The sequence below is a fragment of the Gastrolobium bilobum genome, unplaced genomic scaffold (genome assembly GCF_033153095.1).
Source record: "Gastrolobium bilobum isolate Gb01-03AN ecotype WA unplaced genomic scaffold, APGP_CSIRO_Gbil_v1 utg2169, whole genome shotgun sequence".
NCBI classification, from domain to species: Eukaryota; Viridiplantae; Streptophyta; class Magnoliopsida; order Fabales; family Fabaceae; genus Gastrolobium; species Gastrolobium bilobum.
In genome coordinates, this window is record NW_026897815.1 from 56349 (window position 1) to 164442 (window position 108094).

The 108094-nt window shown below is 34.7% G+C and overlaps 7 protein-coding genes across 15 annotated transcripts; 4 read left to right on the plus strand and 3 right to left on the minus strand.

Annotated features, from left to right (window-relative positions):
- Positions 1-9818: 9818 nt before the first annotated feature.
- Positions 9819-14475, minus strand: LOC133310549 (uncharacterized). Its single transcript, XM_061511499.1, has 9 exons — positions 14327-14475; positions 14180-14253; positions 13986-14066; positions 13748-13840; positions 12583-12702; positions 12186-12257; positions 11301-11378; positions 10093-10539; positions 9819-9993 (listed from the first exon to the last, which is right to left on the minus strand). Exons 1-8 carry the CDS (start codon positions 14409-14411, stop codon positions 10348-10350), a joined length of 795 nt encoding a protein of 264 aa, XP_061367483.1. The 5' UTR covers positions 14412-14475; the 3' UTR covers positions 9819-9993; positions 10093-10347.
- A 16133-nt stretch (positions 14476-30608) lies between these two features.
- LOC133310539 (probable methyltransferase PMT1) lies at positions 30609-35408 on the plus strand. Of its 5 annotated transcripts, none has more exons than XM_061511478.1 (9): positions 30609-30621; positions 31278-31393; positions 31496-31734; positions 31854-32018; positions 32133-32315; positions 32423-33017; positions 33432-33544; positions 34060-34280; positions 34708-35408. In XM_061511478.1, coding segments are annotated over exons 2-9 (1827 nt in total). In that variant the 5' UTR covers positions 30609-30621; positions 31278-31392; the 3' UTR covers positions 35018-35408. The 5 variants fall into 5 exon arrangements, with proteins under 5 accessions (XP_061367462.1, XP_061367460.1, XP_061367461.1 ...); XM_061511476.1 differs by lacking the exon at positions 30609-30621 and adding an exon at positions 30644-30969; XM_061511477.1 differs by lacking the exon at positions 30609-30621 and adding an exon at positions 30644-30894.
- Positions 35409-37636: 2228 nt separating this feature from the next.
- On the minus strand, positions 37637-46308 carry LOC133310540 (dolichyl-diphosphooligosaccharide--protein glycosyltransferase subunit 2). Its single transcript, XM_061511480.1, has 20 exons — positions 46236-46308; positions 46008-46149; positions 45596-45785; positions 45411-45500; positions 45130-45192; positions 44830-44899; positions 44611-44675; positions 44261-44315; positions 42538-42665; positions 42336-42451; positions 42115-42184; positions 41392-41496; positions 41178-41267; positions 40811-40959; positions 40457-40568; positions 40297-40380; positions 39663-39743; positions 39349-39573; positions 38389-38511; positions 37637-38075 (listed from the first exon to the last, which is right to left on the minus strand). Exons 2-20 carry the CDS (start codon positions 46145-46147, stop codon positions 37959-37961), a joined length of 2073 nt encoding a protein of 690 aa, XP_061367464.1. The 5' UTR covers positions 46148-46149; positions 46236-46308; the 3' UTR covers positions 37637-37958.
- A 6618-nt stretch (positions 46309-52926) lies between these two features.
- LOC133310547 (uncharacterized protein At1g03900) lies at positions 52927-55648 on the plus strand. The gene is made up of 3 exons (XM_061511495.1): positions 52927-53688; positions 54377-54664; positions 55222-55648. Exons 1-3 carry the CDS (start codon positions 53197-53199, stop codon positions 55282-55284), a joined length of 843 nt encoding a protein of 280 aa, XP_061367479.1. The 5' UTR covers positions 52927-53196; the 3' UTR covers positions 55285-55648.
- A 694-nt stretch (positions 55649-56342) lies between these two features.
- Positions 56343-63137, minus strand: LOC133310542 (protein CHROMATIN REMODELING 8). Of its 3 annotated transcripts, none has more exons than XM_061511488.1 (7): positions 62885-63137; positions 62147-62704; positions 61553-61961; positions 59952-60822; positions 58661-59162; positions 57767-58234; positions 56343-57429 (listed from the first exon to the last, which is right to left on the minus strand). In XM_061511488.1, the coding sequence occupies exons 1-7, from the start codon at positions 62972-62974 to the stop codon at positions 56746-56748; spliced, it is 3582 nt and encodes a 1193-aa protein (XP_061367472.1). In that variant the 5' UTR covers positions 62975-63137; the 3' UTR covers positions 56343-56745. The 3 variants fall into 3 exon arrangements, with proteins under 3 accessions (XP_061367472.1, XP_061367471.1, XP_061367473.1); XM_061511487.1 differs by having other exon boundaries at positions 58661-59270; XM_061511489.1 differs by lacking the exon at positions 62885-63137 and having other exon boundaries at positions 58661-59270; positions 61553-61956; positions 62147-62279.
- A 4332-nt stretch (positions 63138-67469) lies between these two features.
- On the plus strand, positions 67470-71325 carry LOC133310545 (ABC transporter I family member 21-like). Its single transcript, XM_061511491.1, has 6 exons — positions 67470-67669; positions 67752-67912; positions 69003-69054; positions 69853-69989; positions 70477-70563; positions 71143-71325. The coding sequence occupies exons 1-6, from the start codon at positions 67519-67521 to the stop codon at positions 71176-71178; spliced, it is 624 nt and encodes a 207-aa protein (XP_061367475.1). The 5' UTR covers positions 67470-67518; the 3' UTR covers positions 71179-71325.
- Positions 71326-83028: 11703 nt separating this feature from the next.
- On the plus strand, positions 83029-96342 carry LOC133310553 (uncharacterized). 3 transcript variants are annotated; one of them, XM_061511503.1, is made up of 15 exons: positions 83029-83179; positions 83330-83342; positions 83508-83827; positions 85154-85328; positions 86196-86279; positions 86390-86631; positions 86918-87134; positions 87920-87999; positions 88327-88411; positions 93148-93279; positions 93372-93485; positions 93558-93605; positions 94474-94558; positions 95617-95673; positions 95812-96342. In XM_061511503.1, exons 3-15 carry the CDS (start codon positions 83601-83603, stop codon positions 95943-95945), a joined length of 1680 nt encoding a protein of 559 aa, XP_061367487.1. In that variant the 5' UTR covers positions 83029-83179; positions 83330-83342; positions 83508-83600; the 3' UTR covers positions 95946-96342. The 3 variants fall into 3 exon arrangements, with proteins under 3 accessions (XP_061367487.1, XP_061367489.1, XP_061367488.1); XM_061511505.1 differs by lacking the exon at positions 83330-83342; XM_061511504.1 differs by lacking the exon at positions 83029-83179 and having other exon boundaries at positions 83330-83374.
- The last annotated feature ends 11752 nt before the right edge of the window (positions 96343-108094 follow it).

The window sequence follows — 108094 nt, forward strand, 5'->3', positions numbered from 1 at the left end:
TAAAATTTGGCTTACTATTAATGTACTTTTTTTAATATTATATTATTATCTTGATTGAAATTTTCTAATAATGTGAAAATATATGAGATGTTATGCAAATTATCTTTAACAATCAAATATATCGAGATTAAATTCATAAAATTATTTATACATGTTATATTTTATAATAAAATTTTTTAAGAAACTTTTAAATTGACTTTAATTTTCACCTTATATATATGACCGTCTCTATACGAACTTCTATACAAAAAATAAGAGATGTCTCCTGCAGTAAAATACAATTTTTAAATAATGTAACAATGTTTGATTTAATGTCAACGTAAAATCTTTTAATTAAATTTTTTTTACTATTATAGTTGAGTGGTGTCCGAGATATAGTTTCTGCGCTCTGAAATTCAGTTCTTGAATAGTTTTAATTTTTTATTTTTACTTTGGTTTGTCACCTTGCTATTTGTTGGTATTATTCTTTATTATTTATGAAATTAGAGTACTTTTATTTAAGGGTGACTTATTTTGATATTTCACTATTTTAAAGACTAATATGTCTCATTCTTAATTTATATTTAAATTTTCAATATAAATTCCTTTTTAATTTTATTATTGTGTATATTATGCTTTTAGCTTTTTCTCTTTTAAATTAACTTTTAATATTTTAGCTAAATTTAAAAACCCGCGCAATCAGTGAAGAAAACGCCGGTATATCATGGGAAAAGCAAAGGTTATGTTATAGGAATTTTCTTTTTCCTCCTAGCTACTCTCATATTGTTTTTCGTGCTATGCTTTTTCCTTTATTTCTTTTTTTAATATTTAACGGGCCCCACCAAAGCATGTCTCAGTAATACGATATATCAATTTTCCTATTATATGACATTTACAAAACCCTTAAATCATATACCATATAATTACGTGAGATATTCCGCTTAAAGATGATTCTCATTCAATCTTCTTCGGTCACTTTGTCCCTCAAAGATAACGGGTGCATTGAGTTTTGCTAATTCCACGTTCGAAGAGAGAGAGACGTCCTCTGACCCCCAAAGTTTTGTCAAGAATTTGCTTGAGACGGGATTTGAACTCTTGACTCAAGCAAATCCGTGGAAGCTCAATTGCCAACTGAGCTACCCTTGGGGGTTTGATTTAATTATTTTAACATAAGCCAAAGTTGAGCAGAACCAAAAGGGGAACAAAATTCTTCTTATTAAATTTTTAATATAGTTGCTTACTCATGACTCGAACTCGAGATCAATGGTTAAGTTTAAGCAGTCGCTTATCAATTGTACTTAGTAGCACTATTTTATCAAATTGATCGCTATATTTAAAAGTTTTTTTGGATGCCTACTTTTAAAAAAAGCATAAGTCGTAAAAAAAGTCAAAAACCTACTTTTTTCGGAAGCTAAAAATTTTACCTTCTAAAAAAACAGAAGTCAATAGTCAAATATTTTTTTCAAAAATTAAATATTTTTTTAAAAATCTAAATAACTGTAACTTTTATAGAAAGTACTTTTAAAATAAGAAGTCATAAAAAGGACTTTTTTTGATAAGTCAATAAAACGGGCTCTAAGTATCACCAACTGAATTCGAAGAGAATATATATCATAATAATAGCAGAAATAATTTTGTAGAAGTATCAATATAATGTAAATCAAACATATAACTTAAACATCTGTAGAATATGATATCAAAAAAAAAAAAAACATCTGTAGAATATATATATATATATATATATATATATATATATATATATATACACAATTCATCCATTGTGATTTAAACTATATTTAAAACCCATATTTAAATATTCTCTTACTGATTCGTGCTGCTATATATGATAACATAATTTTCTTGCATCTAATGACCAAACATTCTCCATGTGTATTATGGGAAAACGAATCTCCAATCACAATTAATAAGATGTAAGAGGAAAAAAGGGACATAGAATTAGAGTCTGGTAATTAACACACTACCAAATGTAAATTACTATTACAAGATTCAAATGCATATTACTTTTACACCATCCCCCCTCCCCCGCGCCCCCCTCTCTTATATAGTTGTTAGCCTGTTAATTAATAGACTGTGTAAAAAATCACTTCTATCCAAGATCTTAAGATTGGATAAGTGTCTTTTTAATGGTTTATATTATTCTTTAGGTTAAATCATATTGTAATGAAAACTTAAAATCTATGTTATGGATTTTATAAAATCATTGTTAAAAAAATTTGCGAACCAAGCTTAGTAGATTTTAGGCTTGATTCAATGTAATAAAAATTAATCTTATCATGACTCATATTTACATATAATTGAAGTTTCTAACTTGTAAGCACTCTCATATAACATTTTTTATTTTTTACAATGGTTGTCTAGGAATTGGTGTGGGAAAAGAAAAAGTTAATTAAAGTGGACGTAAAAGCAGTCTTAACGTACGGATGTAAACTTAAAATTAAATAGTACCCAAAGAGATTTTGTATTACTCGAATTAAAATTCTTGACCAAAATACACATAAATTATTATTATTTTTTGTAAACAACATACACATAAATTTTCAAGTATATATATAACTGACGTTTAAGAAAATATTCTTAATTAACAACGATAAATATAATGGTACGACAAGGCTATTATTATAATAATAATATTATGGATCAATATATAATTTTACGTCCCAAGCCTCAATAATAGAGATAGAGAGAGCAAGAGGGTAGCTATCAGAATGAAAACTTGAAAACCGTGGCCCTTAAGTTAAGAACTATAAAAACTATGTTGAGATGGACAGGACATGCAATTCAGCTTCAGCAGAATATGTATAGTACGAGTATATTTTTTGTGTAACGTAAGTAGTATTCTTTTATCAAAATGAAAAAAAAAAATATAGAAGAAAATAATTATAAAAATAAAAGTAATATAAATATATTTTATTTTCATATTTGATAATAAAAAAATCTAATGAATAATTGATACACCGTTATATCGAAAATATTTTCATATAATACATTCACAGTCAGAAACATATATAAAGGTAAGCAAATTCTCACGGAACATCAATTGTTTGAATTGAGAAAAACTTCAATGAATCGGGACCATCAAATTTGATGCTTTCATTTATTAATAAGAAAAAAAATTAGATTTAAAAAAATAAAAAATTATGAGTAAAAGAAGAAAAAAAATTCTCTTTTTAATAAAAGAGAATACCAATTCGATGGTCCGTACATTCAAGTTTTTCTCGTTTGAATTCTAAGAGTACAATGCTCTGGAAACGCAATCATTATTCATATGATAATTTGAATAGATCAATATACTAATCAGTTGGAGCAAGAGGTGTATGATAATACACAGAAGCTAGCTAGTGTTAGTGCATTAGACAGACCCACGCGTCAAGTAATGTTTGGCTGTCAACATTCACTGACACAAACCATAAGATTTGTCACAGGTTATAATCAATCATCAGCTTGACTACTTTCAATCATAGGTTCTCAAATTATTGCCTCGCGATTCCCATTATTGTATACAAATAGAAATTTTTTAATATATTTCGAGAGTATAAAAAGATTTGAGCTCCTTTTTTTTTGGTAAAAAAAATTGCTCTGATACTTTTTTTTTTTATATTTTTCTCACAATCTCCTTTTATTTTCTACTTTTGGTATGGAGCATCGTGCCCCCAACCCACAAAAGAAGCGCTCTATATAAATAAGTAGTTGTAGTTGATTAATAAATTTGAAACACAATCTTGGATTATATATCTGAACTTGATTTTTTATTTTATTTTTTATATTATTAATCGATTTATCAATTATTCAACTAGAGATCGAAACAATCCCTTATTAGTATTCGATGGAATTGAACTCCAAAATATTTGTATATAAGGTTTTTGCTTATTCGAATTAAATTAGTCGGATAATTAATTAATTGTCGAAAATTTAAAAAAAATAACATAACTTTATTTTTATCCTTTGTGATTATATTATCCATTACTTGATCTATGGTTTTAAAATTATCTGTTAAACCTATCTAGATTACAAAAGTGTATCATTTAATTCTTTATTATATCAAAATAACACATATGTACCCCCCATGTGATTCATAGTATTAAAGAATTGAGGAGGACGAGAATGAATCATCTATGTCTTTTTGATACAAGTGAGAATTGAATACATAATCTAATACAACTTATCCAAATCTCTCACCATAAACCACTCCTGGTGGCTTAAAAATCATAATATTTACCATTAGGCTATATTAGATTGTTAAAAAATCTATGTCTTGTTTTAATGTGATTATGTCATGTGAAAAATTTTAATTGTTCATTGAGAGATTAATAATCACAATTCTAATGATAAGCTCATTAATTTGTTAATGAATCGTTGAGATTTTTCACATGTTAAAAGAGAAATTTCCCATAAAACCTAATCTAGTTCACCGGATAGATGTAATTAAAAGTTTCTTTAAGTGGTGTCCATATACCTTAATAAATTTATAAATTGTCAATAACTTACAAAAAATTTAAACTCACGTGTCAATTGAGGAATTTTACCAATATTTAGAGTTTAAGTTTTAAAAAAAAAAATTATATAACAAAAGACAACCTTAATACTTCAAACAAAGATTAATATTATATTAAAATATTGTAAAAATATCGTATAAAACTTTAAAAAACAAAAAGTGCACGCGCCTAATTAATAAAGTTGAGTTGAGTTATAAACCTGGTTCGAATGCTGGTATCCTGATAGAATCCTGAGTTGAGTTATAAAAATTGTTCATGATTTAAATTTACAATGATGATATAAAGATCGGAATTTATCACGGTAGACTATTACGACTCTTCGTTACTATATACCGACATTTAATTAACTATTGATAGGTCCAACAACTAGTGCATATAGTGTTAAGGTTACGGAGTCCATAAAAACTTAGGTTATAAAAATAAGGGATATGATATTGTTACTACTAACTAATATTATTATCAATATCACTATCATATCTTAATTATTGATTTCTGTCAACCAACAGTTATTATTTTCACAGATCAAACTCATTAATTAATTATTAATTAGTAATAAATGATAACTGTTGATGGGCAGAAATCAACGGTTAAGATATGATAGTAATATTGATAGTAACATTATTTGGTAGTAATAATATCATATCCCTAAAAAAATGGGATAGGATATTGTTACTCATTATTTGGTACTACCAATGTCACTATCATATTTTAACTGTTGATTTTCGTCAATTAACGGTTATTATTTTCACAAATCAAACTCAATAATTAATTATTAATTCGTAATAAATGATAATTGTTGATTGTTGATTGGTGAAAATCAACGATTAAAATATGATAGTAATATTGATAATAATATTATTTAATAGTAAGAATATCCTATTCCTAAAAAAATAATACTTACTCATGTTGGATTTAATCTGTTCTACGCGGTGTTATTAAAATCGGACCGACCCGGCCGGGTCGACCCGGGAACCAGTAAACTGGTCATATAACCGGTCCGGTTGAAGCAACGAACCGGCCATGCATCAGAACCGATGTGACCCGGTCCGACCCGACCGATTTTCATAAAAACCGGTGACCCAGTCGGTTAATCGGTGACCCGGCCCGGTTCCAAAAAAAAATCATAATGGACATATTTGAATATTTTTTTGCTTATTGAATTACATAATTTATGTACCTACAACACTAATATTATCTTAATTATGTACTATACACAAAATTGTGAATTAATTTATAGTTAGAATATCTCAACACGCCCCTTCATACGATCGAGAGCCCACTGGACTTGAAGGGTGGACAATGTATAAATAGGTGGACCTCTTTAATGATTTATATATTATATTTAAACAGAAGAGTTTAAAAAAGAAGAACTAAGGGTATGTTTGGTGCATAGTATAGGATAAGGCCTGATAGTATAAGACCTGATAGTATAAGGCCTGATTGTACAAGACCTGATTGAATTTTAATACTATCCAGCGTTTGGCACGGTATTGTATAAAATAATATATTGTATAAGATAATATCATCTGGTATTTGATAATGCACTATATAATACTATGGATAAAAAAAAATATACTTTAATAAAAAATTTATATAATTCTTCAAAAAATGTCATATGATATTAATTTTTATAAAAATTTATTGATCAGTGTGTCCAAAACATAAATTAATTTTTGTAAAAATAAAAATATTCAATATTTTAAAAATTAATATATTGGAAAATTAATTTTTATTTTAATATATTAATATTAAAATAATATATTAATTTTTGATAATTACACTGGTCACTGGTCAACGATGTTAATACACCAACTTTTTATCAGGCCTTATCCCTCCTCCTTAGACCGGATTAAGTTATACATCATTTTGATGTATTAAAGGATCCTGCCTTATACTATACGATGGTCACACCAAACAACTGAAGATGTCATAACGTATAGTATAAGTTTATACTATGAATCCTTATACGTCACACCAAACATGCCCTAATACACATATGAATAGCGTGGTTCGGCGCCCCCTATTAATACGTGTGTAGTGTAATGCATTGGATGATTTTGATCACCTAATCTGGATCAAACCTCAAATTGTCTTTCCCATGCAAAATAATAAATAAATCAAATCAAATCAAATACCAGAAGAGTTTTAGTTTGTCAGGTGAAGGAAGGCATGCTATATATATCCTGAACTAAAAAAATCTGTCCACTGATCATGGAACAAATAAATAATATCAGTATATGTACATGTCGTTGTTTATATATTATTAAAGAAAAGCATTTTATATCGTCGCTCACCGTTTCTTAATATGCCAAATACATCGTCCAAACTTGCTGCATACTTAACCTTCACGTAAAGTTAGATGTCAACACACCTCGAAATATTGGAATGTTCCATATAATCAATACTGTGCCTAAGCATAATTTGAATCAATTATCTTCATTAATTATTTATAGTTATCTCATTGTCATTGATCAACTCTTCTAATCGAAACACAACTGATAATTAAAAAAAGTTAACGACTATGAATGAATCCAATTCCGGTAAGGGTGAGGGAGTATAGCGGCATCATACAGGAACGGGTGTTATTATTAAGTAGGGTCAGCAAAATAGGCTAAACTTGACAGGGCGAGTTGGCTCGTTTTTTGGCCGGTTGATGACAAAGAAAAACAAGACAGGGCGGGGAAGTATAAAACATGTTCAGGCAGACGGGCCAACCTGCACCACCCGTCAAACGAAACGGGATAGAATGAATTTTTTAGTTCACTTTCAAAAACGGAACAGGTAGGCGGATTTACTTTTTAGGGGACGAGCATCTCATTTTGCCACCTCTACTATTAAGAAAGCCAAGAAGCATCAAATTGGGAATATGCTGAAGAATGAATTATGCTGTGGCAGACTTCAACAGTCAACCTTTTTCAATATATAGAGAACCAGCTTTCTGATTCCTGGTGACGCATCCGAAATATTATGTCCAAGCAAAGAACGTGGTTTCCTTCATAGATAAACTAAGAGTTTGCTTGATATTCCCAAATTAAAATATTTTACTTCGAAAATCTTTTAAAAAAAAATTTATAACATTCTCTAGGATAGCTGAGTAAAAGGTCGTCGCTCCCATCGTTTTTATTGAGAGGAATATTCCCCGGTGTTGTTAGATTTTCCAATCAAAGATTCCTATTCATCTTCCATTTTGATTTGCATTTTCTTAGTTTTTTTTCAGCTATGACATTGAAAAATAGGGGTTCAAGTGATACTTTATCCAATAAAATAAAAAATAAAAAATACTTTAAAAATCTTTGTTATTATTTTTTGAAAAAAAAAAATACTAGTATAGCTGAGTAAAAGGTCGTCACTTCCATCGTTTTTATTGAGAGGAATATTCGTCGGTGTTGTTAAATATTCTAATCAAAGATTCCCATTTATCTTCCATTTTAATTTGCATTTTCTTAGTTTGACAATGAAATTAGGGGTTCACGTGATACTTTCTCCCAAATAATAATAATAATAATAATTCTGTACTATCTTTATTTAAACTTTTATTATTCAGTTTGCGATATTTTACATAAAATCTAAAATTTATAAAAATAATAATACAATACTTTTTATTTGGAAAAAAAAATATCTACGCGGATCCCAAGAATTATCATTTGTAAAATAACATGCTATAATGTTTGTATTTGAGTCCTTGTTTAAAAATGATCATGTTGTTTAATCACAATTACTTATTTAAAAATTATACATTTTTTTTTCTCTTATCTCATTATTAATAAATAATTGTGATTAAATAACATGAGTACATAATCCCTTTTAAACATGAAAGAATCCAAATTCATAGCGTTTCTAACAAATTTCCCCCTCCCGGGTAAAAACACACCATGTCGCATTCTTCAAACCTTCAAAATCAGAATGCTGCCCAAGAATGAGGCTAGATGTCAACATTTCTTGTCACCAAGCGGAATTTGGCACATTCTTTTAATACACGATATTTATATTAGCTTTACTGTTTGGAGACACGATGATTTTAGGTACAGAGACATATCAACAACCATTTCTTAAAATCGTTATAGCTTTGAAGCATTCGTACAAAACACACTCAATTTAAATCATTTTAGAGCTTATACCTTCCTTTGCTTCTTAGATTTCATTCATAATTGAATAATACAATTTACAACTTTGTTTGCAGGAAAAAATAATTGAACATTATAGACATGTTGTAGCATCTTTTCCAAATATGAATTTTAATCTAAAATAATTTGTTAGTATATTTATCAATTAAGCTGTGGTAAACTATACAAGCTAACTCTTGCCACAAAATTTGAAATTCACTTGTCTTGTTTCTTTTTCTTAGTGCATAAGAGCAGTTTAACTATACAAGATACAAATCCCCCGCTAATCAGATAGAAATTGTTTTCTGAAGAAACCACCACCACCAGTCCAAAAGTCTCCACCTTTCTGACATGACACATTTACGGATTTACCAATAAAGGTGGAACCTTTGGCTTGCAATTATTTACAACCGTGGTTTCAATGACAAGCTGATCGCTAAAATAAACATGTTTCTCAGTATAATAATTAGCAAAACTTACAAATAAGAACTACTCTGATTAATTATTTACACATAACAGTCAAGATTATTCAGTTTACAAACCAAATTAAAACCAAATTAAATACATGTTTACTAAGCCCCTATGCATATATACTTTGACAGCACGTATGAGTTATCCTTGTATGTAAGTTTCCCTAACAAATATATATATATATATATATATATATATATATATGAAAAAAAATATTTCTCAAGTAGCTTGAGATATATTTATCTCTGTCTACACAAAAACTACGTCGTTTTGTTTATTTATTTTTTTATATTAATTGATTCATCTTTGAATGGTTATAATTTTCTTTTTCTCTTTCTTCTTTTATCACCATTGATTTATCTTTATCTTTATACGGTTATAATTTAGTAGTCGGAGATAAAATTATCTCAAGCAACTTAAGAAATGATAAGACATACATACATACCTACACACAGAGAGACACACACACAGACACACATACACATACACACATACATAAATTGCCCTTCTTATTTCAAAAAGTCGAAGAAATTTAGGAAAGAATTGGGCCCAGAACCAGAACACGTTACCCGTAATCCAATGCCTTTGTGGTAATGAACCTTGACGGCCCAATCCAATTGCAGATACTAGAGTTGCAGGCAGGCCTTATTGTGGTATCCATACCACGCAAGCATTAACTGCATTATACTTGAATTAAATGAATATTCACACTAATTAGTTTAAAATAACAAATATCAATTAAGTTAACCACTTGTAATTTGAAAATTACATCGCGAAGTATACGTGCAAAATACGAGTAGGAGACCCCTCCCTTCTTTTCTTGAAAAATAAATGTAAAAAATGTACTATACCAATAACAATCGAAGTACATTGGAAGTAGAAGCAATGAAAGCACAAGGCCTACTCAGATGATTGCTTCCAGTAACCTGAAATGTACATGAATGTAAGAACTTTAGTTAATCATGAAGGTTCGCAGTTAAGGAGAAAAATAGAACCTAAATGAATATATTAGTGAATAAACGCACTATATAAGACATGGGGAAAAAGAAACATCTTCAACTGGTCCGTGTTGATAGCTGATGAATGTGATTGCCAAATGTCTTAGCCTGTTTTCTTGATCAACCAGGACAAAACTGATTGTCATTTCACCTATATAGTTTGTCTCACATAGAAGGCAGCCAATCGAAGTGAAACAAGCCAATTATATATCCATAGGCAACTAAACCTCTTCTTGATGAATCATTTCATGGATCCCAGTACATCTAGTACTTTCTGAATCTCTAATCTTTAGAGACTCTAATAATTAAACCAGTTGGAGTTTGGTCAGTTCTGAGATGACCAGAACCAATCAAATCACGAAGATGAAATCTCATATCAAGTGGAGACATTCGAAGACGCTTCTTTTCCAATGAGGCCAGCATCATCTCCTTGTAACTACGACGGCTGAGAAGAGAAATAATTTCCTTTCTTCCCTGAAAAACAAAGTAAAAACAATTTCATTATAATCTTAAAAATATTTTCTCAGGATCAAAATATATCAAAAATTACAAAACTTTTAGGTAAAAAAAATTCTGGGCATCTCATTCTGCCAAAGAGTACAAATATGAAATACTGTCAGGTTTCAAATGACTACCCAAATCATACCTCAATCCATACAAATTATCCCCCACTCAGTCCATAGAATAAATATCTCCGGTAATAAAGTTCAAAAATGGATTTAGCCGCGTTTGCAATGGCGCATAACAATTCAAGCTCAATCTAATAGAGACCCCTACTATGATGTAATCTATGCTCAATCATTTACTTGATAACTCTCCCAATTTATACTAATTTTTCAGCTCGAAATTTGTAAGATCCTAAGAGGTGAGTTAAAATGAAGATATCAGCTTAAAGGTTTAGTTTGCAGAGTTAAAGAGTTATGATGTATAATACAAATGTCTTAATATCAAGTATCTGATCGTAAACCTAGCACATAATAAGCTCTAAAAATCATACAATACCACCAGCGCATCACATAAAAGTTAGAAATAAAGCCATTAATATATTGTTTGTTATCCATACCAATTTGCCGAGCTAAATGCAAATCTCTGGATTAACCTCAAAATAGTAGCAAATGTTCAAATACTTAACAACACAGTTGAAGTACTAAAGTCAAATATGAACATATATAGATTCAACTATATCGCAAGCATCCAGACATAAAAGACATGGGGTAAACGTTAAATATTCATACCTGAACAAGACCCTTGAGAAGTGAGCCAATATTTGGAATTGTAAACCAATACATGTTTGGATCAATAAGTTGCCTAGTCTGAAAAGTATGTTTAAGAGTTATACATAAATACTCATCCCCAAAAAGAAAAAAAAAGCATTCATTCAAACACACATTGTAGATGAAAATAAATACATGGCAGAGATAATCAATATAAAACTACACAAGAATCGCATAAAGTACATTTAAATGATAGGGAAATTTGTGCAGACAAAGATTCCTAGCTGTTGTAAACTAAAGCTGCATATAATCAACATTAGAAGGATAACTGGATAAGCATGATTTGGTTAATCAAAGGGAAAGTTTGTTATGTCTAGTAGGATTTTAAAACTTGAAATAAGATGAGGAAAGGCTGCAAGTTTCTCAATGCAGCAAATAATGCTTAACGTTGACAATAGAAAACACAGAAAATTAATGGTTTATAGGATTTTCAATGATGTCTACATAAATCAACAAATTCTAGAAAAAGGGTTAGGAATGTACGATAAGATCAAACAAGTAACAAGGAAGAGAGAACAAGGTTGCAGTTTTCTTTTCTTTTCCTTGTAAGAACAAGCTTTCTTCACAAGGGTCCCCCCTTCACAACTAAGCCCTCAACACTTGGTTCATCTGGTAGAATTCCTGACTGACCCCCTCTGTACCCCTATCCTCCTATTTAACTCAAGAATTGATCTAACCATTTTTCCCGCTTAATTACAACCCTTCTAAATACCCTAACTTCTCTTTCCATTTGTTCCTTCTTGCGTACAACTTCCAGACCCACTTACCATCATGCTGAGGTCTAACAACAGCCAATCATTGAATATAAACAAATTGAGCAATGCTTTATACTCCGTGTTTACTCACAAGGATGCCAGCATTAATTAGAAGGGAGATGTGACTGTCCTTCACCTTTCCCCCATGTGACAAGAGTGAGCACTGCATCAAAAAGAGCCATCCTCAGCACAGAAACCCATTTAGTAAATATCCTGGTATAACATAAATATTGACCAGCCTATATGGTTTAAAATCAAAGTATCAAACTATAAGATTAAAGCTGGTAACTGGAAAACATGTTTTGATTTTAGTATTTATCACTATAAATGTGGATATGCCAGATTCCCATATTGTGAATTCGCAGTCTCCCAAAGTCAGGGCATTTGCCACATTATAAAGATTTTTTATGAGTAGACAGTGAAACGAGCAGAACTGGAAATGATTAAAATTAAACAGAAGTAAGCTGATTTGCATATCTCTCACTCACAAGCTCCAGATGTTCAATGCCGGTTTCCAGCTTTGAATCTAGAACATGAGTTTTGAACCACCCAAAAACTTCATATTCCCCTCCTTTATTTCCTTCCATTCTTTTAACAACACGATCTATCTATGCATGAATATATAGAAAAGATAAACATGTCAGTACATCGACAATCCTTCAGAAACATAACTTGGACAGAAGGAACCTGCTGTATTGAAACCAAAAACACTAAAGGAATTTAAAAATTAATAAAAAATAGGAAAGGAAATATAATAAAACAAAACAAAACTTCCAAATTGAGGACACTTGAGTAGCACTCTATTAGAGTATACGAAGTATAGTACTACTGCTAGTACCTAGAGCAACTACTGTTAGTTAGTTCTACTAATTCAGTTAGTTCAGTTAGCCTAGCTGGTAGTCAGTTAGATATTTCACATCTGATTCAGATCTGCTATTCAATTGTACAGCTGTCCAAGCATCTGTAGCTCTGTATATACCTTCTCTGTGTATCAGAGAAGACAGATTCAATAACATTCTCTTATTCAGAAACTATTCCTCTATTCTCTCTCACCTTTCCCTCACTTTCCTTCATTTTTTCTCGGTTTCTATTACACTATTATGAACAGTTGACATTATGGCCACACACACACACACGGCATATATCTTAAATATATGTATCTAATATATATATGCGGCAATTTTCAACATGACCCGCTAATACGACACGAACATGACACGAAAAAATTCGTGTTCGGATTGACACATTTTCAAATTCATCTCATGTTTGTGTTGGCAAAATCTGAGCCGAAAAAACTCGTGTAGTATCGTGTGTCAACTCCCGAACCCGAAATTGACCTGCGTTAATCTCCTTACAGGTTATTCGTGTCGTGTCGTGTTGAAAACAGATTATTCGTGTTTTATCATGCCATATCAACCCATATAATAAGTAACACAATTTGGGGATGATAGGTTATTTATGTCGTGTCGTGTCAACCCGCATAATAAGCGACACATTATGAGTTTGCAGGCTATTCGTGTCGTGTCAACCCGCAAAAATAAGTGGGTCGTGCTCATGTCGAAAATTTTAACCCGATTTCAAATTTGTGTCGTGTTCGTACTGAGTGTTTTCGTATTAGTGTCTTGTTGTGTCGACCCAAATTATGAAACCAACCTGCTTTAGGTAGTCATCCAAAAACATTACAGCATGGTCATCTTGTCCAGTATTTAATTTGAAAAGGCGCAGCACTTTGTCCCTCCTTAGAGACTGCACAAATAAAATATATCATTATTATCACACTAATCCATCAAAACTCCTGAACTTAAAATTAGCAAGAACATAGCAGGGGAGGAAACATTATTGTGTAGCAAATGACAACAGTAACACTAAAATTCTAAATTGTTAAACAAACCTCTAATTCCCTATCCACTTGTGTTCTGTCCTTAACACTGCTATACAATTGTGACTTCAATATAAACGGCTCAACCGAAACCTGAAAACAAGCATCATTAATCCAAACTGAATTGAATAAGGGAAAAACATAAATTTTTAAATATTTAAAAAAAAAAAAAACAGCGAGAGAGACAATGCAGAAGATGACCTAACCTTGTGAATGTGGGGAAACTGAGCTCGAATGATTCGAAGCGCAACCAGCGTGTCGGTGAATGTAAGATCGTCCTCTGCAAATTGCAATACAGATTAATCTAACCTAGAAAGAGAAAGAAAGGCAGACAATAAGAGAGGATTGCGTACCGAGTGATGAGGTGTTTCCGGCATCGTAATCTTCATCTCGCCGGCGTTTCGTCCCTTTCGATGAAGATTCTGGAATGTTCTCCATACGCAGTGCGTGCGGGATTTCAACTTCCTATAACGCTGAAATTTCACCGCTAGAAAAGGTTCTACTGTTCATGCGAGCGAAAAGCAATGAAGTCATTTCAGCATGTGCTACTATCGCGAATGTATATAATCAGAAACAAAAAAAAAAAAAAAAAAAATATTAGACATAGTAAATTTTCAATTCACCTTGTGAAAAAAAGAATATTTCTTATATATATATATATATATATATATATATATATAGGGGTTTATTAATCTTATGTTACATGAGAGTACTATCTCATGTGGGTGATACAAATATGTGGGGTCCACAATTTAAAATGAAAAGAAAAAAGAAAAGAAAAAATTTGCACAAAATTCTATGAGTGTATAACATGAGATATGTATCTTATGTTGCATGAGAGTATCATTTCCCATATATATATATATATATATAAGGTAGGATCATTTGACACCTCAACTGAGAGTCGTTAGATCAAAAAAGATCACTGGTGTCACATGCTTTCAAATCAGAGTTGATCAAAGGATCCTATATATATATGGGTTTTATAAGAGTTATGTTGTAGGAAAAGTGATTGTGTAATGTTATAAAGATTCGTTTTGCGTGCCGTAATTTCTTTTTTTTCTTTTTTCTTCAAAAAGTGTGGGCCCCACAAAATGTTGTATGTAGAAAAGTTTGTTGTGTCATGTTAAATGACAAATGCTAACCCATACATATATATATATATGGGACAAGATATACTTACCACCAAAAAAGTTTACCACATTTACAACCAACCAAATCACCGTTGATTTCCGTCAATCTAACGGTTATAATTTATTGTAAATTAATAATTAATTAATAAATGCGACCCAATACTTTCCAATAAATTATAACCGTTAGATTGACGGAAATCAACGGTGATAAGGTTGGTTGTAAAGGTTATAAACTTTTTTGGTGATAATATATTTCCTCTATATATATATATATGGGATAGGATCCTTTGACACCAGTGTCAAATTTAAAGTTTGACACCTTATCTGAGAGCCGTTAGATCAAAGATGATCAATGGTGTCACATGCTTACAAATCAGAGTTGTTGATCTTTTTTGATCTAATGGCTCTCATATAAGGTGTCAAACTTTAAATTTGACACCAGTGTCAAAGGATCCTACCCCTATATATATATATATATATATATATATATATTGTTCGGTCCAAGAGAACCGCAAATCTATACATTATGATATTCATTCAGAGATATCTTAGATATAGATATCCTAATTGGCTTATAGCCAATACTCCAATACTGCGCACAAGCAATAGACTTAACGTGTGTGCAAAGTGTTGGCAGTAATAGTAAATAAGTTAAAAGTGTGTACCTGGGTCTTTAGCTTTTTATTTATAGGGTTTATCTCTTGAGCTTGGGCTGTATAGATCTCTCAGTTGTTGTAGGATTCAACCTCTAGTTATTAGGGATAGGGGTTATATCTCTTTACCTTCATTATCTTTTGTTGTTGAGACAGATGTGCCATTATCCATTGCGGGATTTATGGGATAGGCAGTTAAGATATGGTGATATTCCATAACAGTTGCCCCCTAGCTCGATATATCCGATGTTCGGATTACCGAGATGAATGTCTTTGTCTTCAAACTCAGTCTTTCTTTTGTCATAGCTCGGATTGCAAGTTTCGATGTGGAGGCTTCAGGGCTTGGAATGCAGTTCCCATTTTATTTGCACCTATGTCAGGTCGGCCATAAACGATGCCGACCTGTTTCCCAGTTCTCATCATAAGCCTCGGTTTAGGAATTTCCTTCGTCCGAGTTTGAATTGTGAGTCGATTTGACCTTTTGGCTTCTTCGCAATTTTTGGTGGTTACGTCTTTCCATGTGTCTTCTTGCGATTGGGGCTTCGTGCATCGTGGTATGTGCACTGTCCTCCTTTTACGCAGGCCATGAGTACTTTCATTAAATGCATGCCCAAGGAAGTTACTGTTTTTCCTTGACCTTTCGTCTTTGCATTGGCCTTTGGCTTTCCCGCCTCCTACCTCTATATATTTTCATCTCAGGAATTGTTTTTCATTTCTGCTTCCTTTGGTGTTTAGCTTCCTAGAATTTCTGAATCCTGAAGCTTCGTTCGTCCAGTTTTCGTGCTTTCTCCTGCTTTCATTTAAACAAGTACATTTCAGACACTTCTTTCTTATGCATTTCACTATTTTGCATTTCGAATGTTTGGTGTTGGGGTTTGTATTTTTAATCGTCACATTGTGTTCGTTTACTTTGAGTGACCGTGAGGGTGGTTATGGAGTTTGGGTTTGTTGCTTACATCTTTACGCACCTTCTTCTTTGTTCATTCCCTTAATTCAAAATTTCGGGGTCATTCTCCTTTCATTATTCCCATTATTCGATTTAGAAATGACCACTGCAACATCTGGGTCTGGTACGAATCCAAGCCGAGATGGAAATAAGGACGAGGTCAATAAGAGAGAGAATTCGAAGGAGCATGAGTTTATTAAAACATTATCGAAGTCGATCCGTCTCTGGTTTTATGGTGAGGATTACACCGAGGAGGAGACCACTCAAATGCTTTTGCATAGTCACCGAGGTGGACGTGGTAAACGAAGGACGTCGTCTTCTGTTCAGGGAAAAGGGCATGCCAGGTCGGCTGGCAGTCATCAACGGGGTTGTGCTAGGTTGGTCAAAGGTCGTTTGGTTCAATATATACTCCCTTATAAACCAACCATAGCATCGTGTTCCACCGCTGGCTTGAAGATTGCGGAGGAGGGAGTAAGGGCTCTCCAATTCCGACTTCGATGGTGCCGATTACCAAAAACCTCAATCCTGGTCTGAGTTCCAAATCTATTTTAGATCGGATCCCCGCTCTAGAACTTGGTGATAGTTCTTCCTCCTCTTCTTTCTCTAACTTTGAATTTGCCAACTTCTCTATTTCCACCTCAGTGGGGGTTCCATATACACCCTCAGATCAGTCTCCCCTTATTGTTCTTAGTGATTGTGTTTCCTCTTCTTCCATATCAGATTAGATCTCGACAGGTTTGACATTAACCATAAAGGTTTGAGCCCCTTTTATTTTCTTTATATGCTGATTCCTACCATTCGACTTCAGGAGTAGATGATAGCTATGATTGGGCCTTGTTGGAGATCCTCAATACGTGATCTCAGCTAGGGGTGTCAATATAGTTTATGACACGTAGGTCGACCCGCGACACGACACGAAAATTCGTGTTCGGGTTGACCCGTAAAAAAAATCGTGTCGTGTTCGTGTTGAAAAAAATGACATGTAAAAAATTCGTGTCGTGTTCGTGTTGAGGTATTCGTGTTCGTGTCGACCCATATTTTTTTTAATTATTTCATTTTTATTTTATTATTATTATTTTTAATTTTTTAAAATTTTGAACCTTTTTTTAAAAAAAAATTGTCAATTACCGATTTAACCCCTATTTTGCGTGTTATTTGTGTCGTGTCGTCTCAACCCGCAAAAAATTCGTGTCGTGTCAGTGTTGAAGATTTTGACACGAATAAAAATTTGTGTCGTTTTCGTGTTGATGTATTCGTGTCGTGTCAGATTCGTGTCGTGTCAAATTCATGTCGTGTCAACCCGTTTTGACACCCCTAATCTCAGCTTTCTCATGTCGAGGATATGGGATCCCTGTAGGGAATACGTCAGCAGTGGATCTCATTCCTCTTGGTGACATTCCAATTTGCATCGGTCCAAGTGTTGGTGAACCCCATTTTTTCTTCCACCATAGGGACATGATTACAAAGTTGGGGTTAAGGTTTCCTTTTTTCGACTTCCAGGTGGCCGTGCTTTATTGCCTTCGTGTTGCACCCACACAATTTCATCCAAATTCGTGGGCTTTTATCTGCGGGTTTGAACAAGTGTGCATCGTACTTGCCCTCCTATGTACCGTTCCTCTCTTCTTTTTTATGTTTAATGTATATACCGCCCAAACTGGGAGGAAAAATGGTTGAAAGACTGGGTTACGAACCGCGGTGCTCCTAATCGCGGGATTTTTATCCCTAACTCATAGTCTTTCAAGAATTTCAAGGACTGTTTTTTTAAAGTGGCGGTTCATCCTGGATGCCGGCCTTGGTTCGCGGTCGAGGCTTTCGAGGACGAAGAGTTTGCAGCTCGGTTAGAGCTTTATTGGACCCAAAACCACTATATCAAGTGGTCGAAGCATTACACAACCTGCAAATCCTCTCTTTTCGATGAGGAGCCATTAGGCTTTAAGTGTTTAAGATCTTATGCTCTAGGTTACGGTCTGATTGACTTAAGCCATATTGTGGATAAGTTTGAGAATGATCTTCGCCGAGAACTCGGTTTTCTTAATTGTGTTGTTTATCTCCGCGGTCAGTATATGACATTGCTCTTATCTTTGCAGGATACATAACGGACGACGATTATCGCCGTTATAAGAAGAAGAGAAAAGCTTTGGTGAGGGGGAAGTCGTCGGACCCTCCATCTACTGGAGTTCAAAATACCAAGTTCCATGATTTGAATAGGCCCAGCTCAACTGCCCTGGTACATCCACCTCCACCTCTATAAGAACCTGCACCGTTAAATTAGAAATTTAATTAATTAATTATAAGATTAATGAGATAATTCCATAATTGACCCTAATAATTATGAGAAGGCTTAAATAAGTATAGTAAGTGAATATTAATGTTGAAAGTCGTTTTTCTGACGAAAAGTGCAGATACCGGTTCTGCTCCACGGTGTAAGTGCGTACCGATGAAGTATCCCGAAAAATTATGAAAAGTGTGTATATATTACTAGAATAATATATAGGACTATTATAACAAGTTTGAAGTCAAAATAATGAGAATTGGTGTCAGAACTGATATTGGCTACGTAAAAGCGCGTACCGGCAAAGTGCTGTGAAAAATAATATAAAAATATGACAATTCTTAGAAAAATGGCTAGGTTCAGAATCCAAAGTTTGGGATTAAAACGCTAAGTGTAGCCATTAGTGCTAATACAGTGCAATTAAAACTTAAGTGGACTATATAAGGACTTGGCACATGATCCTAAGTCATTTTGGTGCCTTCTACGTGACTCATTTCTGAAGCACCTTGCTCTCCATCAGCCACCACCTTCCTCCCTTCACTTGTGAGCCAAGAGACCACATTTCCTCTTGGTTCATTCACCAAACCTCTTTGTGAGAGTGAGATAAAGCATTGAGGGTGGGTAGGAGACCTTGTTTCTGAGCTTTGGGTCTCTGTTTTGAGGAGTTTAGGGACTGAGTTCTTGAACCTTGTTGAGGGAGCCCTTGTCATGGCATTTTAAGGCTTCAAGAAGTCATTTTTGAGTGTAAAAGAGCCAACTTGTGGTGCCAAATTCGTGGACCCTTTGAAGTCAGACTTTGGAGCTGTCTTGTGAGCTCCAAGAGCATCTTAGTTTCTGTTCCACGCCTTTGGGTAAGCTTCACCACCTTTGATCATGAGTTTTATTGGTTAAAAGTGGAGTCTTGACATGTTTATTGAGTTGTTTAAATAGCTAACATGATCACTGACCTAAAGGAGTTTAAAGATGCATGCTTTAACGTTCTAATGTGTTAAAAAAAGAACCATGGGAGTGATATCTCGCGAAATGAAGAAACTGCATTCTGTCGCGAAACATCCGGATATGATATCCAGATATGGCCCCGACATATATCCGGATATTCTGGGAATTTCGAGACAATGACTATTCTGTTCATACAGAACTGTATTTGGGGTTTATGTACCCTAGATTGGTTAGTTGAACCTCTGTAATAAATATTATAAGTCAGAATCAATGGGATTAAGGGCTTTTGGCTTTGTGAGAAGCCTAATGGCATGAAACGTAAAAGGAAAACGTTGTCTTTATGTCATACGCTTTTAGATTGTGAATGTTGATAAGATTGTTGGTATAAACAGACTGTAAGAGTGCTGTTGTGGACCTTGGACTTGGTTGGAATCTTGTGTTGGATAGTTAACTTGTGAGGTAAGCTTTCGTGTCCTCGGTTTAGCTATTGTTGGTTCCACATACCCCGTAGGGGAATAGTTTATATGCATGATGTGTTTTCATGTATTGATATTTAAAATACTGTTGAGCTGTTATGTGCAAGTTCCTTATGATATGCATGTGTTGTTCCACCTAGACGGTAAGCCTGAGTATGTAGGAGACATACAATAGGGTGATTCTATGGATGGGTGCAAGTGGTGTCTTGCACTGATTGTAGGTAATAGACGTAGGTAAATCCTGCATTTCTTTGGCCAGTAGGATATTTGACACACATGACATGATTATTCTGCTGCATTGCACTGATTTTAGAACTTATACTGTAAACTGCTTTGAACTTATATTGCAAATGTAAGTGAGCTTGGGATGGAGAAATCCTTGAGGATCCCTTGCCTTACTCAGATTTCTGTTTAGAGATCTCACCCCACGTTTGGGGAACATTTTCAGGTTCAGGTAACTCGGGGGTTGATACCTCGAGCGACAGGAGGCCGGAGCTGAGTTGAGATATTGGGTGTTGTGCTGATATGCCTGGCTGTTATATTGTTTTATTGCCTTTATATTGTTTTATGATTTGAGACTCTGTTGGGCTTTGTTGCCTTATTTGGTGAGCATAGATGAAGCTCTGAAAGCAGCTTCCCTTATTCAGGCCTTCGAGGATCTCCATATAAATTATGAGAAGTCCTTTTCTTTCGTTGTAGCTGTCGAGCTTAAACTTCAAGAGAATGAGCTCAGGATTCAAGAGCTTCCAAGGAACAGGAGAATTGGAGAGTCGCCATGGAGAAGAAGAAAAATATAGAGGCTGAGAATGTGTTCGTTAAGAGTACCATTGTCAAGCTCAATGTGGATCTGGAGGCTTCTGTGATAGCATTGTCGGAGAAGGATACTTAGATAAGTGGTCTTCAAGCCGACTTCGATGGTGCTAGAGCTATGATTAAAAAAGCCGTTGAACAGACCTTCAATAATGCCATTGCTCAGGCCCAGGTTCTGAACTCGGGGCTTATAATTGATGGAATGGATCTTACCTATTCGGTGAAGGACGATTCTATCATGCCCGACACTCTACATTCAGCAGATCCCTAATAGGACGTTGATGAGGGAGCTTATGGTGGGGACATTCCAGTTGTCAGGGATATTTGAAGGGACGGTATGCCGACTTGATTTGTAACTTTTGTTTTGGGGACCTAAGTCCCCGTTTTTATTTCGACCTTCTGAATTTAATTCTGCAATTTAGTTCGGCGTTTATATTTTTTTAGGTTATTACTTTATTTTAACTATGGGTTCGAGATCCTATTTATTAGATATCGCATCGTAATGGAGGACTTGTCGTTTAATCCCGTTTTCTTATGCTTAGGAGTTAGCAACGACCGATCTTGCGAGATCATCTTATTTGTATAGAAATAAATCTTGTTCATAGACTGAGCTTTGAAGGCTTGTCGTATTCTCATAAAAATAATTCTTATTCAACAACTGAGCTCGAAGGCTCGTCTTATTTGCATAAAAATAAAATTCTACTTAATGACTGAGCTAAGAGGCTCGTCTTATTTGCATAGAAATAAAATTTTATTTAATGACTGAGCTCAAAGGCTCATCATATTTCCATAAAATTAAATCCTATTTGTGGATTTCTGGAGCTCGAACTTCCGGCTTAGCTATAGTAAGCTTTGAACTTGTCCGTGTTCCAAGTTCTTTTGATGGGCTTCTTAGAAATTGTCTCTAAAATATAGGCTCATTTTCCCATATTTTCTTTGACTCTGTAGGGGCCTTCTCAATTTGCAGCGAGCTTCTCATCTCTGGCATTTTTGTTGCCAATGTCCGCTCTCCTTAGTACTAGGTCGCCTTTCTGGAAAGACCGAGGTCTGACCTTCCTGTTGTATCTTGCCGACCTGAGTTGTTTTGCCATCATATCTTTGTATCTGGCATTTTCCTTATTTTCATCTAATAGGTCGAACTCTTTGGTCAACGCTTCGTTGTTTTCTTTCTCACTTCCTTGCAATCTTTGCATCCTTCTCCAAGACGATTCTCCAATCTCGATCGGGATCATTGCCTTGCAACCGTAGGTCAGCTTGAACGGGGTTTCCGTTGTAGAGGTTTGGCTACTTGTTGTGTATCCCCATAAAACGAGGTGCAGTTATTGTACCCAATTTCCCTTGGCATCAAACAATCTTTTTCTTGAGGCTGATGGGATGAAAATTCGTTCTCATCTAAGCCCATTTTGATGGTAAAATATCATATGTTCCTTCATCTGATGAGCAACTTTTGCATTAAAAACACATGTTTAAATCTTTATGACAAAAACACAGTTAGGAACGGACGATGAGGTAATCATTTGAGAAACATAGTGAAAAGGGGAACAGATTGGTTCATTAAATACACCTGCTCCACTAACTCAATCTCTCTGACCACTTTGTAGGAAACGTTGAAAAGAAACTTCCAAAAAGCATAAAGAGGTACAGCAATCAAGCAGGAAGAAACGTGTACAACATAGAATAAAGAGTTCCCATTGGGCAAGAGGAAAACAAAGCATGTGAAGTGCAGAAGGAAAGACAAATCTCAACAATAAGCGTCCCATCCAACAACTTGCGTCCCTCTTGAGTACTATTCATACTGCCCCTTTCATGCAATCAAGAAAACAACTCAAAGGAAATTACAAGTTTTTCCATCCACTCTTCTGGCCTATAAATAGGACGTTCCAACACGAAGAAAGCATCGAATTCCTTAAGAAGAGATCATTTAGTTTCAGTTTTAGTTTTCTACTTTTCAGTTGTATAGTTTTTAGCAGTAGTTATTTGACAGCAACCCTTCCTCTATTCTGTATCACCCATTTGAGACTCCTCACGAACAACTTCCATACTTCTCCATTTTATTTTCTGTAACCTAATCTTTGTTTATCAATATAAGTTGTTATTTCTTTTCTCTTCCAATCGTTATCTCTGAACTGAATCTCGGGTCTATGCGACTTCAGTTTGGAATAATTATGTTTATTGTTATAGTCATGGGCTAAGTTGTTTGTGGAACGGAAAAGCTGTGAAGTTCTTAAAGAACTATATTCAAAACTTTTGCACTGAAGCTTTTGTATTTCTGTGATTAAGTGTGCTTTATTCTTTGCGTATCAATGGAAATTGAACTCAAACTGAGAAGGAACTTCCATAAGGAAGGGATTTCAGACAACTTAATCGGAGGAGGAAGGTAGTGTTGTGAAAACAACACTACCGGTTGCCTTAGGAATAAGGAATCACCTCATTCACTGAAGAATCTGAAGTTAGTAACTGATGGAGTCAAGGGAGCAATAGGAATATGGAAACTTGTGAGCCATTAAAGTCCACGAGCTAAGGAATCAGAGTTGGCAGTGAAAAGACCTGAACAAATTCAAAAAGGTTAAGTCTTAGGTTGAGAATATAGCTATTAAAGAATGGAACATTGGATCCGTTCCGTGTGTTAAAAACTATTTTTATCCATCCATATTGTTGTCTCTTAAATATTGTTATCTTGTAGTTATTTTCTTTCATAAAACTTGTGACTATAAAACCAAAACTGTAATGAATATTGTCGTTCCTTCTCACATCAAGAAGGATTTGATATATACGACACGAGGAGTTGTTTGAAGTCAGACTGAACTTACTGTCATTGAGGAACGTCCCCAAGATAGTAGGGAACGAATGATAAAACAGTTCAAATATTGTCTTTTCTTTTTATTTTAATTCTTTATAAAATAGTTCAAGGTATTATATAGTGTTCTATCCTCGTGGAAACGATAATCTGGGCATTAATAATCTCATTTAATACTTGATGCGTGCACTTGCGCACTTGGATAGAAGTCAAGAGAACACATTCGTTCTCTTGATGAACTAAAGAAAGGGAACATCCTTAAATGAACATCTAAGCAACCAACAAGTCCCAACCCAACAAGTTTTTGGTGTCGTTGCCGTGGATAGTTTACACTAAATTATTTCCTTAAATTGTTTTATCCTATTCTTTGTTTATATATCATTCATTATTCTTTGTTATATACTCTGTTGTTTATAGTGTGTATGTTTTATGGTTTATGAGTGAATAATCCGAAGCTGATTCTCACAATTTCATATATAACGACGCGAGGAGTTGTTTGATGTCAGAATGAACCTGCTATCCTTCAGGAACGTTGTCAAGATAGTAGGAAACGTTTGACCAAACAGTTCAAATGCTGTCTTTTCTTTTCATTTTCAATTCTTTATAAAATAGTTTAAGGTATAATTTAGAGTTCTATCCTCGTGGGAACGATAATCTAGGCATTAATAGTCCCAATTATTACTTGATGTGTGCACTTGCGCACTTGGGTTAAAGTTAAGAGAACGAATGTGTTTTCTCTGGATGAACTGAATTAAGGGAACGTCCTTTCAAAGAATATATTAAGCACCCAAACAGCTTTGGACCCAATAAGTTTTTGGCGCCGTTGCTGGGGATAGTTACACTAAATTCTATCCTTAAATTGTTTTATTTCATACTCTGTATATATATCATTCGTTAATTCTTTGTTATATACTCTGATGTTCATACTGTATAAGTTTTATGGTTTATGAGTGAAGAATCTGAAACAGATTCTCACCATTCCACTGAAATATCTGAGCTTTTCTTTGATCCTGAACCTGAACACACTTTTCACAGGAGAAGAAGAGATCTCAGGAAAAATATTTTAGAAGCAAACATGGATGATCATAACAACAATAATGAAGAGATTCCACCTGAGCAGAACATCAGAGCTCTAGCTGCTCCTTCAAGGAATAGACCAGAAAGAGGAGTAATCCTCCCTCTTGTTGTAGCTCCCAACTTTGTGCTTAAACCTATCATGTTTAATATGATTAGGGAGGCTGGAGTTTTTAATGGATTTCTTGCAGAAGATCCCTACACACACCTCAACAACTTTCAAGATATTTGTGATAATTTCAGAACTGGGGTGTAACAGAGGAAAGTATGAGGATGAGGTTGTTCCCTCACTCTTTGTGCTCAAAAGTAAAACTTCAATGAATATTGTCGTTCCTTCTCACATCAAGAAGAATTTGATATATAATGACGCAAGGAGTTGTTTGAAGTCAGACTGAACTTACTATCTTTGATGAACGTCCCAAGGTAGTAGGGAATGAATGACCAAACAGTTCAAATATTGTCTTTTCTTTTTATTCTAATTCTTTATAAAACAGTTCAAGGTATTATTTAGAGTTCTATCCTCGTGGGAACGATAATCTGGGCATTAATAATTCCATTTATTACTTGATGTGTGCACTTGCGCACTTGGGTTGAAGTCAAGAGAACACATTTTTTCTCTTGATGAACTAAAGAAAAGGAACGTCCTTAAAAGAACATCTAAGCAACCACAAAGTCCCAACCCAACAAGTTTTTGGCGCCGTTGTCGTGGATAGTTTACACTAAATTCTTTCCTTAAATTTTTTTATCCCATATTTTGTTTATATATCATTCATTATTCTTTGTTATATACTCTGTTGTTTATACTGTGTATGTTTTATGGTTTATGAGTGAAGAATCCGAAGCTGATTCTCACAATTTCACTGAAATACCTGAATTTTTCTTTGATCCTGAACCAAAACGCACTTTTCATAGAAGAAGAAGAGATCTCAGAGAAAATATTTTTGAATCAAACATGGATGATCATAATAATAACAATGAAGAGATTCCTTTGGAACAAAACTTCATAGCTCTGGCTGCTCCTTCAAGGAATAGACTAGAAAGAGGAGTAATCCTCCCTCCTGTTGTAGCTCCTAACTTTGAGTTAGAGCCTATTATGTTTAATATGATTAGGGAGGCTGGAGTTTTCAATGGACTCCCTGCAGGAGATCCTTACACACAACTTAACAACTTTCAAGATATTTTGTGATAATTTTAAAATAGAAGGTGTGACAAAAGAGAGTATGAGAATGAGGTTGTTCCCTCACTCTTTGGGCTCAAAACCAAAACTTTAATGAATATTGTTGTTCCTTCTCACATCAAGAAGGATTGATATATAATGACGCGAGAAGTTGTTTGAAGTCAGACTGAACTTACTGTCTTTGAGGAACGCCCCCAAGATAGTAGGGAACGAATGACCAAACAGTTCAAATAATGTCTATTTTTTTTATTTTAATTCTTTATAAAACAGTTCAAGGTATTATTTAGAGTTCTATTCTCGTGGGAATGCTAATCTAGGCATTAATAATCTCATTTATTACTTGATGCGTGCACTTGCGCACTTGAGTTGAAGTCAAGAGAACACATTTGTTCTCTTGATGAACTAAAGAAAGGGAACATCCTTAAAAGAACATCTAAGCAACCACCATGTTCCAACCCAACAAGTTTTTGGCGCCGTTGCCGTGGATAGTTTACACTAAATTCTTTCCTTAAATTGTTTTATCCCATACTTTGTTTATATATCATTGATTATTCTTTGTTATATACTCTGTTGTTTGTACTGTGTATGTTTTATGGTTTAGGAGTGAAGAATTCGAAGCTGATTCTCACAATTTCACTGAAATACCTGAATTTTTCTTTGATCCTGAACCAGAACGCACTTTTCATAGGAGAAGAAGAGATCTCATAGAAAATATTTTTGAATCAAACATGGATGATCATAATAATAACAATGAAGAGATTCCTTTGGAACAAAATTTCAGAGCTCTGTCTGCTCCTTCAAGAAACAGACCAGAAAGAGGAGTAATCCTCCCTCCTGTTGTAGCTCCTAACTTTGAGTTAGAGCCTATTATTTTTAATATGATTAGGGAGGCTGGAGTTTTCAATGGACTCCCTGCAGAAGATCCTTACACACACCTTGACAACTTTCAAGACATTTGTGATAATTTTAAAAAGAAGGTTTGACAAAATAGGATATGAGAATGAGGCTATTCCCTCACTATTTGGGCTCAAAACCAAAACTCCAATGAATATTGTCGTTCCTTCTCACATCAAGAAGGATTTGATATATAACGACGCGAGGATTTGTTTGAAGTCAAACTAAACTTACTGTCTTTGAGGAATGTCCCAAAGATAGTAGGAAACGAATGATCAAACAGTTCAAATATTGTCTTTTCTTTTTATTTTAATTCTTTATAAAATAGTTCAAGGTATTATTTAGAGTTCTATCCTCGTGGGAACAATAATCTGGGAATTAATAATCCCATTTATTACTTGATGCGCGCACTTGCGCACTTGGGTTGAAGTCAAGAGAACACATTTGTTCTCTTGATGAACTAAAGAAAGGGAATGTCCTTAAAAGAACATCTAAGCAACCACTAAGTCCCAACCCAACAAGTTTTTGGCGCCGTTGCCGTGGATAGTTTACACTAAATTCTTTCCTTAAATTGTTTTATCCCATACTTCGTTTATATTTCTTTGTTATATACTGTGTATGTTTTATGGTTTATGAGTGAAGAATCTGAAGCTGATTCTCACAATTTCACTGAAATACCTGAATTTTTCTTTGATCCTGAACCAGAACGCACTTTTCATAGGAGAAGAAGAGATCTCAGAGAAAATATTTTTGAATCAAACATGGCTGATCATAATAATAACAATGAAGAGATTCCTTTGGAACAAAACTTCAGAGCTCTGGCTGCTCCTTCAAGGAACAGACCAGAAAGAGGAGTAATCCTCCCTCCTGTTGTAGCTCCTAACTTTGAGTTAGAGCCTATTATGTTTAATATGATTAGGGAGGCTGGAGTTTTCAATGGACTCCCTGCAAAAGATCCTTACACACACCTTAACAACTTTCAAGACATTTTGTGATAATTTTAAATAGAAGGTGTGACAAAAGAGAGTATGAGAATGAGGCTGGTCCCTCACTCCTTGGGCTCAAAACCAAAACTCCAATGAATATTGTCGTTCCTTCTCACATCAAGAAGGATTTGATATATAATGACGCGAAGAGTTGTTTGAAGTCAGACTGAACTTACTGTCTTCGAGGAACGTCCCTAAGATAGTAGGGAACGAATGACCAAATAGTTCAAATACTTTCTTTTCTTTTTATTTTAATTCTTTATAAAACAGTTAAAGGTATTATTTAGAGTTCTATTCTCGTGGGAACGATAATCTAGGCATTAATAATCTCATTTATTACTTGATGCGTGCACTTGCACACTTGAGTTGAAGTCAAGAGAACACATTTGTTCTCTTGATGTACTAAAGAAAGGGAATGTCCTTAAAAGAATATCTAAGCAACCAAAAATCCACAAAAATAAATCAATAGGATCTGCTTTGATATTATTTTTAGAAAAATAGAATATAATATTTTTTAAATTGGAAGGAATATGGTCCAAGTACCCAAAATTAAATTGATAATATAAGACGTTTAAAATCACCATTTTTCTAAGCTAACGGGTTTCAAAAAAGAGAGGGGGGGGAATATAACTAGATAAAAAATTACAAATAAGAAACCCTGTTAAATAACTTCATTGACATATCAGGAAAAAGGGGAAATTACAATAGTACCCCAAAAAAAAAATGTCGTGACACCTAGATCGATGTTATAAGAATGGTTATCCAAACAATGGCAAGAGCGTTGCCCTCCTTGTATTTTATAATGAATAATGGTTGGACAACCAAAAACTTGCATTCACTTCGGGGGTTGTTTGGTAAGAGAGAAAAAAAAATTGTCTGGGAAAAAAAGACAGGAAAAATATATGGCCAAATGTTTTGTAGAAGAAAAAGTTAAAAGGGTCTCGTCACAATTGTTTCCCATCTAAATTTTTTATACATGGACAAGAGTAAAATTTTATCATGGATTGAGTGGAAAAAAATTTACCTTCGCGGTGGTAAAATCTTACACATAACATCAATAAAATTCATTTAATTTTCTCGAAAAATTTTTAACCTACCAATTTTTTTTTTTAATTTACCTGGAAAAAAATTCTTTCCAATATATTCTTAGCAAATATTTGTTTCTAGTAAAAAAAAAAATTCTCCTGTACTAAAAGTTGCGTTGAGGTTACGCGAAGTCCTCCTCCATTGCCCCATGTTTTAAATTGTCTTATTATAAGTTTGAATAAAAATAACTTATAAGAAGTTTAGTTTAATTGCATTTATAAATATAAGTGTAAATATAAAGGGAAATAGATGTATCATGTTCTAGGAAATTGGTTGTGTCATGCTATAGACACAATCAATGTGGACCCTACCACTTTCTTTTCTTTTCTTTTTATTTTAAAATGGTGGGGTCCACATTGGTTGTGTCTATAACATGACACAACCAAATTTGTACAACATGATACATCTATTTCCCAAATATAAACTCTCTACATCTTATGTACTTGGTAATGGCAAAGCTTGGTAAAACTATTCCGTCCTCCATCTTGGTTTACTTACAGCTGCAAAGGTAAAGTCAATGGGATTGGATCTCACCATATCCATATCTGCCATAAATAGAGTACGGGATTTCATGATTTCTCATTCCTCTCTCACCACTCACTCATTTTAAATTTTTGACATGAAAATAATCTTAATTGATTTGATTTTGTAAGAGTTGATTTAATTTTGATCAAACGATAATAAAATTAATAATAAAAAATAATAAGAAAAAAAAAGCAATAAATATAACCTCCCCTTTTTGATTCATAGACAATGGTAACAACTTTAAATTTAATTTCCTAAAACAGAAAAGAGAAAGTTTTGATAGAAATTTTAATCGCTTAGCTACATTTTATCTATTTGTAAAAGAGATAAGATATTGTTACTATCAATTAGTGTTATTATTATCAATATCACAACCATTTTATTTTATCATTAGATCAATTATGTTTATTCAACGATTATAATTCAACTTTTAAAAAAAAAAATTCCCATATATTTAAAATTTTATATTTATTTTAATTTTTATATGATTATATTTTTTTATATTTAATATTTTTACATTAAATATATAAAATCATAATAATACAAAAATAAATATAAATATAACTGTGGATCGAACATAATCAATCTAACTATAAGATAAAATGATAATGATACTCCGGGGGTCGTTTGGTACGTGGCTTTTGGCAGGATTTCTTGGAAACTGATTTTTTTAAAATTTTAAATTTTCAAATATTATCATAAACTGAATGTAAAAATCATATTTTTAAAAATTAAGATTTTCGAAAAAAAAAAAATTTCTCACGCGCCACGAGACTGATAGAAAATTGGAAATAAGATTCTTTACAATTCTATTCATAATCCCATGCCCCACTTTCACTTTCACTAGCAACCTCTGAGCTGAACTGAGTTCGTGTCTGAGGTATGTACAACTGAACCATGTCTTTCTCACTTCTCTATCATCCCATCCCCTCATACCCATTTCCCATCCCTATTTTCACTCCCTTTTTTCTCCCCCACTTCAGATCCATTTTCAACCTCTCTTCAGTACCCAATTTCAATTGCCACTGGCATTTACAAAATGCTACCTTTTTCCTCTCTCTGCCTCTGACACCCCAAACTGTTAACACTACCAAACTCTCTTCTATCACTTTACTGTATTCATGAGATGGGTCATTGAAAGATTGTGCCAACTGTCGGTGATGCGTTTTGCTTCTTCTTTTTTCTTTTCTCCCTTTTGCCCTTTTGCTTCTTTTGCACGATTTCTATGGTATTCACACATTTACTCATTGCCAAAGCTAGTTTGCCACTTAGATTTGCTTCTCTTTCACGATATTTTAACTTATTCTCTTCTTGTTATGTTACTTAGATTTTATTTTTCTCTGTTTGGTCCATCTTTCTGTCTAGAAGACTTTTTAAAAATAAAAATTGATTATTAGTATGTTTTTGATCCAATAGTGACGTTTCCTTTTTAGGGAATGTGCATGAGGTCCCACAAACAGATGATATTGTATCAAACTTTCAGTTATGATGGTGCTGATGATGTTTCATTGCTTTCTATTTCACCTTTCTGTGCAGTTCTTGTTTCATGGTTCCAATAGTATATCACCTAGGTGCTTTGTGGAACAAGAGTCATTAAGTTGGTTCCCTTGAATCAAGGAAGAGGCCTTTCTGGGTGAACTTTGAATAATTGAGTGAGTGTGGTGAGAAAATTTTGGGATGGTTATTTTGCCTTGTAAATCATCAATTTTTAATCTGCCTGTTGAAGTTATAGTAAAAATTTGATTCTTATGTAGTGGCAAGAATGGCAAGAGGAAGAGCAGATGGGAATCAAAGAAAGCAGTTGGTCACTATTACGTTGGTTTTAGTGCTTGTTGGTGCTTTGTTTTTCTTGTTTTATGGGAAAAGTGGCTCGTCTTCCGTTGAGTATGGTAGCAAATCTTTAAAACTCATTGGTTGGAGAGGAGATGAAGATGCTGATGAATCTATCTCCAAAACTGGAGGAGACTACAGTGCTATTCCAAAGACCATTCCAGTGAGTTATCTCAGTTTGAACTGAACAAATTTTACATTTACCCTTTCCGCTAGTCTCAAATGTTTAGTGTTTAAAAGGAAGCATTCGAGTTGTTTTACTCTTCTATTCACTTTTTTAAGGTCTGTGATGGTCGTCTCTCAGAGCTAATTCCCTGCCTAGATAGAAATCTCATATACCAAACAAGATTGAAGCTTGATCTGAATTTGATGGAGCATTATGAGCGACACTGCCCAATGCCTGAGAGGCGTTATAATTGTTTGATTCCCCCTCCTCCAGGGTACAAGGTGGATATCTTCTCTCCAGGCATTGCTTCTTAGGTGGAACTAAGAAAGCTCATAATATTTAGAAATTTTCTATGCTAAGCTTATAGTGTCTTATGTTGTTCTTGATGATAATAGATTCCAATCAAGTGGCCCAAAAGCAGAGATCAGGTGTGGAAGGCAAATATACCTCATACCCATCTTGCAACTGAGAAATCTGACCAGAACTGGATGGTTGTAAAAGGTGAAAAGATAGTTTTTCCTGGTGGAGGAACCCACTTCCATTACGGTGCAGATAAATATATTGCATCAATTGCCAATGTAAGCAAGTCACTCCTATTTGGGTTGGCACTAAACTAATCATCAGAACATAAAACTCTTAAATAACTGAAAGATTTATAACTTTATATTCATAATTGGTATTACAGATGCTCAACTTTCCAAACAATAATATAAACAATGGAGGAAGACTCCGCAGTGTTCTTGATGTTGGCTGCGGTGTTGCAAGCTTCGGAGGATATCTTCTTTCTTCTAATGTAATAGCAATGTCATTAGCCCCAAATGATGTTCATGAAAACCAAATCCAGTTTGCTTTAGAAAGAGGAATTCCAGCATATCTTGGTGTCTTAGGGACACTAAGACTCCCTTACCCTAGTAGATCTTTTGAACTTGCTCATTGTTCTCGCTGTAGAATTGATTGGCTTCAAAGAGATGGCATACTTCTTCTTGAGCTGGATAGGTTACTCAGGCCAGGAGGCTATTTTGCCTACTCATCTCCTGAAGCCTATGCTCAGGATGAAGAGGATAGGAGAATATGGAGAGAAATGAGTGCTCTTGTAGGACGGATGTGTTGGAAAGTAGCTGCTAAGAAGAACCAGACTGTTATATGGGTCAAGCCTCTTACAAATGATTGTTACTTAAAAAGAGAGCCTGATACTCAGCCTCCACTCTGCAGTTCTGATGATGATCCTGATGCTGTTTGGGGAGTTAAAATGAAAGCTTGCATCGCACGTTACTCTAATCGTGAGTGATATTTTCTCTATTTTATACGACGATTTAATCTGTTTTTACTTTCAAGGCCATGAGATAAACTGATAATAAGAATGTTCCCAGCCCATTACTAAGCGTACAAAATCTGACTATGAAAAATAAGCGATGAAACAAACAACTGCAAAAAAAGAGAGGGGGGGGGGGACTGCTTATTGATTAGGCAGCAAGTATCCAAGAGTTGACTATGTAAATCAGATAGAATTGTCTATTCTAGGTAGGGCCAAGTTCTCTCTGCACATTTTATTTGACACAAGTTAACCAATTGCATTTTGCATATGAATGTTTGCATAACTTTGTTCTGTTCCATCAACAGTTTCTGGTATTAATTCATGACTTTATGTTAGAAGTTGAAAAGGAAATAACCACATATGCTGCTGGTCTATACAGAGATGCACAAAGCAAAAGGAAGTGGTTTGGCTCCTTGGCCAGCTCGATTGACTATGCCGCCACCTCGTCTTGCTGACTTTAACCATTCTACTGAAATGTTTGAAAAGGACATGGTAATTTAAAATATATCCTGTTTTCCACTTTCAATATGTTCAATAATGAATGCTTTTACTCATCAGAAGGAAGTAGTAAAAAAGCCTGGAAGTAACAGTAAAAAGAAAGGAAAAATATGAGAAAAAATACAAGAGGAGGTGGGAGAAGGACCTGCTGGAAACCCTACATTAGCCAACTGAAAGTATAAACAATGATAACTCAGATCACGTTTTTTGCTTGACTAAATTTGATATGAACTAATTGAAAACCTCAATTGCAGTGGAGGTGCCATTTTCTTTCCTGAATGGGCCCATAGGAAGACTATCTAAATGTCACACCATATGAATAATTCCTTTTATTTGTTGAATTTATGGATAACTTTGTAATTTTCCTTTCCAGCTCTGAGATGATATTGAACACAAGATTCATAATCGTAAAAGAAGTAATTATTCTAGAAATTATAATTAAATCTAAGGCATGATAGCTTCATAGCATGTCTGATTACCGTTAATATGACTCGACTAATTTTGTGCAGGAAGTTTGGCAACAAGAAGTTGATAATTACTGGAAAATGCTAGGTAGTAAAATTAAGCCTGACACAATTCGGAACGTAATGGACATGAAGGCAAATCTGGGTTCATTTGCAGCTGCTTTGAAGGACAGAGATGTTTGGGTTATGAATGTGGTGCCAGAAAATGGGCCAAACACTCTCAAGATCATATATGACAGAGGGCTGTTAGGAACGATTCACAACTGGTATGACTCTTATCTTCATAAAAAGAATGATCTTCACTAGGATATATCAAAAACATCATTTCCTGTTAAATTTAGTTTCTTTTTCTTTTCTTTTTTGTTGAAAAAATACTCTCCTTGGGGCAAATGATGAGCATAAAATGCAAGATGCCCTTTGAAAGCCCTACTATCATATAAGTGTTGCCAATTAAGGAGCATATCTTTGGTCCTTTACTTAAAATTAGAAAAAAGTGGAATTTAGGTGGCAATAACCATAAAAGGGTGGGTAAAATGATAAAAGTCGGTTACATTACTTTTTTTCAAATTTAATAAAAGATATTCCGAGTCTTCAGTTCTATGGGAGTATCAAAGATGTTTTCCCAATTAAGCTACATGCTTCTTGCCATCGTACTCCCTTTTTTGTTAATTTGTTTTGGCATCAATGTGACAGGTGTGAAGCATTTTCAACCTATCCTCGTACTTATGATCTACTCCATGCATGGACTATATTTTCTGATATCATTGAGAAAGAATGTAGTCCAGAGGATTTATTGATTGAGATGGATAGAATCCTCAGGCCAAAAGGTTTCATCATTGTCCATGATAAACGGTCAGTAGTGATGTCTATAAAGAAGTTCTTGCCAGCATTGCACTGGGAGGCAGTGGCCATATCTAATGTAGAGCAAGATTCAGAAGATGCAGTGTTAATAATTCAGAAGAAGATTTGGCTTACAAGTGAGAGCATCCGGGTTTCAGAATAATGACATAATCCAAAGTATGAACGGGACTCTTGCCATTGCCATTCACTTTGAAGTTTGAAATCTGAGTGATAAATGACCACAACCGTTGTGGAAAATTGCTCTTATATGTTATTCCTATTGTCTACACCATAGGCATAAGTTACATTGAAAGCTCATCCCAAATCATCTTATTTGAATTTACTTAATTTTGGACACAAACGTTGTCAACCTGTTTATTGTGATTAAGAAAATTAGAGGAATCTGAGGAAATATAACGGTTTTCTAAATTGAACAAATTACTGCATATTGAGGTTGTAAGTTTTTTTTTTTTTTTCCATTTTGCTTCTGCTTTGGAAGACTGCTGATCAAAGGGTGTAACTTTGGCATGTTCATACTCCTCTTATTTTATGGAAAGCAGTGTTTTAAAACTCAGACCGGTCATTGACTTGGTCGAGGTACTGGGTCATTGGTTCAACTGTGTTCAACCGATTTTACTGTTCACATATTAAAAAAATATAAACATATTACTTATATTAAAAATTCACATATAAAAACTATCAATGAGCTTCAAAAAATCAATTGGTTCTCAATGATAGCAAATATTATATACTTCTAAGCTTTTAACTCTAGACCATATCCTAATATTGGATTAAAATTGTAATGTAAGCTAAATGCGCCTTTTGTGCCTTGACATAACACGGATAAATTAAATTATGATGATAAATAGTAGGCATGAAATATACACTAAAGAGAAAGTGTTCACCGTTGATATGAGACCATCAGTGTTTATCCCCACTAAACTTATTAAGATCATTATAAGATGCAACTAAATTACATAAACGAAATGCATTAATCTAAAATACCTTCTTATTTACACTTTACTTATTAATCATATTTATCACAAAATATGAACATAATTTAATTCAAAAGTTTTCATCAACCAAAAAAAAAAAAAGAGAGGGTCAACCGGTTTAACCCGGGTCACCGAGTCGCCGGGTTTCGGCTGAGTCAACCGGTCCAAACCGGGTCGACTGCGAAACCGGTCCAAATGACCACTCGGACCGGGGAACCCATCGGGTCACCGAGACCCGGGTCGACCCGACCGGTCCGAGCCGGTTTTTAAAACACTGATAGAAAGGATTCTGATTTGCTTCCCATCACGACAGATCCCGGCAAAAGAATAGAAAAGAAAAAAAAGAAACTTTGACATGCAAGAAAGAAAGAAATGATGGCAAGGGAAAAAATTAATCTTATAAAAAAAAGAAAAATCATAAAAATTCATGTCTTTCTTTTGGGCCATGATCAATATTAACGCTTTGAAAAAATAATAATAATAATGGTAACTCAGTTGACGCATCTGAGCTGAATAGTAGCTCAGTTGACGCATCAGAACTGAGTAGGTAGGGTGAGTAGAACAAGTGTTCAATCCTTTCTAGTACTATCTTTGAAAGGAATTTAAAATATTAATCTTGAACGAATCCCGAATTGAATTGCTTTGCATAAAAGATACCTATGACTTATCAAAAAAAAAAGTTGACGCTTTGACAATGACTTGTTTGCCATTCTTTTCTGTATTAAGGAAAATTAGGAGCCCACAATCTACAGCACTGATGGTGGACCTAAATTCTGATCTGAAGGAATAAGCATCGTAGAACTAGAGTTTTTCCTCCTAACCTAAAATGATGAACAAGTACCAATAAAGCCCAACACAGTTGATAGATAGCTGGGTTCCTTAAGCATGCTGACAGGGATTTGATCTCTGGTCGTGCGTATGAAAAAGGCTTTGTTGAGAAAGGTTTATCCACTTAATATGATCTCCCGCCTCGAAAGTATTAATCTTCAGCTGTCTGCTGGAGGATACCTTGGGAAACAAAAAAAATAAAATAAAATGATGAACAAGTAGATAATTATAATTATTGGTCTCAGATCAAAAATAGCATTCATTGATTCATTTCTAAGTATAATGATCAATACTATTCTAATTTATTTTTCGGGCCGAAAAAATCATAAAAAGAAAATTTTATATATATATATATTATACTTTTATGAAATCAATGTAACACTACCTTATATAGTTACTAACTTACTCTACTCATTTTACATATTTGAGTCAGGCATAATAGGCGCATTTAGACTCTTTCTATAATATTGATATTTCAAATGTAGGTTATTTTTTGAAAAAGTTAATATTTACAAAAATAAAATAAAAAAAATACTAGTTATTGTTGGCTAATAACTTTGTTAACATGGGCTAAATTGCGAGTAAATTTACCATTTGTTAAGTTGTATGGTAAATGTGAGCATTGTATTTTGGCTAAAACCTTAAGTAATTGTTATATTAATCTTTTGGGCCTACAGTAGGCACAATTGATTAAAGATTTGACTTGTACCTTATAAAGGCATGAATTCAAATTCCATTGACCGATATAAGGATTTCATTGATGGTGCAATATGCAATTCCTGCAAAAAATTCTCAGAAATTGCAAAAATCCTAATAAAATACTAATGTCTAACTCCACCTAAACTTTTATTAGACTAAAAAAAAGAAACCTTTTGGTGATTTACGATAAATTATGATTTAGCTTCAATCAAATCAACTTTTCCTACAGGACTAATAATAATCTTTTTTTTATAGCCTCACTAGAATGTATTTTTCTTATTTAATTGTTTCATGTCATTTGCAACACATTTCGTTAAAATTTGAAAAAAGAAAAAGCTAAGCTTACATAAGGGGGGGTAGCATTCAATACGTAGTTAGCCAATGGCTTTCATCAAGATAAAGCTTTTCTCTGCGATACAATGAGCTCTGTTCTCTAAAGTCTAGACGATATAATTGAGCTCTCTAAATTTGTCATTAGCTAAAACAACAAAGGTCCTACAAAATTGGATTACTACCAATCCTTTAAAGGAAAAACCCAAATTCTCTGGTCATATCTTTATAAATAGACATGATTTGTTTCACTCAAGCTGATTTCAACTTGGCTGATGTCAAAGCAAGATGGGAAAGAATTCTGTGTCCCACAAACATCAAAAAAGCTCCCACAAGACCGAGTGTTTTGAGTGTAGTGAACAGATCCAGCTGCACATGAACAAAAATGACAAGATATAAGCACTTAAGAGTAAAAATTTGGAAGCAACTGACAATATTGCCCTGATAGAAGAGAAATGGAATGAAAATGAGGAGTGTCCTAATAAACCAATATGGATAAACGTTACCAGCTCCGCCAGTTAAGTATGTTATTTAATCATTATCACGAGAAATAACGCTTCTGATTGATAATAAATTAGTGTTACTCTACACGCATCAATGAATACCACCACATAGAAGAACCTGACTGAACATGTTTAACGGGGTCATTTAATAATGCTACATGAATGTAGAGTGGACATACCTTCAACCAGAAAAGTACATAAAGCAACAGAACTGCAGCAATACCAAGATGGAAAAGGATGGCAAATGTAGCGGGTACTGCTGAACCAGGGAAATTCTTCAGGTTCACCCCCAAACGTAATAACTGTGAATGATATAAAAGAGAATAAAAAAGATTAAGTACCATACAGGAAGATAGATCCAATGAAAGGAAATAAACCAGCTTAACAATTTCAATCTCGTCAAAACATTGAATGCAGGTGCAAAACAATCCCTTTCACTTTGTCTCTTCTACCTTTCTATACATACGAATTACGAAGCAAAGTAAATATACCTACATGTTATTAACACCTACAGTTCCAAGCCTTTAGACTGCCGATAAACAACTTCAACATCAGCAATGTAAGGCCATCAGATCAGGGCCCCATAATAGAGGCCTAATTTCACAAAGATAATTATTGTAAGTTTTGAAAGTTTTAAGCAGCATCTTTCAAATATTACATGCTAAATTTTACAAATATTATCCTCGTAAGTCATGACTCCAGTATACACCGCTCTAGATTTGAAATACTTTTTTGGGGTGTTCTAAGCAGGCAAGACCCTTTTCCCTTCGTAAATCATCTCCATTTCCCAAAAAGAAATAAATCTTAATTGGGGAGAGAGTATGAAAGGTAATACGAGAAACAGACCATTCAATTTGGATCTCCATTATCCAACTCAAATTCACCAAGAGTTTCTGCCAAATTATTCAGTTTTTGTCCCAAAATTTCCCCCAAAAAGAAAAACATCACTATTATTCAAGTGCTTGTTAACTGAACTAACACAGATTAAAGGCAATACTACCATAAAAATAAATAGCATATCAAGATTAACACACCACATTTTCTCTTTCTACCTCTCTTATTTTCCCCATTCTTATCTCCACTGCCGGAAGAGGCACGTGTAAATTTATGCCACTCGAGAGGATTAAAATAAGACTTACCCCAACCAAAAAGCCAATAAATGGCAAAAGGGTCAAACCCAAGAAAGCAAGAGACAGATTCTGGGGTGGTCGCTTTTCAGGAGCTCTGAATAAGTGGATTATCTCTGCTTTGGGCCCATATCTTGAATAAGGATCAACAGGTGGGAGAGGAGGACGGGCTGCCTTCTCAGGTGCTTCTGGAAGATCTAATTCGACATGGCCAAGTAGCCGTAAGAAAGAATTCTCCTGAAATAAAGAATTTTTTGCTCAGGTTTCCTGCAGATTATTTGGGGGGAGGGTGGGGGTTAAAAAAAAAAAAAGTTAGTGCAAGATACCATGACAGCATCACCAACAGTCAGCTCAATATCATATCTGCCTGATAGATAAAAAAGTTTTTCCACCAAGCCAAGAAAATCCTACATGACAAAATAACAAAGTAAGCAAAACAAAGAACTGTTGGAGGAAGATGAGAATCACAATGACATTACAGCGTTCCCGGAAAAATAAGGGCAAAACAAAAATTATAAGCAACTCTATCACAAGACAACTCAGAAGCGGTTAAGGTACGTCAATCGTTCCAACTTAATGGATAAGAAAACCTCACTGTTGTTAAGTTTTCCATTCGATGATTCACTTGATTATTGTATTGGGTGATATGTACTAAAAAATCACTCCCCATTAAACTCTAACTAAAGGGTTGGGGTTAGAGCAATCCTTATATGCAACCTCCTTGCCCTTACATATTTGCAAAAAGACTGTTTCTTAGATTCGTATCCGTGGTCTTTCAGTCACAAAGGAGCGGCTTTACCACTACTCCAAGCTTGCTATTGAGTGATATGTACAATTGAGATAAATTAATGAATTCAGCTGTGTAACAGTTAATAATTTGACAACGTAATAAACTGAATAAGTAATCACGGAGAGAAATCTGAACCTAGAGAACGAAACATTTAATAAGAGATACTTAACAAGAATTATCTCAAACTTCTTGCCAGTATTTCCAACCACAAAGATGTGTTCAACCATTGTCTCATGTCTTAACTTGAAAATTGCCTGCAGAGCAACAAAATCCTCAATAAACAGCATTGAAATGGCATTTATTCAAAAGGTCTAAGAGGCAACTGCAAACCTGTTGGGGCTTAAAAACATGACCATGAGGAGTTGCCAATTGGAAAGAAAACCTCAACTTCTGCAGGTGGTTAGCTGAGAGTGAAACAGCATCATTTCCAGCCAAATCTAGCCTGGATATGTAAACCGTAAATTAAATGGAAGTTGAAAAAGAACAAATTAAACCCATAGGCAAAAGAGTTACATACAAACACACAGCACTGCCACTGACATATATAGATTCATACGTAACATATTAGACATGATTGAATGACAAGCATATGACAATATGACATACTAATTAGAAATCAGAAGTATCTGTAATATTACCGCAGAAAACTTACAAATAGGATATTAAACCAAAATAGAAACATACGTTTTCTGGGTTTCAACATTTCCAAGATCACTGTCCAGAACTGCAATTTCTGCTTTGCCAACTTCAATAATTCCAGTGACATATATTGGCACTTGAATTTGTCCTCCAGTAGCATAAACTTTTTCACTGTCAGAATCATGAAGCAAAATCTACAAAATAGGGTAAAACATTATATTCATAGGTAGATGCAAATACACCTTGAAGCAACTGAAATGAAAAAAAAAATAAGTGCATGTTTGGGAAAGCTTTTTTAGGATAAATCGTCATTTTTTTTTTTAAAGCTCTCTCAGGAAGCTACCAAAAAAAGCAAAGCTTTTTCATCCCAAAATAAGCTAGTCCAAACACTAAATTAAACAAACGGGAATACCTCAAAAACAAACACATATGGCCCCACATCCACATTATTTGGGAAAGCATCCAAGACATGAGATCCACTCTCAGCATCATACTGGAGCTCCTGTGTCATGCAAAACAGAAGGCACCAGAGATAAGAAAGAATACCAGGAAAACAAATGACTGTTTTATGGGGGGAGGGGGAAATATCCTCACTCCTCGGGAGAAGTCATTGACTCATCACTCACCTTGCTCTCAATAATAGCTGAATCTTTTGCACCAGTGCTGAAAGCTCGGACAAGCTTAACTGTTAGAGGTGGTGCAGCTGAACCAAGCACGGTATTCACCCTAACCTGATTAATTTTGTAACGACATTTGTCATATATTCTCAACAGTAATGAGAAATAGAATAGAAACGCAGCACAATAACAAATCCAATACTCTGAAGAGACCACAGCAGAAAAGTAAATTTTTTATCTAAGCAAAGCAGTTTCTGCATGCAGATATTAATAGGTGAGATATTAATGTAGAACAGCAAGCAGATGAATCAACAAGCAATAAATGCGGGAAAATGCTACCAGAATGCAAGATAGAGCTCATTATTTTTTTTATGAAAAAATTATTGAAAAAAAGGGCTCATGATAACAAGTTTTATACTATGGTGACAAGGACGCCTAAACAGAAATATGAACTGCATTGGTACATTTTTCAGAGGTTCGAATCATAAACGGCAGGACAAGAAATGGTGGAAAAATATAACCTTACAGGATGACTGAGACTCGAGATGTATTACAGCAAAAGGGCTGCTGAGCCATGGACTATTTTCTACTTTTCTTTTGTTAGACAAGAATGGCAAATGATAAGGACAAGAAATCAAATGTACACCATCAACTAATATCCAAATATCTAAGAAAGAATAATTATAATACTAGCAAAATAAGGATTTTAAACACGTTAACTTAGTTACATACCTTAAGCTGGACTTTCCTGGTCAACGAATAAACCGTTTCAGGAAGAGACAATATCAACGGGATGGAAACTCTGCACCACAATAAGAAATCCAAGTTACATATTGTTGCTAAATATCATGACGAGGTCAATATATCATCAAAGAAGAAGAAACAGAAGAAAAAGAAAACATCGTCATAAATCTGAAATTTAAATAATAGATTGTTCTCAGAAAAGCACTTGCCTGTTGCTCTCTAGAAAAGCTAATGATTCAACTTGATTGAAGAAGTCCTTGGCATCTCCTGGGATTCCCATGCCCAGGAAAAATTTTGCTAAACCCAATATTTTATCCCCTGAAAGCTGGAAAATGCAAAGCCAAAAGATTGATATTAAATTCTGACAGATTTAGAAATTAAAGTAATCCCTTACACTCCAGAGTCACAGACATTTATTTTTCCAGAAGTTACGGCAGCAAATGCAGTAACCCCACGAACAACGGAAGAAGTTGTGGAAAGAGAACCCCGATGCTCATCTCCACCAACAAATTTCTCATCAAAATAAAAGGTGCCATCATCTGAAAAATGGCAATATGTTCATCTAAGTACACTATGATGAAGTATAAGGTATAAAGACCACTTAATATAATACACGAAAATAGTTATAGAAATCCCACAATTCACGATTCGAATGGCAAGATTTGATACAATTTACCAAGCCAAAGATTCTTATCATGTGATGAATCGAAGATGGCTTTGAATCCTACGATGCATGCATGAATCAGTGCAGTTCTGTATTACCGATACAAATCACACAATTCAACGATTCATTTTTTTTTCTTTCATCAATTCTCATAAAAGAAATTGAAAAGTCAAATAAACTTAAGTAGTTAAACCAAAATGAACAAAAGGAATGCCATTGAATGGACGCTACTTGATTATTCCATTGCCATGTTTTCAATTTTCTGAAATAAAGGTTTCACACACTCACTTGCTCTATGTATCCTATTTGACTATTTTGTTGCTCTGTTTTCCTTCTTCTAAAACAAAGGCTTCACACAGTCACTCGCTCACTCTATAGGCACCTTATCTGGCTATATCATTGCTCTGTTTTCAATCTTAAACATAAGCTTCATACTGTCACTTTATGTGATTCACTTATGACTTATGATTAAGTTATTTTGTCAATTTCTAGTTCCTAGTTTAAAATCATTACATTGTGCATCATACCTCATTTATATTTTATATATCATACTATTTTCATTATGTCTAAAAATTTTACAATTTGATACAATTCAAGATTCAAAAATTAGCGATTTGCGATTTGAATTGCGATTCAATAACCCTACAACATTTAGAAAAATAAATAAATAAATAATAATCTAAGGGGAGAGGGGAATAAAAGTGTTCTTAATTCTTAAGGCACAAGAGCTTCAATGAAGAGGTGCATCTAATCTCTTCGGGCTACTTAGAGCCCATTTGTTTGGCCTTTTAAAAAAAACAGCTTTTATGCCTTTTATTTTAAAAGTGCTTTTTACAAAAGTTAAAGCTATTTAGATTTTTAAAAAAATATTTGGCTTTTGACTTCTGCTTTTTTTAGAAGCTAAAATTTTTAGCTTCCAAAAAAATCAGGGTTTTGGTTTTTTTCCGACTTCTGCTTTTTTTTAAAGCATACATCTAAATGAACTTATAGTGAGAAGTGCTTTTTTTTCCTTAAAAAAAGCAGCTTTTAGAGAGAAAAAAACCCATCCAAACGGGCCCTTAATGCATAAAAGTAGGACATTAAGTTTGTCCATAAAAATAAGGTTCCATTACATGCAACTGATAAAGGCAGCTAATTCAACAGAAACCTTCAATTCTAGTAGTTTCCTCGAGGGGAGCTTAGACCCATACTATTAGCAAAATAATGATACCACACACTGTAAGGACGTGATTGCAACTTAGTCAATTTTTAAGCCAAAAAAAAAGGTAGTAAAAAGACCAAATAAGAAATTAAATGTGATGAAACATAAAATAAACTGAAATAAGGAAAAATTAAGAATCTACCACTTACAAAAAATAAATCCTACAAACAGGCACCATGGCTGCTAAATATATACTCTGGGGAATTCTAAAATTAGTAATAAACATTAAGAGTTATAAATTTGAAAGAGGTAAAAAAAGTTACCCGTACCATATTTCTCAATGCTGTCAAAAAGCTTTACTACATCATTTTTCACTATATTGACCTGCCAATAAGGAGCTAACATAAGATATTGATCGAAGTACAAAGACAAATTATGCAAGAAAGTAGAAAGATGTATCAAAAGCTAGAAAAGCATGTATAGCAAAGGCTAAAATAGATATTCAGATAAATGAAGCACTGGTGGTAAGTTTAACTTTAGATTCCCTATATTCCCGTCAACATACTATTTATAATGCAAATAATTCCACATGCATGGATTTCTGGACACTAAGGAAATTACTCAACTATATGAGCTTTTAAAATAGTGAAGCAACCAATATAACAATCCAGAACTCTACCTTAGACTGATCAATTTCAGAGGATGCTAGTGAGATTACTCCAGCAAGTGCTTCAAGTGCTAATCCTGCAAAATACATGATAAGATTAAATTGTCAGTATAGATAAACTGCAGCAATTACAATATTTCCAAGGATCTCATAATTCTAGTTTCATCAAAGAAAATATTAGGCATATGAGAGAGGAATTAAATATCAACAAATTTCCATGCAAATTATTACCAGCAGCATGGGTACTAGACTCGGGATTATCAGAACTGTAGCGCCATCTTCCATCACTTTGGCTTAGAGCCTGCCAAAATGAAGGACATGAAATAAAAAATGCACATGGCATTTTGATTTGCAATTGCAGTGACAATAATTGATGTAGAATAAGTGGGAAAACTAATAACAGTGGGGTCCGGTGGGGTTCTTAGTCTAAATCTCCTATCATCATCATTAGATGAGGGAAGAATAGCAGTTACCAAAAATTAAACCTAGTGCCCATCTTATTTAATAGAAAACACAACAATAAAAACAGACCTTGATTGAATGGAAAATCCCATCAGCATCAGCAAGAAGCACGTCAACATTAGAATCCTGATCCTGTGTACAAAGAAGAGGCAACCAAAAGCAGGTAAGGACCACAACGAAATATAATAACATGCCAATCCACAAGTCAATTAAAAAAAAAACAACAGCATGTCCACTACTTAAAAATATATATCAATCATAATGCAATAGTATCCCCAAAGAATTTTAATAAAAGCTCATGTAACATAGCCGTCTGGGCTCACAGAGTAAAGTAGAGGCCCGAGAATCACCTTTATAAGAACCAAAGCTCCCACTGAGTAGTATATGTCAAGCAAACTACTTGCTTCATATACCGTGCCTTTAAGTCTCGAAGCAATATCCTTCACAGGATTAAAAAAAATAAAAAATTCTAGCATTAATTATCAGCTCCACAACAGAAATTTCATAAGCAACGACACTCAAAAAAAACAAATACCTTAAAAACCTCCTCATTAACGTTGCATTTTAATATGCCATTAACTTTCAGGGCATAAAACAAATCCTTAAGAGTGGAAGATGACCCTAGATTTTCCAACACTCTCTGACAAGTGGTTGTGCTAACAGTAGGCTTCTTTTCGATTGCGAGGATCTCAAAAACTCTAAGTGCCTCGTACGCGTCTTCTAAACTGATAACGCATAACAGGATAGCAATTAGTTGACTTAAAATCTCAGCAAAGCGATGTAAATCTAATAATATTTTCATGTCCCCCTTGGATGTGCATAAATCTAATTAAACCATGACCAGAAACGCTGCAATTTTAACAGGATCAGCGGAAAATAATCTAATCTGTAAAATCAGAATGCAATTGACTTGAAAAATGAGGGTTTAATTAGGGTTTTGAACTGACCTCGGAAACACTCCATCGGCGGCAGAGAAGAGATCGAAGGCGGCGGATCTGTGAGAATCTGAGATCGGGTGAGCGGCTTGGGAGATCGAGAGAGCGAGAAGAAGCAGAAATGCTGCTGCTGCTGCTACGTTTGTGGCCATTCCTGCAGAAACAATTAATCAGATTAAGGTAAAAAAGTTGTAGAATGCATTTGGAGGAAGATTAAGAAGGAGATTGTAGGGTGCATACGCGAGAGAGAAAGAGAGCGCTTTCACTTCGCAAGCGACGACTTCCACTGATGTTATTGCAACCACACTAGTTTCCACTGAAGTCGTGGAAGTTTCACAGTATAATTACATTAATCAATTTCCAAAATTGCCCCTCCCTTGATTTTTAAAACGGGAAATCATTTTCTTACGGTGTTGGAGATTGTTTTATCATATTGTGTGAGACATCAAAATCCGTGCTATTTTCTTTCTATTTTTTATTTTTTTAACAAGTGGTATGATATATCACTTGTTGTGTCTATAATATGAGAGATGTTATCTCAGTGACATGACAAAAGAGAAACCTGTAAGAACTCACACTGTTAATTAAGAAAGTTAATTAATTAATTATGTGAAATTAAGAAATAATTTTATAATTGACCTTAATAATTATTATGAGGCTTAAATAATATTGGTAAGTGGTTATAATTCTGAAAGTCGTTTTTTTGACGAAAAATGCAGATATCGGTTCTGCTACTCGGTATAAATGCGTGCCGATGAAATATTTTGGAAAATTATGAAAAGTGTGTATATGTCTCTAGAATAATATATAGGACTTGTAAAACGAGTTTCAAGTCAAAATAATGAGAACTGGTGCCGAAACTGATACTGGCTATGGAAAAGTGTGTACCAAAAAGGTGCTGCGAAAAATAAAATAAAAATATGATAAATCTTAAAAAAATGAGTAGAATCAGAATCCTTAGTTTGGGATTAAAATGCTAAGCGTAGCAATTAGTGCTGATAGTGTGTGATTAACCTTGAACCGGCTATATATATATATATATATATATATATATATATATATATATATATATATATATATATATATATATATATATATATATATATATATATATCATTTCTGCACAAAACCCTAGCCACCTTATAACTCCTACATGAAAGGGTGGCTGACCAGCTCTCTATTCACTGTTCCATTGTTGTCCCCCTTCTTCTTCATCACTTTGAGAGCCAAGAAGACCTCTTTCTTCTTGGTTTCTTCATCAAACACTTAGTGTAGTGTATTGTGAGTGGGGAGAGTGCATCTTTTCTGAGTTTTGGCACTGCCTTGTGAGGTGAGGGGCTGAGTTTCTGGTTTTGGGGTGGTGGTGTCATATTCTTGGTGCTTAGTGCTCCAAGAAGCTACCTTTGAAGAGAAAGAACCTTCTTAGGTGCCATTTTCGTGGGCACTTGGAGTCTGAACTGAGGGAGCTGCTTAGTGAGCTCCAAGAGCAACCTTTTTCTGAGTTTAAGTCTTAGGTAAGTGTTGGCAACCTTGATCATGAGTTTTAATGCTTAAAAGTGGAGTCTTGGTATGTCTAATGAGATAAACAAGTAACCAACCTGAGTATGAACCTTATTGAGCCTAAAGATTCATGCTTTAACTTTTTGAATTGGTAAAAGTTGAACCTTTGGAGTGGTATTTCGCAAAATGAAGAATCTGAGTTCTGCCGCGAAATATCCGGATATTGGGTTGGAAATATCCGGATATTGATATCCGGATATGGGGTTCTGAATATCTGGATATTGATATCCGAATATTTTTAGATAGATATTCGGATATTGATATCCGTATATACCCTCGACAAATATCCAGATATTTTGGGTTTTCGAGAATAGTGAGGGTACTGTTCATACATAATGTTATTCTGGGTTTGTGGACCCATGATTAGTCAGTGGGGACTTCTGTATAATTAATCTAAGTGATTAAGGGCTTGAGGCTTTGAGAGAAGCCTACAGATGTAAAACGTAAAGGAAAGGCGTTGTCTTTGTATCACATGCGTGCGGTGCTTGAATATTGATTTGATTATTGGTCTAAACATATTGTGATCTTGTTGTTTTGGACTTTGAGATTGTGTGGACTCTTAGCCATTGTTGGTTCCACCATATCCCATAGGGGATGGTTTATATGCATGATGTTGTTTTCATGTATTGTTTTGATAAATGCTATTGAGCTGTTTTATGCGAGTGCCTTTATGATATGCATGTGGTGTTCCACCTATACGGTAAGCCTGAGTATGTGGAGACATACAAGATGGTGAGGCTGTGGGTGAAGTGCAAGCGGTGTTCCTTGTACTTATTGTGGGGTTGTAGACGTACATCCTGCATTTCTCTGGCCAGTAGAATAGTTAAAACACACATGGCATGAATATCTGTTGCACTGCATAGTTTTGGAACTTATACTATTAAATGCTTTTGAACTTATATTGCACATGTAAGTGAGCTTGGGGTGGAAGATCCTTGAGGACCCCTTGTTTTACTGAGATTTCCTTTTTAGAGATCTCACCCCACGTCTGGGACGCTTATTTCAGGTTCAGGTAACTTGAAGGCTGATGCCTCTAGCGGCAGGAGGCCGGAGCTTAGCTGATATTGATGTTATATCCTGGATTATATCTACTGATGTTATGCTTTTAGCTTGTTATTATGTTGTTGTTGTTGTTGAGACTTTTGTGGGTTTTGTTGCCTTATTTGGTGAGCACAGGGTTTGTCGTGGCTAGAGACATATTGATGTTAATTTTATATTGAGGTATTTCAGTTAACTGTCTTTTGCAATTTACATACAGACGATGTTTTGAAAATGATTAAGTAATCAAGTTGGTAATGATTAACGACATCATAATTGAAAAGAAAAAGATATTCCGCATTTTTAATTAAGCGCAGCTCAATACGATGACATGATAACATACCGGATATATACGGGGTGTTACAAAACCCATTATGGAAAAAATAAATCTTATGTTGTAGGAGAATTCTAATCTCGTGTTATAAATACATAAAGTGTGAGAGTCACACTCACTTACTTAAAAAAAAAAAATGTGTGTCAGGAAAGGAGAATTTAATTGTTTTTTTTTTTGGAAATATGCCAATCGGTTCTTTGCTTCACAACTAATCCGATTCGGGGCAGGTCCAGGATTAAGGCTTCAAACCCCTCCCAAAGGTGGTACTGAGGAGATTCGAACTCATGCTCCCACCCCCACTTGCTTAGCTCCCATGCACCAACTGAGCTACCATCATTTGGTAATTGCTTGAATTATTAGAGAAATATATATGTTTAATTCTTTTTCTTTTGGGGTAGGGATATATTTTATTCTTTATTTTTTTGTTAATTAAGTTCATGTCATGTATATAGGACCTGATGAGGATTTCTTTACATTAAGTATTCTTTTATCTAGGTGAATAATATATGTTTTTGAATATCTGTTTAATTTAACAGTTTTTTACCTGATAAAGTGATGACGCTTCTTTTATTTTCATTTGATTCAATGATATTACAAGGATATTTCATATTATGTCTATCGATTTTTTAATTTAATATATATAATAGTCATAATTTTTTAAAAAAATTATTGAAGATTTTTTATTTTTACAAAATTAAAATATTTTTTACTCACACTAATCGATAGATTTTTACAAAAATAAATATCATATGATATATTTAGAAGAATTATATAAATTTTTAATTAAAAGATATTTTTGTTAAAAATATTTATTTTTACGCTATCTAATATTATACAATCCATTATCAAACACTGAATAGTATTATTTTCTATAATACATTATCTTATACAATATGGCTTTTTCACCCTTTTGCACCTCATTAATTATTTAATAACTATTTTGCCCCTTATTCAGAACTATCTACCAATCTGCCCCTCTTTAATCGATTAAGCCAAAAATTTAATCTATTAAATGGTCAAAATAGACAAAAATCGTTGACTTGAAGATTTAATCGATTAAATCTCCCCATTTAATCGACTAAATCTCCCATGCATAAAGTTGTTCTTCTGATAAAGAGGAAGATTTAATCGATTAAGTTGAAGATTTAATCGATTAAATCTTCATTTGACCATTTAATCGATTAAAGAGAGCAGAATGGTAGATAGTTTGCAATAAGGGGCAAAATGATTATTAAATAATTAATGAGGGGCAAAAAGGTGAAAAAACCTATACAATATCATACCAAATGTTAGATAGTATTAAAATTTAATTAGATCTTATACTATCAGATTTTATACTATCCCTAATACATTAATCTCCTCAGTACCACTTTTGGAAGATGTTTAAAACTTTAATCCTGAACCGTCCTGAATCAGATTAATTGTGAAACAATAAAACCATCAGAATATTTCAAAAAAAAAAAAATAGTGTGAGCTAAACCAAGCCTTGGGTCTTTCTGCGAATTGGATTAGGGAGATGGGTGGGAAGTGAAATAACTAAACTGAAATTTCAAGAGTTGTCCGCCATGGGCCAATAAGAGGCCCTAAATGGACTTGTTCTATATAGGCCGGACCGAGTGATCAAGACTTATCCGTTTGTTCCAATGGATCATTTCTAAATTAGTTGAAGGAAGCCCAAACCCTTCTCTCCAAGGCTGCCTTGCAGAAAAAGGATAGAGAAGATACACTTATATTGAATGGAGGTTATAAAAATCATTGTCGATCGATCATCCTCTCAAAATGGCAATTTCTTTAGTTGTTGTGGGGGTGTTATCAGATACGACACAAGCAAGTGGATGATTGGTTTTTCAATGGACTTAATTTCTCACCATAACACGCTAGAAAATTTGAAATTTGAATCTTATTTATCATTAACACACTAAAAAAATAAAAAAAATAAAAGAAAATTGTACACAATTTTCTTCAACTAATAAAGTCTAAACCTCAATATAATTTTTTTCAACTCAAGAACTTTGTCTTTAAGCAATTCGTCAACCCAGAATCCATCACCTTGGCTCACAATGATAATGTTTTTGGTCGAGTAATGGCGATTTTATAAGTCCCATGATAGAGGTTAAGACTAGGAAAAATATATGGGCTCATAGCAATGAGAATCTTGGTGACGTAGAGAGCTAGACTTAAGGTGCCATGGTGGCAGAGGTGTTCATCAACCGATCCAAACCGCGATAACATAACCGAAAAATCGATAATCGAATAAATCGAAAACCGAAAAATTAAAAATCGAAAAAAACCACAAATTTTAATTGGATTGGATCGGTTTTTGGATGAGTCGATGATAACCGATCCAATATATTAATTCCCCTCTACCTACTAAATCCAAGAAAAAATCTAGTCACATCTCATCAATTTTTTTTTTATCTTTGTAGAGCTTCATATCTTATTACCCAAAAAAAAATTATATTATAGTTTACTAATATTTTTGTATTTCAAAAAATAATAATTACAAAGTCAATATATACGAAAGATGTTATTTGCACAATAATCATGAAATAAATTTTAAGATTTTCAAAAAACCGAAAACCGATCCAATCCACACCGAAAAAAATTGGATCGAATTTGAAAAAAAAAAACTAAACCGAATGGATGATTATATGATCAAACCGAAAGAATTGGATCAGATGATTTTTACTTCCAAAACTGATACAATCCAGACCGCAAACACCAATAGGCGGTATTGATATTTGTTATCCTCAGGGCCACGAAACAGAGGTTCGCAGAGTTCACAACAGTGGTGGTCTTTGCTGCATGGAGACTGTAAATGTGATGATTAGGTGGTAGATTGATGATGGTTTGCAGAGATTATGGCAAGGATGATTTTGAGGTGTGATAGATCTCAAGTTGGTGGTTATAAAGGTTCAATTGGAGGTTTGATGAAAATTAATTTTGTGTGAATGGATTAGGTAAGGAAGGTTTTCATAGTTTGTTTGGATTGTAAGCATTTAAATGGTTTCTTTGGATAGATTTTTTTTTCTCCCTTTTTTCATAAAAAAATATTTTTCATTACAAAGTTTATTCGGATGTTTGTTTAAAAAATATATATAAGTTACAAAAAAAAGCAAAAAACATGCTTTTTTGTAAACTAAAAAGTTTAGTTTCTAAGTCAAAAATAATTTTTTTTTCAAAAGCCAAATATTTTTTAAAATAATTTTAACTTTTGTAAAAAGTACTTCTAAAATAAATAAGACATAAATTTTTTTTTTTTTTAGAAATTCATCCAAACGGATTCTAAGTTTGTAATCATAAGTAGAAAAAAATTATGTTTAGAAGTGAAATTTAGAATTTGAAAAAATAATATTTATAAAAAATAATATTTCTAAATAATGTTTGAATACGAAGGAATTTTAAATTAAATAGATATTTATCTGCTTTAAGTATAACAATATTTTGTTTTGTTTTAATCTCTCTAAATATATCAATTTTTCCACTCTCTATTTTGTTAGTTTGATGTCCAATGTCAACATTTATTACATCCACGTAGGACGTGTACTCCTCGCATAGAATTCCGCGTAGGTAGATAATAAAAGATAATAACTCAACACAAGCCCTATATGATAAAGTTTTTTTATTTTTTTTAGAAATTTTTAAAATAAATTTTATTTATTTATCATTAAAAATTAATTTTAACGGTTAGATTCACAAAAATTAATGATTAAAATTTGATGATAATAAAAAAATAAAAATAAATATAACTTCTTCCTTAATCTAATCCATTGCCGTTCTCATTAAACTAGTTTAATTCACCAAAAAATAAAATAGTTTAACAAATCAACTAAACCGTGATCCAATAGAAAAAAACAAATATTTCCCAACTTTATGGTTGTTTTTCTTGTTGTAATCTTATTGGCAACTAGATATTATCACACTGTACACAAAATCTGACTTGTAATCTAAACATGTTTTTTGTGACTTAAAAAAAGAAGCATGGATTGAAGAGTAACGTGAAAAGAAGAAAAAGGGAAAAGGTAGTAAGAGCATCTTGGTATATTTGGTAATGAGATTTAGAATGTGATTCTCGTATCTCTATCTCCCATTCCCAAAAACAAAAACAGTTGACCTTGTTAGAGTTAGATACACACACACATACACACAGACACACACACCAACCATACGCGCACATACACTCTTCAAATTCCCAAGTGCGAAACAACAACACCTATCTCAAATTCACATTAAATTTAAAATTCAAACTCATACCGCAGCCAAAAAACGATGTCGTTTGAGGAGGAGGAGGAGGCTTTCGAGCACACGCTCCTGGTGGTGCGTGAGGTCTCCGTCTACAAGATCCCGCCGCGCACAACCTCCGGTGGCTACAAGTGCGGCGAGTGGCTACAGTCCGATAAGATCTGGTCGGGTCGGATCCGGGTCGTGTCACGCCGTGACCGCTGCGAGATCCGCCTCGAGGACCCGAACTCCGGCGACCTCTTCGCCGCGTGCTTCGTGTACCCGGGTCAGCGCGAGAACTCGGTCGAACCGGTCCTTGACTCGTCCCGCTACTTCGTCCTCAAGATCGAGGACGGTCACGGCAAGCACGCGTTCATCGGGTTAGGGTTCGCGGAGAGGAACGAGGCCTTTGATTTCAACGTTGCACTTTCCGATCACGATAAGTACGTCAGGAGGGAGCACGAGAAGGAATCCGGCGACGCCTCCGCCGCCGAAGATTCACAGATCGACATTCACCCGGCCGTCAATCACAGGCTCAAGGTCCGTCTCAATCTAAATTTGCGTGATTGTAGTTGATCTACTTGTTGTGATTGAGTACTTTAACCATAATTCATGATCATGGTTGTTATTATCATGAATTGTTTTGGCCTGTTCTAATTTTAAGTGAGAGTTTATATTAACTTATTTTGAGTTCAAAATATCTTATAATCAAAATCAAAATCTTCATATATATATATATATATATATATATATATCTGTGGGTGTACTTGTTGAGCTTGAGTGAATGTAGCATGATTCAATGTGGTGGTTAATTGGATCAATGAGATGCTTGTGTTGTACTTATATTCTCTGGTCAGAACTAAATGCTAGTATTTGAATATGGTCCTGTTAGAGAGAGAAAGATACAATTTTTTTTATCAAGCTAGACCCACCACCACCATAATTGATTGCTCATGAGCAGGTTGTTTTGGCCAAATCTGTTTTTTAGAGCAATTTCTAGATGTGTTTCTGTTTCATAAATATGGTTTCCCTTGTGGACTTTTTTTCTCCTAACTTTCTTTCTCCAAAATTTAGATGGATTTACTTAAGTTACTCTTCTCTTAACAGTTTTTTATTATTATTTTTGTATCTCTCACTCTTCCTTTTGGTCTTTTGACATGGTATTAAGATTTATGGATCCTTGCTTTTCCTGTATTTGAAATGGATTTGTTTGTCATTTGGCCTATAGGAAGGGGAAACCATCAGGATTAATGTGAAGCACAAAGCATCTAGTGGAACTGGCATGCTTTCAGCTGCTGGCCTGGCAGGTGGGCATGTTGCAACACCAAAGCCAAAAGCCTTGAGCCTTGCTCCCCCACCAAGTGGGGCAGGAAAAATCAGGTCCCCTCTTCCACCCCCGCCAAATGATCCAGTTGCTGCTCGGATTGCTTCTACTGGTCCTGGTTCTGACCATAAAGGGACATACGAAAGTGTGGGACATTCTACTGATTCTTTATCAGATCTTTCTCAATTACAGGTATGCTGGTCCTGGTCATACTTTTGGCTGTTTCCTTTCTGCATGCTATTTGTTTACATAATCGAAAATTTAGAGCTTACTAATTATTGCGTGACTTGACAGAAACATCATTTGTTTTAGATAGTTTGAGATTATTCCGATGAAATCTAATTTTGAAGACTACATGCTTTACCTATCTAATTCTAATACATAGGTTAGGATTAATTACCTTACTTTTCTATGGTTGTGTTAGATTCTCGTTTCTTTGTTTACAAGGTATAAGACTAAGAGCATAAAGGTACTATTTCCTTTGTCTAGTTAAAGTTATACACTCAAGACATAACAATAAGAATACAAACTGTACTTCTTTACTTGTGCATATGAATATAACAATTCTGGCGGATTTGTTTATTGACTTGTAGTTTTAGCTCCTGGTTATCAATCTAGATTCTGACATACAGCGACCATAATGATTTGAAAAACAAGCAATTTTTCCTGTTATCCATATTTGTTATCCAGTGAATTTCTGGAGCATCCCAGTTGTAACATACATACATATTTCTTGTTGGCATTTACAGAAGAATCTTCCTTCAACAGCCACTTCAGGATCGACCACAGCTTCAGGATGGGCAGCCTTCTGATTATAAATATGAGCATTTTAACTATGAGGCTTTTATTATTCTGATTTTTTTGGTTCTTTATTTTGAGAAAAGAAACAGTGGAAGAAACTGAAGAAAGGGGTGTCATAAGTAAAGTTAGCACAAGATACCAAGTAATTCGATGTCTTGAGGAATATCCTGGAAATATTTAATGTTTTCCCCATATTTGTAATAACAGGTTTCTATATCTATATAAAAAAATTACTCCCCGCCCCCAACCCCAAAAAAATCTTTCTTTCCTGACCGAGGTGTACTTATGATTTTTGCTTTCAAGGGAGTGTTCCTGATGACATGTATCGTCAGCTGATTACCAGTTTCTTGAAATAGGTATATATATGAGGTTGCTTTTCCAAATTTGTTTGTTCCCAGTATTTGGCCACTTCGGAGAGAATTATTGTCAACGTGATTACTATTATGTTGCCCGTAATATTCATGATGTGACAAAATCCATTTTTACAGCTGGTATATTTCGTTACACCTGAGCAGCAGCTATGTGATTATACTTGGACCGATTGTATTGTGTGTAATAAATTCACTTTTAATCCATTGTTCCAAAAACTATCATTTGGCTAATCCTTCTCACCCCCACTCAGGATTCGGGTATCCAAGTAATAATGACCTTTAATGACTAAATTATAAACTCATTATTCATTGCTAGTAAAATAAAGATTTTCGTCCAAATATTTACTAGGCAGAAATCGTATGGTGAATTGAATGAAGGGGGAAGTGAGGAAAATGAATAAAGTGATGCGACTAATCCCATCTAATAAGCCAAATAAGCTACGTTTACAAAAATCTGATGCAAGCTAATTGTTGGTACACATCATCCTCTTGCTCAAACAATATTATGTCAGATAGACAACAAAAATTTACAACATATCCTACACCATGCACAAATTCACATTTATATCTCCCTCTCTAAATTCACATAAAACACTAAAAAAAACTCTACATAATTCACGCACACACGCACTTGCACTTTTTGTCTAAGAATTATCCAGAATAACCAAAACTATAATAATAAAAACAAAAAACAGCCCTACAAATTTCCTGTACAAGAAAAGGTGCCTGTCTGTCTATTTTGTCCATTTTCAGTATACAAAATTGTGCTAACACACACTTTTTGTCTAAGAATTATCGAGAATAACCAAAACGATAATAATAAAAACAAAAAGCGGCCCTACAAATTTCCTGTACAACAAAAGGTGCCTGTTTGTCTATTTTGTCCATTTTCAGTATAAAAAATTGTTCTAAGAACCCACTAATGCGCTACAGGTGTGTTGTTCTGCATCCCACGAAAACTTAATATCAGCCCAAAAAAAAAAAAAAAAACCCTTGACAAAGCAAGCTGCATGTTCACTGCTCAGATTACATAACGAAGATTCCAACAACGTAAGTGACTAGTATTGTGCAGTTGGCATTGAAGTATTGACAAATAGCTTACTATTCTTGATAGTCTGGCTTCAGAACCCAATGCGATCCATTTGGTCCTTTCTGCAGAGTTGCTATTTCCTTTAACAGATTCTTGAACAGGGCAAGATCTCTCGAGGGAATTCTGTCCTTGAAATACTGAACTATGCTGGCTGAATTGGAACTACCACCTTGCTGTGTTAGAAAGGTACATATTTTCCGAATCAATACTTCAGGTTGCGACCCAGATGAATTTTCAATAGCCCTAGAAGATCGAACATCTATTGATCTTGCTTGATTAGAGGAAATTGACACCATATCAAATTGATGTTCAAGCCCAGCACCAATGGCTTTTTCTTGGTTACCTCGAATTCGAGCCAATAGTTCAGCTGAAGATAATGCCTTACCAGAGGATGCCCCAGCAGCAAGTCCATTGAATTTGTTAGGTCCATGGTTGGATAATTCATTAGATGCTTTGCTATTATTTAACAGCTGGGGATTCACAGTTGAACCAAACTTCCGCTGAACAGATGACGGTGCACCAGCAGTACCCGACCTTCCTGTCCACGTTGGAACAGAGATGCTATCATGGCTTCGGAGCATTCGTGACTGACGTAAAGCTTCCGAGGCTCTTTGTGCAACCTGGGAAGCTTGCTCCTCAAGTCTCATCTTCTCCTCATCATGGGCATTCATGATCAAATCATGGTTCATGGCGCTCTACCATCATATAGCAAGTTTACCACAAAGGAAAAAAGTACATGGAAAAAGGAAGTACTAAAACGGTAAAAAAGCATAGATTATGCATATGTAAGTCATATGTCATGTATTCTAGAAGTAGAAACAGACCAATATCTGCATTCTAACGTAGTCTGAGTATGGTAACGATACATTGTAATTCTTGTGCAAATCAACACATGCTTGATTGTTTCATAATTATTTTAAATCTTGAATATTTACTCATTCAACAGAATGTAGTTTTATAATAATATAGTCAAATACATGTAATGATGCATGGTAAATTGGATGTAAGCTGAAACATAACGAAGAAACTTACATGTATCCCGTTGGCATCAAAAAGACTTCTCAATATATTTGTTTCCTCATCCACCTCATTATTACTTTCAACTTTCTCTTTCCCCTTTCCCCGTAAAGATCCTCTCTGTGATTTGCCATCATTACCAACTGCAACATCTTCAGAGCTCGGTTCAGCAGTTTGGCTATGTTTATGGTTAACCTCATTATCTCTTTGTGTCCCAATGATATTTACTTCTTCAGATATTTGACTGAAAATACTTGACGTTTCAGTTGACCCAGTTTCTCCATCCACTTTCAGTGTGAAAAGATCTTTCATATCTCGGGCTTTAAAGAACCTTTTCTGCTGTGGGTTCTTCAATATCTTATTGGTAAGAAAATGTTTATAAATCTGACGGTGATACACTTTCTCCTCTATAGTTCCACGTGTGATCAACCTATACACTGTCACGTCCCGTTTCTGACCAATACGCCAAGCACGCTCTCTGGCCTGTTAGAAGAAATAATTATCTCCTAAATAACATTTAGGGTTTAAATTTGAAGCCAGAACATTATTCTTCATGAGAATGAAATTGAAATAATTTCACAAACACAAATATATCAGAAATATAAAATAATAAATAATTTAATTTGAAATATATTACAGGCAGCAAACTTTAGAGTTTGATTAGATTAAATGGTAAAGGAGGTAAAGAATAGAAATGGGTGATAAAGCAATCCATTGTTTTCCTCCCACTTCCATACCCCCGCTATTCCTCTCATTTTTCTTCGTCATTTTTCATTTCACCCACCATAAGACATTCAATCACAGCTGCAGTTTTTTCCGTAGGATGTAATGTGAACACAGAGAAGGAAAGTTTACCAGTCATGTTTCAACAATTTCAAGAACAAAAGGATGTATTAAGTACAAACTTACCTGCATATCAGTTGAAGGATTCCAATCAGGGTCGAAGATGATCACCCTATCTGCACCAGTAAGATTTGTCCCCAAACCCCCAACTTTGGTTGTTAAAATGAAAATAAATATCTCACTTGAAGCATTAAATTCGTCTATTAAAGCCATTCTTTGTTTAATGGGAGTGAGACCATCCATTCTCCGGTAAACATGACCAGAAGTTGTCAAGAAATTCTGAAAAATATCAAGCATCTGTTGGGTTTGAGAAAAAAGAAGAACACGGTGACCCTGTTCCTTCCAAACATTAAGCACTTGAGCTACAACTTTCATTTTCCCACTCCGTTCTGGATTTCCATAATCTGGATTCGTGAAGGCATGTTCCCTTTCAAGTAGGTCAGGGTGGTTGCAGATCTTGCGCATCACATCAATTCCATAAAGAGAATTCCTTTGTCCATCCAATATTTGCTCCACGTCAGTGCTTGCTAAAAATGCTCTATAAGCAGATACTTGCTCAGCTGTAAGGCTGCAAAATAGAACATGCTCAGTTTTCTTGGGAAGTAGGGCATTCACATCAGCCTTCATGCGTCGGAGAAGATAGGGCATGATTAAATCACGCAGTACCACAGCACACCTATAAAATGACAAAATTTTATTCAAATTATTCGGTATAGGAGGCTGATCAAGAAAGCTAACCAACTCAACGCACCTAGATGAAATATGCCAACAATCTAATTGAAAATACTCATCTCCAAGTTTCCTTTGCTTTCATTTTCCCACTACATTCTATGATCTGGATGGGTGAATTAATACAATATATTTAATTAATTAAATTTTATGTTTGGAGAATAACAATTTACAAAGTCCTGAAAACATATCTCCAGTTTATGAACAACAAAGAATAATGTTTTCACCATGTATCAACTAAATTAAGGTATCATATGAATTACTGTTTCTAATTTTCTAAACAAGAAATATTTTTGGCAGGAATTTCTGAATAACATTGGTCAACTTACAATTTATCAGAACTTTCAATTGGTGTATTTTACACCCATAAATTTATCAGAATGTGCAATTTATCCCTTCCAATACAGTATTGTAAAAATTGGTTATCAAATTCAATAGTTAACTACAATTTTCTTAGAAATTCTAACGAACTTATGTCAAATGTCTTAATTTGTATATTAGGATAGATCATTGAGGGAAAAATGCTACAATGAAAAGTTTAGGGGCTAATTGCAAATGAGGCAAAGTTGATTTTTTTTTTAAAAATTTTTTTTACCCCTCTCCCAACAAAAAAGGAATATTGACCCACCTGTATGCTGTGGATACTTGTAATGGTGAAGCATTTGCATATCCACCAACTGCTATAGGAACTGCAAACTCAGCTTCAAATACAGGCAAAACACCCAACTTTCCAGGAAAAACAAAATCAAACAATGACCACAGCTCAGACAGTTTGTTCTGAATAGGTGCGCCAGTCATTATGATGCGGTGTACTGTTTGTAGCTGCTTACAAACTAGGGTAACTTCAGCATTTGGATTCCTTATTCTATGCCCTTCATCAAGAACTGCGTAGCCCCATTCGATGTCAAGCAACTGGTCTCCCAATATTCTGAGCTGCTCATAAGTGGTGATAAGTAATCCAGATTCCGATCTCATGACACGATTTATCAGGGATTCCCATTTTCTTGTGCTTTTGGATGGCAAACTTCTCTCATAATCATTATCACTTGAACTATTGCTTTCACAGTCTGTTTCATCAGATTTAGCTCGCTTCTTTCTAGGAGCAGAATCTTGAGCAGAATCATGTAAAAGCTCTACATGGAATTTTGGGTACCACTTTTTAGCTTCCCTTTTCCACTGTCGCAATAGTGTAACAGGACAGACAATGATGCTGGGTTTGTACATGCCACTAAAATGCAATGCACCAAGAAATGATAAGACCTGGACAGTTTTACCAAGACCCATTTCATCGCCAATAATTCCACCAGATCTTTGGCAATGCAATTCCCACAGCCATTGAACACCAACCTTTTGATAGTCAAACAAAGCTTCAAATATGTTATCAGGGATTTTCAGCCCACCTTCTAATGTTACATAAGAAGATTCATGATCAGCAAGTTCAACATCTTGTGCTTCTAAATTTTCACAACTGGAAGAGTCCAAGCAAACATTTGCATTTTCTGCAAAACATTCAACAAAATGAATATGAACAAAAATAGAAGAGTATATAATACTACTGCAAACAAAGCAATCTAGAGGGGTGAAATGAAGTGAAACCAGATTACCATGGATCACGCACCAACCTTCCCTCACATTGATGGAGGGACAATACATATCTTTCATCATCTGTAACACTTCTAACTAGTGTAATCTTCAATAAAAGCAATATTGATCTAGGGAAATATTGGATATACAGATCAATGAATTATCAACATGAAAATTACCTATTCACGTACACTCTTACTCAGCAATAATTCAGAATAAAATCCTGGCATTTTAAAATTGCATAAAACAAACACACCTAACACTAAAAACAAAGAATCAGCACAAAAGAAGACAGATGAGTACATGACCATTTCCACATAAACAAACACCGATAACAAACATTACAAAAGATCTTCATTTTGGCCTTTACATTTTTGAAAAATATAACCAAATGCAACTAGTTATGGCAAGACATTGTCAAATTTTAGATGAAGTTGATAAGTAAAGATCACAATCTGTTTCAACTCCTCCTAAGAATCCAGATATATCATGAGGCCAGCAACTTTTTACTAGGTAGGAAACTTAATGGAGTTATAGGAACACCTACTACCTTACTTTTTCATATTCTTTTTTCCTTTTCTCGTGGTACATACAAATAAGAACTTGACCAACTTTTGCAATGAGAACATTGAATTTTGAACATACCACTTTGACTTTCTTCCAGATGTGTATCTTCACAAGAAACATGCTTGGTCCATTTCCTACCAGGCAAAGGCCGTCTCTTTTTCTTTTTTGAACTTTTATTCGGCTCCACCTCTCCATCTGCAGGTTTGGGAAATATTAGTGGTTTCTTGAGCCTGCGAAAAGGAAAAGTGGGTGCATCAAGCTTCGGTACAGCTTCAGACCCAAGCAGCTTGGTGGTTGGGCGAGCTCTTGCTGCCTCAGACATTGATCTGGCAGCTCTTTCAACACTGGAAGAAGCAAGATCATTGATATTTTCATCCTCGGCTGCATTATTACTACTTGATGTTTCAGGATGTTGAAAGCGGCGCTCAAAACCCTTCAGCTTATGAAAAGGAGTTAAAATTCCTTTTCTCACCAATTCATCCCTTTCCTTAAACATAAGCAGTAGAAAATTAGTTCTTCTATTTCTATTTCCACCAACAATATCCTTCAAATTTGGTTCATTCTAGTACTCTATAACGTCAAATACAATATTTACAATATAAAAATCATTTCAGAATAAGAAAGAAGCAACATAATGGGACAAAAAACTGTAAATTTTAACAATTAACTCACTGTTTCAACAAAGCCTGCAGAGGCTGCATCCAAAACAGCATCAAAATCAACATCGTCATCAAATGAGACTTTCTTAAGCCGCTTTCCTGAGCTTTTGTGCGATTTTTTATCTTCTTTAAGCTGCCTCTTGGGCCTTCGCTCTTCCTTAACTAAACTCAAGATCACTTTTTCTTCATGCTCGACGCTTTGGGAAGCTTTATCCTCTTTACACAAGGTTGAAAGCTCTTTCTCTAGTTGAGCCTTAGTGTTCTTCAGGCTCCTCAACCTATCGGCAGCGAGAACACGCTGAAGGTTCAATTCCTCGGAGGAATCACCCTCAGAAATCCCTTGCTCCGGTCTTCCCTCACCAACATCACTACATTCTCCATTATTATCATCATTTCTCGAGGGCTGAATAGTCGAAGCGACGGCATCTATTTCAAATTCTACTGCCCTCAACTTCTGATGAAGTTCTGCTTTGGAAATAGATGATGGATCAACAACATTTTCAGATAAATGAGAACACTCTTCCTTGGTGCTCCCTTCAGCTTCAGTAACAATCACTGCATCATTCCTAGCCTACAATTTAACATTCCCTACGGTTAAATACTTAAATCTTAAGGTTTTGTTTCAACTAAACACCACTGTGCTTATAGCTTTCAACACCGAGTTCCAAATCAATTTGAAAGGAAACAGAAACAGTAAACTTGAACAAAAAAAAACAAAAATTGAAAAACTGATGAAGACAGGAGGTGATACCTTTTCCAAAACGTCGCGCTCAATGTCTTCGGGATTGGCAGATTTTACGCCCAAACTAGTGAGCAAAATTCGATCCTGCTCTTCCTCCATTGAATTATCGTAACATCAATGATATCATCGTGTAGCGGAACCCCAAACCTAGCTGCCAAAACACATGACGTTGATCATTTTCACCATAACTTAACGGCATTTAAGCTCAATTTATTTTCCTAACCGATTTCAATTAAAATTAAAGAAGCTTCTTCTTCTTCTTCTTCGATTCCGTTTTCGCAGAGAGTAGTTGGTATCACCGTCGTCTTGGGTTTTGCCTCAGTTTCTAATGCCACGTCTTAACGCTGGAGTTAGTCGTCGTCTTGCTTCTTGCGCACGATTGCATTTCATTTAACGTCGTTTCATCATGACTAATTAACCAATTTTAGCAATTTAGGATCAATTCTAAGTTATTTTAACATATGTTATACAAAAAAAAAAAAAAAAGTTATTTTAACATATTTGGGTATATTTTACAAAATCAAATATAACAAATTTATGGGTTATATAATTGACTCAGAAAAAGAGAGTAAATTTTTAGTATTTTAGTGTGAATAAAATTGATTTTAAATTATTTTCAAATTTTAATATAACTTTTTTAAACTTAAATTAACTAAGGTTTATACTAAACCATATGAAAATCTATGATACTAAATCAGTGGTACAAGTGGTAAGGAGTTTGTGTCTCTTAATCAGAAATATCGAGTCCGAGCTATGTGAATAAAAAAAATAGTCTTAAGAGAAATGTCTTCGCTTAAGGTCCAATAATATTCAAACTAGACTAATCTGAAGAATCAATCGGTTAAGGAGACTAAAAAAAAGTATACTGTTATCGTATACAAAATGCTTTAGCTTGGTTTGTTTGAGAATCTTATATCTCAGGTGTTTGAATATTTTTTTTTTCTTTTTAATATCAATGTATATTGGAAATCCTAATGTATTCAATTAATTCACTCGTGTTTAAAAATTCGGCTCGGCGATCGACTCGACTAACATAAGGGGTCATTCAACCGGAGGTCACGGTGTTACTTTGTTCACCCGATTTTATACATCAAAAATGTAATTATATATCCTATACGAAAAATTCAAAAAAAATCAAATCACCAATCATCAAAGATTCAAAATATACTTAACATAATTCAACCATTTACATCTATAAGTCAATATTACATAAACTAATCAAAGTATCAAACTATTAAAGTATAAAGCACATATTCCAACGGAGTTAATGAAAAATTATATCATCAAACTCAGGCCCTCCTCTCTTTTTCACTCACCTACAATAACATGTGAAAGGAGATTCCTTACCCGAGAGAACGGCAGAAGAGAGGCGGCAACACGACCAATCAACGATGGGGAGAGAAGAAATAGCACGACGGAGGAAAGGGAGAAAGAAGACTGAAGATGATAGTAAGAACCACCACCACGGCGGATGAGACACCAAATTAGGGAGACTAGACCTAGGTCGGGGAGAGAAGATCAAAAGAGAAGAAGAAGAACGATACATATTTCAGATCTAGTTCTAGATATAGGTAGCAGTGAGTTTTTATTTTTATTTTTTATTTTTTACACATCAAACAAAGTCTTTTCATGTATACTTTTTTTTTCAAAAAATGCAGTGACTCTCTCTGATCCCTTTGACTCGGGAGTCACAAGTTCAACTACGAAGTTACGGGGATCATAGAGGTCAACGTGCATACAGGGTCAACTGACCTCAACTATTAGAGAGAGGGTCACTGACCTGGCAAGGTCTCAGAAGTGCTAACGGATACAACTTTTACGATTTAAATTCAGTATCCTTTGAACCGATTAAATTATAATATCTAATTGGATCGTCACCATACCAATAATTTTTAGGGAATGTTTCAATGTTTTATCATTTTATAATGAAAAAAATATTTGTCCTTTTAAAGAATAAATATTTTAGTTAAAATTATTATTATTATTATTATTTAATATTTGAATTAAAAATAATCTCTTACTTTCTCCTATCACGATTTTTGTTAATATAACTCTTTATCTCATCATAAAACATAGTATTTTTGACTAAAATAATACAATTTTATGTGCTTTAAAAAAACAAACACTAATCTCAATAATTGGATTGTCACTGTACCAATAATTTTTAGGGAATGTTTCAATGTTTTATCATTTTATAATATGCTGTAGGGGAATGATATTGTAATAACTAATTAGTATTATTATTAATGTTACTACCAATCAATTTCACCGTTAGATCGATTATGTGGATCTAACGATTATATTTATTTTCATCTTTCTATGGTTATGATTCCCATATTTAATACTCTATATTTATTTTCAAAATTGAATGGTTATGATTCTTCATATTTAATGTTTTCATTAAATACGAGGAATCATAATCATACAAAGATGGAAATGAATATAACCGTTGGATCAACATAATCGATCTAACGGTGAAATTAATTGATGGTAACATTAGTAATAACACCAATTGATTGTTACACTGTCCTACTCCTATACCATAATATTTTTTTTTTTTATAAAAAAATGTATGTAAAGGGATCACATCAATTTGAATGCTTACGGTTCTACACTATATATTTATTTTTTGATACATATATATATTAGGGGGCGTTTGGTACCAATTTTTTTTTTTTTGTATCCTGAAATCACGATTACCTGAAATATGATTGGAACAAAAAATGTCTGAAAATTTTACAAAAAAAGTGTTTGATAGGACAAAATATCACCGAGAATATTAATTAATTTTTCTAAATAGCTGTTTGGTTGATAACAAAATAGTACTAGGAATATGGTGAAATTTTACGAAAGTACCATCCTAGAATAACTTTTATTAAAGACCATTTATTAGATACAAAATATCAAATCAAAACGCAAAGAACGATCACACAAATAGGCGACCTAATGTTGCATAGGCTAATTTAGTCTAAAAAATAGCACGCAAAGAAACCAAGAGGTGGGAACCAATAAATACCATGTTCTAAATGGTAATTATAATTTACAATCGGTAGTGTAAAATGGAAGTTTGGGAATAAACTATACCCAATAAAATTTATCTTTTTCTTCTACCAAATGTGAAAATAAATAATTCTGACTTCCATTTTTCTGGATATCCAAAGTATTACTCCATACCAAAATGCCCCTTAAAGATAACTTTGAGCGATAATATTACACCGCATGTGACATGTCGACTAAATTGAAAAAAGTCTCATTAGTCATATACATATTTCTGTCAAATATATTTTTGAAGAGAGATAATAAATTTTAATTGGGACTCAATTTTGACACAGGATCAATCCCATAATTAATTCAAAAAGTTAAAATGTGTGCAAATATCCAAAGATTAAATTGTCTCAAAAAAATAATTAAAGTCGATATAATCAAAAAGAAAAAAGAAAAAAATTATGGTTTCTAATTTTTATTTATTAATTTTGTGTGTGTTACTTATTCCCTAATATATTCATGTCGTTTTAACACCGCCTTGACGAAACGACGTGCGCTTGCCTTTTCATTAAGTTGTTAAAAAGGTGGGTGCAGTTTAGGGGTGTCAATATGGGTTGAGTCCGGCGGGTCAACCCGCTAAAATGGAGCGGGTTGAGTTGAGATTTTTAACCCACCGACCCACCTCAACCCGCTCTGCCTAGAAGTGAGTCAAAACGAGTTCAACCCGCTGCGGGGCGGGTTGACCCGCCCGGTTTTAAATTTTTTTACAATTAGGTAGTATTTCATTAGTACTTAAATTTTTGTGATATTCAATTTTTTTTATCTTAGTACTTTCTAGAAAAAATAAAGAATAACAATTTTATTTATGACAAATGTTATCTATTTATAAATTCCTAAAGAATGTTTGACAAATATTAGTATACATTTAAGATTGAGACTAAAACAAATATAGAGAAGTGTGAAATAAAATAAAATAATATTAAAAAAATTCATAAAATATAATTTATTTTTGAATTTTAATTAAATTTTTTTAATTGGCGGGTTGGTGGGTTGATCCGCTAACCCGCCAACCCACCATAAAACGATGTGGGTTCATTTTTACAACCCATATTTTTTGGCGGGTCAATCCGCCCCGCCCCGTTTTTGGCAGGTTGGTGGCGGGGCCGGGCGGGTTAGCAGGTTGGTGGTCGGGGGCGGGTCAACCCAAATTGCCACCCTAGTGCAGTTGGCAGCTGAGCTCTCAAGGGATTGCTTGGTGCAGGGATCAAATCATGCCTCTAGCAGTTTCTAGGAAAATCTTTGGGGTCCAGAGGATAAGTCAAAAAATCTTCGGTTTGGGGATTAGTCTCGTCCTTTCTCCGGTTGCGAAGCGCATCCACTGTTACAATGAGGGGCTAGCCCAAACAGGCCGTACCCCGAGGACATGGTGCCTGGAGAAGGTTGAACGAGATACCCAGTTACAATCTAAAAAAAAAAAAAAAAAGGTGGGTGCAGCAGCGGCTACGTACGTGGTTTGTCGTCTATTCACATGTTTAGTTGGTTTGCAAGTGCCACGTGTAAGTTATCTATAGGCACGAAATTGGAAATGGAGAAAGACGAGTAATAGAAGAAGAAGCTCCCCTTCCATTGGCATTGGCGGTTGCAGTTGCAGGGCAACGATGGCGGGAGAAGAAGAAGAGAGAGGAATTCGAGTACGTGGCATGCAATTCTCGTACCAAGGAGTAGGACAACAACCACCGCTTTTCCTCGACTTCCACCTTAACGTCTCTCCCGGATCGCGATGCCTTCTCGTCGGTGCCAACGGATCCGGTAACTAAAATTACTATTATAACCTCACAGTTGTTACACTTGTGAGGATTTTGTGTGTGAATCGTGTTTAATTGATGTGCAGGGAAGACGACTTTGCTGAAGATTCTAGCCGGAAAGCATATGGTTGGAGGAAGAGACGTTGTTCGCGTGTTGAACGGTTCCGCTTTTCATGACACTCAACTCGTTTGTAGTGGAGATCTCGCTTATTTGGGCGGATCCTGGAGTAAAAACGTTGGCTCCGCTGTGAGTTTTTTATTTTTCTTTTTTATGATTTTCACTGTGGTCACAAAAATAGGATAAATTTTCATAGTTGATTGTTTATTCGTTCAAATTCAGATATAGTCTTTGTTCCAGAATGCTCTTTCATGTGGCTAAAATGAAATGCTAGTGAATTATTATAATGTCATGTGGTGTATTACTTATTTCATGGTTGTTCCTGCATTGCTGTTTCCTAGCATATACACCTTCATGCTGTTTATGAGATTATTGCAACTACAGCTCCTTTGTATGATTTTCAAATCTTGCGCTGAAACTTTTGATTACCTGCTGTGATTTATTGGTGACGGTTGGGATGTATATATACTTTATATCTTGTGTGCTGTTCACATAGGTCGCACGCTTTAGAACTTATTGTATGTTGAACTTGTAATGTTTCCATTCCAACCTGCACTTATGGTGTAAGGTTTTTGGCTCTAACAGTGCGTAGGAAGAAAGAGCCAATGTGAATTTGAATTTGATTATTTTCTCCTCACTTTTCTGTTATGTTTGAGCAAAACATTTGGGGTTTCAGTAAAGTTAATATTATACAACCAAGTGGAGGAATCTTGTTTTTGTTGTAGCATAGATGCTCAGCCTTTGTGTCCTCATAGCGGGAACTATAAATATATTTCCTCTGATGTTTATTTTCCATATTGCACAACAGCCATTCGTTGTCAACCTGGTCCATAGTGTGGCCTTTGGTCCTAACAAGAGCCTGATGTTCTTGTAGTACCCCACTTCTATAAATAGATTTCCTCTGATGTTTGGTTTCCATATTGCACAACAGCCATTCATTGTCAACCTGGTCCATAGTGTGGCCTTTGGTCCTAACAAGAGCCTGATTTTCTTATAGTAACCCACTTCAGAGCTTTAGTCCTCAAATAGTTTTCTTTTAACACTTTTTATTTTACTGATTTTTATTCTTTTATATATATTTATATATATATATATATATTTTTGGTTTGTAGACAGAGGAATTGAGCCTGAAACTGTATCCTTACCCCTCCTAGTAACCTGCATTTGATATGATTTGATAAATTTCATTTCAAATATAAATTTTGTTGTTAATATCCAGGGAGATATTCCACTACAAGGAGACTTCTCTGCTGAACATATGATCTTTGGAGGTGGGTTTTCGAATATATTTTTCTGTTACCAAAATGCATCTGCATCTCCTTTTTTTCTATTCAAAATATAAGGAGAAAAGCTAATCACCACATATTGGAGTCCTCTAAGATGCCCTGTTCATGACAACTTTTTTTTTTTCTTTTGTTTGAAAAAAGGAACTATAATTTATTGGAAATTCAAGTGTGAGTAATGAAATTCTACATTGGTTACGAATGAGTTAAGTGAGGATCATATAAGTGAAAAGATCCGTAGACTTATTGCCTTAAGGTTGTGGATGAAGATGAAGTGTTAAGCTCACTGTTGTGGTTTGTTGCTTAGCCCAATGATGGATGTCTCCCCACCTTTTGTGCTCTTGTTAACCATCTAACAAGTGGTGATATTAGAGCTAATGGTTTGGCTGGACTAAGTATTTGGATTTTGGAGATGGTGGTTGTTACTCAGGTTTATGCCTAACCTATGTTGTGGAGCATTTTGGAAATTCAAGTGTGATTGATGAAGTCCCACATTGGTTAAGAATAGGTTATGTTGTGAGAATCATATAAGTAAAAAGACTTATTGTCCTTAGGTTTTGTGTCAAGAAATGGTGTTAAGTCCACTATTGTGGTTTGTTGCTTAGTTCATTATTGGAGGTCTCCCTTGCTCTTGGGATCACCCTCATTGCCTAACAAAATAAGATATGTCTACAACTGCGTTTTATAGTGTGGTGTTTAGGTTCTTTACGATGTTTGGTGATTCAAATACAATTGTTCTTTAGTCTTGATGTACAGTAGAACTAAGGTTTTCCATACTTTTGGCAGTTGAGGGCACTGATCCTGACAGGAGAGATAAGTTGATTGAGCTGCTTGATATAGATCTGCAATGGCGAATGCATAAGGTATCCGATGGCCAGCGGCGTCGAGTGCAAATCTGTCTTGGTCTTCTTCATCCATTTAAGGTATCAATACTTAAAAGCCCAGAGAATTTGTGTATGGTTGTTATGCTATTGTAGAAAATGTTAGTGTCAATGCTCTCACCTGAGTTTAATTTTTATTGCATGGTTCGTACCCACTTTATGTTGGTGGGTTATTTTATTAAAAGCAAGAAACTTTGATTTAAAACTGTTCTTTCATGAATGATCGAAAGATCATAGGTTCGAATCCAGGAAACAACATCTTTGCAATAATGCAAGGGTAAAGTTGCGTACAAGAATTACCTCTATCCCACACTCGCTAGCCAGGTTTAATGAGAAGTGGTTTTTCTTTTCTTTTTATGTCCAATTTAGTTGTTGACCTCACTTGTATCTTATGACTCACATAACTAATAAATTAGAGCGATTAGATTTAAGTGGAATCCACAACTAAGATTGAGTGTAACACTTACACCAATATAAATTGATCCTGTGTATATTGATATACAACTAGAACCCTTGATTGACATTTCAGGTTCTCTTGCTGGATGAGGTTACTGTTGACCTGGATGTTGTTACAAGGGTAGATTTATTGGACTTCTTTAGGGAAGAATGTGAACAGGTATTCACTAGCTCTATCTATTTGCTTGCTGAAACACACTGTAAAATGAGTGTGGAAAACTGCAACGAGGATGGCCTCAATGTTACATAAGATGATAGCTGGTCCTAGTTGGAAATAATAATCATGAAAATAAAAAATAACAGAATGAGTTGGATCCTAAATTTCTGCAATGGACAATATATATATATATATATATGGGTTTACATTTCTGCAGCTGCTGTACGTACAGCAATCAAATACTTGTCATATATATACGTGAAAACATTAAATGCGGGGAATCATAACCATACAAGAGATGAAAGCATTAAATGTGGGGAACTATAACCATACACCTGTCGTTGCTGTAATGTGGGGAACTATAACCATACACCTGTCGTTGCTGTACGTAAAGCGGTTGCAGAAATGATTTTACCATATATATATATATTATCCCAATATATCTATTCAAAGCAATCATGGGAAATAAAATGCCTTTATAAATTATAATCACTTCGGGTGTGATAAGCCCATCTTGCAAAGGCTGGAATGTTGGGTTCAAAAACAATAATTATTTTCTTATGTTTTCTATTCTTTGCAGAGAGAAGCTACAATTGTATATGCAACTCACATTTTTGATGGACTAGAGACATGGGCAACTCATCTGGCATATATACAAGATGGTGAACTGAGGAGAGCAGAAAAATTATCAGATGTTAACGAGTTGAAGTCTTCAACTAATCTGCTGTCCGTTGTTGAATCCTGGCTCCGTGCTGAAACAAAGCTTGAAAAGAAGAACCCTGTCCAGAATACTTCCCACGTTCAAAAGACTGTTGCTAGCTCTCCATTCTTTTCATCTAGACACATGGCATACTATCGATAGTTTCTTTTTACCCATATTTCTTATAAAAATAATTTGAGAGACAAATAAAAGTCGTTCAATCTTTCATGCATATCAAGTTAGTGGTTGTTTATACTTCCAATATTTTGTGTTTTTGGAGTAGCTATACGTGTAAACAAGCATGATTAAATCATAGCTTTATAATTAGTTGGGTGCACCATGAATTCACATGGGGCTGGCTTTGGCCAATAAGATGAATTCAATTCGTTTGTCAAACCAAAAATTAAACAGACTTGCTGTGATTTGATAATTCGTGCAATATGTATGTCATGGTTTGAGCTGTTACTGGCTCAGTGGAGTACTTGTTTGTGCCAATTGTCATGTGACAAGTTTACAGCGGAAGGTGGTGTTTGAAAATTATGCATTCCCTTAATTAACCATGTGACATGATGATTTATTTTTCACATATAAACGGACAGTGTGATATGTTCGTGCCGTGTATCATTCCTTTACTAATTTTGCTTGCGAATGTTCGGCTTTTTTGTAGCCAGTAATTTCAATCTTGGACGGGCTTCAATCCTACAAAAAAGGTCACGAGATCATGGAACCAACATGTCTCATCAATCATTATATTAGAAACAAATTTCTTGTTCCCCACGGCCAACTACTTTAGCTGTTGTTACATTTTTGACAGCAATGCTTCTCCAACTCTGTTTTCGCAACAACCCCAAATGAAGCAATCAAACAACACTTGTCCTCGGTTGCGGTCATGTTGGTCTTAGTTCCCTTTATGGGACCATATCATACCAAATAAAACAAAAGCAATTTCAAAATGCATACATCAATAATGTATTAAATATTAATTCATGCCGTGTAATTTTCTGAAATAATGCTACATAAACTACTCTTCCCGTCATTCTAGCATAATAGAGCTAACATTAGTGAGGGGGGGCAAATTGTCTTAAGACACGTTCTATGAGTTCGGATTTTATTCCTCTGATTCTGTCTATTTCATCACATACATCAAGTAAGCCCGTTTTTAATTTTAATAATTGCACAGTGATAATTCTGATCATCTATCTCTTCTGCTTTATACATGAGTTTAAATCTCTTAGTGATTTAATATCACCCACTGTCTTCAATAACAATGAAGCTATTGCTTTGGTTAAGAGGAGTGAAAGTCTTTGTTTACGGAAGAAGTATAATGTGAGAGGAACAAAAAGAAAGGTATGATGACACATTAGATTAGTATAACGCTGACAAGTCATTTAACTAGCCATTTTTAATGGCTATTACTGAAATCGACACACTTAAAAAATGGACTAAATTAAAATAAAAGATTTAACGCGTATTTGTATAAATAAAAACATATTTAAGTCATGTAATAAACATATAGGAAAAGTGGGATGGTGCTATAGCTTAAAGCAAAAATTGTCCTTATCTATTAAGAAAAAGTTATGGTTTTCACTTTTCAGTATTGGGTTTGCGAATTTTGTAACTGAGTGATTGGTAATTAGTAGAAGGCTACATTTAGGAGACGAGAAGCTTGGTTTGTACCAAGTGAAAATTCTTATCTTCTTGTTTCGTTTTCTTTGAAAGAAACCAAACTTTGGGGGTCCAATAACGGCTCCCGCACGGCAAAAGATTCCAAGTTGACATTTTGGTGTCCAATGAAGGCCCTCGCACGGCAAGAAATTCGAAGTACTCTTGCTAGATGAAATTACTCTCACATCACATCCAAGACTTTGGAAGAAAAATTAAAATGGGTTTAAATTTTAGAATGAACCCTCAACTTGATCCTCCAAAAATTAAGGTGTCACCATGTTAATTCTTAAAAATATTTTTGTCTTTAAATTAGTTTCTTAAGAGATATGTTATACTTACAACTTTTTTTACAACCATTCTATAATCGTTAGATTAGAATTAAATTAATAATTTTTATTTGATGTTATTTTGTAACCATTTATTTAATTTTCATCCAATGATAAAAAAATAGTTATAAGAAATTGTAAGAAAAAAGAGATTGTTATTGTTGAAGACATTGAGTGAAATAAAAATTACCAAAAGAATTGAATCCATGTATGATACTGGAGTTATGAAATTAATCCTATAATCACAACACAATAATAAACAAGAACAAGCTCACATTATGTATAAATCAGATGTCAATATGCAAAGAAAGATGAAGACTTTGAGCCCAACAATGTTGTCTCCTTAAGACAATTTGTTCTCTCACAATTGATGCTGAAGGTTGATAAACAATTATCTCTCAGGATATAACAGATTTGTGTCTGCGGAATGATGGCACTATCAATTGGGAGCCCAAACGAACACAACTGAATGTCAGAGAGAATCACGCTTTTCCTAAGCCTAAGGCAGTATGTGTTGGGCAGGTGGCTTCAATACTCAAGAGGGAGGTGAATTGAGTTTTACAAAATCTTTTCGCAAAGTACCTCCTTTGATGTTTTAAAGACTATTTCTTCAATAAAGTGATTTAATAAGAAAAAGTCTAATTGTAAAAGCAAGTGTAGTGATCAACAAAGTAAGCAAGCGAATATATAAAGACAATCTAAGATGCAATTTTAATACTTCAATAAAGAGATTAAGGTTAGAGAAATTGCAAACTAGATGTAAACAAGCATGAAAAATTCTCTTGATTCACATCATTTTTAAATATTGTTTAAACATTTTATGAACATTGAAAAATATGTTTTCATGTTAAAAATGTATTTGAATGTCAAACGATGATTTAATGCATGTATTTGAAAAATACTTTGAGCTTCGTTCTTGTAAGGAATCAATTTTACAAATAATCCTAAGTCCTACAGTATATTACTCTGAGTTTGGACTTAGAGACTTCTCTTGAAGCTTGAGTCTTGATCTTGTTTAGACTTCTTTTTGATGGTTGCACCTTGAAGCTTTCTTTCCATGCTTGTTTGTTATCATCGAAATCATTGAACCTTTATATTCTTTTCATAGAGTGCTTTGGTTCCACAGTATGCACTATGGATGCAATGCACAGGGATAACTTATAAAAAATTCGGCAGAGTAAGGACAAGAAAAAATACAGATAATTTTTTTATTGGTGTCAACGTCTATATATTGACATTGGAAAGACATGATAAATCACTATCAGTGAACCAATAAGACCGTGACTGGTCGGTTCGAAATTAACTGAGCTCATCGGTTTGATTCAAAATGAAACTGAAAGGAAAGAACTGATTCAGTTCAAAAATTGGCTTGAAGCAACGTTTTGGTTTGAAAAAATATGGAGAGAAGCAACAAATAGAACAGAGGTATTTTGGACAAAAATTAATAAAATAATTAATAAACATTATTTTTATTTCTCTCACGCACACACGTGACCGATCGAACCGCGCTTAGCCGAGCCGGACAGACGAACAGCGGCGGCGTGCGTGCGTGTGGTGGACTAGTGCCCACCTAAGTCCTCTTTCATTCTCAAAATGTGAAGTGCCCCAAGGACAATCTAGGAGTGTGAGATGAGAGCTTATAAATCTTTTCACCTTTTACTAGTTATCCAATGTAGGACTTCTTAATTTATAACCCACACACACATTTTCATCTTCCCTTTTTCTCTTTCTTCTAAACCACTAATTATTCATAACCCATGGAATTTTATACACAAATTTAACAATACCCCCATGGATAAGAAGTCTATTCATCGTGACTATATGCAAATGAACATGAAAGCAAAGTGCATTTCTTCAGCGAGAAACAATTGCATCGCGATAGGTAGGGGTCACCTTTGAACCTTCTCTAGTGAAACCTATCAGGTGTACTCGGTCAATCGGTGGTCATGATGACTTGAACCATAAACCTTTAGTGTATACCAAGATGATAGGAGTCACATAATTGCATCTTTAACATTATTGGTTCTCATTGTTATGCCCATTTTGGCCCTAGACACATGCCTAGTTTTGTGAGTGTTCTAGAGAATTGGCCTTTATAAGTTTTCATAAAAGCGGCCCTCACTTCTCACTCACATAGGTGATTCCTTGTGATGTAACTCAACATACATCATCTGAACACATCAGATTAAAAAATCATTAAAAGCCTAAATATTTACCCTCATATATACACTGTCTTGTCATAAGAATGAGTATGAGTTTAGAAACTCCACAGTGTTAACAGTTGATCATCAGTTAGTTGTCTCTTTGAACCTAGTTCGTGGGATCTTCATTCATCAAGGTAGAGTTACTGCAATAATCAACAATTGATATGCCTTAAACTCATTCATTTCGAATTGATATGCCTTAAACTCATTCATTTCGACAAATTCTCAACCAACTCTCTAGGAATCCCTTTGGTCAATGGATCTGCTATATTCTCTTTAGACTTTACATAGTCAATTGTAATAAATTCACTCGAGAGTAGTTGTCTCATGGTATCATGTCTACGATGTATATGTCTAGACTTACCATTATACATGACGTTCTTGGCCCTTTCAACAGCGACTTGGCTATCACAATGTATACATGCGGTTCGTACCGGCTTTGGCTAATTAGGAACATCCTCAATAAAATTATGAAGTCATTCGGCTTATTCACGACTTTATCTAAAACAATAAATTTTGTTTCTATGGTTGACCTTGCAATGCAAGTCTGCTTGGACGATTTTCAAGACACCGCACCCCCACCAAGGGTGAACACAAATCCACTTGTGGATTTAGTGTCATTAGAGTCGGTGATCCAGCTTGCATCACAATACCCTTCTATTACTATAGGGTACTTCTCGTAATGTAAAACAAAGTTTTGGGTGTGTTTCAAATATCCCAAAACTCTTACCATAGCTTTCCAATGAAACTCGGTTGCATTACTAGTAAAGAAACTTAACAGACTTATTGTATAAGCAATATCAAGTCTGGTGCAGTTCATAACGTACACAAGACTACCTAACACTTGAGTATATTCCTTTTGTGTTTCAGCTTTACTGGTGTTCTTCGATAGTTTAAGATTAGAATCTACGAGGTTCTTCACATGAGCTATATTCAAATTCTTGAATTTCTTAAGAATTTTAGCAATATAATGAGCCTGTGACAAAGCCAACACAGTAGATGTTATATGGATTTTAATACTCAAGATAACGTCCGATATCCTCATATCTTTCATGTCAAATTTATTTTTAAGAAATTGCTTAGTAGCTTTAATCATTTTATTATTGCTACTCATTATCAACATGTCATCCACATAAAGACAAACCATGGAAAACCCTTTCTCAGTATTTCGAATATAGACACACTTGTCACATTCATTTATACAGAAACCATTTGATAACATAACTTTATCAAATTTCAGAGCTTATTTTAACCCGTAAAAGGATTTTATTAAGCGACAAACTTTTCGTTCTTGTCCTAGGACAACGAAACCTTCAAGTTGTTCTAAGTAGATCTCTTCTTCTAAGTCGCCATTCAAGAAGGCAGTCTTAATATCCATTTGATGTATTTTTAAGTCATTCAATGCTACTACCGCGATCAACATCCTAATGTAACATGTGAATAAGTATCAAAATAGTCAAGACCTTCACGTTGCCTGTAGCCTTTTACCACGGGCCTAGCTTTATATTTATCAATAGTGCCATCTTCCTTCACCTTCCTTTTGAAGACCCACTTACTTCTAAAAGGCTTATTGTCAGGAGGAAGGTTTACCAATTCCCTAGTGTGGTTCAATAGGACAGACTCAATTTTACTATTGATAAGCTCTTCTCAAAATGGTGCTTCCGTGGATGTTACAACTTCTTTATACGTTCAAGGCTCATTTTCTAACAGATACGTCAGAAAATCAGGTCCAAAGGATGTAGCGATCATTCACCTCTTACTACGTCTACGTTCATCAGCTACAGGATCAATACTAGTCATACAATCTTGAGGTCTCACAATGTTATTTCAAGGATGGTTTCTTTCTTTTCTATACTTTGTATGGTATGCTCTTTGTCTTCTTGTGGGAAACTCTACTAATAAAGTAGTTAGCCATCAAAATGGCTTCCATCCGTAAGTTTTGTGATAAACTGGATGTAATCAACATAGAATTCATCATTTCTTTCAACGTCCGATTTTTCCTTTCTGCAATCCCATTTGATTGCGGTGAATACATAGCAGTTGTCTGATGTATAATACCATACTCTATACAGTATTCCTCGAAGGGGCCATCATATTCTCCCCCTCGATCGCTCCTTACTATTTTAATTTTCTTGTTGAGTTGATCTTCAACTTCACTTTTATATTGTCTAAAAACTACAATAGCCTCATCTTTACTTTTAAGTAAATAAACATAACAATATCTACTACAATCATCAATAAAAGTAATACAATATTTCTTATTACCCTTAGATGGTACAGATTTCATGTCATATATATTAGTATATATTAAATCTAACAACCCAGTTGATCTTTCAATAGAAGTAAAAGGTATTTTCGAAAATTTTGATTCAACACACACTTGACATTTATTATTTATACATTCAAATTTAGGTAATAAATCTAAATAAATTAAACTTTTGATCGACTTAAAATTAACGTGTCCTAATCTATTATGCAATAAATTAAAAGACTTAAACAAATAAACAAAAGTAACAATATTATTATTATTATTGTGATTGGTTACAGTCATCACATTCAGTTTGAAAATGTCCTTACTAAGGCAACCCTTTCCTACATACACATCATTCTTAGAAAATACAAACTTATCAGAAACAAATACAAGTTTAATACCATTCTTATTCAATAGAGATTCAGACACTAAGTTCTTGCAAATATCAAGCACATGGAGCACATCATTTAGTGTCACTATACACATTATACAGTGTAACAATTGCCCTTGAATATTTTGTTTTTACCTTTTCCTTGTTTAGCAGTTCTTTCTTCTAAATATTTCTGCTTCTTTGACCTTGATCCCTATTCGATTTGCCCTAAAGACCATCATAGGATTACTGCCAAGTTTTTTTCCTTCAGAAATCTTATTATCTTCCTCTAACCTCAATCTCATGATCAGATCTTCAAGTGATAATTCTTTGAGCTTATGTTTGAGATAATTTTTGAAATCTTTCCAAGGTGATGGTAGTTTTTCTATAAAAGCAGCAACTTGAAAATACTCACTAAGGAACATCCCTTCGACATGAATTTCATGCACAATCACTTGAACTTCTTCAACTTGACTCACCACAGATTTAGATTACTGCATTTTGAAGTCCAAAAACCTGCCAACTATAAAATTCTTTAAGGTAACATCCTCAATTCCGTACTTCTTGTCTAGACTATCCCATAATTCCTTACTTGTCTTGAAGGCACTATACACATTATACAGTGTTTTGTCTAGTTCATTGAGAATATAATTTCGGCATAGCAAGTCAGAATGCTTCCAAGCATCAATCGCGACAGCCTTCTCCTTATCAAGTTGTTCTCCTTCTTCCAACTTGGGAGCATCTTCTTTGAGAAAACATGCCAGACTCAAGGTTGTCAAATAAAACAACATCTTCTGTTGCCAACGCTTAAAATCATTCCCATTAAATTTTTCGGGTTTCTCAGCATGCATTGGAACATAACCACTAGGATTCACTAAGGTGGTAGTTGCACTTGCCATTTTTGTTACACAAATAGAAAGTTCGATCAATCATAGAGATCAAACTTTGATTGCACAAAAAGCAGTATATAAAACAGAAAAATAAAATATACTAAACACATTCAAAACACAAATTGTCTTAAGATTATTGTTGAAGACAATGGGTGAAACAAAAATCACCAAAAGAATTAAATCCATATATGATACCAGAGTTAAGAAATTAATCCTATAATCAAAGCACAATAATAAACAAGAACAAATTCATAGTATGCACGAATAAGATGTCAGTATGCATAGAAAGATGAAAAATCCGAGCCTAACAGTGTTGTCTCCTGAAGACAATTTGTTCCCTCACAATTGATGTCGAAGGTTGATGAACAATTGTCTCACAGGATAGAACATATTCACGTCTCCGGAATGATGACACTATCAATCGAAAGTCCAAACGAACACAACTGAATGTCAAATAGAATCACACTTTTCCTAAGCCTAAGGCAGTATGCACTATGGATGCAATGCAGAGGGATAACTTAGAAAAAACTCGACAGAGTAAGGACAGAAAAAAAATACGAATAATTTTCTGTTGGTATCAACTTCTATATATAGACACCGGAAAGACACGATGAATCACAGCCGGCAAACCGTCGCGACTAATGGTGGCGAATCAATAGGTTCGAAATTAATCGAACGCACTGGTTCGGTTCAAAATGAAACCGAAAGGAAAGAACAGGTTTGGTTCAAAAATCGACAGGAAGCAATGTTTTGGTTTGTAAAAATCTGGAGGGAAGAACAGATAGGACGAGTATTTAAGACAAAAAATAATAAAATAATTTAATAAAAAATTATTTTTATTTTTGTCACACACACATACGACTGACCGATCGAGCCGAGCCGAGCAAGACGGCGGCACGCGCGCATGGTGGACCAATGCCCACCTAAATCCTCTCTCCTCCACAAAATGTGGGAGCTTGTAAACCTTTTCATCTCTTACTAGTTGTCAAATGTGGATCTTCTTAGTTTATAACTCACACACACCTTTTCATCTTCCCTTTTTCTTTTTCTTCTAAACCATTTTTTATTCATAACTCATAAAATTTTAGACACAAATTCTAACAATTGTAAATATAATCTCCCTAATCTCTTAAATATTTAAATTGTTATTGCATTGTTCCTCCAAAAATTTTGTCGCCAAATCAGTTTTTTAAAATTTAAAATGTCATCATATTTATCTTTATTAACTTGGGGAGGGTTTAGTATTTTAAGAAACTAACTTAGTAAAATAATTTTTAAAAGACTAATATGATACCAAATTGAAGATTTACACCAAATTTTAATTGTGTTGATTTTATGAATTTTTTTTTACGAGAGCCAGACGTGGATGAATAATTTAGTTTTCACTTAAACAAGAATAATCTCATGGGTTGACATATTTCTCCGGACAAACAGACATTTGCATGCGCTTTAACAATTGTGATTTGTGCATGCAAATTAAAATTGAAAATATTAAATCCTAGTAAAAAAGTATTAATTATTTTAAACTTACAAACATTATTAATTTCCACACCTTTATCTACCAATGACATTTCCTGTCTACGTAGAGTCGCTGTTCAAAATAAATATCATTATTTCATGTCTCTTTTATATATCAAACTAACTAATCAATCATTATTACCAAAAAGAGACATAAATGTAGACACTATAATTTGTATATTAGTGATGTGATTCTCCTCTATAAATATGAAAGATATTTTGTTCTGTTTTTTTTCTTTCTTAAAACGATTTTGTAGATTAGTTAATGAAATAAATATTTTTTGTGTTTTTTTATTAAAAAAAATATTTCTGCAGTTAATGCAAATAAGTTATCTGCATTATTCCCAAAACGACGTTGTTTTGGTATTGAAATTTTAAAAAATTATAAATATAAAGAATATTATAACCCTAAAATAAATTAAAATTACAAAAACATCATGATTTCTGTCCCAAAATGACGTCGTATTGAGCTTACTGCAGATAACTTGTCTCCAGTAACTGCAGAAAAAACGAACATTTTTTATTTCGAAAATTAAAAGTCAAAATGCAAAATAAAAACAATTAAAATATATTTTCTAAATTTGATTTTAAAAATTAAAAAACAGTTATAATTTTTAGAATTATTTTTTACAAAACAAATATTATCAAACAAGTTGTTTATTTATTTTTTCTGAAAATTTAAATCTATTTTTAAAAACAAACCTCAAACAAGCCCAATTTTGTTCTCTTTTTTTTATTTTTTATCTCAATAATGTAATCAAATCCATATGGATGCAACGTTAGCAAGTAAAAAGGAGGACGTAAAATAATTTATTTACAATGCATTATATAATTACTATAATAAGTTATCTTGATGTCTCCTAAAATTTATGAAAGTTACACAGACATTCTTTTTTTTTTTTGGTATCCTGGATGGGGTTAAAACCCCACCACAGGAGTTACACAGACATTCTATTTAACTTAAAAATAACGCTTTCACCAATGCATTACAAGGAGCAAAAGAATGAATTTAAAGAATTGTATGAATTCAATAAAAATGAATTTAAATAATTGTATGAATTCAATAAAAAATGGTATTTTGTTCTCTTTTTTTTGTAATAGTATTTTGTTCTTTTCTACATTAAACGTAGAAAAATTATCTATATTCACTTTCAAAATTACGTTGTTTTGGGTTGAAAAATTTAAAAATTATAATGAGAAAGACTATTATAACACTGAAATAAATTATAATTACAAAAATACCTTGATTTTTGTCTCATAACGACTTCATTTTTGACTCATTGTAGATAACTTATTTGCCGCAGAAAAAATAAATCCATAAATCCTATCTAATATCTTAATAAGTTGCGGTTGCTTTAATAGTGATGAGTTGAAATTAAATTTGAATATAATATCTAAGATTTTGATTGGTAAAAACTAATATCTAGCACAAGAAAAATTATTCCCTCATTTATGTTAGCTCCTTCATTAGTCATATATATTTTTCTAAAGATAAAAAAATTAGTTCAATACCAAATAATGATAGCTCAGTTGACATATGAAAACTAAGGATGTGAAGGTGAGAATATGTATTCAATCCTTCACAATATTATTTTTAGGAAGATTTAAAGTCATAATCCGGACCTGCCCCAAATAAGATTGCCTCCCATAAAAAATATTGCCATTTATAAAAAAAAAATAGTTCAATCATTGAGAACTTGAGCCTAAAGTAATGAAATGATTGCCTTTAACTTTTATTCTTTGTAAACATTAACGTAATTATGGAGAATTTATTCAGCATACCGTTGCATTGGATTTTCAGTGCTAATTCCAATTTTATTTTAATACCAAGTAAGAAAGTAATTTGACAAAAATAAAACATGTATCATATTATATTGTAAAAATAAAAAAAAAAGTAACACCAAAAATTCAGTGCAACTGAATTTTGCAATTATGTATGAAAATTGAGAAATGTTATAGTTACTACCTTTTTATCTTACTACTTGTTACTACCAAATCTTAACCGTTGATTTCTGCCAATCTAACGGTTATAATTTATTGGGTCATATTTATTAATTAATTATTAATTCTAATAAATTATAACCATTAGATTGACGGAAATCAATAGTTAAGATTTGGTAGTAACAAATAGTAAGATAAAAAGTAGTAACTATAACCTCTCCCATAAAAATTTATCCACCGTGTTCTACAGCTAAAACTTTTTAATATTATCCAAGAAAAACTTTTTAATATTATTTCCCAAAAAAAGAAGAAGACAAAATTGATTCCACCAAAAAAAAGGAGGGCAGCATTGGAATCGAATCTGGTTTCACGCGGGATCCAAAGTAACTAATTTTTAAATGCTAAAACCAGAAAATTGTATTTATGTTTTTTTATTTTATTTTCCTTTTTGTGTCCTTTTCCATTTCCATTTTTTAATAACATATATTATATATTTTTTGTTTCTTTAAAAAAAGAAAAAGAATTTGTTTGCAAATTTGGCATAAAAAGGAAATGCCATGTAATGTTTATGTTAGACACAGAAACAGAGCTTCAGAGAGAAAATCACGCGCACAAATCGTCCCTTCTGAGTTTCTCACCGGAGAACCATTACCATTTCCATTGCACCCCGAAATTGCTGCTCTCTCTCTCTCTCTCTCTCTCTAGGGTTTCGCGGGATCAGAATCCTTTTCTGAGAACGACTATTTATTACGCGGTAATCCGAATTCTCAGCTTTTTCCTAGAAACGCAATTCTTTGGCCTTACTTTCTGATTTTCCCTTCCATCCTCACTGTTCCTAAAATTCTTTTGCTTCTGCCACCGCATGACATCGATTTTACGGTTTTTGCTTTGGAAATGCTTGAAGCCGAGGAATTGAGGTACCCAGAGGAAAGCCTTTCTTCTTTTTCATGTGAGCTTTTGAGAGAGAATTTGAATACCTGTCATGGAAAATGGGTCATTTGCAAAATTTGAAATTGCAGGAAAACGAGATTAACTTTTTTTTTTTGCCTTTATCATTTGGGGGATTTTGTTTTTTGATGCAGATTTCTTGCAATTGGATATTTGTTTTTGGGGATTTGAAGCGAACTGTTAGAGAATGTATAGAAGGATGATTTGTTAATCATTGAGGTGAGGAAATGGATTCTGCGAGGAGTTGGCTTCAGAAGTTCCAGCCTCGGGATAAAACGAGGGTAGGTGCAAGGAAGAAGGATGAGGATAGTAATGGAGGAAATCAAGATTCGAATGTACCGATGGATGAAGAATCTCTTTCAAATATCACGAAGCAGAAGGTTGCAGCAGCAAAGCAGTATATTGAAAATCATTACAAGGAGCAAATGAAGAACCTTCAGGAAAGGAAGGAGCGGTATGATTCATTTTATCTATTTATGCTTGTGATAATTATTTTTTATATATGATGAGACATCAAGTGATGACACTCACTTGTCTTCGAACCACTTCATACATTTAGATTTTTGTTTCGTGTTTTACATCATTTTTTTACTTCAGTTCTATAATCTTCTGGTAATTGGTTTTTAGTGTTACAATTGGAATATTTCATTACCATATTATGGTTCACATGGATACAAGCTATACTTGGAGAGATGTTAAATTTGGTACTTGGCTCAGTTGGCTGTATTGGTTTAGCTGGGATTTCCCTAGAACCCTGGGTGAATATTCAAATGGAGTGTGAGTTTGAAAATTGAAACTCATTTTGAGTTCAGTCTTATAAGATCATTTGTGTTTGTAACTCTAATTTGGAGGGCATTGTTATTTTTTCACACATGAGGTTTGGATTTTTTTTTTTGGAGGACTATCCAAAGAAAGAGCAAGTTACTGTGGTTTTATTTTATTTTTTATTTGATTTTTTTTAGCAAGCTGGTAATGTGCACATGCATCTACTGGGTTTAAAGATATCCCTCTCTTCTGTTCTCAAGGGGAAGAACTAAGGGGGTTTCATGAGATCCAAGGTCATTGCCTCATATCACAAGCTTTGGTTCTGTGGAAGCTGTTTTGGATCTGTCCCTGGCCCCACACATCCCTATGCTTCATTTATAAACATAAGACAAAACAGTATCCCCAACCATATTCATGCATTAAATGGACCCCATCACCTAAAATGATGATTCTAGTATCAAACACAACATCCCCAGTCTCGGTATAACCCTCATTCTCGGGACTTACCACATAAGTTACTCCTCCAACACTCACTATATAAGACACCTCACATGCACATACAAAGGTTTGAACAACTGATACCCTAAATACTCGTTTCAGAAGTCTGTGTCTTTCTTTCTCATGAATATCACTACCTTAAGCACTGATACATAGCTCTTACAAAGATATTGATTCTCCATATCAGGATTCTTAAGGTGATACGATAGATATATCTATAGTCAATCCCGTCATTGGTTGTACATTTGAGCCTCATTAATACACCCAAGAACAGAAGCTAAAAAGTTTTAATATTTAGTGGGTTGGAAATGTATTACTATGGGAGATGGATTCCACTCTTAATTTTTTGTTGAGGTGCATCCAAAGATGGCTATAGTGATAATTATTTATTCCATTCATGACTTGAGTGAAGAATGTAAAAATTACTGGAACTGGAAGTGTTATCTACTTGTCATTGCTTGAATGTTAATGTGTATGATGTGGTATAATTTTATAACACCTCAATTGCTTATAACAGTCGAACCATCTTGGAAAAGAAGTTGGCTGATGCTGATGTCTCTGAGGAGGATCAAAACAACCTGCTTAAATTTTTAGAGAAAAAGGAAACTGAATATATGCGTCTTCAGAGGCACAAGATGGGTGTTGATGATTTTGAGTTATTGACTATGATTGGCAAAGGTGCATTTGGGGAGGTATGTTTATGATTATATGCGACAGGAATAATGTGAAATGACTGAGTATGCTTTCTTCTTCTAACTTGTGACTTTTATTTTTGTGTAGTTTGAAATATAATGATGGATTGTTTTACAGTGTCTCCGTTCATAAAAATTTAAAATCAAATCAATTTTCTGTGGGCTACTTTGGTGCTTATTATGCATTCTTTTGTACTCTTGATTCATTATATTCATATTATCATTGAAGTGATTTTGAAGAGAGATATACAGAAGAAAACATTTTTACGGGTAATGTGAACAACAAAAGAGCCTAAAGGCATTCCTGATGTTTTTATAATAATTTTTCTTGGGATATCATTATTTTTTCCTTACAGAAGCCAGGGGTATTATGGTGTTATGTAAATAATTTGGGACAATCAGTATTACCACTTAGTAGATGGTCAAGACTACCAACATTCAATTGCTGGTCATAATTTTCAGTTGGATTTCACATTTTAGTATACAATTAATCAAGGAGTCATCTCATCTTTTAATGTATAACCTTGCTGCTCTACTGGAATGGGATTACAATATGTAAAAGGAAAAAAGTTCTTTTCTCTTCTCTCTCTCTCTCTGTCTTTTTCAATAAAGCAACTCCAAATACATCTAGCTCAGCTGTGCTGAAGAGGCTTATGCAAACATAATAAAAAGCTGATTTCTACCTGAAAAAAGTGGAAATTAAGTTTAAGATTGTATTTGCTGAAACACCCTCTTTCTTGAACCACAAGTTCATACTAAGATTTTTTGTGTAAAAGCTGACAGAATTACCCCACTATTCCCCCGCCGCCCCTACTTGTCTTTGTCTGCCAACAGTTTGACTCTACCTAAAATTTGAATTTGTTGCAGGTCAGAGTCTGTAGGGAGAAGACTAGTGGTCATGTATATGCAATGAAAAAGCTAAAGAAATCAGAGATGCTTCGCAGAGGCCAGGTTTACAGTCATTTGTCTTGCTATATTATATTAATCCAGAGAAGAGCAGTTTTTATGCCTAAGTTTAATGAAATTATCATACTTATTCCCTGTTTTCTAATTTTTTTCAGGTTGAACATGTCAAAGCTGAAAGGAATCTCCTCGCAGAGGTTGACAGCAATTGCATAGTCAAACTGTATTGTTCTTTCCAGGATGATGAGTATCTGTATCTTATTATGGAGTACCTACCGGGTGGGGATATGATGACTCTACTTATGAGAAAGGATACCTTGACAGAAGATGAGACCAGATTTTATGTAGGAGAAACAGTTCTGGCTATTGAATCTATACATAAACACAATTATATACATAGGTATGTATATACTTGTTTATTTACTTTCAGAATATTTCTGTTTCCTCAGTTATTCTACATTCAACTATTTTATGTACGGTGCTTCTTATGGAGCCTTGTATAAACATACTGTTAGAAGTATAAGTCTTGTCATGATTGCTACCAAAATCATTTCAAAAGGATCCAATGCTGAAACCTGTTTGATGTATGAAATCACATTCATCTGTTTGTGTTTTATGTTTGAAACTAAATAAACCTTAGTCAGTTGTACAATAGAAATTTATCTTTTCAATATTTTGTGATATAGGGATATCAAGCCAGACAACTTATTACTTGATAGATATGGACATTTGAGACTGTCCGATTTTGGACTTTGTAAACCATTAGACTGTAGTACACTTGAAGAAAAGGATTTTTCTGTGGGTCAGAATTCGAATGGATCTACACAGAATGACCAAAGTGCAGCTCCAAAACGCACTCAACAAGAACAACTGCAACACTGGCAAATGAACAGGAGGACACTTGTAAGTTCGCTGCTATTTATTATGACATTGCATATAATCGTAAAACTTGATGTAGCGCTGCTCCTTCGAAGCCGGGTTTAAAAACCCTCCTTATTCCCATTGTCCTAGCAGCAATTTCAAGCACAAAATTGAAGTTTTCATCCCCTTTAACCTAATGTATGTTATGCCCATCTTTAGTATGGCAAAACCCTATTGAAACCATTGAGCTTGGAGACATTCGATCACTTCTCTCTCTCTCTCTCTCTGTCTCTCTCCTGTTCCGTCAACCTTATTGCTCACCAGCGTTTTGCAGCCACTGCTTTGTCTTGGTTCTGCAAGTCTCGTCCTACTCTGTTCAGTCTCATCCTGCAATTTTCTGACCACTCCTGTCATGCTCTATTCAGTTCTGACTCATTCTGCTTGTGTATTTTGCCTCCATTCAGTACTTCAGTTTGCACTTTGTTTCTCTGTTCAGTTCAGTATGACATTTATATAGACTTCACTGTAGTGGCTATCCCGCTACCCGCTGTAGTTGTTTTGGGGTCTGTTGCTATGCGACGATATTCGAAATTGATAACAATGATCTAGTGAAATGATGAGTCATGTACTGATAATTTGTACCTATCAAACCCCTCTCTAGCCACTCAACCCAAAATGAAAATAGAAAAAGAAAAAAAATGGCTGGATTCTACTGTTGAGGGTATCTCTATGGAAGGCACCTTTCATTTCTTAATATGTTTAAGATAATGTGTTCCTTTACATTTTTTTGGTGTGTACTTGTAATTGTGAATGTGTAAATGTTGCAGGCTTATTCCACCGTTGGTACACCAGATTATATTGCTCCGGAAGTTCTTTTGAAGAAAGGTTACGGGATGGAATGTGATTGGTGAGTTTTATTAATGTCAATGTTGGCATGTTATCTAATGTTGATTTATTTCTGCTCTGTATGGTGCATTTATATCATAGCATCCGAGTTTATTTTTTCATTTATACTGGGTGATCTTTTCAACAAGTTTCAACCTGGTTTGGCAATCAAATTTCTCATTTCTATACTTGGGATGCTGTTTGGGATAATATCCTCTGTTTTTTATTTCCTGTTCAAATGTTTTGAAAGCATATTGGGTTTTGCTTCATTTATGTGGAATTAATAAACTTTAATTTCAGGGTTATATATTTTATTCTGACAAAACTATGGTTGTTATAAAATTCACAGGTGGTCACTTGGAGCTATTATGTATGAAATGTTGGTGGGATATCCACCTTTTTATTCTGATGATCCAATGTCAACATGTAGGAAGGTAGTCTTTCTGATAGAAATGTTTCTTGAGACTAATGTTTGTTTGACATTATGACTTTGGCAGTTTGCCTTTGATTTTTAAATATCAGTTATCCTATCTCTCTCTCTCTCTCTCTCTCTCTCTCTCTCTCTCTCTCTCTCTCTTTCGTAGTTTCTATCAATTGAATCTGAAATATATTGTATATTCAAGTGTGTAAGTCTGTACAAGGAGGCTCTCTATTTATAGAGACTAAAAGACCTAACGGAATGACCTAATGGGCCAAGCCCACAATCTAGACTATTCTAGACTATTCTAATAATAATAAATTAATTAATATTATTTCTAACACTCCCCCTCAAGCTGGTGCGTATATATCAAAAGCTCCCAGCTTGTTACAAATATGATCTATTCGAGGACCTCTAAGAGCTTTAGTGAATACATCCGCAAGTTGATCATTGGAATTGACAAATGCTGTCTCGATCTCCCTTGACTGGATCTTTTCTCTAACAAAATGACAGTCAATTTCTATATGCTTGGTCCTCTCATGAAAGACTGGGTTAGAGGATATATGCAAAGCGGCTTGGTTGTCACAAATGAGCTTCATAGGCCTTTGTTCACAGAGATGGAGTTCCTTCAGCAATTGACTCAGCCAGATGAGCTCACAGGTTGCATTTGCCATTGCCTGATATTCTGCCTCCGCACTGGATCTGGCGACCACAGTTTGCTTCTTACTCTTCCAAGAGATCAAATTTCCTCCGAAGAGAACACAATACCCTGAGGTGGATCGTCTATCTGAAGGAGAACCTGCCCAGTCAGCATCTGAATAACTAGAGATCTCTGAACTCCCTTTATTTGTATATAATAAACCTCTTCCTGGCGCCTTTTTAATATATCGGAGAATTCTAATAACTGCATCCCAATGGGAGTCACAGGGAGAATCAAGAAATTGACTTGCAACACTCACTGCGAAGGAGATATCTGGCCTTGTCACAGTAAGAAAATTCAATTTTCCAACTAATCGGCGGTAGTGACTAGGATCTGGCAGTGGCTCCCCCTGTCCTGGTAATAACTTAACATTGGGGTCCATAGGTGTATCAATGGGTTTACAGCCTAACATGCCAGTCTCATCTAGGATATCCAGTGCATACTTCCTCTGACAGATGGAAATGCCCCGCCTAGACTGTGCAATTTCGATCCCCAAGAAATATCGAAGTCTGCCAAGATCTTTGGTCTGAAATTGATTGAATAAATGCTCTTTCAACTGATCAATCCCGTTCTGATCACTGCCTGTAATGATAATGTCATCAACATAGACCAGGAGATAAACACACTGGCCAGAAGAGCTATGCCGGTAAAAGACAGAATGATCGGCTTTGCTTCTGATTAAGCCAAAGGATTCAACAACTGAACTAAAGCGGCTAAACCAGGCCCGAGGAGATTGCTTCAGGCCATATAAAGATTTCCGAAGTTTACATATCATTCCAGAACTCTCCCCCTGAGTAACAAAACCTGGTGGTTGCTCCATATAAACTTCCTTCTGCAAGTCACCATGTAGAAAAACATTCTTAATATCAAGTTGGAGAAGGGGCCAGTGATGAATGGCGGCAAGGGCAAGAAACAGGCGAACAGAAGCCATCTTAGCAACAGGAGAAAAGGTATCCCCATAATCAAGACCAAAGATCTGTGTGTATCCCTTGGCCACTAAGCGAGCTTTAAGGCGATCAACAGTGCCATCAGGACCAACTTTAACTGTGAACACCCATCGACAACCAACAACAGACTTCCCGGGAGGAGCACGAACAAGATCCCAAGTGCCATTGGAGTGAAGTGCCTGTATTTCATCAAGCATCGCCTGGCGCCACCCTGGATGAGATAGTGCTTCACCTGTGGTTTTAGGGATGGAAACAGAAGAGAGACTAGAAACAAAAGTAAAATGTTGTGAAGAAAGTCTGTCATAACTCAAGAAAGAATAAAGGGGATGAGGATTTCGAGTGGATCGAATACCTTTCCGAAGGGCAATGGGAGGAGTCTCTGATGGAGGATCCGGAGGAGAAGAGCCGACGGGAAAGGGCGATGAGTCATCAAGAGGCAAAGTCGGAGGAGGTGCAGGCTGACGACGCTGGTATGTGAGGAGAGGACGATCTGCAGGTATGGAGGTAATTGGTTGCTCCTCTGGAATAGGGTCACCTGCAGCTGGTAAAGACAAGTCAAGAAAAGGAACAGGGAGGACCTGATCAACTTGGGACACTGGAGACGGAGTAGAGTGAAAAGGCTGCTGATCAAGGAAAGTGACATCAGCAGAAACGATATAACGCTTGAGATCAGGAGAATAGCAACGATACCCTTTTTGAAAACGTGTATACCCAAGGAAAATACACTTGAAGGCCTTGGATGTCAACTTGTCTTTACCTGGAGTAAGATCATGAACAAAACAAGTACAGCCAAAAATATGTAAAGGCAGAGGATAAGAAGGTGCTCCGGAAAACAAAATATTGTGGGGAACATCATTGTTTAGCACAGAAGAGGGCATGCGGTTGATAAGGAAACATGAGGTGATAATAGCATCTGCCCAAAAACGGAGTGGGACGTTCATATGAATGAGAAGGGTACGTGCAGTTTCAACTAGATGTCTATTTTTACGTTCAGCGACTCCATTTTGTTGTGGAGTGTGAGGACAGGTAGTCTGGTGTATCGTCCCTTGTGTATCCAGAAATTTAGAAAATTCAAGAGACACATACTCTTTTGCATTATCACTGCGCAAGATTTGAATAGAAGCACCAAATTGAGTTTTTATTTCTGCACAAAACTTTTGATAAATTGAAAATAACTCAGAACGATTTTTCATTAAATAAACCCAAGTGCAACGGGAGAAATCATCAATAAAGGTGACAAAATACTGAAAACCCAAAACAGACGTTGTTCGACTCGGACCCAAATATCAGAATGAACAATAGAAAAAGGAGCATAAGCTCTTTTATTGACTCTATTAGCAAAGGAGGAGCGAGTGTGTTTTCCTTGCTGACAAGAATGACAGTTTAAAGACTTAAGATTGGATAAAAAGGGAACCATATGCTGAAGCTTGGAGAGGTTTGGATGACCCAGACGGCTGTAAATTAGCTCATGAGACTCTGTGAGAGAACAAGCTACTGGAGAAGGTGGTGCAATCAGATAGTAGAGACCTCGTGACTCAACGCCTGCTCCAATCGTCTTCCCCGTACCCGAATCCTGCATAGAAAAGGATTGTTTAGAGAAGGTAATAGTACATGAAAGAGAATGAATCAACTGGCTAACAGAGATTAAATTAAAAGGAATGCCAGGTATATAATAAACTGAACTCAAAGTTAAAAGAGGAGTTGGTTTGGCTTTCCCAATTCCACGAGCAGGAGCCTTAGTGCCATCAGCAAGAGTGACAGGGGGTAGGTTATTAGAATAAGAAAGTGAAGTGAAGAGATCTTTATTACCACAAATATGATGAGTAGCACCTGAGTCTATTATCCAGGGTCCAAGAGATGATTGATAAAAACAAGGAGGCTCTGATACCAAATTGAATCTGAAATATATTGTATATTCAAGTGTGTAAGTCTGTACAAGGAGGCTCTCTATTTATAGAGACTAAAAGACCTAACGGAATGACCTAATGGGCCAAGCCCACAATCTAGACTATTCTAGACTATTCTAATAATAATAAATAAATTAATATTATTTCTAACACTATCAAAGTCTGCAATTCTAGTTTCAAATTGGTGGCTAGATTGTTTTTATTTCAATAAGTTTTGGTTCATATCTCTGATTTACATTTGAATCAGACTTCTGACATGTTTGTGTTCTTAACTTATATGGACTGGATGTACATGCTACCCAGGATCATACTTCAATAAAAAATTCTATCCTATTAATATATTAATTGCAATTTGTACTAATATATAAGCAGATGGTACCATATCAAATATGGTAGTGTTGGCTGAAAGCACATTTCTTTGGCTGAGTTTGCCGGATAAACTGAAATGCAATAAATATAATACATGTCTTTCTTTTCCTCTTGCCCCTGAGGCTTCTTTCACTGCATCACCTGTTTCCTTCTAGATATTTCTCGTGAACAGCCGAACTCTAATCTAGTTTCTTGTTTGAGACAGCTTGAGCTTTGGCTTTGACAGGCTTGATAATATAGTGGATTGTGACTGATTCATGTTGTACATGATGAATCTGTTACTGACTGTAGCCTTACCTAATTGATTACTGAGAGATAAAAATCAATACTTTTATTCTAAAGAAATGAAAATTGCATTCTTATGTTATGTGCCATACTGCATGTTGTTTGTTATAAGTTGAGTTGTATCAATGGTATGGAAATTGGAAAACGTTGTTGAAATGATAACTATGCATTGACGCTAACTATCTCATTCAAGATTTCTATTCATTTGTTAATAATAATAGTTTTTGTGTGTGTGTTTAGCATGTTATGTTTTTACTATTTCATCTAATGTATTTTGATGTAAACATGGATTAGGATTCTCTAAAGTGCTACGTACACTTTACTCTGTAAAGAAAGTGCATAGTGTATCACTGTTGATATTAAAATGTCAATGCTCTATATTTTTATGAATTACAAACAACCTGATAGCAATGGATTTTCAGAAACTGATTCCTTTGATTTTCTCATCAATGGTAATCCATAGTAAAGTGAAACCTGTATTTTAGAGTAGCCAAATCCATAATTTAAAGCACGATAATTTTATCTTTGATTCTCTTTTTTGCAGATAGTGAACTGGAAATCTCATTTAAAATTTCCTGAAGAAGCTAGGCTGTCCCCAGAGGCTAAAGATCTTATTAGTAAACTTCTGTGTAATGTCAACCAGAGGCTGGGTTCAAAAGGAGCAGACGAAATAAAGGTGTTGTACGGTGTGTCCTTTTCTAAATTCTTAGATTTGTTGTATTATATATTTGGATATTGAGTTTACGTTTGTGTTGTATTCCTCTTCAGGCTCATCCATTCTTTGTAGGTGTTGAATGGGATAAGCTATATCAAATGGAAGCTGCATTTACTCCTGAGGTCAATGATGAGTTGGATACTCAGAATTTTGAAAAGTTTGATGAGGTATTTGAGTCTTCATTTTCTTGCTTATTTTGCCGTGTTCAATTTTTCTCATTTTACCTTTTGCATCTGCAGGCTGACAGCCAAACTCAATCATCATCGAGATCTGGTCCATGGAGGAAGGTAATCTTAGGTGGTTCCTTCTATGTTGGAAATAGTCACCAAGTTTTCTGTAGTTTGTTTCTGCATAACCTTTTGGTTGATATGATGATGTAGCATGTTGTTTCTGTTCAATCCTAATATTTTTGCAATATAGGGAACAGGAAAGAAAATCAATTAGTTATCATTGTTTGTAATTTGTACTTCAAATTACTTATCTAGGAATTATGGTATGTCTCTGCTGTTTTGAAAATTAATTTCCTTTGGTTTACATGGCTGTGAGTAGGCTGTTGATATGCCTTTTAGGTTTTAAGAGTTTAATTGGTAGTTGAGAGGTTATAAATCATAGGCAAGGCCATGGTAGTAGGAAATATCTTGCAAGCTACCAAATCGGCTTTGGGCTCCCTATCAGAAGTTTTATTTGTTCCTCGGCATTGCACTTATAATTTCTGAAAATTTGGAATATAACAAGACTGCATTTTCCCCTGAATTCTTAGGAAGCTAAGATATGGCTCAACTTAGTGTGTATCTGTTGGGCTTGATAAAATGTTCTTGCGAGTTAGCAATAACTTATGACTTAGGGTCGTTTATGTTTGCTTGAATCTCAAATATATGATTTTATACTCGAGGGAATTCTTGTCAGCCCTTAATTAAAAGCTTAGTAGTGATTAACTAGCCATTAGCAGTGGCCAATGGACATGTCTTTCTCAAGATCCAATTGTTGGTTATCTTGTTCATAACCTGAAATCTGTGACAAATTTTTTAAATATTTTTCCCGTTGTTTTATAGTTCTCAATCATCGAATTTTCATTTTGTTACATCTGTTCTCCCACCCTATCCATTTCCTTTTTCTTATCCCTCTTTTGTTGTTTGTTTTGTGGGGATGTTACAGATGCTTTCATCTAAGGACTTGAATTTTGTTGGATACACATACAAGAACTTTGAAATTGTCAACGACTATCAAGTACCTGGGATGGGTACATCTCTTTTTTCTCATGCTTAAAAATTTATGTTAATATCTCTGTTACACGGTTCTAATTTGGCTATGGTTGTGGCTATAATGCTTGTTTGACAGATATGTCTTTTATTGTAAGAGGGATATTTGTAATTATGTGGCGTTACGACTACGGAACTCTTTGTGAAGATATTTCCAACTTAGATACATTAACCAAAGGAGTGATTGATTAAGTCGGTAAATGCACAATGCACTAACAAATATTAACATTGTTATTGGTTAATGTCCCTCAAGAGGAATTATTTTACCAAGATTTCCTAAATTTCTAAATCACGATTCTTCCTTTATTTTTCCATATACTGATATAAAGATCAATTTAAAATATCATTTTCTGTGTAGCAACCTTAACTATAGTTCTATCAGGTTCAACTTCCTTATATTTTTCTCATTTTCTTTACTAGAGTCAGCACGTAAAAAAGATCATAGCCCATGCTCTCTCTTTCTCTCTCTATATGAAATGTACTTTATGTTTTTGAGATAAAAATATATTAATAAGAGAAAATAAGATTACAAAGCTGGAAGACCAGGAGTCCTCCTAACAGGAACAGAAATATAGCTGTTAAACCAAAATGACATGCAAATAGGGACAAGTTAATCTAAAGGCATAAACTTTATGGGCTAAACTTGGTCCAGATGAAGAGACTTGGCTGATCTTGTGATAATAATCTTGGGATATATTACCCTAAAAGCTAGCTCAAAGAATAGTAGTGCCTAAGGCTTTATAAACCCCACATTACGGGTCCTAACATCTTGCATATGATTCTTTCCATCTTCTGTGGTTGGAAGGCCAAGATAGATTATTGGAACAACATATCAAACCAAAGTTTCACATCAATGAGGTGGCATGTCTTTTCAGGCAGGGAATGTGGAACATAAATTGGTGGGATTATGTTGAAAAGAAAAATCTTTGGATATTTGTTTTGGTCTGTGTGCTGATTTGTATTTTACATTTAAGAATATTGAGGAAGTTCGTGAGTATTGTTCTTTTGTGTTGACTTTTGCCATCCTCTTGCCTTGCAGCTGAACTGAAGAAGAAAAACTCCAAACCGAAGAGGCCATCCATCAAGTCGCTTTTTGGTAGGCTTTTACTTCTTTGCCACCATTTGATTCCTTCGAACTGTTTTCCTAAGTTTGAGTTGTTCATTGTATACCTTTCTGTCTCTTACACTTGACCATAAATCTTTTCATCTGACCAAACTGGCTGACATATGACAGAATGCGAGTCGGAGACATTAGAGGTGTCTGAGGTTCCTGATACGTCTGGAAGCAATCAATCTGGTCAAGGAAGCTTTTTAAATCTCTTGCCACCCCAATTAGAGGTATCTCAGCCAGAGGAATCTTCCTCCTAAATCCTAACAAGGCAATCTCATGATCCGACAGTGTTGGAACCATAACTAATGCATATAGCATTTTGACTATTTCCATGTTTAAAATATCACCCTTGATGCCTATTCCACGTTTGGATTTGTTCTTGGTTACACTAATGGTTATGAGGAAAGGCAAGAGGAAAGTGCTGTGTCTTGAATCAACTAATTAGCCTCAAGCGCTGGCTTGGACAAGTCTTTTTTGTCAGTCGCCACAACTTTTGAATTGTAAATCAATCACTCTCCGCCGGTTGTCAAATATGCTACACTCTAAACAGATAGCCAATGTCAATGAATGCAGGATAACATTAATATTTGTGTTTTCTTTTATATTAATGATAGCAAAGCATTTATCCCTTTAAAATTGCAGTGTAATGTCTCTGACAAGTTAATTTTGCTTAACGAGTGAATTAATTTTTTATTAATGTAAATAATCTGTAACTTGTTATGGTTAATGTTTGATATTGTTATTACAAATGAAACTCTTCTAAAGCGAGTAGCGTATAAGTAAGTGTGTATTCATTATTGTTTTAATTTAAAATACATCATATATTAACCCACTACGGATGAAATTTTACTAAAGCAAGTTTGTCTCTAGCTGTATAAGTAAGAGTGTATTTTAATAGTTTAATGTACCATATATTTTAAATTAAATTAAAGATAGATATAACTACTGCACTTTTGAGGGTTATTTTCCTATTATTATTGCATGAGTATGGTCTTTGATTGGATATTCAACACTTTTAGTTCTATAACTTTTAGCCAAATTGGTAAGATATTATATTTTCTGGACTAGCTACATTTACACCCCCTACTTTTTTTATTTGAAAAAGTATACTTGTAAGTTGTAATCGTTGTTTTTTTTTTTTTTTTTTTTATCGTTCTTACACTAGACACTTTATTTTGTTTGAAAAAATATATCTTATTTATGATTCTTTCATCATTTTCTCTAGTAAATAAAATAACTAATTGTGTAAGATACAATTAGTCACTTGGTATTGTTGGCAGTTAGGGATGTGCATGGTTCGAATCGAACCGGATTTTTTGAAAAACTGAATTGAATTGGTTTAAATGGTTCGGTTTGAAAATGGTTCGGTTCGGAAGTGGTTCGAAATCGGTTCGGGTCGACCCTTTTTTGAAAAAAAAATGAAAAATTTAAAAAATAAAATTATAAAAATTAGTTTGGTTCGGAAACGATTCGGTTATTAAACCGGTTCTAAAAACCGAATCGGTTCTTAAACCGGGTTTCTAAAAATCGGTTCGGTTCATGAACCGGTTCTTTAAAAACCGGTTTGTTTCATGAACTGATTTTTAAAAACCGGTTATTTTATGGGGCAGGGCAGTTCGGTTCATGGTTTGACCTAATTTTTTGGTTATTTTGCACACCCGTACTGACGGTTGCTAGCTTATGTTTTGCATATGTACATTGTACAAAGATAGAGGTTAATGTTTTTCATATTATATGAGATAAAATTTATTTATTATATACACCTAAAGATATGTGGGGTTCACATGTGAGAATAAGAGTGAAAAAAGAAAATATAAGTTTCACACACTTTTATATATGTATAATAGATATAAATTTATCTTCTATAACACAAAAAACAATAAACCCTTAAAGATAATAACCTCGAATTTCCCAGTTTTCTCTTGCATTTCTATTGTTGTACAAAGAATGAGATAGTTACACTTGTTAAATTAATCCCTTTTTATTTGTTAGAGTCAGTCACAGCAAAATTTATATTTCTTTTTCTTTTCCCAAATCAGACTAATTTAAAGCATACTAAATAGGGTGGTGATAATTGCATAAAGCAACAAATAGTGTGTTAAACAAGAAATTAGGGAGAACTTATGAAAGTTGAGAGAAACAGTGAAACAAAAAATAAATAAGTTATGGGAATTAAATATCTGTGAGATCTTTAAATCCCTTTTTCTACGTAAGCATAATAATCCTACCAAAAAGACGTTGGTGCAAGACGATTCCAAGGAAGAGTGAATAGAATATGCTGTTGAGACTTAAGATTAGTATAGACCTAGATTGGGTTCGGTTTTCTGTAGTAAATGCAATTAAATTATTTATATTGAGCTTAAAATGATATCGTTTTGGACAGAAATTAAGGTATTTTTATAATTATAATTTATTTCAAGGTTATAATAGTCTGTATCATTATAATTTTTAACCCAAAATAATATTATTTTTGAGAGTAGATATAAATAACTTATTTATATTAACTGTAAAAATATTAAAGCTATTTTTATATTAGAAAATATTACTTTTTTTTCAATTCTCACTAAAATTACTTGAACAATATCTGAGTGATACTTTATTTTTCTAGCAATATAAAAATATTAGATAAGTATGGCATTTATTCGAATAGTATCAACATAATTAAATGTATTCGTGTCATTACATTAAGAAAAAAATATATTTTAAAACAAATTTGCAGAAGATTCAACTTTTGTCTCTATTTTCTAGTTGTACATCTAACTGTTTTGGTTTCATATAGATTAGCGCATTCTGTACCAAAAAATATAGGATAATACTTTTCACATATTGCATCAAAAATATATCTCATATCACACATCCATAAAAATTTGTGTCTTCATTTTCTTTCTTTTTTTCTTTTTTCTTTTTAAGTGTGAGACCCATTAAAATTATATTTATGGTAGAAGATTATTATCTCCTGAGACACCATTATCCCAAAAATATATATGGAGAGATTAAACACATTATAACTGGCTGTCTGGCTCCTTTAGCCAAGTTTGAACATTTGTTTTCTTTAAACACACAGCAGTGACACTGATTTTTCTATTTTGTGGACTGGAACGATTCCATGCTTTCCTAATTTTTTTTTTTCCTAAATAAAAAATAATGGTATTCTATATCCAACGAAGCTATTACATTCCATATGAACCAGTCTGAATTTGGAAAATGTCAAAAATGAAACAATAATAATAATAATAATAAGGGATATGTTTTTCTAGAAGAAAAAAATCTCTTTCTACACTAATATAAAAAGTCCTGCTACCAACAAAGTCCAACACAGTTGGTAGATAGCTGGGTTCCTTAAGCATGCTGACAAGGGTTCGATTCCTGGTCGTGCATATAGAAAAGACTTTGTTAAAAGAGGTTTACCCACTTAATGTGATCTCCTGCCTCAGAAGAATTAGTCTTCAACTGTTGTCGGCCGAATGATATATTGAGAAACCAAAAAATAAAAATAAAAAGTTTGGCTAGTTTGTTTTTTTTAGTTAGGTGGATCCCACATTTTGTTGTATATGCAGGAAAGTTGTAAGTTTCTAGTGCAACTGAAGAAACTTATATCCCTAATAATAGGGGAGGATTATAGTTATAAATTTTTTTGTTTAAAAACTCTTACAAACTACACTATATATTTTTGAAAATATACTATGTACTTCCGAGAATACATAATGTAATAATAGGGGAGGATTATATTTATAAATTTTTTTGTTTTAAAACTCTTACAAATTACACTATATATTTTTAAAAATATACTATGTACTTCCAAAAATATATAATATAATTTATAAAAATTTATAAAAAAAATTTATAAACGAATCTTTCCTGTTAACCAATAATAATACACGGTGATACATGGAACCAGCCCTAGATTCGGATACCAATTTTCTTTTCATGTGCCGTATCTTTTAAGCATATTAGCAACAAAACAAAGTCTAAACTACTGACCCCCCACAATTGTACACAACTACACACTACCTACGTACAAGTCGGCAAGCTTACAAATCAACCAACATTAACTATAACTATATGTTCTTTGTTGATCAAGAGAGGTACACTAATAAAAATTGTCCAATAAGCTTTGTATATTAAACTGTCATTGTGGCTTTGTAAAAAAAACTTGGACGGTCGTTCCATGCCCCAACAGCCATAATAAAATAACCATATAGGCATCACTTTCACCTGAAAGGTGCTCTAATAACTGAATTAATTAATATGTTGCTATCAGTTATTAATCAAAGGTTACTCGTACAGAAGGGGTTAGTTAACCTAGTAGTTAAATATGTATGCCCAATATCTTAACTACTCAAATTTTTGTCATTACTCTAAATAATTAATATTAGTATATCCTACCCTTAAAAGATTCAGAAAATTTTAAACATTAAGAAAGTAAAATGGAGGAGCCAAATCTTTTGCAATAAGTTTATAGAATTAACCAATATTATTAAACTCGAACCGATAATTGAACCGATTAAGATATTGGGTTAATAAGTTACTGGTTCAACTAATGGATTATTAGTTCAACATGTTAAACTAAAATTATATTTTAATATGAAATAAATAAAATGATTGTAGCAAAATGAATAATGTAACATCTCGGGCGTTGATGAGGGCAGGGAGTGATCATCGGTGCGAAAGGGCATGGACAAGGAGCGGCTCTTGGCAGGCTTCCAGCGATGGGGTACATGAATGAATCGAATCAATACCCGAAAGAAAGGAATTCCAGAGGCTGTGCTGGTATGGGACAGTACAGTTGGGAATAACTTATAAGAATTAATTGGTACTACCTATACTAACAAGATGCATCTACTTTTCGGTAGCCCGGAACGGAAGAACTCCATAGTTAAGCGTGCTTGACTTGGGGCAATTATGGGATGGGTGACCTCCTGGGAAGTTTTCCCGGGAAGTGTGCGAATGAGGACAAAGCATGCTGAAAAGTCTCGTGTTAGTGTGTGCGGACAGTCGTTGATCCTTGCAAGTTGCCAGACGTTACAAGTAGTATCAGAGCAGGGCCTCTCTTCCAGTACGGTGTGGTTCGAGGATGAACCAGACATAAGCTGGTGGGCATGTAACATCCCGGGCGTTGACTAGGGCCGAGAGTGATCGCCGGTGCGAAAGGGCATGGACAAGGAGCGGCTCCTGGCAAGCTTACAGCGACGAGTGTACATGAATACTTGAAAGAAAAGGGTATTTGAAATATTATTGAATTCTGTATAATCTGTACAAAGGGTTCTCTATTTATAGAGAATACTTGACCTAATTTTGACCTAATGGGCTTGGCCCAATACAATTACTTACAACACTCCCCCTCAAGCTGAGGAATAAATATTTATCATTCCCAGCTTGCTAGTAAGTTCTTGAAATCTGTCTGAAGGAAGCCCCTTTGTTAATAGATCAGCTAATTGACGCCCAGTGGGAATGTATGGAGTGGTAATTAACCCGCTATCAAGTTTCTCTTTGATGAAATGGCGGTCGACCTCAATATGTTTAGTCTGATCATGTTGAACTGGATTATGAGCTATACAAATAGCGGACTTATTATCACATAGCAGCTTCATAGGTCCCTCACATTTTATTTTGAGATCATCAAGTACAATTTTCAGCCACAGTAACTCACAAATGCCTTGAGCCATAGCTCGAAATTCAGCTTCTGCACTTGATCTGGCAACCACATCTTGTTTCTTACTTCTCCATGTCACCAAGTTACCGCAAAGAAACATGCAATAACCAGTGGTAGAACGACGGTCAGTCACGGATCCAGCATAATCAGCATCTGTGCAGACTTCTAAAGATAGATTGCCATCACGTCGGAATAACAATCCTTTACCAGGAGTACCTTTAAGATACTGGAGAATTCTCTCTACTGCCTGCATGTGTTTTTCCTTTGGATCGTGCATAAACTGACTGACAACACTAACAGCATAACCTAGGTCTGGTCTAGTATGGGCCAAATATATCAATTTCCCAACTAGCCGTTGATATTGTCCTTTATCAACTGGAGGACTCTCTTCTTCATAGCCCATCTTGTGATTCTGCTCAATAGGAGTATTAGAGGGCTTACATCCGAGCTTTCCTGTTTCTTTGAGAAGATCCAAAACATATTTCCTCTGGCTGATAAAAATTCCTTTGCTTGAATGAGCTACTTCTATCCCTAGAAAATATCTCAGTTTCCCAAGGTCTTTGATTTCAAACTCAGAGTCAAGCCGTGTTTGCAGAATCTGTCTCTCCACAAAATCATCACCTGTGATAATAATATCATCAACATATACAAGGAGCACAATAAGCTTCCCATTTTGGGAGTTCTTGAAGAAAAGAGTGTGATCTCCTTGACTCTGTCTGTATCCTAAGGTCATCATAACCTTAGTAAACCTACCAAACCAAGCACGAGGTGACTGCTTCAATCCATACAAGGCCTTTTTTAATCTATAAACTTTATTTTCCCCCTTCACAGAATCAAAACCAGGTGAGATTTCCATGTAGACATCTTCTTCTAACTCACCATTGAGGAAAGCATTTTTCACATCAAATTGATTTATATCCCAATTGTAATGGGCAGCAAGGGATAACAAGATTCTCACTGTATTCATCTTTGCAACTGGAGCAAAGGTTTCTTCATAATCAATGCCATAGGTTTGAGTGTAACCTTTGGCCACTAATCGAGCCTTGTATCTCTCAAGAGTGCCATCAGAATTATATTTCAAGGCATAAACCCATCTGCACCCTACTGCTTTCTTTCCATTGGGTCTATCAATAACCTCCCATGTTTTATTTTTCTCCAAAGCATTCATCTCCTCTTGCATGGCTTGAGCCCAATTCCTATCTTTCAAGGCTTCATGTACTGATTTTGGGATTGCAATAGAGTCTAGTGCTGAAACAAAGCTTTTGTGCTCCACAGAAAGATTAGCAGAAGAAACAAACTGGGAGATAGGGTATTGAGTACAAGAGGGACAAGATTTCTTGGGACAAGCTCTTTTTCCTTTTCTAAGAGCAATGGGTAAATCATCAGAAGTATTAACATCATGATCAGAAATTTAAGATTCAGGACTTACCAGTGGTTCAGACGATTGAGGTTGCTGCTGAGACAATGTGGGTTGTTTCCTTCTTTTAGGTGTCATAATCTTTCGTATCTCTGGTGTACTTGATGTATCAATCACAGGAGAATCAGTCACAGGAGGATTACTCACAAGAGGATCAGACACAGGAGGAACATGACCAGTGGAGGATACACTGACATAGGCAAAGGAGTAGACACTGATGATTCAAACTCAAGGAAGGGAGGTGATGAGATTTCTGGTGAAGGATTCTCCCCCTGAAGATGAGGACCTTGGAAAAAGGACTCAGATTCCTGAAATGTAACATCCATAGAAACAAAAAATTTCCTACTACTAGGGTGATAGCACTTGTAGCCCTTCTTATCAGAAACATAACCAAGAAAAAAACATTTAATAGCCCTAGGGTCCAACTTACTGCGATGATGTTTATGAACATGAACAAAAGCAACACACCCAAACACTCGTGGAGGAAGACTCATCATAGTTGGAATAGAAGGGAAAAAAGAAGTCATAGAGTGAATAGAACTTACATGGTCAAGTACCCGAGTGGGTAAACGGTTGATCAAGAATGCTGCAGTAAGAATAGAATCTCCCCAATAGTATTTGGGTACATGTGTCTGAAACATTAATGCACGAGCCACTTCAAGAAGGTGACGATTTTTTCTTTCAGCAACCTCATTCTGTTGGGGGGTGTCAACACAAGTAAGTTCATGAATCATACCATTATTTCTTATAAATTGGGAAAAGCTGTGATTAACATATTCAGTACCATTATCTGTTCTTAGTCTCTTGATTTTTTTACCAAACTGGGTCTCAATTATTTTATAAAATTGAAAGAACAGTTGTGGTACCTCAGACTTTTCACGCATTAAGTACACCCAAGTTACACGAGTGCAATCATCAATAAAAGAAACAAACCATCTATTTCTAGAAGCATAAGGGACTTTAGAAGGACCCCAAACATCAGAATGAATAAGATCAAAAGGTTCAACACTCTTAGTAATACTAGAAGGAAAAGACACACAATGATGCTTAGCAAATTCACAAACATCACAATGAAAAGACTCAACAGATTTAGACAAAAACAATGACGGAAATAAAGATTTGAGTAAACTAAATGGAGGATGACCTAAGCGCTTATGATGAAGCCAAATCAAAGAATCATCAGTTGATTGACCATGAGACATCAAGATGTGATCTGTTACTTTATTTGCAGGAGATTGTGACACCAGATAGTACATCCCACCTTGCTCTTTAGCACTACCAATCGTCTTCCCCGTGGCGAGATCCTGAAAAACACAATGGGTAGGATAGAAGTTTACAGTACAATTCAAATCTTTTGTAATTTTATGAATAGAAAGAAGATTTGTGGAGAGTTTAGGAACATGAAGAACATCCTTAAGATGTAAGGACTGCTGTAAGTTTATGTCACTAGAACCCGCAACTGATGTATGAGAGCCATCAGCTACGGCTATTGTATGAGTTCCAATGGAGTCAACAAGCCATATCATCAGTAGCACCAGAATCAACAACCCAAGAATGTTTAAAATCATTACATGAAGAAAGGAAAGAATAAGTTTTGGAGCTCATACCAGTCATAGTCAAAGCACTAGTATCAGATGGCTTACTCATAGAATCAAGAATGGTTCGGAGCCGTTCCAACTCATCTGGACGAAATGCAGGTTGGGTCTCATTAGGTGCAGAAGTTATTTTAGTAAAATGCGGTTGACCACGCAACCTTGCCATCTTTTCTAAGACAGTTTGCTTTCCATAAAGGCGAAAGCATAAATCCTTGATATGACCTGTTCTTTTACAATAAGAACACCATCGATCATCTCTCTTAGGTCTAGAAGAGGCACCATCATAAAATTTTGTAAAGGAACTCCTTTGAGAAGAGGCCATACTGCACAGAAAATGGTCAAAGAAAAGCTCCAAGAAGCCAAAAAATCACAAATAAATACCAAACGATGTCCGATCAAATAGAGGAGCACAGATCCAGAAAGAGGATGAAGGGACGATCAAGATCGCGGTGGTCCGATCCAGAAAAATGGTCTCACGCGCCGCCACGCGCCGGTGAGATTGTCTACGCGTGGGCTTCACTCGCGGTTGAAGGGGCGGCGCATGTGGACGGTGGCCGTCCGGTCTGAAATTTCTGGAGCAACGTCGTCCGGTGAGCGCGGTTCTTTCTGGGTCTGTTCGGAGTTGAAAAACCACCGGGAAAGGGTCCAATCGTGATGAACAGATGCTGTCTTGTGATGAGGAACAATGGAGACGATGAACAGTAACAGAGACGATGAACAATAACAGAGATCCAGTATAACAGAGATCTTCTCGGTCCAAGAGGTCCCCGGAAAAAATTCGGTGGCGGCTGATGGCAGCGAGAGACAAAAAGAATAAAATGTTATTGTTCTAAAGACAATAGACGCGGAAGCAGAGCCCTCAGGATCGAGAGCTCTGATACCAACTTGAAAGAAAAAGGTATTTGAAATATTATTGAATTCTGTATAATCTGTACAAAGGGTTCTCTATTTATAGAGAATACTTGACCTAATTTTGACCTAATGGGCTTGGCCCAATACAACAAATAAATGACTAAATAATAACTAAATAATTATTATTTACAACATGAATGAATCGAATCAACACTCGAAAGAGAGGGATTTCAGAGACTATGTTGGTATGAGAATGTACAGTTGGGAATAGCTTATAAGAATTAATTGTTACTACATATACTAACAAGATGCATCTACTTTTCGGTAGCCCGGAACGGAAGAACTCCATAGTTAAACGTGCTTGGGACAATTTTGGGACGAATGACCTCCTGGGAAGTTTTTTCGGGAAGTGTGCGAGTGAGGACAAAGCACGCTGAAAAGTCTCGTGTTAGTGTGTGAGGACAGTAGTTGATCTTGCAAGTTGCCCGGCTTTACAAATAACAAATAATATTAGAATGATGGTGAATAGAGGATTGCTGGAGTTCTGTTGATGGTTCGGTTTTAGGGTTAACTGATTTTTGGATTAACCAGTCGAACCGGCCGTTGCAATTTGGTTTTGATTAACTATGCGGTATTCTAAAAGATAAGAAATTTTTGCATGTTATTGGAATAGCTATTAATGGACACATTAAGAAAATCTTTACCAATATAATGCCTTAAAATTATGTGGATGTGCTAAAATCAATGATTTATTGGAGCATGCATTTATTAAAAAGACAAAAATAGAGACAATAACTGTCCACAGCAAATATGAATTCACTATCTGAATAATTTCCATTTCACTCAGCATTATCTTCATAAACGTAATCTATGTCGACATGGTGATTTAAATTATTTGCAATTCTTCATTGTCTGATTGCCAAGTCAGAGGCCATTAACATAAACTACTCAAAAGCAATTTTCACTAGAATTTTTTTAATAACATTAATCATATTATTTATATAGGGTGGTTGCTCCTTCTCCATCTCCATTGTCATGACAAATCAAAACGTCCCTTTCCTATAGCTATTTGTATCAGCCATAAAAAGTAGCTCAAACTGTTAAGCCATGTGTGACGAATACATTAAAAACTTGAAAACATTTTAACTTCATTAATACGATGGAAAAAATCACTGCCAAATCTACGTGTAATGATTAGATTCTAGTAACTTATCTTTTTCTTAATGGCTTGATTATGCCGGCCATCCTCTGGAATTGGCAATGGCATTGACAAGCCTTAATATTTATTTTATTTTATTTTTTCATTTTGTCATCAAATTTCACCTTTAAAAGTGACATAAACCTCTTCATGAAAACCCCCTGTCACAATAGCTTCTCCATTTTCTTCAACTTTGTGTTTTATTACATTCTTATTTTCCTTCTCATAAATTCTTATAGTAGCTAGCTACAATCATTAAAATTTGATCCTTCTATGATGAAAGTGGGATTTGAGGTGGTTCATGGCTATCCAAACATGATTCATCCCCACATGCATGAAACATGGGACAACCCAAATATTGCATGTTTGCCAACTCCAACTCCAACTCCAACTCCAACCCCATCAAACCCATTCCCAAAACCAGCAACTGATGAAAACCACTACCTAAACATGAGACAGAATGAACTCTGTGATTGGGTTGAACACATTACCAAACACCTTGTTGAAGACTTACCAGAAACCACTTGTAATAACTTGCTAGCCAATAACCCAATAACAAGAGCTTCCCATGATAACTTTGTTCCTTCACTTTCACCACACTTCAATTCAAGAAAATCCACATGTTTTAGAACCCAATTTGACTCCTTCACCAACAACCCCACAATCAGCAATGATTTTAATCTTCAAATTCAAACAAACAACACTTCAGGTTTAGTTCATAACAACTACAACAACAACAATATTCATGATCATGGGCTAAACCTGATAACCCTTCTAATGGAGTGTGCAGTGGCAATTTCTGTTGAAAACCTCAGTGAGGCACACAGGATGTTACTTGAGCTAACACAAGTGGCCTCACCCTACAAGGCATCATGTGCTGAACGTGTTGTTGCTTATTTTGCAAAGGCCATGGCTAGCAGGGTCATGAACTCTTGGCTTGGTGTATGTTCCCCTTTGATTGATCATAGGAACATTCATTCAGCATTCCAAGTGTTCAACAATGTTTCCCCTTTCATCAAGTTTGCTCATTTCACTTCAAACCAAGCAATACTTGAGGCAGTGAATCGGTGTGATAGCATTCACATCATTGATTTGGACATCATGCAAGGGCTTCAATGGCCAGCTTTCTTCCACATACTTGCCACCAGAATGGAGGGTCCACCAGAGGTAAGAATGACAGGTATGGGAACCTCAATGGAGCTCCTTGTTGAAACAGGAAAACAATTATCCAACTTTGCAAGAAGGCTTGGCATGTCCTTGAAGTTCCACCCTGTTGCAACAAAGTTTGGGGAAGTTGATGTTTCCATGTTGCAAGTAAGGCCTGGTGAAACACTTGCAGTGCATTGGTTGCAGCACTCACTGTATGATGCAACTGGACCTGATTGGAAAACATTGAGGCTTCTTGAGGAGATGGAGCCAAGAATCATCACTTTGGTGGAACAGGATGTTAACCATGGAGGGTCTTTCTTGGACCGTTTTGTTGGCTCTTTGCACTACTATTCTACCCTTTTTGATTCTCTTGGAGCATATTTACCTAGTGATGATGCTAACAGGCAACGTGTTGAGCATTGCCTTCTCTCTAGGGAGATCAACAATATATTGGCCATAGGAGGACCTAAGAGGAGTGGAGAAGACAAGTTTAGGCAATGGACAAGTGAGTTAGCCAGGCATTGTTTTGTGCAAGTCCCAAT

What these genes read in the sequence shown, in the direction of transcription:
- LOC133310549 (XM_061511499.1), bottom strand. Translation starts at nt 14,411, where the DNA reads ATGGAGAACATTCCAGAATCTTCATCGAAAGGGACGAAACGCCGGCGA. An exon ending in AGTTTCCCCACATTCACAAG is followed by an intron (nt 14,067 to 14,179) that starts GTTAGGTCATCT and finishes GCTTGTTTTCAG; the next exon opens with GTTTCGGTTGAGCCGTTTAT. An exon ending in AAGTGGATAGGGAATTAGAG is followed by an intron (nt 13,841 to 13,985) that starts GTTTGTTTAACA and finishes TTATTTGTGCAG; the next exon opens with TCTCTAAGGAGGGACAAAGT.
- LOC133310539 (XM_061511478.1), top strand. An exon ending in CCCCTCCTCCAGGGTACAAG is followed by an intron (nt 32,019 to 32,132) that starts GTGGATATCTTC and finishes TGATGATAATAG; the next exon opens with ATTCCAATCAAGTGGCCCAA. An exon ending in ATATTGCATCAATTGCCAAT is followed by an intron (nt 32,316 to 32,422) that starts GTAAGCAAGTCA and finishes TTGGTATTACAG; the next exon opens with ATGCTCAACTTTCCAAACAA.
- LOC133310540 (XM_061511480.1), bottom strand. Translation starts at nt 46,147, where the DNA reads ATGGCCACAAACGTAGCAGCAGCAGCAGCATTTCTGCTTCTTCTCGCT. An exon ending in TTAATGAGGAGGTTTTTAAG is followed by an intron (nt 45,501 to 45,595) that starts GTATTTGTTTTT and finishes AATCCTGTGAAG; the next exon opens with GATATTGCTTCGAGACTTAA. An exon ending in AGAAGTTTGAGATAATTCTT is followed by an intron (nt 39,744 to 40,296) that starts GTTAAGTATCTC and finishes TTTGTCATGTAG; the next exon opens with GATTTTCTTGGCTTGGTGGA.
- LOC133310547 (XM_061511495.1), top strand. Translation starts at nt 53,197, where the DNA reads ATGTCGTTTGAGGAGGAGGAGGAGGCTTTCGAGCACACGCTCCTGGTG. An exon ending in CCGTCAATCACAGGCTCAAG is followed by an intron (nt 53,689 to 54,376) that starts GTCCGTCTCAAT and finishes TTTGGCCTATAG; the next exon opens with GAAGGGGAAACCATCAGGAT. An exon ending in CAGATCTTTCTCAATTACAG is followed by an intron (nt 54,665 to 55,221) that starts GTATGCTGGTCC and finishes TGGCATTTACAG; the next exon opens with AAGAATCTTCCTTCAACAGC.
- LOC133310542 (XM_061511487.1), bottom strand. Translation starts at nt 62,974, where the DNA reads ATGGAGGAAGAGCAGGATCGAATTTTGCTCACTAGTTTGGGCGTAAAA. An exon ending in AGCGCGACGTTTTGGAAAAG is followed by an intron (nt 62,705 to 62,884) that starts GTATCACCTCCT and finishes GTTAAATTGTAG; the next exon opens with GCTAGGAATGATGCAGTGAT. An exon ending in CAAGTATCCACAGCATACAG is followed by an intron (nt 59,271 to 59,951) that starts GTGGGTCAATAT and finishes GTCATTTTATAG; the next exon opens with GTGTGCTGTGGTACTGCGTG.
- LOC133310545 (XM_061511491.1), top strand. Translation starts at nt 67,519, where the DNA reads ATGGCGGGAGAAGAAGAAGAGAGAGGAATTCGAGTACGTGGCATGCAA. An exon ending in GTAAAAACGTTGGCTCCGCT is followed by an intron (nt 67,913 to 69,002) that starts GTGAGTTTTTTA and finishes GTTAATATCCAG; the next exon opens with GGAGATATTCCACTACAAGG. An exon ending in TGAACATATGATCTTTGGAG is followed by an intron (nt 69,055 to 69,852) that starts GTGGGTTTTCGA and finishes TACTTTTGGCAG; the next exon opens with TTGAGGGCACTGATCCTGAC.
- LOC133310553 (XM_061511503.1), top strand. Translation starts at nt 83,601, where the DNA reads ATGGATTCTGCGAGGAGTTGGCTTCAGAAGTTCCAGCCTCGGGATAAA. An exon ending in CAATGTCAACATGTAGGAAG is followed by an intron (nt 88,412 to 93,147) that starts GTAGTCTTTCTG and finishes TCTTTTTTGCAG; the next exon opens with ATAGTGAACTGGAAATCTCA. An exon ending in CTATCAAGTACCTGGGATGG is followed by an intron (nt 94,559 to 95,616) that starts GTACATCTCTTT and finishes CTTGCCTTGCAG; the next exon opens with CTGAACTGAAGAAGAAAAAC.